The sequence below is a fragment of the Coregonus clupeaformis genome, chromosome 16 (genome assembly GCF_020615455.1).
Source record: "Coregonus clupeaformis isolate EN_2021a chromosome 16, ASM2061545v1, whole genome shotgun sequence".
NCBI lineage: Eukaryota > Metazoa > Chordata > Actinopteri > Salmoniformes > Salmonidae > Coregonus > Coregonus clupeaformis.
Window position 1 is genome coordinate 54,589,945 of NC_059207.1, and position 130,014 is coordinate 54,719,958.

A 130,014-nucleotide genomic window follows, 5' to 3' on the forward strand; every position below is an offset into this window, starting at 1 on the left:
AAACACAGAGCCTAACGTTAGCTAGATAGCTAGCTAGCAGGCTGCTAGGAGGATGTCATGTCATGCCATGGGAGGAGTGAGTGGGTGACTGACTTTTTCCCCCTCATATTGTTTTTTTGGTGGCTATACACAGCTAGAGATGCAGGTGTCATTTGGTTAGCTAGCAAGAACTTGAACAACTGTTATCCAGTTAGCATATCTCTTGCGTTCGATCTACTCCGATTTCAGAGCACTCTCGTCTAAATAGAGCAGAGCGCAGAACTGATGAATTTACGAACACACACCCACTGAATATGACCGGTGTCTGTAAACGTAGACAAAAAAAGTAAAAGTTAGTCAAGAACGCTCTAGATAACATGTAAACAACCTAACCAGCTCTGCTATGGCGAGTAAAATTGTCAGAGTGAGGTGTTCTCTCATTTGTGTCTGAAAGTAGCTAGCTAGAAAGCTAGCCAACTTTAGCCAGTTAGCTTGGGTGCTTGGTTGGGACAAGCATGCATTGGCAGGCAAGATGCAGAAGGACGAGGAGGATACAATTCAAAGAGTTCAGTCTTGGTTTCATCAGACCAGAGAATCTTGTTTATCATGGTCTGAGAGTCCTTTAGGTGGCTTTTGGCAAACTTCAAGTGGGCTGTCATGTGCCTTTTACTGAGGAGTGGCTTCCGTCTGGCCACCCTACCATAAAGGCCTGATTGGTGGAGTGCTGCAGAGATGGTTGTCCTTCTGGAAGGTTCTCCCATCTCCACAGAGGAACTCTGGAGCTCTGTCAGAATGACCATCGGGTTCCTGGTCACCTCCCTGACCAAGGCCCTTCTCCCTCGGTTGCTCAGTTTGGCCGGGTGGCCAGCTCTAGGAAGAGTCTTGGTGGTTCCAAACTTCTTCCATTTAAGAATGATGGAGGCCACTGTGTTATTGAGGACCTTCAATGCTGCAGACATTTTTTGGTACCCTTCCCCAGATCTGTGCCTCGACACAATCCTGTCTCGGAGCTCTACGGACAATTCCTTCGACCTCATGGCTTGGTTTTTGCTCTGACAGGCACTGTCGACTGTGGGACCTAATTATTACCCCAGCATCACTGGCGTAGCGCAGTTTCTCTGGACCCCCGCAAGGTCGGAGTTCACCCCCTCCCCTCCCTAAAATTTAATAAAAAACGATTGAATGCGTAAGTGGTCAGCCACTTCCAAAGTATAGGCTGCTGCGGTCATTCTCAGTGGTAATAGGCTATGTTGTTGAGAGACAAATAATATACTAGGCCTACTGGAAAAATGATATGCTACTGGAAATATTAGGATAATCATCCTACAGGATGAATCATGAAAGGAGCTTGGCTACTTTTCATTCTTTGCACCCCATCTAATAAGAGAGGAAATGCAAAACTGAAACATGTCATCATTCTACTCAAACTCCTCATTAGGCGCTGCACTGCAAATGTCCTCTGCGCCAGGCTCTCCAACCTAGTGTGTGTGTGTGTCGGAGAGGTTGGGGGAAAAAGCAGAAGATGCTTTTCCATCTCATATGGACTAATAAAGTATACTGTATCTTATCTTATTCCTCGATCGTGATTGCTGACCATTATGAGGCTTGCTGCCTAAAATGTTCTTCCTATCTGATTAAAGAGACTTTCTGAATGGACATTAGCAAACTCATTCACGCACACCCACCCACCTAAAAGGACCCATCAATCAAAGCCGCCTGCAGCGCATCTCACTCAGACGCATAAGCAAATCATATTTCTCCTTTCCCAAAAAATGTATTAAAAACCTTGCTTTAGCTTCAAATCCTTTCTGTTGGATATCAAAAACGAGTCTACATTATAGGATAATGCTAAATCAATGTAGCCTATCATATACACTGAGTATACCAAACATTAGGAACACCTTCCTAAAATATAACACCCCTTTTGCCCTCAGAACAGTCTCAATTCATCGGGGCATGGTCTCTTGAAAGAGTTTCACAGGGATGCTGGCCCATGTTGACTCCAATGCTTCAAACAGTTGTGTCAAGTTGGCTGAATGTCCTTTGGGAGGTGGATCATTCATGACACACACAGGAAACTGTTGAGCATGAAAAACCCAGCAGCATTGCAGTTTTTGACACAAACCGGTGCACCTGGCACCTACTACCATACTCCATTCAAAGGCACTTAACTCTTTTGTCTTGCCCATTCACCCTCTGAATTGCGCACATACACAATCCATGTCTCAATTGTCTCAAGGCTTAAACATACTTCTTTAACCTGTCTCCTCCCCTTCATCTACACTGATTGAAGTGGATTTAACAAATGACATCAATAAGGGATCATAGCTTTCACCTGGTCAGTCTATGTCATGGAAAGAGCAGGTGTTCTTAATGTTTTGTATATTCAGTGTAAATTGCTGAGGAAAGGTTTAAGGGGAAGATATAGAGACAGCTGTGATATAGGCCTAGGCTATATGAAGATGAAACTGACAACCATTAGAACATAGAAACACATGCTCTCAACCTGTCCATAGCCTATCAACCGTTCATACATTTTTGTGAAGCAATGGGTGGTTATGTTGACACCAGGCCTACATTTTAATTTGAGTGAGGGCTTTATCTAAATCTGTGCAACCATTTATTGAAAAGGGTAGACTGGATCTTTCACTGTTCCCTTCTTGTAATTCACATATCTCAGCTGGCAACTCGCCTATCTCTTCCCTCTCTCTCTCTCTAGCTCTTAAACGAGTAGCCTAGCATATAGACAATGAACAGCGATATAGTTAAAAAACGAATAGGCCTAGGCCTATTCGAGGACAGAAGCATCGATCGATCCTCTTGCTTGCTGAATTGCTATAATAGGCTACAGTAAGGATCTATTATGGTCCAAACACACCAACACAGTCGTGAAAAGGACACGACACCACCTCTTCCCCCTCAGGAGGCTGAAAAGATTTGGAATGGGCCATCAGATCCTCAAAAGGTTCTACAGCTGCACCATTGAGAGCATCTTGACTGGGTGCATCGCCGCCTGGTATGGAAACTGCTTGGCATCTGAAAACGGAGGAGTATTTCTGTCTGTAATGAAGCACTTTTGTGGGGACAACTCATTCTGATTGGCTGGGTCTGGCTCCCCAGTGGGTGGGCCTGGCTCCCAAATGCGTGGGTCTATACCCTCCCAGGCCCACCCATGGCTGCGCACCTGCACAGTCATGTGAAATCCATAGATTAGGACCTAATTATTTCAATTGACTGATTTTCTTGTATGAACTGTAACGCAGTAAAATCGTTGAATTTGTTGCATGTTGCATTTATATTTTTGTTCAGTATAGAAACAACCCCTAGACCCTACTCTAGACCATAGGCCCTACTCTAGGCAAGAAGAAGAAGAGAAGAAGAAGAATTATTGTGTTGCACGTGTAGATCTGACATGATTGGATAGGTATAAGTAAGGGTGTAGCCCCTACAGTATTGCTTGAACCTATTACATTTGTTCAGATCAACTTGAAGTTCCTAGGGGGTTAGCTAAGGGTTGCATCCCAATAATCTCTCCTTTCTCCTCATCCCAATAATCTCTCCTTTCTCCTGAATTGTGCACTTGTTCACTCCCCTTCATTGATTTGAAAGGAAATTGCTAGTATATATGGAAACTCCATCTAGCCCATTCCAACACGAATCCAATGCTTTAAAATATGTGGGGAGTAGTGAACGAGTGAACACTTCAGGAAGGAGAAATTATTGGGACGCACTTGGCTCATGTCATTGTGCTTGCAGGTATTTTACTAACCAGCAGAGGGCAGGCTTGATATACAAACTTCAATCTACCGTTATGAGAAGCAATGTCTGCTCACTATATGGCAAAATACGTGCCCCTTGTCTACTGGTTTATTGATTATGTTGTGTTCTGATGTCATTGTATTATACCTGGTCAAAAATGATCATGCTACACTGTAGCTTCATGTTTCTTCAACAACTAGCCTCTATGGCAAAATAGTCTCCACTTATTTGAAATAACTTGAGAGTAGTATATACTGAATATTATATAATGTTGATCATGTATTGGCTATCAGTGGTGGCATCTTGCATTATTATTTATAATATGTATTGTTTAGGAGAACATGTCTGATAACTGTAGTCAGTGGTGTATACAATCAATGACAGACAGTGTTCAGAGTTTATAAAAACAGTCTTTACAAATACTGATATGAGGGAAATCCCCAAAACACTCTGTATTCACACAGAGCATCAGTGTAGTGTAGAGCTGCTATACCTTTAAATATTCATTAAAATATTTTGAGGGGTGCTCAAACCAACGGCTCCTCTTATGTTTGAAAGCTAAGTATTTAATAATTGAGTGATTTTGACCACTTCAGATGATAAGACTAGAAATAGCTAAAGATGACTTTGATTTGAGTGTGTCCATGTCCATGTGTGTGGACTTGATCACAATCTCCGGTGACATCACCAGACAAAAGTGATCTGTAAATAATTGTCATGCTTGAGGAGGAAGAAGAAAAAAATATCTTAAAATTCAGCTAGCTAGCTTCAACTCCTTCAAATTGTTTTGCTCCTCTGCACTGCCAGCATTTGAATCAGAACATATGTTGACCATCAAGCAGCTTTTTCCAAAGGCTGCTGCATTCTTGACCTAAAACGGCCTCTAGTCTTTCTCTCATGCAGTTGGTTTTCATAATCACCCTGCTACTCAGTTGACAGAGTTGTGAGATGAGACCTTGCTTTTGGGGTTCTTACATCTAGCACTGTGGATAATAAGGTCTCATTAAGTAGATTTTACACTTAAAATCACATTACTTTATGAAAAGGCAATTTATCTATTTGCATTTGAAATGAGATCAGTCAATGATGAAAAAGCTGTTTACAAGATAGTGGTAGATAATGAATGCAGTTATAATCAAATTAAATTAAATGTCACTTGATTCCAATTGAAAATCTGTTTCTATAATGTAACACCAAGATATGTATGTGATAAGTATTATAGCCCATGTAGGCCTGCATGTTGTTTAATGCATTGAAGAAACAAAATGTTGCACAGAGGTCCTCTGATTCAGATGCTGGATTTATACATAAGATATTTGTCTGTCTGTTTTGAAACAAACCTCTCTTCCTCCCAGGCAAAGATTGTGTTCCTAATGGCACCATATTCCCTACATAGTGCACTACATTTGACCAGAGCCCTATAGGACTAGGAACAGGGAGCCATTTAGGACTCAGAATTGTGATTCCGGCTGTCTCCAGCACCCAGGCACTGCCATGCCCCATGCAGCACACAAACAAACACCTCTCTCTCTCACAGTCTGTCTGGATAAAGGATTTAAGACAAGACATCAGACCATTACTGGTCCTCTGTCCAAACACCATTATATTATTCACAGAAATATAATTGTCTACTGGAAAATAATCCATGTAACAATATACAATATACTTTATTTAATTATTATCTGTCAGACTTGTTGATTTTTGACTAAATACACTACATTTAATGTTTGTCCTCTATTTTTGTGTAATTGTTTGTGTTATGGGTTAAAATATTTTTCTCGCGTCAATTGTTCATAGTGTGTAAAAAATGTCATGCAAAACTCGAACCCTATACATGCCTAATATTGTGCATCAATCTCTCCTACACCCAAGTGATGATATATTTCTGTTACAAATAACCCTTGAGATGCTTTAAACACCTGTGACAGCTGTTTCTCTGAATTACTGGAAGTATGTGTAATTAGCCTGTCATGCCTCAGTCTTAATAAAAATGAGGGTAAGAACCCTTTGAAGATGAGACGAATGCAGCTAGCCAAAACACTGACATGGGTATTTGACAACTTGTAATGCCCATTATGTTAATAATGCCAAAATAACTACATTTTTGTTGAACAGTTTACTGCACAAGCAAATTGAAACGCACCAGTTTGTGAAATTGGCAACACTTTCTAATACTTTTCATAAATAAGCGTTAATAAACCATTTATAAAGGCCCCTTATTCATGAAATGTGTATAAAGTGTTGGTTAAGTTGTCCCTTTTATTTCTTAAACACTAACACGCGGCATGCTTCATGATTTATTCCTCACAAAAACTACCGGCAACTACAGGCTACGTAGTAACTTTTTAATCTCACAATACGGGCAGATGTATCATTAATGTAACAAGTTACCATTAAACAAGTTACCATTAATGCCTAGTGACACAGATATATCTGAAAGGAGATTGAAAAATTAGCCGGGTTAAATAATGAAGTGTTTTGAAGAGGGTAATGTTTATTTTAAGGTCGTTCCTATCTTCAAGGGCTTCGATCCTGAGCGAATGACCCCTTCTAAAAGACAGTGTTTATGAATAGTTTAACCATGTCGGCTATTAAATATCTCGTCCATAGCTAAACTAAACCTCTATTAGGCTATGTCAGCTCAAATGTACCACGTTTGATAAAATTGCTGGCTTCAATTCGAGGTATACTTCTCGACCTATAGGCTCCTAAATATGAAGTGTTAACGATGAATGCGCTGTGCGTCCTTAACAGAGTGCTGGCACTCGAGAGCGGGGAGTGGAAAGTAGAGGGTCAGGAAGATTGGTGGGTGGGGATAACCCTTTTTGGAGGAAAAAACTAAAACAATCACGTGTTTGGAGATCAAAGGAGATCCGCTTTGTAGAGCTGGAGAGAGGGGGAGTGAGAAAGAGAGTGAGAAAGAGAAAGAGCTACCAAGCAACGTAATTGATAAGGCTGCAATGGTGAAATAAACACTCTCGGCCAACGCACCGCTTTCATTGCACAATTGCGAAAACACGGCGCTCTTTTGACGCTTCGGATTCGATTTCCAGCATTTCAGCACCATCACCTAATCACGCTTGGAAATTATGTTCCGATCGGCGCATATCCAACCGGCAAGATGATGATTTTACCAAGGAGAAGGTTAGAGTGTGTAGCCGATTCGGTGTTCTTGGTGATTTTCGTGGTCACCACTTCTCTTGGAACGGTTTTCGCCAAGGATACGGCTTTTGTGGAAGTAGTGCTGTTTGAGTCAAATCTAAATGGAGATTATACTACATACACGACCGGGTTGCAAGGACGATTCTCAAAGGCAGGAGCCACTATCAGCGCGGAGGGTGAGATCGTGCAAGTATGTACAACTCCGTTAAGTTGTGGGAATGACATATCCTATATGTTGCTACGGCTGTGTTTGCTTATCAGTAGAGCCTGGGCGTTCATTCTATTTTGTTACTCTACTCTAAAACTTTTTCGGTGGGGGGAGGGGGGGGGGGTGTTAGGGTGAGTTGAGTTGCACTGTGTCTGTTGTATGTGTGAGGATGGTACTAGCCTCCTACTGCTAGCATATGTGATTACAAGATGGCTTCTATCTTTTGGAACTCATTCACATGCACATTGCAGGTTATTTTCGGGATAAAAGCTCAGATTCTCCCAGAATCTGCCATGGCATATACGTTCAATAACCTTTTTTCCCGGATAAACATGGTTATTACACTTGTAAACGTTCCCAGGAAAATCATAGAAGTTGTTCATCATAACTTGATCAGAGTTACAATTGATAGAGATGGTTGGTCACAGCTGCATCAAATAGGATATTGTCTGGAACTAATCAAGAAACGTTATGTCAAATAACGTCTAATGATTTGATTCAGCAGTAGATCTATAGGTAATTTCGTACTCAATTAATTGGTGGATGGTTGTTTGTTTTCATAATTGACTTATTTTTTTATTCTAATGTAAATTGAGTTCAACCAATAGAACTCAACCTCCTACCTACTGTACCGTCTCGTTGCGAAGTTACATTATCAATCTTTAACAGACAATTTCTTTGAAGTAGGCCTAGGCTAAGTGATTGTGTGTGAATATTTTGTAACAACATAAAAATGGAACAAAGTTGAACAAACTATCCCGTATATTTTAGTGTACAAGCTTGTTACTTAGTTTTGGTATGGCGGTTATACATAACTACTTCACCAACCATGTGATGTTCGTAATCATTTCCCGTAGGCACCATCCGGAAAGTGTAGCCTACTAAATCCTTTGATGGTTGACCAAGACTGCAGCGGTGTGGATGTTGGGCCACCCTTCCAACCCCGCTGTAGCCTACCCTACATGAAACCGGGGAAATGTGGTCTATTACTATCAGTCATGATTTTGAGAACTATGCTGGGAGAAGGAAACTTTCTCTGAGGTAGTTGTCTTTGAAAAATTATAAGTTACATTTGTTAACTGACGAACGTGCAGTGACATTAAGTTTGAAAAGGCCAGTGCTGGAGAGAATTGTAAAGATTGGCCTAAAAGCCCGCTTAAGGGAAGTGTGTCCCCCTGGGTAAAGAATGTACTGAGCCCCTCACTCTCTGATTATTGTCTGGAGTGGGAGAAGGCAGTGCTGTTTTTGTAAATGTGGAATATAGTGTGTTTATTATTAAAGAAAACATAATAGACTACTTAAAAATAGTCTTTATTTTCTTCATGTGATTTATTTAGAATTATAAACTGGTGGTTCGAGCCCTGACTGCAGATTGGCTGAAAGCAGTGATATATCAGACCATATACCACGGGTATGACAAAACATTTATTTCAGTTTTTTTTGGTAACCAGTTTATATAATAGCAATAAGGCACCTCGGGGGCTTGTGGTATATGGCCAATATACCACGGCTAAGGGCTGTATCCTGGAACTCCACGTTGCATTGTGCATAAGAACAGCCCTTAGCCACATGGTATACTGAACAAAAATATAAACGCAACATGTAAAGTGTTGGTCCCATGTTTCATGAGGTGAAATAAAAGATCCCTGAAATGTTCCATGCGTACAAAACTGGTTTTGTTTCAGTAGTCGCTATTAGTTGCTTATGTGTTTGTGATTGATTGACTAAGAGAGATGGCAACCTTAAGACTGTATTTTTGAATTGTTAAAGTAATGGCATTTCAAACCATAGAGGCCTTGTTATAATGCATTAGTAAGCCTTGCGTAATGCAAGTGGGTAGGTCCTCACACATTATACTTTATGCACCAGACCTTATTATGTTTCTGAAATGATTACTTTGTACCCACAGGTATAATGCAGTTATAATGTGAAGATACCAGCATCCCAATATGTTTTCCATGGCAAAAATGAAAACACGATCAGACCATACTCTTTGATCTTTAAAAAACCTGCTGGATTTAAAATATTGTGTGCTATAGCTTGTAAAATCTATAAATGTGACTTTGAATGACAACATAATGTTTGTTTCCAACATTAGGGTTGTTTTCCTAATGAAGTTAAACCCGCTTTGTGTTCTGTTTCCTTGATACTTGATACTAATGAGTATCGCGATACTGGTATCATCCTGGCCCTTGTTATAATGAATTGTAGAAATTGATATAATCATACCAAAATACTTTCACTACTGTCCCCTCTAGGGCTGGGAATTGCCATGGACCTCACGATACGATATTATCATGGTACTTAGGTGCCGATACGATATGTATTGCGATTCTCATGATTCTGTATACTGAGGAAACCAAACATTACGAATACCCTCAGAACAGCCTCAATTCGTTGGCATGGGCTCTACAAGATGTCAAAAGCGTTCTACAGGGATGCTGGCCCATGTTGACTCCAATGCTTCCCACAGTTGTGTCAAGTTGGCTGGATGTTCTTTGAGGGGTGGACCATTCTTTAAACTGTTGAGCATGAAAAACCCAGCAGCGTTGCAGTTGTTGACACAAACCGGTGCGCCTGGCACCTACTTCCATACCCCGTTCAAAGGTACTTACATTTTTTGGCCCTCTGAGTGGCACACATACACAATCCATGTCTCAACTTAAAAATCCTTCTTTAACCTGTCTCCTCCCCTTCATCTACACTGATTTTTAGTGGATTTAACAAGTGACCAGTGGCGGCTGGCCGATAGAGGGCGCTAGGGCGCCGCCCCCTTAAATAAAATTATTTTAAAAATAAAATAAAAAATAAATAAAAATAATAATAATAATAATAAAAACATCAGTATGTCAATATTTGTGTGTTTGAAATATGGAATGCACACAGTAATATGTGTAAGATATGATAGAAAATCATATTCGCAACCTTTCCTCTGCCTGTCAAACGCCTCGTCAGCTCTGGGCGATACAGAAAGTGCCCGAGGAGGCGGGTCTACGTAGCAGTTAAGCCAATTGCTAATTTAAGATATGAATGTATGACATAAAATGTAGCTAATCAGCGATTTTAATTCGAATCCAAGGAGGGCGATTATTTTATCGCCCCAAGCTCGCCCCCTGATAAAATAAGGACCGGGCTCCAGTGGCGCCATTTTTACTAGACGACAATGGCGAGCGCAAACGTTACTCCTCCAAGACCCAACCCTAACTCGGTGAAATCTCTCCTCCAAGATCCGTTTGAGAGGAGAACTTTGTCAGAGAAAGTTCGGGTGAAAGAGCTGGGCCCAGATCAACCTGACCTCTCAATCAGACAGCAGGCTAGCGAGAAAGGGAAGCAGTATATGCGCGGCTTCTCCCGTAGCTGGTACACCAGGAAGGCTTGGCTAGCTGGGTGCACTGATGCTAATGCTTTATTTTGCTTTCCGTGCTTGCTTTTTAAAACGACGGGGTCAGATTCAGCATGGACAGGTACCGGAGTGAGGGATATGAAGCACCTGTCAGAGAAGGTAAAGAAACATGAGAACACCAGGGCACACATGGACAACTCTGTAAAGCTAGCTGTATTAGGAAGGGTGAACATTGCTACGCAGCTGGATGACGGCCACAGGATTGCGGTGAGGAAACACAATGAGGAGGTGGATAAAAACAGGCACATTCTATCCAAAATTATCGATTGTGTGAAGTTCTGTGGGGCTTTTGAGTTGGCCTTGCGTGGGCACGAGGAGACTGACTCCTCGGACAACCCCGGCATTTTCCGGGGCTTAGTGGATTTTGTTGCCTCCCTCGACAGTGTGCTGGAGGAGCACCTGAAGACAGCTACCGTTTTTAAGGGCACGTCAAAGACGATACAGAACGAGCTGTTGGACTGTATGCTGTCAGTGCTTAAGGATTACATCCTGGAGGAAGTAAAGAGTGCTGATTTTATCGCCATTCAAGCTGACGAGACGACTGACGTTTCCACCCACTGCCAGTTGGTGCTTGTGATACGCTACATCGATGCTAAAAGTAACGTCCAAGAGCGTTTTTTCGAGTTCATTTTGATCGAGAACGCAACCGCCGACACCATCGCTACAGCGCTGCTGGAGAGGCTCAGCACCATACTCTCACATGGACAAAAGGCCAAACTTATTGCCCAGGCTTACGACGGAGCAAGTGTGATGAGGGGAGCCACCGGCGGAGTGCAGCGTAAAATAGTGGATGTGTACGAAAATGCGCACTACGTCCACTGCTATGCACATCACATCAGCTGAACCTCATCATGCAGCAGGCTACTTCACGCATCCCCAGGATCGGCACTTTCTTTTCCGACCTTGCAGGATTTTCTGCTTTCTTCTCCAGGTCTCCCAAGCGAACCACCGTGCTTGACGAAGTGGTTGCGCATAGACTCCCCAGAGCCTCTACAACACGGTGGAACTTCCACAGTCGCGCTGTAAACACTGTGTACGAGTACAGGGATGACCTCCTAACGTGTTTCCAGACCATCAGAGACTCTGGGAACTTTGATGCCCCGACTGTCAGAGAGGCGGGGGCTTTGTGAGGATGCTCAAAGACGAGGCTTTCTGTTTTTTCCTGGCACTGTTCCACAAGATCATGCCAAATGTGGACATGCTTTTCAGCCAGCTGCAGAAGAGGAACATCGACCCTGTCTTCATTAAAGCACTTGTCCAGAGGTTCACAGACAGCATGCTAACAATCAGGTAAATAACTATATTTACTATTGGCTGATAAAGATGTTGTTAGAAAGATGAATAGTTCACTTACAACAGTTTAAAAGCCTAAATGTGTCTGGTCATCAAAGTGAGTGATTATCATAGAGCCGTCACAATTATATTTGTTTTAGTATTTTAAAAGGAAAGAGAAGACACAATCAGACGTTGATAATAATGCAGGAAAGTACTACACAGTTTGTAATAATTATTCAGGTGTCCACCAGGTCAATTTCTAGAAGAGGCCTAGTTGTTATTGAAGATTAACTTTATTGCTAAGTGCACAGCAGAACAAAATGATGTTGCATCCCTCTCACAAATGTAATAGAAAAAGGCTTTAAAACGTAATAACATCAGTTAATTATGTACATCACAGGTTAAAAGCAGTTACTAGACATAGTTTGTGTGTATATACACACTATCTGTCTGTCTGTCTGTCTGTCTGTCTATATATATATATATATATATATATATATATATATATATATATATATATATATATAAGTCACTGGTTGTGTGTTGAGGGGGAATTACAGTGAGTTAAGAAGTCTGATTGCAAGTTATCAAATTAAACTTTATTTTTTGGACCCAGGGCCTCAATTCCCTCTTTGTGTGGGGACAGCGCATCTGACGAGCAGCAACAGCCCATCAAGCGACGGAGGATGCTGGGACCAGGAGAACAACAGAGGTTGGCTATAGAGGTAAGTTGTGATGTAATTGTCAGTGTTTCCCCCCTAGAACTTTTTTCAGGCCTGGTAGTATGTAGCCAAAACCCTGAACAATCAGCACCTTGGTAATCATATACTTGAGTTGGACATAGGCATGTGTCAGTCAGGATCACTTGCATCAAAATAGCTTAATTGCAAATTAAAGCTGATGTATCTTTTACAGGTATGTGATACCATCCTGAGTCATGCCAAAGAGAGGTTCTCCTTCACCCAGCACCTCATCAGCGCAACACTATTGCACGGAGAGTTGTTCCCACAACACAGTGTGAAGTTCCCCGATACAGCGCTTGAAACAACCGTGGAGGCGTACCCCATGTTGAACAAGGCCAAGCTCAAAACCGAACTGTCCCTCATCTATGAGAACAGTGAGTTCAAGGCTTGTAGTGGTGCAGTGCCCCTGTACCAGTTCTTCATGGAGAACAACCTTCAGAGCACTTTCACAGAGACTGCCAGCCTCCTCAAGATCCTCATCACCACACCCATGACAACTGCTGAGTCAGAAAGGTGCTTCTCTACACTGAAAAGGATCAAGACCTTCCTGAGAAACAGCATGACACAGGATCGCCTGAACGCTCTGGCCATGCTCTCCATGGAGAAGAAACTTGTCAGGGACATTCCTGACTTTAATCAAAGGGTCATTGAGAGGTTTGCCACTCAGAAGGACAGACGGGCAAAATTCCTGTACAAATAAGATGACAGACACACACACACAGAGCAGCTCTGGCCGCATGTTTCTTTGTATATAGTTGACCTTAGCATAAAAAATCCAGTTATATATGGTACTCTAGAAAGTCTTAATAGTGTCTTTGCTAATATTACTGTATATATGTTGTTTTGTATCAATTAATTGTTGCAGTTCTGGAGCACATTAACAATTAGTCACATTTAGTATGATCATAGAATACTGTATGCTATTCTTCCAGTCAAAGGTTTGAGTTCATCCACTTGATATCCATTTCTATATTATACATCCTTTTATACAGTGTAAGATTTCCTATAAACTTTATAATAATTTCATGTTATTGTCCACTTTCCACTCTGTTCTGACAGCATGCCTGTTGCGTTGCCTGTTTACTACCAATGGTGAAAAGTTCACTTTAAATGCAAATGAAAGGCTTGGGTTTGTGTAATATGTTTTTGTGTAAGAATGCCTCAACTTTTTAATATTGGCATTAAATAATTACTGAATGTTTCACTGAGCACTGCTGTCCTGCAGTTTGTGTTAAAATATATCGCGATGGTTACAGGAAAAAAAAAGTATGGCACAGCCCCACCGAGAATATTTTTCACCAGCCGCCACTGCAAGTGACATCAATAAGGGATCATAGCTTTCACCTGGTCAGTCTGTCATGGAAAGAGCAGGTGTTATACTCAGTGTATGTATTGCGATTCGATACTGTGATTTTATTGTGATTTGATGTTCCAAACATATTGCTCACTATATGTCTGCTGCAGAAAGACGAGCGAGCATGTGAAAATAAAAGTGCTGAACATGTTGGCTCACTATTTAAAAGTAAGATTGAGAAGAAGCTATAGGTCAAAAATAAGAGTTTTGGCACAGGTATCCCCCCCATCACTAGGCCCCTCCATGTATTTCCCACACTGCCCTCTTCTCGGTAGCCACTCCACTCCACTTCTCTGCTGTGGGCTCTCTTTGTCCCAGTCAGTGTGAATGGAGGCCTTTACTTGGCAGCGTTTGAGTCTGAGAGGTGGTTTCCAAAGGTTTACAGGGCCGAGTCGGCCAGTTTAGGAAGGCAGGCCTCAGTCAGTCCCAGCTGTTTAGGCCCTGGGGGTTTGCTCTACCTCTTATGTACAGTGGTCTCCAGCCCTCAGTAGGTAGGGGTTGGTGTTAGAAGGACGGGGGGGGGGGGCTTGGCATGGTTCCTGAGCAAAGAGGTTCAGTAACCACCATGCTCTCCCCCTTGCTCCCCAAAGCGAACACCCCCTGAGCTCTGCCCAAAGAGTGCAAAAAAAACCGGCATGTGTTGGCGGGGCCAAAAATAATAAATTAAGTCAATTTGTTACTTGCTCTGCGCCGCTGAGGGGAAAGTGCGATGACTCGATATGGATGAGACGGCAGAGTCCAGAACGCTCAGCTTATCCCTCTCTCCCTCCCTCCCTCTCTCCCTCTCCCTCCCTCCCTCTCTCCCTCCCTCCCTCTCTCCCTCCCTCCCTCTCTCCCTCCCTCCCTCCCTCCCTCCCTCCCAGCCAGCCAGGCCAGTTCCCAGGTCCCTGATTGCCTACAATTGGACTAAGTCATCTATATATAACAATGCAAGGTTCATTTAACAGTAAAATAAGACTAAATGCATTTAATGTAAGCTGTTAATGCCTGAAATCTATTATCTTGTTGTAGTTCACCAAGTTGTGTTGCTACTGTGTGACTGTGACATTCAGCCACGACTGCTAGCATGAAAACCCCATCTTTCAATTGGCAAGAAATAGTCATTAATGCCCTTAAAATATGCTATCATGCGCATATCAGTACATAAATCTCTTAATTGTACATAAAGTATGATCACTTATCTAAGAAGGTACAGCAAATATGTCTGTGGGTCGCCTCAACACCAAAGTGTTTTTGCAGCTTTGAATTTGGCCACTAGTGGGAACTTGCACATAACTTGATAGTAAAACATCTGATTGGCTTAGAATAAAAACTGTGATGGATATAACAACCAGATGAATTGGTTGAAACATTTCAATCCAAAGATCGAAGTGGGCTTAACAGGTACACTACCCTACTTCTTAAACAAAATCTCTTTCTCTGAGCAATTGTATTAGTATAAATTCCCAATTGTATTTTAGCATACAATATAGCTCAGTATTTGAATTATTTATTTTATAGTAATTTTTGCTCGTCTTTATCAAGGGTGTCAATAATTTGGGACTCCACTGTAACTCTGAACCCTACTACAAGAGGCAGTGTGTGAATGTAAATGTGAATACGATGGCGTTGAACTGCTGCTGTAAACAGGCAGGGTGTCATCTCATCGGCACAACAGCACGGCGGTGTTGACATTGGTAAAGACCATGACACGGTGCCATGATGGCGTGACCACACCGCCACCTTCACCCCAACCACCACCCCCGCCTGATTCACCCAGGTGGACGATCCGGGCGACAGTGAGGTCAGATTCACCATCACTATGCCAACAGATATTTACACAGTTGGAGGGTATCACCATCAGTCATCACCATCTGGGCTGCGTCCCAAATGTCACCCTATTCCCTATTTTACTGCACTAATTTTGACCTGGGCCCATAGGGCTCTGGTCAAAAGTAGTGCACTATGTAGTGAATAGGGTGCCATTTGGGACTTAAACCTGATCTGCATGGGGTAAGAGCTACTGATCCTACTTCCTGGTTTGGGATGACATTTATTATGCGATGCACATAGTTACGACAACCAGTCCCCATAGCAACGCTTATATGTTGCCCTTTTTTTACATGAGTACTATATCAATCAGTAAGTGCAGTGGCATGACACATTTTTTTTTAAATTATGAAATGATGAAGTATTATAACAGTTCAAATATGCTTATAACACATCTTTACAATGCATTATAACTGCATCATAATGCATTATACCTGCAGTTACCAGTGTTGCCATTGGTTTCCCCTGATTATTTAGCCTCTGCTTGGTTCTGAGTAGGTTAAAATGAAGGCATCTGTTCATCATATCTCCTATTGTCTCCACATTGTCTCTCCCCGGGCCAAGCTGTCTGTTCCTTTAGCCCGGTAAAGAAAGCTGACTGCATATCATCTCATGGCCAGAGCAGAGCACACATCTGCCTCTGATTTCCCTGCAGCAGGGCTGTGCTGTCCACAGGCAGGGACAGAGGCAGGGACAGGGATGTGGCAGTGTTAGTGGCAGCATCTGTCAGTCCCAGATGGAACTCAAACCAGAATATGTGGCTTTCGTCTCACTTCCTCCTTGGAATGACTCAAACTTCCTGTGAAATAAAGTGACAGGAGAAAAGCAAGGCTCTTTGTCTCACTCGCAGTCTCAACCTGTCACCTTTTTGAAGTCCACCCCATAACCTGCATCAAATGTTGATATTTTGACATTGAGTCATTTCCTTGGAAGTGGATAGCCTATACAGTAGCAGTATCTGAATGGTAACTTTCATAAAAGCCTGTGCATTTCACATACCAACAAAGTTAGAAAATGATATACTGAAGCCTATACCTCCTCTCAGCTCAGAGAAAGTGAGCGGGCCAGGCAGGAGTTATGCCCCGCTGCATTTAGACTATAATGAGAGCTTGGTGTGGTTGAGGGATCCAGGCGGCGCTGCTTTCTCTCGTTCGCTCGCTCTCTCTCGACCACAGGCTGGAAACCCCAAGATAGGAGGTCATAATGGGCCAGGCCCAGACAGGACGGGAGGTACCCGGAACAGGACCCCTCCCAGCGCCGCCCGCCTCGCCTGCCGCCAAGCAACACACAAGCAGTACACAAGCAGCTAGCACTATATAGCTATAGGGTTTAAAAGGTTAACCCTACCCTGCTCGTCTACTTCCTCCATGTATTGGTTTCGCGGTGGCAGCTGTATTTTAAGTGCTATCGTCTCTTTAACCGCCACCCCGCTCCACTTTTAAATCCCAGCCAAAGTCATTTGAGGTTGCGTTTGTATTTTTCGGAATAGAACAGAATAGTTTCTCTCTCTCTCTCTTTTGCTTTCTTCTTCCTCTGCTGTCTACTCCTCCTTTGACACACAGACGAGGAACCAGGCCCTAACGCTTGCCTTTTTCCTTCACAACAAACGTGTACCGGTGTGCCATGTCATGAATCACAACTCCCTATCACTAATCTGTACGTTGTTGCATCATGGCCTGCCACAAAGCACCGTGGGCTTGTGATGGATGTCTGAGGTGTTTTATGACATTCTAAATCAGACCAACAGCTCATCCCCCTGATGCCTCTCCCTCTGTCTTTCACCTGCCGACACACTGACTTTATCTCACTAACCAACAACCTGGGGGACATTATTTCTCCTGTTTTCACGGTCTGGTTCTGCCTCTGTACACGTGTTAGTACTGGTGGCCCCAACAGCTAGGTTACTTTCCAATGGGCTGAGGGAGAGATGGAGAGAGGCTTTGATGCTCCTCTCTGAGAGATTAGCAGGCAGATTCTCCCTCTCTCTGTCTTTGAGTCAGAACCACAGTGAGGGGACTGAGACTGGGTTGCATTAACTTCTGAAAAGCCCCATCATGATAATCATTCCCCTCTTTGATGACTGTCGTGCTGAAAGGGCCAGTCCATCCGTTGGCTGCCTCCTGCCTCAGTCAGCCCACATTTCTATCCCCAGATGGTCTAGCTAGAAAACAAAGGCTGGGGGGCTAGAGTTGGGGTTAGGAGGGAGATGACAATGCTCTCTCTCTCCATGGCGGGTCCAGGCAGAGCAGAGGCAGGGCTTTGTTGTTGGTCAGGAATGTGCTGACTACTGGAGGAAGGTCTATAATGCCAGCCCGCCTTTTGTTGTCCTTCTATCCACCGATAGATAGACTGATAGACTCTGGGACTGCGAACTGACTGGGGAAGGTAGCTAGCTAGCTGCATGGCCTGGAGTCCTTTTCAGTCCTCTGCACTCTGTTTGGCCGGCTCCACACAAGTACGTACACACACGCTCGGATTGTGCGCACACGCACCCTTTCGCACGTCAAATCAGTACACACACACACACACACACACACTCACACTTAGCGCCCGTTACCCGGGTTTGCTCACGCTGTCAGAGGAGAAGCCTTATCACAAATCTGTCCCACTCCCACGGTGTTCAAAGGTCTCTCTTTGTGTACATCGTTACATAAATTACATCAGCCTCTTAGGTCTTTCAGAGGTTTTTACCACTGCTTTCCTTTGATCTATATATAAACCTCTACTCACTGTGCTTCATTGTAAGGAGAATTCCTTATTACAGTTTTATAATCATCAAAACTCATATCTATTGTTCCCTGCTCTTTCATATCGGTTTATTATAGTAAGTCAGTTTGGCTAATGGAAGTCCCTTGATGCCATTCCTGTGTTCCAGGCTTATTAGCATTATATTGTTATTACTCAGTGGAAGGTGGTATTGGTTTTGTGCCTCCATCTGTCCCCAGACTAATGTATCATATCAGTGTTATTAGGGTCTGCACTAACCATAAAGCTGACACATCCTCTGTCACAGCCTGGCCATTTCTCTCTCTCTTTCTTCTCTCTCTCTCTTTCTTTCTCATTTATTTATATATATAAAATTGTTTTCTCTTTTGGTATAAGGGTCATTTACAAGGCTGCCAGATGGGGACAAATAGCTTGTCTGGGATTATTTGGTGGATGTGGAAGCCCCGGCCTCCACCAGCCACCCACTTCCCGCCCAATCCCCCTTGCTACCTATCGGTGCCCCTCAGACAGGAGGATATTTTCTGGGCTGGTGGTGGAGGCGGCAGTTCCAGTAATGAGGAGGACCCAGCCAGCCAAGGAGGCTCTTCGACAATGGGGCCTGAGGTATGATGAATTGGGGCTGGCTGGTTGGCTAGGAGCTTCATTTGTTTTCCTGGTGAAGTGCCGTCGTAGTCCGTCGTCTCCCCTGAGTACAGGAGGAATATGTATCATCTCTGGTCCCCCATCTCCTTCCTCCTCATCCTCCCAGAGCTCATGTGACGTGTCCCAGATCTTGCGAGTGAGAAATGAGTCTACTCATCTGGAGAAATAGCTTCCTTAATTGTGTGTGTGTGTGTGTGTGTGTGTGATTCCACTGCCCTTCCTCTCCCTTCTCACGCCCACAAATACACAGGACTACACTACACCACATCAAAGCCATGCTGCTGCCTAACCTACCTCCCTGCCATGCATGCCTGCTTTTCTGCCCTGCCCTGCCCTGCCTACCTACCTTTCCAGTTTTGGACCCTGAACAGGGCAGGGCCTGTGGTAGGCGGTGAAGGATGTGAGGGTGAAAGGCTACTGCAGTCTGACTGTGCTGCGGAGATAAACCACATGAATGTGCCGTCTGAGCAGATCGTATCGGGCGGGGAGGGCTGGGAGGCCGCGACGCAGCTCACAGTACTAGCATCAAAGGACCTGCCGCTCTGAGGCAGAGGCGGAGAGAAAGGGAAAGACCAAGAGAGGGACAGCGACAGAGGGACGCAGAGAGAAAGAGGCAGAGTCCAGCACAACAACACCCCCTTAACTAGAGCTGGAGGTGGAGAGAGACATGTCTGCACTCTGGACTGTGGTGAGACAACATCAGCAGGAGCAGGAGAAGAACGGAGCACTAGAGGAGAGGATCAGAGTGCTGGAGGAGAAGGTGAGAACGATGACGGGTGACAGAACAACCCATTTAGAGAGCTGGCCACCCCCGCAAAGAAGCCAGCAGAACAGTACACCCTAGACCCTGACCTTAGCCTCGACATCACAGCCGGACAAACTAATGAAGAACCCCAAGCCCAGGGGATTCCAAGCCACAGATTGTACTCCTTATGGACTCAAACGGGAAATACATACAAGAAAATAAACTTTTCCCCAAACACACAGTGTCTAAACTCTGGTGTCCAAACACCCAGCGCGCCCTAGACCTTCTGTCTGAGGACCGACTAGGATCACCCAGCCACATAATAATACACACAGGCACAAACGACCTGAGAACACAGCAGGAAAGGGTGGCCACAGCACTCAAGGGAGTGATAGAAAAAGCTTCTTCTACTTTCCCCAATGCACAAGTGGTTATCTCAACCCTGCTATCACGAAAATACTTTCACCCTGCTACCATACAGCAGGTAAACGCAAGTATTTCCCATGACTGTGCCTCAAAACCAAATGTCTACCTGGCCCACCACTCCACCCTGGACTTTTAGGACCAGGTCCACCTATACAAGGCAGCAGTGCCCACCTTCGCCCGGACCCTAAAGGATATCGCCCTCAACCGCAGACCCAACACCTCACACAGGAGCAACAGATCAACAGACATCCTGCCCAGACCAGCGATACACTCTCCCAGACCTGCGGTTGAGGGCGATACACTCTCCCAGACCTGTATCTCTCCCCCCCCGGACCCCCGCCGAGAGGACCTACATCCAGACCACAGCACCACCAGCCCCCCCACCCCCCCAAATCAAACATGCCCACACCCCATTTAGGCCCCCTCAGATCTGACCTATGCCCCTCCTACCCACCCCATGCCCCCCACTCCCGCAAAGAGGGCCTCAACAGGAAAGTCACACATACGCCCAGACCGTGAGCAGGCAAACAGGCCCAACCCCCACTCTTACACTAGCCCAAGCCAGTGGCATGTACCAGATGCTCAGCAGGCTCTGCTCACAATTACTGGCCTGAGGCCAAACCACACGACCAACAACATTAGACACTTTATGGAACACAAAGCCTTCAGTATTTCATCCTGGAATATCCAAGGCCTGAGGTCATCTGCCTTTGGCCTAAAGAGCAGGAAGCTGGACTTCACCAAAGAAATCGGAAATACAGACATTGTCATCCTACAAGAAACATGGTATAGAGGAGACGGACCCACTGGTTGCCCTCTAGGTTACAGAGAGCTGGTAGTCCCATCCACCAAACTACCAGGTGTGAAACAGTATATTTGACCTCTCAGCTTCCCTATCAAATCTAACAGAAAACCGAAGAAAAGTAACAACTATGACAAATGGTTTGATGAAGAATGCAAAAACCTAAGAAAGAAATTTGAGAAACCTATCCAACCAGAAACATAGAGACCCTGAAAACCTGAGCCTACGCCTTCACTATGGTGAATCACTAAAACAATACAGAAATACACTACGGAAAAAGAAGGAACAGCATGTCAGAAATCAGCTCAATGTAATTGAAGAATCCATAGACTCTAACCACTTCTGGGAAAATTGGAAAACACTAAACAAACAACAACACGAAGAGCTATCTATCCAAAACGGAGATGTATGGGTAAACCACTTCTCCAATCCTTTTGGTCCTATAACAAAGAACAAACAGCAAAAAAATATACATGATCAAATGCAAATCTTAGAATCAACTATTAAAGACTACCAGAACCCACTGGATTCTCCAATTACATTGAATTAACTACAGGACAAAATACAAACCCTCCAACCCAAAAAGGCCTGTGGTGTTGATGGTATCCTCAATGAAATGATACAATATACAGACCACAAATTCCAATTGGCTATACTTATACTCTTTAACATCATCCTTAGCTCTGGCATCTTCCCCAATATTTTGAACCAAGGACTGATCACCCCAATCCACAAAAGTGGAGACAAATTTGACACCAATAACTACCGTGGGATATGCATCAACAGCAACCTTGAGAAACCCCCTGCATTATCATTAACATCAGACTAGTTCATTTCCTCAGTGAAAACAATGTACTGAGCAAATGTCAAATTGGCTTTTTACCAAATTACCGTACGACAGACCACGTATTCACCCTGCACACCCTAATTCACAAACAAACAAAACAAAGGCAAAGTCTTATCATGCTTTGTTGATTTCAAAAAAGCTTTTGACTCAATTTGGCATGAGGGTCTGCTATACAAATTGATGGAAAGTGGGGTTGGGGAAAAACCATACGACATTATAAAATCATCTACACAAACAACAAGTGTGAGGATAAAAGGGATGCTGTTTAAGCCCCACCCTCTTCAACATAAACTCAGCAAGAAAAGAAACGTCCTCTCACTGTCAACTGCGTTTATTTTCAGCAAACTTAACATGTGGAAATATTTGTATGAACATAAGATTCAACAACTGAGACATAAACTGAACAAGTTCCACAGACCTGTGACTAACAGAAATTTGAATAATGTGTCCAGTAACGGTCAGTATCTTGTGTGGCCACCAGCTGCATTAAGTACTGCAGTGCATCTCCTCCTCATGGACTGCACCAGATTTGCCAGTTCTTGCTGTGAGATGTTACCCCACTCTTCCACCAAGGCACCTGCAAGTTCCCGGACATTTCTGGTGGGGAATGGACCTAGCCCTCACCCTCAAATCCAACAGGTCCCAGACGTGCTCAATGGGATTGAGATCCGGGCTCTTCGCTGGCCATGACAGAACACTGACATTCCTGTCTTGCAGGAAATCACGCACAGAACGAGCAGTATGGCTGGTGGCATTGTCATGCTGGAGGGTCATGTCAGGATGAGCCTGCAGGAAGGGTACCACATGAGGGAGGAGGATGTCTTCCCTGTAACGCACAGCGTTAAGATTGCCTGCAATGACAACAAGCTCAGTCCGATGATGCTGTGACACATCGCCCCAGACCATGACGGACCCTCCACCTCCAAATCGATCCCGCTCCAGAGTACAGGCCTCGGTGTAACGCTCATTCCTTCAACGATAAACGCGAATCCGACCATCACCCCTGGTGAGACAAAACCGCGACTCGTCAGTGAAGAGCATTTTTTGCCAGTTTTGTCTGGTCCAGCGATGGTGGGTTTGTGCCCATAGGCGACGTTGTTGCCGGTGATGTTTGGTGAGGACCTGCCTTACAACAGGTCTACAAGCCCTCAGTCCGGCCTCTCTCAGCATATTGCGGACAGTCTGAGCACTGATTGAGGGATTTTGCGTTCCTGGTTTAACTTGGTCAGTTGTTGTTGCCATCCTGTACCTGTCCCGCAGGTGTGATGTTCGGATGTACCGATCCTGTGCAGGTGTTGTTAAACGTGATCTGCCACTGCGAGAACAATCAGCTGTCCATCCTGTCTCCCTGTAGCACTGTCTTAGGCGTCTCACAGTACGGACATTGCAATGTATTGCCCTGGCCACATCTGCAGTCCTCATGCCTCCTTGCCTAAGGCACGTTCACGCAGATGTGCAGGGACCCTAGGCATCTTTCTTTTGGTGTTTTTCAGAGTCAGTAGAAAGGCCTCTTTAGGGTCCTAAGGTTTCATAACTGTGACCTTAATTGCCTACCGTCTGTAAGCTGTTAGTGTCTTAACGACCATTCCACAGGTGCAAGTTCATTAATTGTTTATGGTTCATTGAACAAGCATGGGAAACAGTGTTTAAACCCTTTACAATGAAGATCTGTGAAGTTATTTGGATTTTTCAGAATTATCTTTGAAAGACAGGGTCCTGAAAAAGGGACGTTTCTTTTTTTGCTGATTTTATATATCAATGAATTGGCTAACATTCTGCATCACCCGGCCTCACCCTACTAGAATCTGAAGTAAAATGTTTGCTGTTGATCTGGTGCTTCTGTCACCAACCAAGGAGGGCCTACAGCAGCACCTCGATCTTCTGCACAGATTCTGTCAGACCTGGGCCCTGATAGTAAATCTAAGTAAGACAAAAATAACGGTGTTCCAAAAAAGGTCCAGTTGCCAGGACCACAAATACAAATTCTATCTAGACACCGTTGCCCTAGAGCACACAACAAACTATACATACCTCGGCCTAAACATCAGCGCCACAGGTAACTTCAACAAAGCTGTGAACGATCTGAGAGACAAGCCAAGAAGGGCCTACTATGCCATCAAAAGGAACATAAAATTTGACATACCAATTAGGATCTGGCTAAAAATACCCATTGCCCTTTACGGTTATGCGGTCTGGGGTCCGCTCACCAACCAATAATTCACAAAATGGGACAAACACCAAATTGAGACTGCATGCGGAGTTCTGCAAAAAATATCCTCCGTCCCCTAAGTAAGCTGGTCCTGGGGCTCTGTTCACAAACACAAACACGCCCCAGGACAACAACAACAACACAATTAGACCCATCCAAATGATGAGTAAACAAAAAGATAATTACTTGACACATTGGAAATTATTAACAAAAAAACTGAGCAAACTAGAATGCTATTTGGCCCTAAACAGAGAGTACACAGTGGCAGAATACCTGTCCACTGTGACTGACCCAAACTTAAGGAAAGCTTTGACTATGTACAGACTCAGTGAGCATAGCCTTGCTATTGAGAAAGGCCACCGTAGGCAGACCTGGCTCTCAAGAGAAGACAGGCTATGTGCACACTGTCCGCAAAATGAGGTGGAAACTGAGCTGCACTTCCTAACCTCCTGCCAAATGAATGACCATATTAGAGACACATATTTCCCTCAGGTTACAGATATCCACAAAGATTTCGAAAACAAACCCAATTTCGATAAACTCCCTTATCTACTGGGTGAAATACCACAGTGTGCCATCACAGCAGCAAGATTTGTGACCTGTTGCCGCAAGAAAAGGGCAACCAGTGAAGAACAAACACCATTGTAAATACAACCCATATTTATGTTGATTTATTTTCCCATTTGTACTTTAACTATTTGCACATTGTTACAACACTGTATATATACAAAATATGACATTTGAAATGTCTTTTATTCTTTTTGAACTTCTGAGTGTAATGTTTACTATTAATATTTTTTGTATATTTCACTTTTGTTTAATATCTACTTCACTTGCTTTGGGAATGTTAACATACATTTCCCATGCCAATAAAGGCCTTAAATTGAAATTGAATTGAGAGGAGGAAGACGGAAGAGAGCAGAAGGGACGGAGAGGCAGGGCCAGGCTGAGTTCTTCAAAGGGTTCAGTGAATAAAGCCGGTCCCTGATACACATCTCTGCTGTGCTGAGAAACCCACAATGATGTAATGTCAGCCCTGGGGCTAAATCCTTACGCTCTGCTCTGCTCCACTCCCCTACAAATAAAGGTGGAGGTGTTCCCTCACTGCCTGCTCAAGTGGAAGTAAAAATACTTTTGGTGAGATTTTGTTTGAGGCCCAACATAGTTACAGGCACCCTGTAGGAAGAGGTGGAGGCGGGAGGGGTATATTTAATCCTATAGGTTCTCTGTAAGAAACTTGATTTAAATATCTAAAGTTTAGTTAGTGTTTTGGACTGTGGGCTCACTGGGCTGTGGACTGGAGAAGCTCTGGTGAGATGGACTGAGGATCTTGGATTGGAGTTTTTATCTTATTCAACAGGCTAATCCACTGGGCGTTCCTAAAGTACACAACAGGTGGAACACTGTTGACTCTGTTCTTTGTAAAGTTTATACAGGGCCTGCCTGGTGTGTGTGTTTGCCTGCCTGTGTTTGCATGTGCAGGGCTCCAGACTAACATTTTCCCCTGGTGGCACTACGTTTTGCAGTTGGTGGCACCAGCCCATGATTTGGTCTCACCAAGCAATGGAAAGAATGAGTATCATCTTTATAAAGTCATTCACAGTGCTTTATTAACCCTTTACACTCGTGGGAATTGGCCTATATGAATAGGGCTACATTGAAAGGTTTCTTACAAAAGAAATATGAAATGCATAACCATGGTAGCAATTAAAAGGGAATGGTTTGGAGAATATGGGGAAAGGTGAGGACACAACAGTTCACCTGACACAAGACTGAATCCAAATATGTTGATTTTAATGTGCATTTTACATTTACTGTACTTTTGGCCGCATTTGTTGATAACAACATCTGAAAATATTCTGGTAACATGATAAGAATATTCTTGGAACATTTGGGGTAGGTGCAACCTATGACAAGGGGGTTTGAGTGAGAGGACTAACTGGTGTCTCCAAGTGGCCACACACCTCTCCAAAGTGTGCACAGTTCATAAGTAATTTCATTGCACTTTTATGACTTAAAGAAACTAAGCTCTGCATCTCCGCCATCACACAATTAATGTTGTTGTTTACACAATCCAAAAAGAGTCCATTTATAAATTGCAAGCTGGGTCAGGTGGGCGTCATTTGAAAGCTGTTCTATTGCCAACATTACTAGCTAGATTGGAAAATGCGACCTTTAGTGTTAGGTTTTCACAAGGCAATTCAGAGAAGCAGATCGTCATTTTGGTGCACATAGAATGGATTCATGAGTGCATTCAGATGCATGGTCCACGGCAGATGTTCAGGCTCATTCTGTTCAGAACAGGCCAGGGTATAACACCATGCCATCATGTAACTGTACATCAAACATTGTGATCATAAACGTTGACACTGTATATGACATTAGTTTTATGATACGGAAATGTGAAGTGCACATTTGAACTCATGGGTGTTTTGTCTTGCTTGTATGACATCAAAGCGGTATTTATTAAAATCCCCAACGTCGCATCTTTCAAAATACATTGAGTCCTCTTAATTTACAACATTTCCCTCACTCAGACAACAAAACATTTGCTAAAGTTACCCAATTAGCGGGAGGGATGGGGGCAACTTTTTGTCGCGCGGTGCTCAAGTTCAGAACCGCTGTCAGTCAAAACCCATACAGAGCTGTGAAGCGGAGACCCTGAGCTCTGACATCATTTATAGCATGTTACTGTACAGCCACTGCCTTCCAATTTAGCCGCTTATCAGTGTCCAAATCTGCCATTTTCAACCTGTATACGGGTACGACTGTAATGGGCTACAAAGTGTAATGCACTACTGAGATGGTATTGAAGAAATACGTTTTTGTCTTTTCATGTTGTGATTCAAAATATTTTAATGTGCAACCTAATCCAGTGATTGTCATGCATTTTGTGTTGACAATTAGGTTGTTATATTTTACTGTTAAAATAGGGCTCCAGAATATATATTCTTTGTTCAAAAGAGATGAATTTGCCTGCATCTTTATGTAAACTAATATCATAGGCTAATTTATTTGGGGCTAATGCACCACCTGAGTAAGTGGAAACTCAAAACACATTAGCTAGATCACTAACTCTAAATATAATACCCACTGCTAGTAGCCATGTATTAATTTAACAGTCAATTTAATGTCTTTTTTGTTGTTGTTGCAGTTATAGCCTATCGCCCAATGAGGCCTATGCACATTTCACGCGCTCCTTATCTCAAAGCCATATCAAATATCTTGTTTGTAAAATAGTTACTATTGAGCTCAACATTTGAGAAATAAAAAGTATACCTACAGAAAGCTGATAACCTCCTCTCTCCAACAGGATACGGTGACAACAGGAAAGCTGTGTTTTCCCCGCAATTGGACTTTTTAAAATGTTATACAATCAGAACCGTTTTATTATTATTATTTTTTTCTCAAGCATTTTCTTCCCCCAGGAAAGGAGGGAGAGAGTGGCTCGCTCTAACAGAAGCAGGCCCCAGCAAAACAGGTACAGGGGCAGGCAGACACTTTCATTACAACATTCATGGGGTTAATGTACTTTACTGTATGACCAAATCATGGATTTAGCCTCCTAAATAACAGGAATCATGAGGATAATGTACTTTACGGTTTGACCAAATCATGGATTTAGCCTCCTAAAAAACAGGAATCATGAGGATAATGTACTTTACGGTTTGACCAAATCATAGTTTTAACCTCCTAATAAATAGGACAATTTTTTTGTGAGGTGACCATGTAGAATGTGCAGCTCGCACCGATGCGACCATATATTATTGTTTTTACTCGCACAGCCAAGTCAAGCGGTCGCAAAGTGCGACTAAATGGTCGCAGTCTGGAGCCCTAATGTGTGTGTGACAGAACAGGCATGCGCATGTTTTTTAAGCGTGACTGCAGACGCTTTCAAAATGCCGCCAAGATCATCAGACAGATAACTCATTGACAGCTCCCATGACAGCTGGAAGCTCACGCTGAAGGAAAGGATGCGTCCCAAATGGCACCCTATTCCCTACATAGTGCACTGCTTTTGACCAGGGACCAGAGTCACTTTTATAGCATTCAAACTCAACTCTGGGGCTTGAAGCCAGTTCCACTGCTTTTGTTCAGGGACTGATTTAGGGACTGATTTAGACCTGGGACACCAGGTGACTTCATTTAATTATCAGGTAGAACAGAAAACCAGCAGGCTCCGGACCTCGTAGGGTAAGAGTTGAATACCCCCGCTATATAGGGAATAGGGTGCCATTTGGGACATATACAAAGTTTCCCTTGTTTAGAGTGCACTGGAATAACACCGTGTGTGTGTTGTTGATGTGGTTCACTAGGGTTATTTGCCTCTGACTGAAGTCTGAAGCTCTTCTTTTAGTTTCCAGATAGTGTCTCTTTGTTGTTAATGAGCGGTATAGCTTCTCAGCTTTGATTTATTTAGAGTTCACAGAGTTCAAGCGTTCTGTTTAGGCTTTGTGTCCCGGGCCTGTATTCACATAGCGTCTCAGGAGGAGAGCTGATCTAGTATCGGTTCTTCTTCTTTTTTATTTGGATATGGTTCACTATTGGAGGTTGGATTTGTCACACTGAGTGAAGCGGTTGTTTCAGATCAGAGAGGGGGATTGAGCGAGTGAGTGAGAGTGCGATAAGAGGAAGACAGAGAGACAGAAGAAGACTGGGCCAGCAAAACAACGTCAATCCATGTTACATACCCCATTCATTTGGTAATGGCTGTGACATATTCTTCCATGTAGATCGTGTCCACTCACCCCTGTCGGTCTCTACATCCACAGCTGGAGCACAGCGTACGTACGGAAGGAAAGGTCATGGCAATTACAGCAGTTCAATCGTGTCTCTGTCTATCTCCATGTCATCCATCAATCCCTCTCTCCGTAATTGCATCACTCGTTTTAGTTTTTTTTGAAGTCCACGTCTGGAATCCTTTTGACCAGTGGAATTTCTCAGAGGATGGGAGGAGGAGGAAGAGAGCGAGAGAGCGAGAACACAGCCTAAATGACCAAGTCCGTCTCATAACCCGTCCCACATGCATGTGACACAAGTCAAATAGTCGCTCCTGAGGCAACACACATTCCGCAACAGAGCATTCCCAAATAAACGATGCCAGAAAGCGGTCCTGAGGTTTGGACTCTGGCCTCACCCGAGACCTTTAAGGATCTCTCTCTCTGCCATTTCAGTCTTTCTCCAATGATATGTCATGTTCTAATTTGGCTTTTATTGAAAGGCTCTTTACATGAAGAGGTTCTAAAGATGCCTTGTGCTGCACGCCTCATCTTAATGTATTTTTCAACCCCAGATGCACCTAATACAGAGTCCATGAACTGGATGTTGTTGTCTTGACTGAGAGACAGACAGTTTGCACAATTTCGACAGCCGGAGAGAGACTGTGTTGCTACGTTCAAAATGGCACACTAGTCCCTATATTGTGCACTAATTCTGACCAGTGCCAATTGGGAATAGGGTGCCATTTTGGACTTAACTTGGGATTGTTTAGTCAGAGACGTCGTCAACGTCAGGTCTTATACCTGGAACAGTCAACCAGCCAGTCAACCATCGATGTGACAGACGGGTCTCTAGCGCTGGCCTTGTCAACCCAGTTTCTGTCACATCGCATCCACCTTAAAGGGCCCAGGGTACGGCATGCTGCGCTTAGATAAACATTGACAGGACCAAACTACACAGCACCATCCACAGTGACATTCATACAGCACCATCCACAGTGACATTCATACAGCACCATCCACAGTGACATTCATACAGCACCATCCACAGTGACATTCATACAGCGCCATCCACAGTGACATTCATACAGCGCCATCCACAGTGACATTCATACAGCACCATCCACAGTGACATTCATACAGCGCCATCCACAGTGACATTCATACAGCGCCATCCACAGTGACATTCATACAGCGCCATCCACAGTGACATTCATACAGCACCATCCACAGTGACATTCATACAGCACCATCCACAGTGACATTCATACAGCACCATCCACAGTGACATTCATACAGCGCTGCACAGCGACATTGACAGCGAGTAACACCAATGCAACAATGCAAGTCAGACCCCCTCCTTCCCTTTTTGTTAGCACCTGAAGCTGGGTGCTAGGTGGGGTCTGAGGCTAGGCGCTGGGTAGGGTAACTTCAGGGCAGCGCTGACGTCTAGCGTAAGGCCATGGGTAGGTAGGTGAGGGCCAAACGCCACACCAACAGATTCGGCATCAATACCTTTTAGAGATTTGTCCGCAATCTGCATGCTCATGCCAAACAATGTAGCTGTGTTCATGTATAATAATAATAATAATACATTTTATTTTAAGCGCTATTCAAGACACCCAAAGTCACTTTACATACACAAGATAATCAGCAGGATAATAATAATATGCCATTTAGCAGACGCTTTTATCCAAAGCGACTTACAGTAATGTGTGCATACATTTTTACGTATGGGTGGTCCCGGGGATCGAACCCACGACTCTGGCGTTACAAGCGCCATGCTCTACCAATTGAGCTACAGAGGATAAGTAGCAATAAAATCATACATTTTAAAATAAGTATATAAAAGTACACTAAACATTAGGACAGACTAACCAGGGAAGTGAACTACACAGGGTATAAAAGCGAAGACAACAGAGAATACGGGTACGCCTGTGTGAAGAGGTGTCTTTAGTGTGTACTTGAATATGTTTATGGATTTTGAGGTTCTGACATGGAGAGGGAGGGAGTTCCAGAGTTCGGAGGCTGCACTGTTAAAAAGCCCAGTCTCCCATGGAGCGGAGCCTGGTGTGAGGGATGGTGAGGAGGCCTGTGTCAGAGGAGCGCAGTGAACAGGTCGGAGTATAGGGGTGCAGGAGGTCAGTAATGTATGTGGGCACCAGTCCATTGAGTGCTTTGTGGGTGGAGGTGATGTGGTCCCAAAGTCTGGTGTGCGTGTTATAATGTGTTGACGTCTGTCAAGTGTTTTGGTGGGGAGTTCGTAAGAATGGCATTGCAGTAGTCCAGGTGTGATAAAACAATGGGGTCAATGAGGGTTTCAGCAGGGAGGTCAGAGAGAGTATGTTTTGTGGTAGTGTTTGATTGGTTTTGAATGAATTGAATGAATTCCACAGTTAAATCAGTTACGTTGAAATAACTTCTGGGGCATTAAGTAGGCTAAAGTAGGCCTAATTCTACCTCTGTCTGGCCCCTCTAGCCAGGGTATTAAACCACATGTAGTGTATTTAGGTCAGACTCCAGAGGATTTAGTGAGTGGTGAGCTACTGGACTGGTGCAAACATACATTGGTCATAATGACTATTTTGTTGAGTTATGTGTAGAGTTATGATAATCGCCCATGGCAACAGCGCGAAAAGCTTTAGAAGGAATTTAAAGGAGAGAGTGTGGGCTTTAGCTGCTTTTAAATACATATGGATATGTTTGTCGATTTAAACTTTGCGTCATCCAAAAGGCTGTAAAGAAAAATCCCTCATTTTCTTTCTTACAGCTTTTTTCTCTGACTGTATGTATTTAACAGCTTACATTGGTAAAGACGTACTCTTGTTTTTCTCTCTCTCTCTCTCTGATTGAAACGACAAGATGAAGATGTCAGAACACACACACACTGTCTGTTGTCTCTGGGCTGGAGCGGGTGCATTCAGAGAGATGGGAGACCACACATGCTATGTCAATGTTTACTGGAATAATTAGACACAATGGTGAGGCCAATAACAGAAGGAGAGGAGAGCAGCAGCAACCTGAGCTCCCTCATCCTCTCTCTCTCTCTGTGTGTGTGTGTGTGTGTGTGTGTGTGTGTGTGTGTGTGTGTGTGTGTGTGTGTGTGTGTGTGTGTGTGTGTGTGTGTGTGAGCAACAAAAGCCATTCACAGAGTAGACTCAGAGATCCAGGGGCTTGCAGCAGGAGCAACTGTACACTTAGCCCAGGGGAACACACACAAGATCTAGGAGCAGTGAAATGGATTGGATTCTATAGAGCCTTGCTTCAATAGCCTGGTCTGTCATGCTAGTGGCGACTTACACGACTCACAGGGACACTGATGTCACCTCGAAAGCCTTTTAAGCATCACAAGTGTCTAGGATACTTCACCCTGGTCCTAGCTAAGCGAACGCATGGCGCTAGCTTAGGGGCCTCCTTAACTAAAGGATATCCGGGGGCCGGTATGTGGAGACCAGAGAGCCTGGAGATTCCTGGGCTCACTGAGTGGATGAGCGCTAGGCTAGCCTGGTGGGTATTTACCAAATAGGACCATATTCACTATGGGCCCTGGTCAAAAGGAGTGCACTATGGAATAGGGTGCCATTTGGGAGGCAGCCTTGGTGTTCAGTCAGAGGTCACTTTCAGAGGGACCAGACCAGACAACTGTTAATCCAAGGATTGGATTAACAGGACATTGTCTTTGACTATGAGCCAATGGGAAGCTGTTTGAAGAGACGAGGCGTGGCCAACCTGGCCCACTCAGTGGGGGTCTATGCAAAGCCACGGGACGTTGTTTTGAGTAGGGGGTGCTGACCGAAAATTGGGGGGGGGGAATCACCTTTATAATAAAGCATTACATCCATCTATGCAGACTAACAATAAAATACAATTCCTAAAGTGGTGAGTAGCCTAAGCATAGGACAAGATTCAGTAACAGTATTACTGCAGCCTAGTGTTGTCACGATTCCAGATTTTTGACTTCGATACCAGGTTTAGTATCACGATACTCGATACCAAAACGATACCAAATCAAAAGTTTCACAGTGAATGTGCATAAGGGTCAGGTGTGACAGCCTTTTCTGGCTCATAGTGCTGCGCATCTACGTCTTCAGGCGGCGAAGGGTGGAGAATGTGCTCTCGAGGTCGCAACAGAGATCAGAAGACAAAGGCCCTGTTTGATTAGGGTTTCTACTTCTCTGAAGAGACCTCGTTTGTGGGTGAAGTTGGGCCAGAGTTGAAGCAACCTCTGGGAGAGTGCTGCATGCGGTATTTTTTGTGGCGTCTCCCAACATGTGGTGTTGAAGCAGCAGGCGACCTGTGTCTAGGCTGCATGGGGAGGTGAAGGGAGTTAAGGGACTGTGCATCCAGTTGAGCAGCTTCCTTTTGCTGCGTAAATGATGCTTTTCTCTTGTCTTGCTGATATCTCTACCCCTTCTGGTAGAATATTCTCTCCACTTCTGATTGCACCAGATCCACAGCTTCAAAGAACTCGTATCTCCACCTGAGTTCTCCTGCTTCGGGTGCCACCACTTCAGTCTCCATTGTGTGGCAATAGCAGGCATCTAATGGGACGGCTGTGATTGCAGCTCTTTTGGTTGGCTAGTACCAGGATTGAAGAAATCCGAAATTATTTTCATTTTGATTTTTAGATTAACCTTGATCTTGTGAATGCTAACTGCAAACCTACAGGAAGGAATGAACCGGAAACGTTCAACCTTGCGGTAGTGCTTTGTCAATGATTGGTTGTAGCTTACAGTTTGAAGATGGTTATTTGTTATATCTCATGTTTTTTCTCTCCCCTACCCCAATTCCATTATTATTATTTATATTAATATTAACCTTTTCACACGTCTGTTCTAAATATCTCTAACGGTCGCCCCAGCGTGAGTTGTTTTATGCACGTGATGTCAGATTGCACTCACTGTTCCAAAATGTGATTGTTACGCAACAGGACAGTTAACACGTGCTGCCTGCTAATTATCTATAGGCTGTTTCAACTTGTCAATTTCTAATTATTTTCTAACAACAGTTTGAATTGAGGTGTGTTACGTCTTCTCATTAATTCACAGAAGTAGCCCATTTCGGGCCTCCCGAGTGGCGCAGTGGTCTAAGGCACTGCATTGCAGTGCTAGCTGTGCCACTAGAGATCCTGGTTTGAGTCCAGGCTCTGTCGCAGCCGGCCGCGACCGGGAGACCCATGGGGCGACGCATAATTGGCCCAGCGTCGTCCAGGGTAGGGGAGGGTTTGGCCGGCAGGGATGTTCTTGTCCCATCGCGCACTAGCGACTCCTGTGGCGGGCCGGGCGCAGTGCACGCTGACTCGGTCTCCAGGTGTACGTGTTTCCTCCGACACATCGGTGCGGCTGGCTTCCGGGTTAAGCGGGCACTGTGTCAAGAAGCAGTGCGGCTCGGTTGGGTTGTGTTTCGGAGGACGCACGACTCTCGACCTTCGCCTCTCCCGTGTCCGTACGGGAGTTGCAGCGATGGAACAAGACTGTAACTACCAATTGGATACCATGAAATTGGGGAGAAAAAGGGGGTAAAAATACCCCCAAAAAAAAAGAAGTAGCCCAGTGCTGTGGACAATTTATGATTGAGACTTTACTGAGCCGGACAAATTTCTCTCTTAGAGGAGAGCCCAAGTGTTTCCGCAGATCAAGTATGCAGACATTTGCGCAGTCTTGCACGAACTGGCACATTTTCTGGCTGGCGCTCGCATTGCCTTCATTGTTGTTTTCCTTACAAATAATAACTTTGGACATGTGTAGAGTTCCTATCAAAGTAAGTGCCTTCTCTTCTGTATATCGTGTTGTCCTTTCTACTGGAGCATAATGTATTTACAGTTTTATTCACGTTTTCAAGTACTGGTGACAAATCATGCATTCCGATTATTGCATAGATTTGTAATAGACTCCTATGATGTGTGTAAAATACTTTTTTGAAGGTTGTACTGATTTATAATGAGCTAATGCTAAGCTATTTGCCAGCTATGTGTGGCGCCATGTTTGTTGACATTATACAATGCATTCATGTCACGTAAACGTCTGTCAGAACAAAGATGTTATGAGGTGAAGGAATGGTTATTCTGGAAGTGAATGAAGGGAAGTGAATGATCATAGACGACACACCCCCCTTCAACATGCATACTGCAAACAGACCAAACTCATCTTGTCTCCTCTTATTACTTTTGATTTCTAGAAAGTGTTTTATTCAATTATTTCAATCAATGGTGAGCTCACCCGTGATGTGATGAATTATAAATAGTAATTGCTATTAGCTAATTAATATTGTGGTTTCTGTCAGCCAAGAGTTAGCTGAATATGACCGCTTGTGTTACGTCAATCTTTCCTCAGATAGCGCTAGGACTAATGTAGCCTACATTTTCCAGATATTAAATGAGTCCATATCCGGCCATAGGAAAACTAATATTCGGAGTAATCCCAATATCATATATGTCTAAAAGACACATCTGTGTTCAGAATTAGTCAGGATATGGTGCATATCTACAAAACTCAAAAAAAAATCTGTATTCTCTAGAATATCAAAAAACGTTCATGTAAAGATATCCCCTGACCCTTTTCGCCTCGTGTATTCTGTATGACAATACCATATCTGCTGTAGTCTACATCCATACATTTCTATCTAAGTAGCCTAAGCCTGTAGTGTGTTGAGTGGGCGACTGTACCATCGTTCATTCACCACAACACCACCACGACACGGCAGCAGGCCTGGTCTGGTTTGTCCACTAGCGTGGCATCCATCTTGCAAGGGGACACCACAGCACTATGGGATGCATTATGAGAAGCATACACACTATGTCCCCAGGAGGGTGGAGGTCACCACTGTCAGTGGCACCTGTCCCTTCCACTCAGCCCCAACGCTGGCACAGATTTATCTACATTCTGTCCTCTTGGGAAAGTAGGGAAGTTCAGTGGAATCATAATCACCTCTCGCAATTTGGAATTTTAACTATGAGAACAATGAATAGTGTAAATCTCAGAGAGAACTGCTTTGTGGTTTATGTGTGGTGCTGCATATACAGTTGAAGTTGAAAGTTTACATACACTTAGGTTGGAGTCATTAAAACTTGTTTTTCAACCACTCCACAAATGTATTGTTAACAAACTATAGTTTTGGCAAGTCGGTTAGGACATCTACTTTGTGCATGACACAAATAATTTTTCCAACAATTGTTTACAGACAGATTATTTCACTTATAATTCACTGTATCACATTTCCAGTGGGTCAGAAGTTTACATGCACTAAGTTGACTGTGCCTTTAAACAGAAGCTTCTGATAGGCTAATTGACATCATTTGAGTCAGTTGGAGGTGTACCTGTGGATGTATTTCAAGGCCTACCTTCAAACTCAGTGCCTCTTTGCTTGACATCATGGGAAAATCAAAAGAAATCAGCCAAGACCTCAGAAAAAAATGGTAGACCTCCACAAGTCTTGTTCATCCTTGGGAGCAATTTCCAAACGCCTGAGGGTACCACGTTCATCTGTACAAACAATAGTACGGAAGTATAAACACCATGGGACCACGCAGCCGTCATACCGCTCAGGAAGGAGACGCGTTCTGTCTCCTAGAGATTAACGTACTTTGGTGCAAAAAAATGCAAATCAATCCCAGAACAACAGCAAAGGACCTTGTGAAGATGCTGGAGGAAACAAGTACAAAAGTATCTATATCCACATATAGTCCTATATCGACATAACCTGAAAGGCTGCTCAGCAAGGAAGAAGCCACTGCTCCAAAACCGCCATAAAAAAGCCAGACTACGGTTTGCAACTGCACATGGGGACAAAGATCTACTTTTTGGAGAAATGTCCTCTGGTCTGATGAAACAAAAATAGAACTTTGGCCATAATGACCATTGTCATGTTTGGAGGAAAAAGGGGGGCTTGCAAGCCATCCCAACCGTGAAGCACGGGGGTGGCAGCATTATGCTGTGGGGGTACTTTGCTGCTGGAGGGACTGGTGCACTTCACAAAATAGATGGCATCATGAGGAAGTAAAATTATGTGGATATATTGAAGCAACATCTCAAGACATCAGTCAGGAAGTTTAAGCTTGATCGCAAATGGGTCTTCCAAATGGACAATGACCCCAAGCATACTTCCAAAGTTGTGGCAAAATGGCTTAAGGACAACAAAGTCAAGGTATTGGAGTGGCCATCACAAAGCCCTGACCTCAATCCTATAGAACATTTGTGGGCAGAACTGAAAAAGCGTGTGCGAGCAAGGAGGCCTACGAACCTGACTCAGTTACACCAGCTCTGTCAGGAGGAATGTGCCAAAATTCACCCAACTTATTGTGGGAAGCTTGTGGGAGGCTACCTGAAACGTTTGACCCAAGTTAAACAATTTAAAGGCAATGCTACCAAATACTAATTGAGTGTATGTAAACTTCTGACACACTAGGAATGTGATGAAAGAAATAAAAGCTGAAATAAATCATTTTCTCTACTATTATTCTGTCTTAGATCGTAACTGACCTAAGACAGGGATTTGTGAAAAACTGAGTTTAAATGTATTTGGCTGAGGTGTATGTAAACGTCCGACTTCAACTGTATACAATATAGATACGTTTACTTATTCAAATTTCTATGTGATCGGCATTCACTTAGGCATCATTCAGATATATCCAGACTTCATATTCATACATGCGTCTTTACATCTCAAGCACAAACTGGTTTAGATAGAAATATGATTTCAGTGTGAAGTTTAAAGGCATGGCCCTCCAGGAATATTCTGTCATTTAACTCTCAGCCCTTTACATTTATTATTGTTCTGTTTTGTTTGTCACAGGCTGATCTTCTCTCTCTCCTTTTACCCGGAAGGCCGCTTTAGTTTTTCTTTCCGCAGCGCAGTCCCCCTACCCACTCCTTTTTTTTCATTCTTCGATTCGCTCTCTCCTCTGTTATGCTCTCTCGCGCTTCACTTTCTTCTTAGCTCTCCCTCTGTCTCATTCTCTCTCTTTCTCTTCCCTCCCCGTGTCTGCAGTTCTGTTCTGTTCTGGCAGCAATGTGTTCCTCATCACAGCTTGTGTTTCCTCTTATCTTCACTTCCTTTATCAGTGGCGGCACACATGCCCACCATAGCGGGGGGGGTGGGGGGGGGAGATGCTATCTGCAGCTGGAGAATTAAGTCCACCACTGGGCTCCAGGATCCAACGGTGGCTGACGTGGCCAGGGGAGGGATAACCAGAGGGGCCTGTATAGGGCCAGAACGTGGGGGTGGGGGTAAGGTAAAATGAGGCGCACAGGAAGGATGTTGTATTTAAGAAGAGGTCACCAGAGAGAGACCGTTCCTTTCTCCTTTGTCCTCCACAGACACATTCTCAGTTCCTTACCTGTGTTGCTGTGTTATGATGCTTATAATGTGTGTATCGATTGGAGACAAAAACAAGCAGAATGGTATTGCACCAACACCTTGGATTATTCCAGAGAGAGCGAGAGAGTGAGGGGAGAACGAGTGACTGTGGAACACAAGGAAGGGCGGGAGGGAGGCAGGGAGGCAACGGGGGAACGTACCAAAGCACAGGGAACACAAAAGCCTAAAATGATATCGCTGGTGGATATCAGGATGCTTGGGATGCCTGGGATGGCTGCTGTACACTTTGGGCTTTGTCTTTTCCGGGATGAATAGAATGAATAGAGGCCTCTGTGGCAGTGATGACAGCCAGGCAGGCAGGCAGGCAGCCTGGTCCGGGATGGGCCGGGCCACTGAGACACTGGGGCCAGGAGGACCATAGAAATATAATTATGTATATAAGTTCAATCAATATGGCTGCCCATCCACCTGTTACCCACCAGTTGACTTCAATAGGGATACCGGTTCTAGGGATTCTATTTCTATGGCCAAGACGAGGGAGGACATGTAGCAGCGCTCATAGGGGCAGGGAGGCGTACTCACAGCTAGGGGATGGTGGATGGTGGCTGCATGCTGGACCCGCTGCCTGCCTACAAAAGACACTGTTCTCTGTTCTGTTGTTGTGACACGCCAGGTACACACATCAGCCAAGACCAGAGGGGGATAGTACGAAGGAAGCTACTCAGGGTTTTCTAAAGCTAGGCAGCTTCAGTTAGCTTCACATTCCAGCTCAGGCTTCATCCTTACTACGACAGTGGATATTGCTTGTCCGCTTGCCGCTAACTTTAGCAGGCTTGTAACTGCGCGTGCATGTCGCACATGAGACAATGTATATGCAGAAGATAGCCCTATTTGGTAAAAGACCAAGTCCATATTATGGAAAGAACAGCTCAAATAAGCAAAGAGAAACGACAGTCCATCATTACTTTAAGACATGAAGGTCAGTCAACACAGAACATTTCAAGAACTTTGAAAGTTTCATCAAGTGCAGTTGCAAAAACCTTCAAGAGCTATGATGAAACTGGCTCTCATGAGGACCGCCACAGGAATGGAAGACCCAGAGTTACCTCTGCTGCAGAGGATAAGTTCATTAGAGTTACCAACTTCAGAAATCGCAGCCCAAATAAATGCTTTGCAGAGTTCAAGTAACAGACACATCTCAACTTCAACTGTTCAGAGGGGACTGTGTGAATCAGGCCTTCATTACATTTACATTTTAGTCATTTAGCAGACGCTCTTATCCAGAGCGACTTACAGTTAGTGAATGCATACATGTTTTTTATTTTATTTTTTATACTGGCCCCCCGTGGGAAACGAACCCACATCCCTGCCGGCCAAACCCTCCCCTACCTTGGATGACGCTGGACCAATTGTGCACCGCCCATGGGTCTCCCGGTCGCGGCCGGCTGCGACAGAGCCTGGACTCAAACCAGGATCTCTAGTGGCACAGCGAGCACTGCGATGCAGTGCCTTAGACCACTGCGCCACTCGGGAGTCATGGTCGAATTGCTGCAAAGAAACCACTACTAAAGGACACCAATAATAAGAAGAGACTTGCTTGGGCCAAGAAACACGAGCAATGGACATTAGACCGGTGGAAATGTGTCCTTTGGTCTGTAGTCCAAATTGGAGATTTTTGGTACCAACCGCCGTGTCTTTGTGAGATGTGGTGTGGGTGAACGGATGATCTCTGCATGTGTATTTCACACTGTAAAAGCATGGAGGATAAAATAAACGAAATAGAGCTAAGCACAGGCATAATCCTAGAGGAAAACTTGGTCCAGTCTGCTTTTCAACAGACACTGGGAGACATTCACCTTTCAGCAGGACAATAACCTAAAACACAAGGCCAAATATACACTGGAGTTGCTTACCAAGACGACATTAAATGTTCGTGAGTGGCGTAGTTACATTTTTTTTTTTTTTTTTTTTTTTTTTAGGGGGGATGGATCAGCTTAATATTGCAGATAGATTGTATCTTCTATCAATGTAATTGTCTGCATCACTTCCAATCCCCCATGTTTTTTTTATTTTTATTTTTTATATTCCCCTTTATTACTTTTCAACCCCACCATCCTTTCCCTACTTGGAGTAAATTAGTGAACAACAACGCCCAGTTACAGTTTTGACTTAAATCGGCATGAAAATCTATGGCAAGACTTGAAAATGGCTGTCTAGCAATGATCAACAACCAACTTGACAGAGTTATATATATTGTACAATACGGGTGTGCAAAGTTCTTAGACTTACCCAGAAAGACTCACAGCTATAATCACTGCCAAAGGTGACTCTAACATGTATTGACTCAGGGGTGTGAATATTTATGTAAATGAGATATTTCTGTATTTTATTTTCATATTTTTCTGTATTTCTGAAAACAAGTTTTCATTATGGGGTATTGTGTGTAGATGGGTGAGGAAAAAATATATTTCATCAATTTTGAGTTCAAGCTGTAACACAACAAAATGTGGAATAAGTCGAGGGGTATGTATACTTTGAAGGCACTGTAGCTTATGGCCTATATGGTTCAACCTAGATTTGGGCCTATATGGTTCAACCTAGCTTTGGGCCTATATGGTTTAACCTAGCTTTGGGCCGGCCTATATGGTTCAACCTAGCTTTGGGCCTATATGGTTCAACCTAGCTTTGGGCCTATATGGTTCAACCTAGCTTTGGTTGAACCATAGACAGAGAGACAGGCCCCTAAGGACACATCCCACCGTCTCCAACCATGCTATCATGCTCACCTAGTCAAGTGCAAACAGCTGGTTTAAGGGGGAAGGGAGCCAGTGAACCATCATGGCCGTCAAGCTGTTTCATCACTACAAATTTTCCTCCAACTCAGCTCAGTGCAACTGGCAAAGAAGAATGCGAGGAAAATGCCGAGAAGCTCACTGGACTGGGTGACTCTACGCTAACGTGCTAGCTAACGCTCACCACTGGGGATTCTAATGGCGATCGGTGGCGACCAGGGCTCTTTCCTTTTTTAATTATTAATGAAACAAGGAAAAGCTGTAAACTGCTCTGGGAGAAGGGGAGGAAGATGATGTGTCCAGCTCACGCGATCGGTGGAGAGGAAGAATCCCTCTCAATTTCAATTTCCCTCTCTCACATTACTCTCTCTCACTTCTGCTAATTTTCTCTCACTTTTCCTCATCCATCCACTGAGACAATAGCATAGCCAGAAATGTGTTGGTGGGTGGCTTACCTGGTTAAATAAAGGTGAAAAAATAAATAAACATTTGCAGTTTTACAGCTCAGACACACAGGTAGGATTGTCAAACGTTTACCTGCCGACAGTACTTAGCATATCTGAACAGAGTTGGCAGTCAATCTCTTTTTGTGTTCACACAGCAAAGACCTTGAAGGTCGTCAGCCACTCAGCCTTGTTAAAATACTCCAAACCAGAAGGTGGCAGTAGCGTTGTTTGGCAATGCATATCTGTGGGTATTGCTTATGGTCTATATTCCAAGCTATCTGCGCCAATGTTGTTATTTTGTAGAAAACCCTTGTTGATACTAGCCAGATGGCCACAGCTAGATAACTACCAAGATGACGAATAAACAATTTAATTAACTCTCCATAATCCCATACTGCCAGTGCCAGCCCATAGCCAAATGTTTAGCTAGTTAGCTAACGTTAGCATATTTGCTAGCTAACAGTTAGCACAACATAGCTAGCTAAGGACACTGCACTAACTCGGCATGGAAACTAGCTAATCATTGTGATTTAATTATAATGTCAATACTAGCTACAGTGGTTAGCTAACTTGGAGGAAGTATTTAGTGTTGTGTGCATTGCGTCTGTGCACTTAGCTAGCTACCATCCCATAGCCTACATTGCATATGAAGTGTGATTGGCTCATCCGTGGCTGTACGGAGACAATGCCCTTTTTTTCAAGTTGTTAGCCACTGACAAGCATTGCGATTCTACAAGTAGAATCGTTAGTTTTTTTTGCTACCGGGTCGGCACGCAGCATGTACCGCTTTTGTTCTAGCAAGAGAAGGAACCTCCCACTGTGATAAGTATCTATCGGCAGTGCGATTCTGTGTGTTTCATGCTATATATCTAGTCTCATGCTATTCTACACATTTTGACATGAGGCTGATGCTATTCTACACATTTCGATATGAGGCTGAGAGAGAATTTTGCATTTTTAAAGCTAAAATATAGGTGTTGACGGTGATAGGCACTGGATTATGAGCTGTCATTCCAGTGCACTGCTCACTATCAATTCTATCTGATGGTATTTGCATGTTTAAAGACAAATAATGTCCCGTTTGGAACACTGACAAGTAAAGAGCATTAAAAAATATATATGTTATTACGCGGCTGAATGAAGAGACTCTTTGATCCAGCAGCACTTTCCCAGATGGGATACCGGGCAATGCCCTTGGCCTAATGGTCTCCATTTTTAAATCACTCTTGGGCTCTTTTCTTAATTCATATTTCCGCAATTCCTGGCATGCTATCTCCTCGCCTCCTTTTCATCCATGTTGGAAGAATAGGTTTAAAGTCCCAAGAAATCAAGGAAAGATACATTGAGAAAGAGAGCTTCCCGGCTCTAAAGTGATTTATGCAGACAGCTGTCGTTCGTTCGCTGCCATCCAGGGTTGTATTCATTAGGCACCAAATGGAAGAAAACTGACAGTCCCTCCCTGTTTATCTAAACTTGTTCAATACGTTTTCATTTTCCATTGCTAAACGCTTTGCTACGGTGTGCCCTAATGAATATAACCCAGGTTTCCTGGCTTGTAGTTAAAATGGAAATAGGTACGGTATGTAAAAACGAGAGCTTCTCTGCTGCTCATTGGGTTGCACGGAGACATACTGTAGCTGTGGTCCTTCATTGGCATTCATGATGTTCAGAGTTTAGTATTCATCTTCAAGGTGTCCTCAGAGGGTCGTATGGAAATCAGACATCTTGTGGATCTGAGGGTTTATCTCTGGCAGCAGTCCTAACCTCTGACCCCAGCAATGCTCTGCTGCCTCTCTGCATCTAAGAGAAGAGACACACCGCAAAGACGACCTGCTAAAAGCAGCTGGTGGCGTGGCCGTCCAATCGCCTCTGACCAGAACATCTGCCATAATTTTCTTCGTTTACCGACGATTATGTTGAATCGACACCCAGCAGGTGATCGCAGATACACCGCGGCCACGATCTCTGTTTTTAACCATTCATCGGTCTGGATGTTGTGAAATGACAATGGTTCAGACAAGTGCCAGTAATAGCTTCTCACTATACTCACCACTGCACTGCAAAATCTATTCCTCCATTTGACAAATGGCTGCCTTTTTTGTATTGACTTTTGTATCGACATTGAACAGTTCAGTTCAATCACAGAGAAGTGGAGGAGAGCTGCTCTGAGAGAGACTGTTGGCGGATGATGATAATGTTAGACACTCGAGGGATAGAAAGGCTTGAATGTAGGAGAAATACTCAACTGTATATTTGTTGACATATGGGTTGCCAAATCTACACATTCCTGCATGGTTCTCGCTCTGGATGCATTATGATCTCGTCCTGCATAAATTCACTGAGCATGTTACTGCCCTCTGCTCCGTCCTCTGTTTTTTTTAAATCTCCTGATGCAGGCTGTTTGTGTTAGGGACAGGAGAGCCATAGCAATTTTTTTTTTAAACGCTTTGGTGTAAATATGTGACCGACATGGAGCAGCAGCAGTGAGTCACAGTCCTTACCTTCTGTCTGAAGCTGGGCCAAATGCCCCAAAGGTTACAGCCAGCTAAGTGATTTCTTGTTTCTAATAAAAAAAACAAATCAAATAACGTGGATCCCTGGAGGTTTACAACACTGGAGTCATGAACTCTCAGAGCAGATAAACCAACTCGCCTCGAACTCTCTAAATATCCTCCTCCCGTAAAAAGGCATGGAGGAGGGGTGCGTCCCAAATGGCACCCTATTCCCCCCCCCATAGGACTCTGGTCAAAAGTAGTGCACTATATAGGGAATATGGTGACATTTGGGACAACCAAAGAGTCTCTCCCTGGCTCTGTCAGGCAGCTCCTAACGCTGGCAGTGCAGTGCGGACAGATAGAGAGCGGGAAGGGGGAAGGAACAATACTGCGTTTGTGCACTGCTCTGCGCTCGACCTGCTGCTAAACAAATATTGGGAGGAATTCTGGTTGGTGAGTGGCCTTGCCCCTCGGCCCAGGCCAGGGCTGGCCCATCCCACAGCTACTTCAGAAACTAACTGCCCTGGCCTGGCCCGTCAAAAGAGCACATCACCTTTTTATAGAGGGACTATATGGTAATGGAATTTCCACACTAATTAAATTGACTTTTCTCTCCCGTTGCTGCCCTCATGTAGACTATTTACTGTCTTCCTGTATGGCAGTAAGTAGGGAAACATTCTGTTGGTCAGTGGCAAAGGTATGCATGTTTTACTTTCTGCTGGGAGGTGTGTGTGTGTAGACTTGGCAGTCCAGCTGGTCCCACTATATCTGCCTGTTTGTCCCTGATGTTAGGGGATATTTTGAACAGAGAAGATGATCATGTTTTTAAAGATGAACTTCCCCTAGCCTGAACAATACATCTGTTTACAAGAATTTTGTGTTTTTCATTTTTCCCCCAGTCTTTTGAAAATCTCAATCTCCTCGAGTAGTTGGTTTCTAAAATCTCTTGAAATCCTGAAAATCAAAACCACTTAAGAAGAGGAGAATCTAAAACCATAATCCATATCCCTCTCTAATGTTCACACAGTGGAATGTCAAAATGTATGAGTTACATCCTCAGGCATGGTGGGTATGAGGTGACATTACTGAGATGAGGGGGATAGAGTTGCACCGCCACACAGATCTACACCCAGGGGGACAGAGAGGGAGCGAGAGAACGGACTGTGTAACAGATACTACCCAGAGGGCGATGAACATGCCAGCAGGAATACCCCCTCCAGCAGGAATACTCTTTCACAGAACACACTCACTTCATTTTGGGGGGGGGGGGGGGTTATCAGTGTTCCCTCTAAACCCTTCCACCTGTGTACCCTCCAAACCCCATTTTTTTCCCCCTCCTTACACATTCACTGTTTACCCACATGCTCTCTCTCTTTCCCTCTACCTCTCTCTACCCCTGCTTCTTTCTCCCCTCTCATCTTGCTTCATTCCTCTCTCTCGATACCTGCTCTGCTGCTGTGTTTTGTGCTTGTGGTGGTGCAAAAAGCTCTCCCTCTCACTCCATCTCTCTGTCTCCACTACTGTTTGATCACAGTGGGGGAGACTGAGTGGTAGCTTTGAGTCTCCCAGGGTCTTTTGATAGTGTCTCTTTGGTGACCATCAGTTTGTCCTGCCCCACCAGAGTTATTTTTCTCTCAGTAGGTTTTGCCTGTTGTCGATTGTGGGTCCGTTGATCATGTTGGGCTACAGATGAACTGCCCTTTTGGTCCATTTCTTGTTTCACACCCTTTTGATTCTCTTCTATGAAAAAAAGGTTTGTGTTGAGCTTGGCTGCAAATGTCAACATTAGCAAAAAGACATCATATCTGTATGCAGCATCTATCCTCTATGGTGAAAGTAGCTGAGATGGGAAAAGTTGTATTTATTTACCTGGTGTTGAGACAGATGTTGCTAGTTGCCACTAGCCTGGTCCTAGATCTGTTTGTGCTTTTGCCTACTCAATTGTCATTGCCATGCCATGTTTTGCATGATATTTCCATAAGGAGTTGGCAAGAGAGCAGAAATGGAATATATAATCACCCCTTATTCAGAAATGGTGTCTTCCTGTGATTTAGGCTAATAATCCTCAGAGCATATTTTCAGTTTTAGTAAATCCTCACATTCACGTAGTTAGCTGTTTATTTTGTTGTCCAAAGGGAAGCTGCTCTTACCAAGTGATCCAGAATGTTCAGAAGCATCAGGAATCTCCCTTTATTTATAAATGCCTGACCACAACCAACCAACCACAACCCTTCTGAATGTCAGTTTAGGTCATTTTCTCCCTCCACAAAGGCCCAGGCCTCCAAGTCCATCAAGCAGAGAAAATCTGATGTAATAGGTTTAAGAAAATCTCCAAGGGGAGTCAAACCTACCCCCTCCCGCTGTCCAAAATCCCCCCCTTTCCCCGCTACCCGCTACCCACCTCCCAAAACCACTCGGAATCTCGTCTTCGGTCATCACCCAAATATGGCCGCTCTGAGCACCCAATTACAGCAGGGTCATAGAGAGCTCTAGCTGAACATTCACTAAAGAAAGGCTTAGTTATAACCTTTAGATGAAACAGTTTGCCAAAAAAAGTTCCGTTTCTGATTCAGTGGTTTGCGCTTGGGATGGGGAGGGATGGGCAAAGGACGGAGATGGAGGGAGGGGGGAAGGAGAATAAAGAAATCCCAGCCTTGGCACACGGGTTCTCTGTGCGGCACGGCAAGCGCTAAGTACAAAAGAAACCTGCAACACCTCCAGATTCCTCCTAGTCAAGTATCAAAGACATGAGTCCCGTCCCAAATGGCACCCTATACCCTAATATAGTAGTCCCCTGTAGCTCAGTTGGTAGAGCATGGCGCTTGCAACGCCAGGGTTGTGGGTTCGTTTCCCACGGGGGGCCGGTATGAAAATGTATGCACTCACTTAACTGTAAGTCGCTCTGGATAAGAGCGTCTGCTAAATGACTAAAATGTTAAATGTTGGGGGTTGGTCAAAGGTAGTGCACTATATAGGGAATAGGATGCCGTTTGGGATGGTGTCTTGCTTTGCTTCAGAACAAGAGACAAGTTGGTAAGATAGGTTCACTGGCTCCCTCCCTCGCCCCTAACACACACACACACACACACACACACACACTGAACCCAGCACAGCCTCGGCTGGGTGCTGCCAGTTAATCTCTCAGATAGCATTTTTCTCTCGTTCTTTTCCCTCCCTCTTTCTTTTTCTTCTTGGGGGGATATCGGTATTACTGTGTAGCGGTGAATGGAGCGACTTGTCTAACCTGATCACTGGGGAGAATAAGAGAGCGAATGGAGGGAGAGGCTCTCTGGTTGCATCCCAAATGGAACCATATGACCTATTTGGTGCATTACTTTTGATCAGGGGTCATATAGGGAATAGGGTGCCATTTGCAAGCAGATATATCTATGGTCTAGGTCTCAGCGGTAACCCCCTATCCCTGTTGGCAGATAAGATGATTCCTTGTTTAGTTTCACCTTTCAAATCTGAGATTTGCCCCCTCTATAACTCATCAGATCACATGAAAATAAACTACACTTTCTGTGGCTTAGGTAATGGTTCCATGGTTTGTTTCAAAGATCCCTTAATGCTTGAATAGTTTGCTTGGCAATACAAAGGGACTCTGTTGCCTTCTATGTCTCTGACGTTTGGTAGTATTTTCGGAAACACAAAATTGGTTGAAAGCCTTGTCGATATTCCAATGCTGTAAATGGTGCAGCTTTATTGTAAACTCCTGCCGCTGCCCTAGGACTAGACTGCACGTTAGGCATCCTATAATGGCGCCGGAGGAGATGGCTGCCGTTTTACAGGCTCCTAACCAATTGGGCTATTGTGTGTTTATTTTTATTTTGTACATAATGTTTCTGCCACTGTCTCTTATGACCGAAAAGAGCTTCTGGATATCCAGACAGCGATTACTCACCTCGTACTGGACGAAGATTTTTTCTTTAACGAGTCGGACGCGAAGTATTTACTTCAGACACCCGACAAGGCCCAAATCCCTGTCATTCGCAGGAGAAAGAGACTGAGATATTGGGGAGGTAGGTCGGGGTGCCTTGTAAGGATCCAACGGCGAGTGGGTAATCTGCCTCTACCATCAGTCCTATTAGCCAACAGGACATTTAAAAAGGGTAATATCTTATGTTTCATGGAGTTGTGGCTGAATTACGACATGGATAACATACTGCATTGGCAAGATAGAACAGCCGCCTCCGGTAAGACAAGGGGTGGCGGTCTGTGTATATTTGTAAACAACAGCTGGTGCACGAAATCTAATATTAAGGAATTCTCTAGGTTTTGCTCGCCTGAGGTAGAGTATCTCATGATAAGCTGTAGACCACACTATTTACCAAGAGAGTTTTCATCTATATTTTTCGTAGCTGTCTATTTACCACCACAAACCGATGCTGGCACTAAGACCGCACTCAATGAGCTGTATAAGGCCATAAGGAAACAGAAAACGCTCATCCAGAGGCGGCACTCATATTGGCCGGGGACTTTAATGCAGGGAAACTTAAATCCATTTTATCTCATTTCTACCAGCATGTTAAATGTACAACCAGAGGGGAAAAAAAACTCTAGACCACCTTTACTCCACACACAGAGACACATACAAAGCTCTCCCTTTGGCAAATCTGACCATAACTCTATCCTCCTGATTCCTCCTTACAAGAAAAAAAACTAAAGCAGGAAGCACCAGTGACTCGGTCAATAAAAAAGTGGTCAGATGAAGCAGATGCTAAACTACAGGACGGTTTTGCTAGCACAGACTGGAATATGTTCCGGGATTCTTCCGATGGCATTGAGGATTACACCACATCAGTCACTGGCTTCATCAATAAGTGCATCGATGACGTCGTCCCTACAGTGACCGTACCTACCCCAACCAGAAGCCATGGATTACAGGCAACATCTGCACTGAGCTAAAGGGTAGAGCTGGACTTCCTGACGGGCCACCCCCAGGTGGTAAGGGTAGGTAACAACACATCTGCCACGCTGATCCTCAACACGGGGGCCACTCAGGGGTGTGTGCTCAGTCCCCTCCTGTACTCCCTGTTCACACATGACTGCATGGCCAGGCACGACTCCAACACCATTAAGTTTGCCGACGACACAGCAGTGGTAGGCCTGATCACCGACAACGATGAGACAGCCAATAGGGAGGAGGTCAGAGACCTGGCCATGTGGTGCCAGGATAATAACCTCTCCCTCAACGTGATCAAAACAAAGGAGATGATTGTGGACTACAGGGAAAAAAAAAAAGACCGAGCACACCCCCATTCTCATCGACAGGGCTGTAGTGGAACAGGTTGAGAGCTTCAAGTTCCTTGGTGTCCACATCACCAACAACCTATCATGGTCCAAACACACCAAGACAGTCGTGAAGAGGGCACAAAGCCTATAAAAGTTATACAGCTACACCATCGAGAACATCCTGACTGGTGGAAACTGCTCGGAAACAAGCTTCCTGCCATCCAGGACCTCTATACCAGGAAGGTGTCAGAGGGAGGCCCTAAAAAATTTCAGACTCCAGCCACCCTAGTCATAGACTGTTCTCTCTGCTACCGCACGGCAAGCGGTACCGGAGCGCCAAGTCTAGGTCGAAAAGGCTTCTTAACAGCTTCTACCCCCAAGCCATAAGACTCCTGAACAGCTAATCAAATGGCTACCCGGACTATTTGCATTCCCCCCCTCTTTTACGCTGCTTCTACTCTCTGTTTATTATCTATGCATAGATGTACATATTACCTCGACTAACCTGTGCCCCCGCACATTGACTCTGTACCGGTACTCCCTGTATATAGCCTCCCTACTGTTATTTTACTGCTGCTCTTTTAATTATTTTTAATTTTTAATTTATCTATTTTTTACTTTACACTTACTTTTCTTAACTGCATTGTTGGTTAAGGGCTTGTAAGTAAGCATTTCACTGTAAGGTCTACACCTGTTGTATTCGGCGCATGTGACAAATAACATTTGATTTGATAAGCTCATAAACATTGTGACATAGTACACACACCCATAGGTGGGGGCAAGGAGTATCCAAGGCAACGGTTAGGAGGCGAATTGAATTGAGAGAGAGCGAGCGGGGGAGAGGGAGAGTGTTTGCGAGAGAGAGTAGTGTCGTATATGTTGTTATTAATTCAGAATAAGTTGTCTTCTGGTTGCAATATGGAAGAGGAGACAAGCCAAGCCATGGCTGAGGGTTTTTATAATGCAGTCTCCCAACACGCGCACACACACACACACACACACACACACACACACACATTGGCCCACTCCAGCCCCTCTAACCCCCTCCAGCCATGGCAGAGAGACAGAAGTCTCTGGTTTGAAGTGTTTCCAAATAGCTTCCGGTGCTACTGTGCATGTCGTCCAAGGTCCTTCCCTCAAGGAATATAACTAGAGACCTGAAAGGGCCTGTACTACGGCTCTCCTGGCTCCGGCTCTCTGGCTCCGGATAGACCTGCTTCCCATTCGCTCTCACTCTTGCTCTCTCTCTCTCGCTCGATGTCTCTCTCGCTCGCTCGCTCTCTTGCTCGCTCTCTTGCTCGCTCTCTTTCATCTCTCTCTCTCTTTCCATCTCGCTCTCTCTTTCCATCTCGCTCTCTCTCTTTCCATCTCTCTCGCTCTCTCTCTCGCTCTCTCTCTCTCTCTCTCTCTCTCTCTCTCTCTCTCTCTCTCTCTCTCTCTCTCTCTCTCTCCCATCTCTCTCTCTCCATCTCTCTCTCTCTCCATCTCTCTCTCTCCGTTATTCCCAGGAAATAGCCTGGGTTTTGTTTATTCTCATTTCCTCTGGAATATCATTAGACGGAGTCAGAGTGCCTCGCGTCCCAAAGTTCCTCTTGGATCAGGGCTTTCCTCCCGACCGCCTCCTAACCGTTTCCTTTCCAGGTCGTCTTGAAAGGTGATAGCACCGCAGCCACCGCGCCGTGGCCCGCCGCCATTCACAGAAATGAGAGAGAGCGTGGAAGGAAGGAGAGAGGGAATAGAAATAGGGAGGAAACTGAGCCAGGAAGGTGTCTGTAGTTTCAACAGGAAGAGAGAGAGATTATCTATTTAACTTGTTTTGGCAATGTAAACATATGTTTCCCATGCCAATAAAGCCCTTGGAATTGAATTGAATTGAGAGAGAGCGAGCGAGCGGGGGGGGGGGCGAGCGGGCGGGGGAGAGGGAGAGTGTTTGCGAGAGAGAGTAGTGTCGTACTGTTCTTTCCTTTGTGTTTTTCTTTTATGTCTGTATATTTGAAAGTATCGTAGGGGTTAATTGCTGGTGACATTAAATGAGTTCCAATTGTGGTCCGTCGGTCCGTACCCCTCTCCCCCTCTCTCCCTCTTTCTCCCTCTCTCTCCCTCCTTCTCTCACGAGGGTCAGCGTGACCTCGACCGTATGACCCAGAAGTGATGTAGGCGAGAACTTCCTTGCAGTGTTGAATGAGCACCAGTTAGTGCTTCCTAAAGACAACAAGACCAAGGCGGACGAAACCTGAGCCCAGTGATAATACCACTTGCCTCCCCTCCCTCTACCCCTGCATCACCTCTCTCGCCGCCTCCATCCATCCCACCTCTGCCTCTCCCTCCTGCCTTCACCATCTGCCTTTCCCACTGCCAAGGGGACAGGACAGGGGTAGCCCTCCCCCTGCTCCCCTCTCAGGGGTAGCCCTCGCCCCTGCTCAAACACGGGCCAAAGGAAGTGCACAACATTTAGTTAAACATTTATGCTCGACTGGTGCATGGCCGGCATATGAATGTATGTGGGTGAGGACTCATTGTGTCCGTTTGGATTGTGTTAAAAACATAACTCCCTGAGCTGGTGTGGTGAGTCACATGGGAGACTCTACTAGATCCTACTAGCTTCTGTAAATATACTACATCAGAACCCAGCACCTAGTCTTGCCTAGCCTCTGTAAACAGACTACATTAGAGCCAATGAGGACTGGAGTTGGTCAGGTGCTCACCACTACCTTGTTCTATGAGTTGTTTAACACCATCTAAAATATGATGACTACTGGCACCTACAGTGCCTTCAGAAAGTATTAATGCCCCTTGACTTATTCCACATTTTGATGTGTTACAGCCTGAATTACAAATGGGTGAAATATTTTCTCCATCTACACACAATACCCCGTAATGACAAAGTGAAAACATGTTGTTAGACATTTTTGCAAATGTATTGAAAATTAAATCCAGACATCTCATTTACATAAGTATTCACACCCCTAAGTAAATACTATGTAGAAGCACCTTTTGGTAGCTATTACAGTTTTGAGTTGTCTTGGGTATGTCTGTATCGGCTTTGCACATCTGGATTTGGGGATTTTCACCCATTCTTCCTTTCAGATTTTCTCAAGCTCTGTTGAGTTAGATGGGGAGCAGCAATCTTCAAGTCTTTCCACCGATCTTCAATGGGATTCAAATATGGGCTTTGGCTGGGCCATTCAAGGACGTTCACATTCTTGTTCTGAAGCCATTCCAGCGTTTCTTTGCCTGTATGCTTGGGGTCATTGTCCTGTTGGAACGTAAATCTTCACCCCAATCTAAGGTCGTTTGCACTCTGAAGCAGGTTCTCATCAAGGACTTGCCTCTATTTGGCTGCTTCATTTATGTTTTCACTTTGTCCTTATGGGGTATTGTGGGATGGTTAAGAAAATCTATTTAATCCATTTTGAATTCAGGCTGTAAAACAACAAAATGTGGATAAGTCAAGGGGTATGAGTACCTTCTGAAGGCACTGTAAATATAAAGAGTACGGGTAGGCACCTAGAATGAGTACTTCCACCTATTCCAGTCGACTTCAAGCACGAATCAGAGTCCAGCACATAGCCTCTGTCAAACACTCAGTAGTAGGTACATATGGCTGTGTTTGTGTAGTTGTTGAGAATGTCACGGACTGTGCTGTCTGGAGTGGTGCAGAGAAGCGATGTATGAAGAGGGGATGAGGGGTAGGGAGGGTATGGAGCTGATGGCGTGACCTTTAAACAGAGCCCTGGCTGCCTGCCTCCTCTGAGAAGGGTCTGGATTAGAGTAGTCTTCTACCTCCAGCTGCTATACAGTACTCTTAACAGCCTGTGGAGACCATGACATGCACACAGAGTAGTGTATACACACACACACAAAGGGAAGGCCAACAAGTCTGGTTTGATTGAGGTTTCTAAATAAGCCACTTCGTGATTGATGAATTTAGTAGAGGACACTTTGATGTCAGAGAGGAGTTTGCATAATCAACAGGTGGCTTTGGTCATCTAGAACGCTATGGGCCCTGGTCAAAAGTAGTGCACTATAAAGACAATGGGTTGCCATTTTGGACGCAGACCTAAAGAGAGGTGTGTGTGTAAAATCTCAATCATGATGTAGGGTAGGGGATCTGTGGCATTTGCCGCTGACAGACGACGCGCTTGGCTAACGTTTGATCTCTGCATGGTACAATTCTCTCTCTCTCTCTCTCTCTCTCTCTCTCTCTCTCTCTCTCTCTCTCTCTCTCTCTCTCTCTCTCTCTCTCTCTCTCTCTCTCTCTCTCTCTCTCTCTCTCTCTCTCTCCATTCAGATATTGAAACGTCAAAGAAGATTGACTGCACTTGAATGGAATAAAAGTTGCCTATTGAAACTGGTGGATTTATTTTGATAGCGACAATTACTAGCATGAGTGAGATTATCCGGAATAACCTTTGTTCAATAAAATAATGTATTTTCGGAGGCTGTCATGTCCGCCTTCAGAAAGATCCACAGTGAGACAAGAGAGGAGAAGAGGATGCAGATAAAGGGATTAGAGTTCTCTTTGGGATTTCTTATTTGTTAGGTGTTGTTTACTCTGTTCAGAAAACAACAACTTTTTAATCTAATACCTGTTTAGCAGTGGCACATGCACGCAGCGTGTAGCTCAGTTGGTAGAGCATGGCGCTTGCAACGCCAGGGTTGTGGGATCGATTCCCATGGGGGACTAGTAGGGGAAAAGAGTAGGTAAAATGTATGCACTCACTGCTGTAAATCGCTCTGGATAAGAGCGTCTGCTAAATTACTAAAATGTAAATGTAAGTATTACCCACCTTCTCCTTCTTTTTAGGATTATTATTATTATTATTAAGTACTATAGTAGCCTATATGTACAGTGGGGAGAACAAGTATTTGATACACTGCCGATTTTGCAGGTTTTCCTACTTACAAAGCATGTAGAGGTCTGTAATTTTTATCATAGGTACACTTCAACTGTGAGAGACGGAATCTAAAACAAAAATCAAGAAAATCACATTGTATGATTTTTAAGTAATTAATTTGCATTTTATTGCATGACATAAGTATTTGATCACCTACCAACCAGTAAGAATTCCGGCTCTCACAGACCTGTTAGTTTTTCTTTAAGAAGCCCTCCTGTTCTCCACTCATTACCTGTATTAATTTGTAAGTAGGAAAACCTGCAAAATCGGCAGTGTATCAAATACTTGTTCTCCCCACTGTATAAGTCAGTCTGTCATGCCTTTAAATACAATCAAGCTTTTTATTTCGAAAATAAAATAATAAATGAAATGTTCTGGCTAATTAGGCTATGGCCTAAGTATTAAGACAACAAAACAGAACACAACAGAAGAACATGTCAATAAAATAACAAATGGAGCTTTGAATAATTAAATAATAAATTAATAATGTTCTGGATATTATTAGGCTACTATGGCCTAAGTATTAAGACAACAGAACAGAACACAACAGAAGAATGCATCAATAAAATAACAAATGGCGTCTTGAATAATTAAATAATAAATAAATAAAATGTTCTGGATATTATTAGCTATAGGCTGACCAATGGCCTAAATATTAAGACAACAGAACACAAAAGAAGAACACATATTTTAGGAGAGGTCCAGCAGGGAGCCCTATGCCCTGTACTCCAAGGATAGCTGGTGGTCATCTCTTGCCGCTGGCAAGCTGACATCAAATAGAAATTGAATAACTGATATGAATGATTTACTATAAAACGACATTAACCAACTTATTTATCTTCAGCTGGTTAAACTTGGGCCAGAGAAATGTTGCCACCTTGTGTAGGTCTTTGATGTCCGCCTTCCTCACTAACCATTCACTGTGTCGTTGTCGCACAACAGCCTGGCAGTGATGCTTTAGTCTCTCTGACCATAGACACAAGATTCAGAGAGGGGTATTTGTCTCCCTCCAGTTCCTTCTGTGCGTCATAAAACGTCTTGAGGAACTCCAGGAGAAACTGCAGGTAATCAGGGGAGATTTGATTTTCTTTACTCTCTCACTTTCTCCACGGGCCTCCAGCTTTTCGTGCACACGTTCTGGACAGACTTCAGGGTCAGGTACACTGTGCTAAATCTTGTGTCCCCCATCCGAAGCAGGGTCTTAGAGTTGGGCAGCCAGTCCAGACGGCTAGACATACTTGATAGAGGGCACATCATAAACTTTCAAAACCAGTGCATGGAAAAACAAGGTTGCCCACATGGAAATGCCCACATTGAAGGCTACATAACATGATATTAATTATATTTCTATAATGCATTGTTGGTATGACATGGTTGGACATATATAAAGCACAAATTAATTAGGATAAAATGTCGTATTTTTTGTAAAAAAAAGAAAATAATACTTATCATATAGCCTACCTGAACAGTGACTTTGCTGCGGTTAGGGTTTCAGCGATGTCAGACACATCAATGGCCAGTACTAATCTGTCAAGGCCATGACGTAGCACCATATTTAGAACGTGATACTGACAGTCCAGCTTCTGATATGGCCGAAGGGCAAGAACGATGTTGGAGCCCTGGTCAGTCTCCCAAACAATTCTGCTCAGGGACATAGCGTCGAGGCCAAACTGTCACAAGCAGCTTCACCCAATTCCCGCTATTCTCCCCAGTTTGAGTCTTTAGCTGGAAACACAGCCATGGTCAGGTTTCTTCCAATTAACTGGAACTCTTTTTAGTTATGAAATGACATGTTGTCGTCAGATAATTAAGCTTCTGATAGTCATCAGTCCACATGTCTGTCGTCATCCCCACTGTGCCCTCTTTCAGGATATCGTTTACCTTATCTGTAAATTCTTCTTTTGTGTTCTGCCATACTCTTTCAAATGGCAGAGACGGTGTTGTGGCTGGGTAGAACGGAGCTGGCAGACACCGTTCCATAAGTGGCTCCCTGGGCAAGCTCCTCAAAGCCTGGGCCTTCGACGGTATAGAATGGCCTGACGTCTTCGCAACAAAAACGGACACATTTGTCAGTCACTGCCTGTTTTTGTTTTCTTTGAGACTGTTACCGTTTTGTTGATGAAAGCTGTCATAGAAGCTTGGCCTTAGGAGGAGGCTGTCGCGCCACGACATTGTGCAAAATGGCGCTGCAGGGAAGAAGTATCGGTCGTCTTGCTGTCACAACTTAGAAAGGCCTCGCATTCTCTGCACTTGACATGGCCAGTTGATTCTCCCGTTGTTTCAACAACAAAGTAAAATGACTTCCGCACATCTGATTTTCCCATTCCCCCACGGCAAGTTTCTTTTTAATATCCTTGGCATCCATTTCGCTGTAACATTATAATGGTATAACAGAGTGTATTGATGTGATATACACTGAGTGTACAAAACATTAGGAACACCTTCCTAATATTGAGTTGCACCCCTTTTGCCCTCAGAACAGCCTAAATTCGTCAGGGACGCTGGCCCATGTTGACTCCAATGCTTCCCACAGTTGTGTCAAGTTGGCTAGAAGTCCTTTGGGTGGCGGACCATTCTTGATACACACGGGAAACTGTTGAGTGTGAAAAACCCAGCAGCTTTGCAGTTCTTGACCAAAACCGGTGCGCCTGACACCTACTACCATACCCTATTCAAAGGCACTTACATCTTTTGTCTTGCCCATTCACCCTCTGAATGGCACACATACACAATCCATGTCTCAATTGTCTCAAGGCTTAAACATCCTTCTTTAACCTGTCTCCTCCCCTTCATCTACACTGATTGAAGTGGATTTAACAAGTGACATCAATAAGGGATCATAGCTTTCACCTGGATTCACCTGGTCAGTCATGGAAAAAGTAGATTGTTCCTAAAGTTTTGTACACTCAGTGTCTGATTGGTTATCCTACGTTCAGACCCTACGCTATTGGCCAGTCACAGATGCATGCATGTGTCACATGAAAAGAGCATGGCAGGGAAGGCACATTTTAGCAAATAGGGAACGTTTTTGCTGCCTCAAGAAATTGGATTTCTGTAAACTTTTCAGTTAGAAAAACAAGAAGTAAGAAACAAGTGTAATAAGATGGCAGCTTCAGCAACCCGGACAGCGCAATACACACCGCAGCCTGTGCCTGCTCCTGCTGCTGATAGGGTGGAGGAGAGGGAGGTGTGCCAATCACACAGGCACGCGCTGTCATTTATGTCTATTTTTTACATGTCGGCCTGAATTCTTGAAAACACAGGCCCGTCCTGAACCTGTCGGGTTGGGGCTGAAATTGAGAACTCTAGAAGGGATACGTTTGAAGTGAAAGTGGTGGATGTCGTTCACTTGATCTCTGCTCCTATGAAGACCAGCTCATGTACCAATCCTCTGTTCTACCCACTGCCTCAAACCAGTTTAGCTCTCTCTCGCTCTCTCTCTCGCTCGCTGTGGTAGCCATGTTGTCCACTCCAGTGCGTGTAAAGAGGAGGACAAGGGGGGAGAGAGTGAATGACCAGGCGAGAGAGAGAGTCATTGAACGAGAGGGGGAGCAAGAGAGGAGGGAGGCCTGCCTGGTTGTGGGCCTGCTCTGTGCTCTCTGCTCTAATCACATTCCAGCAGGCTCTTGCCTGGTCTGTCTGTCGGTCAACCAGCAGCAATATCTCTCCGTGCTCAGCTCAGCTTGCTCTGCATTCCACAACTTTGGGGGCTTTCCAAGAGGAGGGCGAGCGGAACGCCACAGATTCCTCCCTCCCCCTCCTCCTCCCCTCCCCCGCCCGACGGAGCCATCAAAGGGCCTCAGCCACTTCAAAGGCCACGCTGAGGCTAGGTGTTGATCACAGCAATCCGCCCCGGTCCACTTTTAGCCCCCCCTCCGGACTTTGAGCCACAACGTTCCCTCCCTCCCTCCGCCCCCTCCATTTAGATATTCAGACCAGCCCAGGGTCCGTGGGGTTCCATAGCCTGGCTGTGGCATTAATCAGGACCCATTAACTTGTGACATTCACTCTGGTTTTAGGCCCAAGAATCATGATTTGAAGGGACTGGTGTGAGCTAGGTGATGTTTTACTATGGAGAGGGATCCAACTGTTATCAGCGCTGCAGCATTAGTTGTGTGGGAGAAGTGAGTGTACTGTAGAACGATTATGAAAAGTAATGTTAGGCTTCAGAAGGAGTATGTACCCTCAATGTATTGGCTTTATTCTGGAAATATGCTTCTTGTTAGATGATTGACGTAACAAAGTTAATGATGTGGTCTTTTAACACCGCTAACTCTGCTGAGAGGTCGGTCTGTTTCACAGTTCCAATTTTTGTCAGGGGCTCTTCGCTTCAAGACAATAACTATAAATAAGTTATTAGGGTGTGTGTGTGTGTGTGTGTGTGCGTGTCACTTATTAACAACCTCCACTGTTGTCTCTGTCAGTGATATGTTAATGACTGTGACACCTGTGAAGTCAGTGAATAATTGATGCATATTTAGAATCATGCTCAACTCACCCACTTTTACTGCCAATGCGGTTAGCACAATAAGCGTATTACTCTCACTATGCATGTAGATACTCTCTGCTGCTCTTTAGTGGGGGAGTGGGTGCGTGTTGCAACGCCCCAAAATGATGGCGTCCGACCAACTTTGACCTATGAACTTTGTCGGCCTTTGTTCCGCCTTTGACTGAAAGTGACACCACAGAGGGAGTTGAGTCCACACACACACACACACACACACACCCCATCTCAGGCTCTGCTCTAAGCTAATAGAGTCACCACTGCGGCCTGTCTCTCTGTATTAAAGCTGTCAGCTCCAGACTCCTGCACTACATATCCGAATATTGACATGGTATTAAGTGTCCTCTTCCAGTGTCCCCCTTACACACTGAAACCACCACACTTGTTTGCTTTCCCCGTTGCTATGAAGATGGTCGTGAGGGCGGAGGTGACGTTTAGGGGGGTTAAGGAGAGGACAAGGGGGCGGGGAGTGTTGGGATGGCAAAGCACTCAGCTTGTAACATAGTGGGCCGGCTTATTTTGTGGGCTTGCCAGCTGGAGGGTAATGCCATTTAAACAGACAGGCATACTGAGGGGGGGAGTTTGTGAAGCAGAGACTGGTTCTGCCTGCTGCCCTTGGGCCTCTAAGAGAAAACCCTAGTTGTATTACACACTGGTACTACTGTCACCACTGTTAGCATACTAGCTAGACTACACAAACATAATTTGCTTGTTTCCTTGATTCACGTCAACATACTCCCTCTGACTCACACAAACCTCTTCAAACGTCTCCTTATTCACCACCTGTGATTGAACGTTACATTGCACAGACATTCAGAGCGGCGGCATAGCGTTGGTCAGGCTAGGCGTGTTGTTCCATCATCTGTGGATGGGAGTAAAAAAGAGGAGTACTGGGATCCTTTACTGAGATAAGGTTACATCGGGAGAAAGGGAGGGAGGGAGGTAGAGGGGGGGGTGGCCCCACCTGTAGGTCCTCCCAGCTATTACTCCTGTAACGGGATCCCCCCCTTCTCTCTCTCTCTTTCTCTCCTCGCTCTCTCGCTCCGCTCCTCAAGGCTACCAGCCCCCTTTGAAGTTATTTACAGTGCTGGGAAATGATGTAGAAAGAGGAGAGAGCTACTCGATTGCTACAGTACTTCATAGGCCCAGTCAGTCAGAATGTTTTGGTTTGGTCTCTCACTTTCATTCTCTCTCTCTCTTTCACTTTCATCCTCTCTCTCCCTTTCTCTCTCCCTTTCTCTCTCACTTTCTCTCTCTCTCTCTCTCTCTCTCTCTCTCTCTCTCTCTCTCTCTCTCTCTCTCTCTCTCTCTCTCTCTCTCGCTCTCGCTCTCGCTCTCGCTCTCTCTCGCTCTCTCTGTCTGTGTGTGCGTCTGTCCTTAGTCACTGTTCAGACTGGAGAGGAAAAGCTTTCGATACAACATGTTTGATTGAGAAAGAGACAGACTTGACAACCCAACAGCGAGAAGGGCCGGATAAAGAGAGAGAATGCAATATCAGAGAGAGAGACTATTCCTATGGATCGGACATCCTCATGGAGAAACAGATGGAGTGGAACTGTGTGGCAATAACTCTCTGTGAAACCCACTCTTTGGCTGCTGGGACAGAGTTTAAATGACATGCATCGACAGGAAACTGGCACGGCCACACGTGTGTGTGTCTGTGTGTGTGTGTGTGTGTGTGTGTTCTCGGTAAAGTTCTCCCCGCTATGTGTGAGCATGTTATTGCGAGCGAGCATCCAGGTCTGAGGATGAGGTATCACTGGAAGTATTTGGGGAGTGGGGTCATTGAGTTCACGGTGGGAGAAGTTTGGGGGAGAATTGACACACACTTGCCTTCGCCAGTACCAGTATCATTCATTGAGAGCTGTAGTGCCCTGATCTCTCTCTCTCGCGCGCACACACTGGAACACACACGTCTATAGCCTAGCTTAGGGAACACAGGTGGGTGAGACAAGAGAAGAGGACTGGCTTGGTTCCCAGGTTCTTCTTCTCTGGTGTATTTCTGTGTACACGTGAAAAGGTGCTAGCTCCTCCTCTTCCCAAAATAAAGAGAGAAACCTAGAAACCTTAACCAACAGCTCTAGTGGTTAATCATTGGACCAGACTGACCTAGAGAACATCTAGTGAAACCTGTCACTCTGCCAGACCCTGGTGGCACCACTACCATATCATTGTTGATGGCACTATAGCTGATGGTACTATTTGTGATGGCATTCTTTTTGATGGAACTCTTTTTGATCACTGTATTTTCATGGCAGTGCTTGGGATGGCACAGTGTTTGTGGTGGCATGGTGTTTGTGGTAGGGCCGGAACGATACCAGTATTGCGATACTCGTTAGTATCATGGCAAGGAAACAAAACACAAAGCAGATTTAATTTCTTTAGGAAATCAGCCCTAATGTTGGAAACAAACATCATTATGTTGTCATCCAGAGTCACATGTATTTATTTTCCAAGCTATAGCACACTATATTCCATACTGCCGGTTTTTACAGGACCAAAGAGTGAACCCTGCTTCGTGTTTTCACTTTTGCCATGGAATAAATATTGCAATACTGGTATCGTCCCTGGCCATAGTTTGTGGTGGCACAGGGTTTGTGGTGGCATGGTGTTTGGGATGGCACGGTGTTTGGGATGGCATGGTGTTTAGGATGGCATGGTGTTTGGGATGGCATGGTGTTTGGGATGGCACGGTGTTTGGGATGGCATGGTGTTTAGGATGGCATGGTGTTTGGGATGGCACGGTGTTTGGGATGGCATGGTGTTTGGGATGGCACGGTGTTTGGGATGGCACGGTGTTTGGGATGGCATGGTGTTTGGGATGGCACGGTGTTTGGGATGGCACGGTGTTTGGGATGGCACGGTGTTTGGGATGGCAAGGTGTTTGGGATCGCAGTTTGGGATGGCATGGTGTTTGGGATGGCACGGTGTTTGGGATGGCACGGTGTTTGGGATGGCACGTTGTGCCTGTGGCCTTGTTCCCTCCATTGTGATTGTCAGTGACACCGATCTGCATCACAACCTAAATGCTGTCATCACCAGACGGTGCCCTGATGTACCATAGTGCCCTAGACTGCTTCTCAAATGGACCTTATTCCCTACTGAGCCCTAGGGGCTATGGTATAAAATGGTGCACTATAAAGGGAACAGGGTGCCATTTCATGCACAATGTTAGCCTATATTAGAACCACAGTAGTTGGGATACTGTAAGTCCCTGTGCTGAGCTGCTCTGTGACATGGTCGTCTGCTTGGTTGTAGCTTTTTTTTGCCAATGCCAAAGATAGTTTTTTTTTAGGAGCCTGTTTCATTTCCTTTCATAACTGGGATTTGAGAATAAAACAGAGGGTTCGTTTCAGTGATTCCTTTGGTTTGAGAATAATACAGAGGGTTCGTTTCAGTGATTCCTTTGGTTTGAGAATAATACAGAGGGTTCGTTTCAGTGATTCCTTTGGTTTAGCATGTTACTGAGCACAGCGCCATACCCAGGAGAAATGACGTTGGTACTATCCATTGTCACGCTCGTCTAAGGAGGAGGACCAATGCGCAGCGTTGAAGGTGAACATATTTATATTTATTAGGGTATGATCACACGATCAAAACAACAGACGAAAACGTGATGTCTACGGTTGAACACAAACCAAATAAGAACAAGAAACCACAAACAATGAATGCCTAACGGCTACCTAAGTATGACTCCCAATCAGAGACAACGAGCTACAGCCCTCTCTGATTGGGAGCCACCCTGGCCAACATAGAAATACAACGACTAGAACATAAACAAATGAACACCCTGGCTCAACATACGAGAGTCCCCAGAGCCAGGGCGTGACAGTACCCCCCCCCAAAGGCGCGGACTCCGACCGCGCCAACCAAACACAACAGGGGAGGGACCGGGTGGGCTCTCCGCCTCGGCGGCGGATCCGGCTCCGGACATGACCCCCACTCCTTCTCTAAACCCCCAAAGTACCCCTGGTCCGGTCTGGCCCTGCTGACCGGAGCTGGACTGCACACTGGTGGAGCGGATAGCTTCAGCTCCGTAGTGGAGCAGTTGACCGGGACCTTACCAGGCACCGGTGACCCAGGCACGGGTTGTGCTGGACTGACGACGCGCACCCCTGGCTTGGTGCGTGGAGGAGGAACGGGCCTTACCAGGCTGACGACGCACACCGTAGGCTTGGTGCGTGGAGCAGGGACAGGCCGGACTGGGCTGACGAAGCACACCTCTGACTTGGTGCGGGGAACAGGAACGGGCCGAGCCGGGCTGACGAAGCGCACCACTGACTTGGTGCGGGGAGCAGGAACGGGCCGAGCCGGGCAGACGAAGCGCACCACTGACTTGGTGCGGGGAGCAGGAACGGGCCGAGCCGGGCTGACGGGCGCACCACTGACTTGGTGCGGGGAGCAGGAACGGGCCGGACCGGGCTGACGAGCGCACCACTGACTTGGTGCGGGGAGCAGGAACGGGCCGCGACGGGCTGACGCAAACGCACCACTGACTTGGTGCGGGGAGCAGGAGCGAGCCGGACCGGGCTGACGAAGCGCACCACTGACTTGGTGCGGGGAGCAGGAACGGGCCGAGCTGGGCTGACGAAGCGCACCACTGACTTGGTGCGAGTGGCAGGAACAGGCCGGACCGTACTGGGAACACACACCACTGGCCCCACGTGGGGATCAGGAACAGGCCGGACCGGACTGGCAACACACGCCAGTACCTCTCGCCGTGCCTCTACATCCTCCATCCCCTCTTCGACCAGTGGCTCCCGTAACCTGGCGGCCTCCTCTGGCAACCCGCTGGGCCGCTCTATCGCGGCCTCCTGCTGGTCCGACGTCGTGAGCCCGCCCCTAAAAAATTTCTGGGAGTCTCTCCTCCCCGTGGGCCAGGCCTCTATAATTCTCGCCCAACTCTCACTCTTCTGCTTCCAATCTCCGCCATTCAGCTCCTCATTCGGCTTGACCCAGTCGAAGCTCTTCCTCCACTGTTCCCAAGTCCACCCACTCTGCTCCTCACTAGGCTGCTTGGTCCAGTTCTGGTGGTTTCTTCTGTCATGCTCGTCTGAGGAGGACCAATGCGCAGCGTTGAAGGTGAACATATTTATATTTATTAGGGTATGATCACACGATCAAAACAACAGACGAAAACGTGATGTCTACGGTTGAACACAAACCAAATAAGAACAAGAAACCACAAACAATGAATGCCTAACGGCTACCTAAGTATGACTCCCAATCAGAGACAACGAGCTACAGCCCTCTCTGATTGGGAGCCACCCTGGCCAACATAGAAATACAACGACTAGAACATAAACAAATGAACACCCTGGCTCAACATACGAGAGTCCCCAGAGCCAGGGCGTGACATCCATACATAATCTCTGTCTGTCTGTCGCTCTGTGTGTGTGCGTGTATTGATTTTAGCTGAGGAATCAAATTGTCTTCTATTTGCTCCAATCTGCCTGCTCTTTGAAGTTGACATCCTGGGGTATCAGCAGCAGCATTGTCTAAGATGATCATGTACAAGGAGTACTGTGCTGGGAATGTAGTGTTGTAGCTAACACAACCATCTTCACACACACACACCCACACACACACACACACCCTTTGAAGCTGTAATGGTTCTAGTTTTTCTAAATCAGGGCCGGGCAGATGTTTGTGAAATCTTTGTCCCACACAGCGTATCTTTAAGTTTTTGACTTTATGTTTTGTTTACCCCATATGTAACTCTGTGTTGTTGTTTTTATCGCACTGCTTTGCTTTATCTTGGCCAGGTCGCAGTTGTAAATGAGAACTTGTTCTCAACTGGCTTACCTGGTTAAATAAAGGTGAAATAAAATAAAATAAGTTAGTAGGGCCCTACCACTTTGTGTAGCCGTTAGCGATGATGCTAACGATAACTGTCTTCTGGTAGATGGAAAGGCTTTCCCAAAAACCTTCTCAATGAAATGTTAACTACAAAGTAGCCTATGCCTACCTGCCAGAATGATATCATGAATATTTGTAAAAATCCAGTAGCGATTTGTTTAGCAAACTCTGCAGTCACGTGTGCTACAGAAACACTGCTAACCAACAAGTATCTTGCTGGTGCACACTGAAAAAGTGGTTTAAGCATTGTTTTGAACTTAAAACATCCAATTTGGATGTTTTTCTATTAAAAAAGTGTGATTTTTGAGAGCGAAAACCTGAAAAAGCAGTGAAAAATCTGAAACCTGGAAAAACAAAACTGAGAAAACGGAATTTGGAGAAAAACTAAACGGAATTAGGCAAAAAAATGAGGGCCTAAGTTAGTCAAACAGATGGGGGTGGAACTAATGAATAGGGCACATTACAGTTGACAAATGAGACTGAAGGAAGGTGGAGAGTTTGGTTGGAGAGCAGAGCAGTAGGGGAAGCTAGCTAGCCTTGTCCTGCCTTGAGTTTCCTCCTCCTAGCTCTGAACCCTATCAAGTACTTTCAGGCAGGGGCAGTATAGCATGCTGCGACTCAGACAAAAAAAAAAACGTGGGGAGCGATTTACCATTTTTGGGGTTGTGGGAAAGGAGGAGGTGGGGGGGGTGGTATGTGGGGATGTAACCAGGGGCACAAAGTGATGGTGAAAAAGTGAGGGATGGGGGAAGGGGGTCTGAATTAGTAGTTGTTGGATGATCAAAGGAAGAGAGAATTGTGTCTCTGACAGAGGAGAATGGTGTGACTTGCATTTAGATTTCCTTTGAGAGGGGAGGACAAGAAATAGTCCTAGAAGTAGGGCTTGTTTTGATCCCATTACAAACCCAAATCGGCTCAGTCCACTCCTACAGGTGGAGAAGGAAAAGGAGCTGGGGGATGGTGGGAACCCACCTCTCATCACTACCTCACATTTCAACTGAATCCATGATGTGTTTTTAATATTTTATGAGATTAAAGGATAGTCTCTCTCAACCACGTGACTTGAATATTAAATGGACATTAGTATTTGACTGAATTTCACTTCTTCACATCGTATGTCATCCCCTATAATGATATGACTATTTTTTAAAGCGCTTAAGACGAATCAACAAACAACATCCGTAACCCATATTTTAGAACTGCATTGCATTTATTGATTGAGATTATGTAAACATACAGTATTTGTTGGGAAAGCCGCAGCCCACCACTGTTCCAAACCAAACATCAAGGTTGTATTCATTAGTACATTCCGCAGCCAAATTATTAGCGACAAAATACGAAAACATTGGACAAGTTCAAGTAGTCGCTCCCTGTTTCAGTCCGTTTTCTTCCGTTTGGTACCTGTCCTTTAGTGCATACGACCCAAGTCTTTACAGTGTTTTCTGTAGCAGGAGCATTGAGCATGGGGGAGGGACCAGTTGAGTGACAAGCTGGGTTCAGATCACTGCCATGATTTCATTGAGAGTGTTGGCTGTGTAATGGGATACCCATGTGAAAGACTGCCTCCCCTCGGGGCGGGCAGAACTGGAGACACCATCGAGGAGAGGAGAGGGGGAAAGGGAGAATAGAGGAGTAGAAGAGAGGGGGGGATAGGAGAGGAGTGGGGGGGGGGGGGAGGGGGAAGAGAGGTGGGGAAGGAAGGAGAGGCACAAAGCGAAGTGGAGAAGTGTCATGGTGTGCAGTGCTTTGCCTGGCTGTGGGGCCAAGAGGTAGAGGCCTGCACGGGCATGACTTTGAACCCTGAGCCCTACCCATGCCTGCGACATTCAGACCCTCTCCGGGCCCGATTGCTTCTGCCAAATTTAAGGCCCTGCCCGAAACCCGAAATCAGAAATAACTTCCTCCGTTAGTAAATCCATTAGCTGCTCACTCGCTCCCTGCCGCAGCTCGCTCTGCATGCGCTCTGCTCATGGCGGCTCTGAGTCTGAGTTTCCATAGCAACGGCTCCGCTTGGGTTGCCCTGCTCAATGAAGAGACATGAGAGCAGGTAGCTGTTAGCTACTTTTTGTCACTCTAAACTCCGACAACACAAGGAATATTATTATTTTCTGTGAAATAATCTCTCCTGTCTTATATTTGACGAGGTTGAAGTACTTCTGACACCATGTTATGACCTTAGTCAGATATGACTCTACTGCGCAGCAGAGCACGAGCAAATGGTTCAGCTACAAAATGTTAGTGATCAATTTGGTGATACCCGAGCTCTGCCCGGTACTCTAGTTATTCCTGAAAAAAACGGCCCTAACCGGCCCTAACCCGATGTATAATGTCGGGGCCCGTCGGGCTCAGGTCGGGTAGCAGAGCTTTACATAGAGGGGATAGCTTCTGGAGCAGTGAGCACATGACAAGCTCTGCTGTTTCTGGACTGTGAGTGTGTGCCAAAGACCCCAAAACATTTGCCCCTTAATTCGATCCCAACTCTATATTACAAACCTTCCCTCAATCAAGGCATGTTTTCACATCGCTCGATGACCAACCAGCCTCTCTCTAGCAGTGTACCAGCAGTACAGATGGAGATAATGGTGGCCAGCCTCTTAAAAAACAACTCTGGCCGTAACAACAACAAAAGGCCCTTTTGGAGGTGCTGGGAAAGGACCAACACAATAGAACAGTGTTCCAGACTAAGGCAGGGAGACAGGCAGGGAGACAGGCAGGGAGACAGGCAGGGAGACAGGCAGGGAGACAGGCAGGGAGACAGGCAGGGTAGGTGGGGCCCATTCCCTCCCTTCTCCCACCATTTCTCCCTCCCTCTCTACCTCTGTTCGTTTTAGATACATTTCCCAATATGTCTGCCACAGCAACACCGGGGGGCAGTGAATGAATCCTGATTCAGTTGATTTCAGTGTGAAGTGGAAGGGTGGCATGATGATTAGATAATGTATACACTATGTAGGCATAGGGGAAAGAGCTGCTTGTCGCTCCTGACTTTTTTTTTCTCTTTCTCCCAGCTTTCAAAGATGGAATTATCATACCAAATGTGTAGCATAGACCTCTGTTCTCCCTTCTCCTGCCAACAGTAATATCGATCTACCTACCTAATACCTACCTATCTACAGTCATCTGTGCCAGGCAGCCTGAGCCTTCTATACTCCTCTGCTATGTTTACAGATCTCTCTCTCTCTCTCTCTCTCTCGCTCTCTCGCTCTCTCTCTCTCTCTCTCTCTCTCTCACATTCAAAGGGCTTTATTGGCATGGGAAACGTGTGTTTACATTGCCAAAGCAAGTGAAATAGATCATAAACAAAAGTGAAATAAACAGTGAACATTACACTCACAAAAGTTCCAAAGGAATAGAGACATTTCAAATGTCATATTATGGCTATATACAGTACAGTATTGTAACGATGTGCAAATAGTTAAAGTACAAAATGGAAAATAAACATAAATATGGGTTGTATTTACCCGATTAGGGCATCCACCCACGGTGCTCAGAATGACAGAAATCACATTTTAATTATGGTAATTCATATTAACAGAACAGGCAAGTCTTACCAAATTCTGATGTGCACTTTGATGTTAGAATAACTGTCCACATTTACTTTTCCTCAGCCAACAAGATGAGTAACGAACAGCAACATCACTAGCCTATGTCAATCTACTATCCCCCATAGTAGAAAAGTTGACATATTCTATCGGTCAGCTTGTTGAGAAAGAAATGGCCTATTCCAAACAGACTCTGGGACAGTTGTGGGATGATCATTGTGGGATGAATTCATACAACCAGTAGGCTACAGAAAAAAAAGGCAACCGATCAGAAGGTTTAGCTTAAAATAAACTATTATTTCTTCATATAAGCGCAGCAATCCGTAAAAGGCAGTAGGCTGCGCGCGAATGTTCGTTCCACAATGCAATTAGCGGGAAAACACCTTTGTCAAAAGGGCACTGCACATGCAAGCGGTTTGATGTGACAGAGATGACAAAATCCATTAGACATTTAGAAAGAGGGGTGATCTAATATGCAACAACTAGCATGGGTTGTTAATATGATTAAAGATTGTGCCTTTGGCTACTGGACAATGAAAGAAAGTTGATATCAAATAATTGCCTCCGGATATGGTCTGATTTTGGCTCGGCTACTTTGACGCAAGGTAAGACACGCCTCATATGTATTAAAACGTTCAGGTTTCAAACAATTAAATATATGTCTTCAAAATGCAAAGTGGTGTGTGACGCGCTGATGAAGCCTGCCTTCCGTTGCCTTTGCATTTCCTGTTTGAGATGCTGTAGCAGCAGCTCTCGTGTTGTCTGGCAGATTTTCCACTCAAAAGATCTGTATGCTGTACGCGTGTGATAAATAAGATACATAACGAATAAACTGTACAGACGCGGCAATTTCATTCCACTGAATTATGCAAATGTGTGTGTGTGTATATATATATATGGGCGGCAGGTAGCTTAGTGGGTAAGAGCGTTGTGCCAGTAACCGAAAGGTCGCTGGTTCTAATCCCCGAGCCGACTAGGTGAAAAATCTGTCGATGTGCCCTTGAGCAAGGCACTTAACCCTAATTGCTCCTGTAAGTCGCTCTGGATAAGAGCGTCTGCTAAATGACAAAAAAATAATAATAATAAAAAAAAAAAAAAAAATATAGGCCAAAAGCCGGCTATTACCGGTAACGGAAACCCTGGTCTGTGTGTTTGTGTGTGTTTAATGTTCAGATATTCCTTCCCCGTGGATGTCCCGAGGCTCTTTGATTTATCAAATTCAGCATCTGTGGTTCCAGTATGCCTCTAGACTAGTAATGATAGAGAGGTGTTCCTGTGGAGAATCCAATGTCTCTATCACATTACATCCTTCAGGGGGGGAAATAGGGATCTTCATAGAGAAGAGAGAACTCTCAAACGACATTGCACACTTTGTCAACATTCCTTTCCTATGACACACAATGGCCATCTTGGGCTATTTGCATTTAACCCCCAACTCTAACGCACACCCAATACGCATACCCCCCCCCCTTTGCCATATGGTGATGGAGTGACAAGCCTCCTCTAAAAGTATATGGACACACCTTCAAATTAGTGGATTCGACTATTTCAGCCACACCCGTTGCTGACAGGTATATAATAATCGAACGCACCGCCATGCAATCTCCATAGACAAACATTGGCAGTAGAATGGCCTTACTGAAGAGCTCAGTGACATTCAACGTGGCACTGTCATAGGATGCTACCTTTCCAACAAGTCAGTTCGTCAAATTTCTGCCCTGCTAGAGCTGCCCCGGTCAACTCGAAGTGCTGTTATTGTGAAGTGGAAACGTCTAGGAGCAACAACGGCTCAGCCTCGAAATGGTAGGCCACACAAGCTCACAGAACGGGACCGGCGAGTGCTGAAGCGTGTGTAGTGCGTAAAAATCGTCTGTCCTCGGTTGCAACACTACAGAATTCCAAACTGCCTCTGGAAGCAACGTTCGCACAAGAACTGTTCGTCGGGAGCGTCGGCTGGAGTGGTGTAAAGCTCAGACTCTGGAGCAGTGGAAATGCGTTCTCTGGAGTGACAAATCACGCTTCACCATCTAGCAGTCCGACAGACAAATCTGGGTTTGGCGGATGCCTGGAGAACGCTACCTGCCCCAATACATAGTGTCAACGGTAAAGTTTGGTGGAGGAGGAATAATGGTCTGGGGCTGTTTTTCATGGTTCGGGCTAGGCCCTTTAATTACAGTGAAGGGAAAGCTTAACGCTAAAGCATACAATTACATTCGAGACGATTCTGTGCTTCCAACTTTGTGGCAACAGTTTGGGGAAGGCCCTTTCCTGTTTCAGCATGACAATGCCCCGTGCACAAAGCGAGGTCCATACAGAAATGGTTTGTCGAGATCAGTGTGGAAGAACTTGACTGGCCTGCACAGAGCCCTGACCTCAACCCCATCGAACACCTTTGAGATTAATTGGAATGCCGACTGCAAGCCAGGCCTAATCGCCCAACATCCGTGTCCGACCTCACTAATGCTCTTGTGGCTGAATGGAAGCAAGTTCCCGCAGCAACGTTCCAAAGCCTTCCCATGTGGAGGCTGTTATAGCAGCAAAGGGGAGACCAACTCCATTTGAATGCCCATGATTTTGGAATGAGATGTTCGATGTGACCACATACTTTTGGCCATGTAGTGTACCTTTTTCAATGGTCCTGCTGCACACCTCACCCTAACTCCAACCAGCAGAGCAGCTCTCTCCCAAAGTGATGAAGTAGGGTTCAGAGGTCAGGGCAGGAAGAGAGAAAGAGGGTATCTGGGGTCATCCTCGGACCCAGAGGGTTCACTAAGATGTTGCTACTGGTCAGGGTGGCGAGGGGAGGGGATGGGGTTTTGTGACCTAAGGACACCAGCTTCCAACCTTTGGGTATCGGAGAAGGTTTCTTTTTATGCTCGAACAGATGTGTGCAGTTTACACTGTAGGTTTTTCTCTTGCTGTAGTTGTCTTGTTTTTATATTTCAATGCAACTTTTGTCTTGATTTGGTTCAGTTTGATGGCCCATGATGAGTCTTAAAGGCTCTACACAGTCTACTCAACGGCTCCGACGGAGGTTCGTTTGCGTAGGTCTCCATTTATATTTGTGCAACTGAATTTTTGGAGCGCAACGCAAACAAAGCACAGTTTGCGTAGACGGTGAAATCACTGTGTAGAGCCCTTTTACAGTAAGGTCAGTATATCCCTGTCTGGCTTAGGCCTAACAGGAATACGATTCATTCTTCAGGGCTTTACCTGTTGAGTTTACGAGGCTAGGCTGAGGCCCCACAGAGTAGGAAGGAAGAAAGGCTTTTAGATATACAGTATAACCTATTTAATACTGAGGTTCCAGCGCAGGAACACTCCACAGCAGTCCGTGTCATCACCACAGGAAATATTGGTGCAATACTTCAAGCATTTTGGGGAATGGAAATTAGGCTCCTTGAAGTTAGAAGCCTAGAAGTCAAGTGTTTTCTTTTTATGCCGTTTTTTTATTTGTATTTCTTTTTGTGTGGTTTCTGTGTTTTTGTTTTTGTTTGATGACGACATACTGTACCTCGTTAGGTCACCAAACCAGACGGGCCCATAGGGCCCTGGTCAAAAGTAGTGCACTATAAAGGGAATAAGGTGCCATTTGGGATGCAGACATATAGGTCTATTTCTAAATCCCCCTGCGTAATCAAAGAAGAGAAAGTCTGAAGGAAAGTAGCTAAAGAGCTTTTCTGAGATGAATCATGATGCATTAGTCTGTAATTACAGGGGGCTGCCTAGTGCCCCCCCACACACACACACACACACACACACACACACACACAAAGACTGAGTCAGCCAGCCTCTGTCATGTCTGCCCTCCTATCCTCAGTCCTCAGGGCTAATCTACTCTGCAGACATCCTCCCTCTGCTCCAGGACATAAAAATACAATGATATAGAATAGACTGGGCATTTCAATTACAGACATTCTACATTGTAGTCATTAGCAGACACTAACTTTGGCCTATAATCAGTGTGTTCGACCTGAAGCATTGCTGTGGTCTGAAGGGGGATTCTTTTTCCATTCTAGTTATTCTCTTTCTATGCTCTGAGGAATGGCACTGCAAACCCCAGGGTAATTTAGGATCCTTAGAGATAATAGGGGGATCACTTGAGATACTCTAGACACTGGGTAATGCGCAGTGGTGTGGAACTTAGCTACTTTACCACTGGCTTTTCTTTCATTTAAAGCCTTACATCCTTTTATAGTAATGTGTATGTGCCTGGCTGGCTGTTAACCCCTAGCACTGCTGCTTAGCTCGTAGGTATAGTGTATAAAGCGTGCTTAAATGGCAATCTCTTTGAGCCCGACCGCAAACACACACACACACCTGCACCAACGTGTATGTAATGTAATAAGGGACATTTAGGCTCTTGCAGAAGCACATTTTCCCCGGATCCCTCTAGAACGATTTGAACCCTATGCTATATCCTGAAAGATAATGAATCCCGTTTTATAAGTTGTGATATTGACCCAAGGTTTTTCCTCGTGTCTCCAGATGCATCCGCTGGGGCTGTGTAACAACAACGATGATGAGGACTTATACAAGTATGGCTGGGTGGGAGTGGTGAAACTGGAGCAGCCCGAGCTGGACCCCAGCTGCCTCACCGTCCTGGGAAAGGTAAGCAACACAGCTAGGTTATATACACACAGACGCACATGATGCATGGTCTCTGGGTAGGTGCTGGATGTAAAACAAGACCTCGGCCCGTATGTGTCAAGCATCTCAGAGTAGGAGTGTTGATCTGGGATCAGCTCCTGTACACACCAGAAAACTACACTCCTTCATCTATCAGCATGGGCAGATTCAGCCTGGCTGTGAAGTGAAGACAACTTGTGTTCAGCAACTTAATTAGAACGTTGTCGGTATTATTTATCTCTGATCCCTGGTTGTCAAGGGAACAGTTCGTTTACAGGTTTTGTTTTTCACCTCTCCTCCCCTTCTCTCCTCCTTTCGCTCCAAGAATCAGAAGAGAGGAACTGAATCCTTCCCTTGTCTCTCCCCTCCCCCCCTCTCCCCCCCTCCCCTCCACCAGACCCCCCTCTGGCGTCCAGAGTGGTATTTTATCATGGCTTTAATTAAGTGTCCTTCCTAATGGAACATACCACTTGTCCCTGAGGGACGGGGGGAGGCTATCGTCTCATTTATCCTGTACACGCCTGGCCTCGCCTTCCCAGTGACAGAAAGAGGGCAGCCATTCATAATTGAAGGAGCACTCCTTATAGCTGTATAGACATGCTAATGGTTGGGGCACTTTCTCCGGAGGCGACGGTTAGCGGTCGGTTGGCGCTCAATACTAGCTAGCGAGTAGGACAGAGAAGAACAGAACACGCAACACGCCAGGATCTGAAAGCTGAGCTAATGGTAATGCTAGAACGAAAGCACTCAACCACTCGAAACATATTGTACTATACCTCAGAATAGGACCTAGTGCGGACGATATCTTTCTCCTCTCTTGAAAGTAAAGACTGTCGAGTACAGTAGTGTTCTGATTAGACTGCAGTGAGGCCTTAACTCAAGTTCTGCTAAGCTGATATTTGGGGCCACCATAGGGTTCAGGATGATCTCTTGTCTTTGCAGCCAGGCGGCCATGTTGGAATTGGGGGGGTAGTGTTTTGGTTTGGTGCAGGAGCAGAGCCCATCCAGCAGACCTGTGGCCCTCTTTCAGGGGGAGGTGTTGTGAAAGTGATCTAGATGACAGGATCCATCCCCTCATTAGAGTGGAAGGGAAAAGAGGAGGGGCCTCGTTCTTCCATTCTCTTCTCTGGTTTGTTTTGAGGGGACAGTGGGACATTGCTGGTCTATAATTAGTGTGTATAGAGAGAGGGGGAAGCCTCTTCATTGTTGTTCGGCCCATCTTGACAGACCAGACCCTGCCTGCCTGGGCCCGAGCACAGCTGGGGGCCCGTAGTGTTCCCAGAGCCAGACACAGCTACTACTCTACTGTACTGCCAGACAGACACACAGCCCCCCAGCCCCCAAGCCCCTGCCAGCCCCCATGCCCCTGCCAGCCCCCATGCCCCTGCCAGCCCCCATGCCCGTAGACTGTAGTCCCTGCTAGCTTCACCCCCTGTATAACCCCACACTCACCCCTCCTCTCTGTTTTCTACACACTTTGCCGCCCAGTTTTGGATCTAAATTCCAATTCTAGAATCTCTCATGAATGTGGATTTGGATCCCTGAATATGCTATTTGCATCATGATATTTTTAACACTACTCTAATTCTGACTTTGTAGATTCTCTCCTGAAATGGAAAAGGTAGCAGCTAGGACTACAAACTACTTATATTGTAGCTGACCCACCATTAGAGGTAGGTTTGAAGAACAGAAGGCAGGACTTAGGGGAAAGGGTGAAAGATAGGAATGAGGGGAAATAATTCAAATACTGAGCTATATTGTATGCAAAACAAAATGGGAAAATTATATTATTTTATACTAATACAATTGCTCAGAGAAAGAGATTTTGTTTAAGAAGTAACAAAAAGATACAGGTCAACATTATTGGCACCCTTGTTTTCAATACTCTAGCACCCTCCCCTTGCGAGGATAGCGACACTGAACCATTTTATGAGATTGAAGAACACATTGGGAGGGATCTTAGACCAGTCCTCCATACAGAACCTTTCCAGATCCTTGATATCCTTCGTCTGCACGTATGGACTGCCCTCTTCAATTCAAACCACAGGTTTTCTATTGGGTTCAAGTCCGGAGACTGACATTATTTTGATTTTGTGGTTGATTAACCATTTCTTTCTGAAATGTAATTAATTAGTGCTTGGGGTTATTGTCTTGCTGGAAGATCCACTCGTGGCCAAGAGGCAACCAGGTTTTTTGCTAAAATGTCCTGGTACTTGGTAAAGTTCATGATGCCGTTGACCATAACAAAGGTCCCAGAGGACCAGTGGAAGCAAAATAGCCCCATAACAACAAAGATCCACCACCGCATTTTACCGTAGCTATGAGGTACTTTTCTGCATATGCTTTTGTTTTTTCGATGCCAAACACACCACTTCATGTGGTGGTGTATATATGTACACAGTTTTTTCCAGCTCTTCCTGTTTGGTTCTTGACCTGTGACCCCCACCGCTGCGTCCCTCCCTGCGTGCTGCACACACAGGGGCTGCCTCTACAGCAGGGAAACGGGGAGGCGCTGGAAGATTGGGTCCTAGCTTCTGTTGTCTTTGCCTGTGTTTGTGGAAGAGTTGTTTTTGTGGCGTTGTAGATAGCCACTGAACTGTTCATCTAATACACATTATATTTCTGTGCAGGCTTTAGCTTTGTTTAGAGAGCTGTAGCTATGCCTATACATTTGATTTGTGCAGACTAAAGAGTTATTGCACAGTAAGTTGACTTGTGGTGTTTTGTGTAAAGTGTTGTGTTGATCCTCACATGATGGTTTCTTATTGGTGTAGTGTTGAACAGTATTGCTGCGTTTGCACAGGCAGCTGAATTCTGATCGTTTTTTTTTTTTCTCACTAATTGGTATTTTGATCAGAATTGGGCTGTGTATTTCTGTCCTAACTAGCCTGGCTGGGGTGACATGTTCCTAGCTTCCTGGTAATCCCCTCCTCTCCTCTATCCCATTTTCTCTCGCTCTTTCCTTCTCTCTAGTCTCTCTCCCGCTCTCTGTGTGATGTTGGCGTCTCTTGTGGAACATGTAATCATGCCATGGCTTTGGTGGCTCTGCTCTCTTTTGTCGCCATGCCAGCGTGATATTTCCCCCTTTCATGTTGCCGCGCCAACGGCCGCATGGGCCCTGACCGGCATGAGGGCTTTCCCTCTCTTACTTTCCTCCCTCCATCCTGTGGCATGACATCACCCCCTACACAGGGAGGGGTGTGAGGGGTGCTGTTTCAGGGTCAAGGGGGTGATGGAGGGGGAGAGGGGAAGAGGGTTTTTTGTCAGGATATGAGGCTGTCTAATTTTCCCCTCACAGCCTTTTCATGTTCTCCGACCCCACCACACACACACACACACACACACACAGACACACAGACACACACACACACAAAGGGGCCATGTACTCTACACTGCCCTTACAAAAACACTAGGGCTGGGACGATACCAGTATCACGATACTCGTTAGTATCGTGGCAAGAAAACAAAACACAAAGCAGATTTAATTTCTTTAGGAAATCAGCCCTAATGTTGGAAACAAACATCACTATGTTGTCATTCAGAGTCACATTTTGATTTATTTTCCAAGCTATAGCACACTATATTTGACATACAACAGGTTTTTAAAGGTCCAAAGGACCAAAGAGTTTTTGTTATTCGAACGGTTATTACGGTGACCGCAGTCATTTGACTGACCAATAACCGTCATCCAAACTTCCATGACTGTCACAACCCTACCTTTTAATACAATAATAGCCTTAAGAGCCAAAGTTTCTAGACCGTTTACCCTGTGCTAGAGTCGCTCTCCACACACTCCGACATGGTATAGATGGAGATCATCCTATAATTTACATAATGTATGGTATTCTACATATAATTCTATGATATAGACCCTCTGCAGTGACTAGCTAGCAGCCCAGCCTGGCACTCCTCTCCTCTGTCTGTTTCTGCCCTCTCTTTTGGCACAGCCTGCTGTGGAGCTCAGCAAACAGCTGCACCTTCTTACTGCTAAGTGGCTTTTGGATGCTTACCCTGTCTGGCATCTCAGCCAGAGAGAGAGAGAGAGAGAGAGATGAGAGTGAGGTGGCTAGCCACACACACACACACACACTCTCACTGTCTGGCCCGAGGCCTGTGTTAGGTTAAATGTTCCCACCTCTGGCTGTGTAAACCCTGGACGCCCTGCCCTGTAGCTGAACTGGGAAAGGTGTCTTGTCGGAGTGTTTGTTAGAGGCCATGCCAAGGCCAGACCACATGGTATGGCATGCCAACGCGGTGCTGTGCCACACAGAGTGTCGTTAAACTCGTGCTGTGGTGTTTTATAGGCTAGGCTCTGGCAGGGGTGATGAGCAATTGCACCCTTTATGTTGTATTGTACACCATTTTATTTATGATATTCTTTTGTGGACGATAATATTGGCTGATGGAAATATGTCAAAAAAGAGGTGTGTGCGTGTGTGGTTTATGTGAGCTCATCCACTGTTTATCTGGGGACTGAATGATTAGATGTGCTTTGATAAAGCACTCTGCTCGTCTCTCTCTCTCTCTCTCTCTCTCTCTCTCTCTCTCTCTCTCTCTCTCTCTCTCTCTCTCTCTCTCTCTCTCTCTCTCTCTCTCTCTCTCTCTCTCTCTCTCTCTCTCTCTCTCTCTCTCTCTCTCTCTCTCTCTCTCTCTCTCTCTTCTCTCTGTCTCTCTCTCTCTCTGTGTCTGTGTGTGGACTCCATAGCAAAGCAGTAGAGAGGGAGAGAGAAGTGTTGTGTTTTGATGGCCAGGTGGTTTTGCACAGTGCTTCGATGGATAGATTGCTCCAATATAACAGGGATTGATTATCTATAATGGTTTTAGTGCATAGTTAAGATGCAGCAGCAGCTTTCTATTCCAGTGTAACTACCTGGCGTTTATGGAAGAATGCTTTCTGCTGGTGGAAGGGAATAGATGGAGTAGTGATGAGACCATTTTCTCTCCGTTCAGAGGTGGGCGCACAAATGGAGTCATAGGCCTACTTATTTTTCATGGCTTGTCCACAGAAGTGCATGTTACTGTCAGACGTTGTGATCGTTCAAGTGATAAAGAATGAAATGGTGGTTGTGTTGTAGCAGTAGGACTGTTTATTATGAAGCGGTAACCCAACGGTTCCCCTACAGCTAACCAGTGGATTACACACATTCTAGGGTTAGGGAGGGAGGGCCATGTGGATGTACTGGTCTGGTCCTGGGGTTGATTTTGAGAGGTGAACAGAAGGCCAGGGTGTCCTCCCTTCTGATCAATGAAAGCATCAGTTCATCAATAGACTTTGGCACCAAAGGCCAACAATAAAACGCCCATGCTACCTTCAGTTCCCTCCTTCCCTTCCCACACCACCACATCACAGAAACACTGCCATACCATGGTGGAAGGAGGGTGGAGGGGAGGACAGAGAAGAAAACAGGAGGGAGAGGGGAGGACAGAGAAGAAAACAGGAGGGAGAGGGGAGGACCGAGAAGAAAACAGGAGGGAGAGGGGAGGACAGAGAAGAAAACAGGAGGGAGAGGGGAGGACCGAGAAGAAAACAGGAGGGAGAGGGGAGGACAGAGAAGAAAACAGGAGGGAGAGGGGAGGACAGAGAAGAAAACAGGAGGGAGAGGGGAGGACAGAGAAGAAAACAGGAGGGAGAGGGGAGGACCGAGAAGAAAACAGGAGGGAGAGGGGAGGACCGAGAAGAAAACAGGAGGGAGAGGGGAGGACCGAGAAGAAAACAGGAGGGAGAGGGGAGGACAGAGAAGAAAACAGGAGGGAGAGGGGAGGACAGAGAAGAAAACAGGAGGGAGAGGGGAGGACAGAGAAGAAAACAGGAGGGAGAGGGGAGGACCGAGAAGAAAACAGGAGGGAGAGGGGAGGACCGAGAAGAAAACAGGAGGGAGAGGGGAGGACCGAGAAGAAAACAGGAGGGAGAGGGGAGGACCGAGAAGAAAACAGGAGGGAGAGGGGAGGACCGAGAAGAAAACAGGAGGGAGAGGGGAGGACCGAGAAGAAAACAGGAGGGAGAGGGGGAGGACCGAGAAGAAAACAGGAGGGAGAGGGGAGGACCGAGAAGAAAACAGGAGGGAGAGGGGAGGACCGAGAAGAAAACAGGAGGGAGAGGGGAGGACCGAGAAGAAAACAGGAGGGAGAGGGGAGGACCGAGAAGAAAACAGGAGGGAGAGGGAGGACCGAGAAGAAAACAGGAGGGAGAGGGGAGGACCGAGAAGAAAACAGGAGGGAGAGGGGAGGACCGAGAAGAAAACAGGAGGGAGAGGGGAGGACCAGAAGAAAACAGGAGGAGAGGGGAGGACCGAGAAGAAAACAGGAGGGAGAGGGGAGGACCGAGAAGAAAACAGGAGGGAGAGGGGAGGACCGAGAAGAAAACAGGAGGGAGAGGGGGAGGACAGAGAAGAAAACAGGAGGGAGAGGGGAGGGACAGAGAAGAAAACAGGAGGGAGAGGGGAGGACAGAGAAGAAAACAGGAGGGAGAGGGGGAGGACCGAGAAGAAAACAGGAGGGAGAGGGGGAGGACAGAGAAGAAAACAGGAGGGAGAGGGGAGGACCGAGAAGAAAACAGGAGGGAGAGGGGAGGACAGAGAAGAAAACAGGAGGGAGAGGGGAGGACAGAGAAGAAAACAGGAGGGAGAGGGGAGGACAGAGAAGAAAACAGGAGGGAGAGGGGAGGACAGAGAAGAAAACAGGAGGGAGAGGGGAGGACAGAGAAGAAAACAGGAGGGAGAGAGAGAAACCCTGTGAAGCGTTGAGCTGCCTGCACCATGAGGGAGGCCTGCCTCTTGGGTGCTCCTTTCATGTTTGTGTACGCCTCGACTTGCTGATATTATCTTGGCTTCTCTTCCTGGTGGGGTGTCTCTCGCTCGGTCGAAGGCTTTCTCTACACCCAGACTGGGTCTCTCTCTCTCTCTCTTCTCCTCTCTCCATTTTGGACAGCGTTTTCTTTTCTGTTCCTTCTCTGCGGGCACACACCGCCCCCCCAGCCACCCTGGCTGCCCTACACCCCACCACTGCTTCACGGCCCCGGGATCCCACTGAGCACGTTGCCATGGTCACTGGGAAGCTCCTTGTGTGATGTGGCTCAAAGTGAGCCGTCCCTGGGTGGAATTACCCGCTGCTGAATAGAGGGGCAAAATGACCATTATTACACTTCACAGCCCTGGTCGGGGCCCCTATTTAAAGCGAGAATAAAGGAGCCCCGGGGACTTAAGACGAAAGAGAGGGAGCGGGAGAAAAGAGAAAGAAGAAGAGGGGGAGTAAAAGAGGGGAGTGGAAATGAAAGGAAGGAAAAGAAAGAGGGGAGCACCTCTGAGGGGAGGAGGGGGAGGAGGGGGGAGTCTTTTTAAATGGATTCATTTGAGATAAATTCTTCGACATGCTTGAAGTTGTAATTGTAAACGGTTAGAAAGTCGAGTTTTGACCGTTTTTTTTCTCCATTAGCCAGAAAATACAACGGCTAGCTATCAAAAGTGCTGCAACAGATCAAAAGAGATAACATGGATGGGGAAAAAACATATCATAGTGATATGATCAGACATGGCTGCCTTTTCTCTTCTCTCTCCCTGGGTCTCCACATAGCGTGTTTGTTGCTCCATACTGGGCTGCTCTGTGTGTGACGGCCCTGTTCTCTTTGAGCCTGAGCTGCTCGGGGCCCCATGCAGCCAGGGGCCTCTCTCTGCTACACACACACACACACTCGATCTGATCTGATCAGTTGTCTGTCCTCTCCATGGTGTGGTGGGGGGGTTCCTCTGTCCCCTCTCTGTCCATGCGAGAGAACGTCCAGAGGTTTAAGAGGTTTGTGCTCCACAGAGCGGTGGGGTTTGGTTCAACCTCTGAGAGTTTGTGTGTGCGTATGAGAGTGTGTGAGAGATGCGTTGAGAGGTTGAGCTAATGGAAGAAGAGCTCTTGAAAAAAAGAGAATCACAGTTTGAGGGGTGGGGGGGGGGAGTGAGTAACACACCTGGCAGCCATGGGGAGATAGGCTGAGAGAGACAGACTGACTGGGAGTTCTTTATGTGAGCCCGTAGCTAGGGGGAGAGGGGGAGAGGGTTTGAGGGAGGGAGGGAGGGCGGTAGTAAGAGGTAAGTTAAATCCAGTTATTGTCACTCCTCTGAAGGGGCTGCCAGTGGAGGGGGGAGAGGGGGGAATCAATTCAATTCAAAGGGGCTTTATTGGCATGGGAAACATATATTTACAATGCCAAAGCAAGTGATATAAACAAAAATGTAATGAACAATCAGAAATTAACAGTAATTATAACACTCACAAAAGTTTCGGAAGAATAGAAACATTAAAAAATGTTATATTATGGCTATATACAGAATTGTAAAAATTTGCAAATAGTTAAAGTACGAAAGGGAAAATAAATAAACCGATGAATAATGGTTGTATTTAGAATGGTGTTTGTGCTTCACTGGTTGCCCTTTTTGCATGGCAACAGGTCACAAATCTTGCTGCTGTGATGGCACACTGTGGTATTTCTCCTAATATATATGGGAGTTTCTAAAACATTTATTTGCTTTCGAATTCTTTGTGGGTCTGTGTAATCTGAGGGAAATATTTGTCTCTAATATGGTCATACATTTGGCAGGAGGTTAGGAAGTGCAACTCAGTTTCCGCCAAATTTGGTGGGAAGTGAGCACATAGCCTGTCTTCTCTTGAGAGTCAGGTCTGCCTACGGCGGCCTCTCAATAGCAAGGCTATGCTCACTGAGTGAACATAGTCAAAGCTTTCCTTAATTTTGTGTCAGTCACAGTGGTCAGGTATTCTGCCACTGTGTAGTCATTGTTTAGGGCCAGATAGCATTCCAGTTTGCTCTGTTTTTTGGTTAGTTCTTTCCAATGTGTCAAGTAATTATCTTTTTGTTTTCTCATGATTTGGTTTGGTCTAATTGTGCTGCTGTCCTGGGGCTCTGTGGGGTCTGTTTGTGTTTGTGAACAGAGCCCCAGGACCAGCTTACTTAGGGGACTCTTCTCTAGGTTAATCTCTCTGTAGGTGAGGGCTTTGTTATGGAAGGTTTGGGATTCGCTTCCTTTTAGGTGGTTGTAGAATTTAACGGCTCTTTTCTGGATTTTGATAATTAGCGGGTATCATACAAATTCTGCTCTCCATGCATTATTCGGGGTTTTACGTTGACTGGGGCTCATTCAAGAGGCAGCTGGGGTGGGTTTGGCTCCTGAGAGAGGGGGGCAGAGAGGGAGATGAAGAGCTCAATGAGAAAAATGCTGCAGGGGTACAACGACTGCTCCCATTGGTCAGTTCTGATGAGGTAGTTGAGATCCTAGGATTATAAAAATATTTTTTTCTTGTGAGTTTTTCTTGTGATATTTAATTAACGTGGATGTCGATTTAAGGCAGCCCCCCGCACCTCTCTGATTCAGAGGGGTTGGATGAAACGTAGAAGACACATTTCGGTTGAATGCATTCAGTTGTGCAACTGACTAGATATCCCTTTTCCCTTCCATAAAGGGACCAAAGCTGATGCCTATCTGACAATGACGAAAGGCTCCATTATTATGATAACGAACAGTGAGGTATTGTATGGTACATGGTATTGTTTGTGCAGCATTGCGTGTTGTGTGATTGTGGTAGCTAGTTAGTGACACTGTGGCACACATTGATGATGTAATGCCATGAAACATTGCATCACTCTGCTGTTATGCAGTCATGTTTTTATTTTATTTTATGACGATGATAAGGTTATTATGTTATCTTACTATACATGACGTAAGACATTTGTTTGTCACGCATCCTGTTTTAATAAGGAAAGGAACCAAACTCCAGTTCCCAGTAGTCTTCGCTTTTGAAGTCTACCTCTACGTGGCAGACTTACTACATTCCTGTTTAGTGTTAACTTTCTAATTTCCAATTCTGTCTCATCTATTTACTGATGAGCCAAAGGACACGTGTTCTATTCTCGACTATAAAGAGCTTTAAATGTTTCCAAGAGGACGTTCCGCAAGGATGTCCTCGAATCAATATTTTGTTTGCACTTTTGTTACAAATTGATGAGAAATATTGAGCAACTGCAGTAGAGCGTCCTTGCGTTTGGATGTTCCTAGTAACTAGCCTAGTTCCTAGTAGGTCTTCTTTCTACAACTCTAATGCAGCACTGCAGTTTTGTACTGATAGCTAGGGGGTTGAGTTTCTACGAAAGCAAGTTTCTAAAAAGGTTGACTTGGTAGATTTGCGAGCAACAAAGCCCAGTTGGTATTATTTCAGCAGTTAATCATGTGATTCTTTGTTTAGCGTTGGGTCAGCCACACATGGAAGTAAATTAAAATCAATAATACATTCACTGCAGAGGAATCTCCAGAGACCTGTGGAAGACAAATTATTACTACTTCCATAAATCAATGATTCGCTCATAACGGCTTGGGAGATTCCTAAAGGTTTCTCATTGGAGATCCGATAGTAGTTGTTGGTACTTTTCCAGTTCTAAAGGAGATGGGGTCGGTTGGTCTGTGAGTGTACTTTAGAAAAGGCAGCAGCATTCCCGAGTCCGATCCACCATCAACCAGAAGGGTTGTTTATTTTCCTGATCACAAAGGCTGGAAAAGCAAACCGGTAAGAAAACAAAAACAGGAGGCGCGAGAGGAGGAAAAGTGGAGGACATTTAATTAGCGCCTGTCCGTTCCCCGGCCGTTTGGTCCCCACAGGGTAGAACATGCACACAGGGAAGAGCAGTGGGTAGCTGATGGATGCTTGATTAGGTCCTGTGTTTTAAGTAAAACTAAGGACTGGGCAGTGGATAACACACAGAGACACAGAGAGAGAGAGAGAGCACCTTCCTAATATTGAGTTGCACCCCTTTTGCCCTCAGAACAGCCTGAATTCATCAGGGCATGGAATCTACAAGGTGTCAAAAGAGTTCCACAGGGATGCTGGCCCATGTTGACTCCAATGCTTCCACAGTTGTGTCAAGTTGGATGGAGGTCCTTTGGGTGGTGGACCAATCTTGATACACACAGGACACTGTTTAGTGTGAAAAACTCAACAGCATTGCAGTTCTTGACACCCTTTAAACTGGTGTGCCTGGCACCTACTACCATACCCTGTTCAAAGGCACTTACATTTTTTTGTCTTGCCCATTCACCCTCTGAATGGCACACATACACAATCCATGTCTCAAATGACTCGAGGCTTAAAAATCCTTCTTTAACCTGTCTCCTCCCCTTTATCTACACTGATTTGAAGTGGATTTAACAAGTGACATAAATAAGGGATCATAGCTTTCACCTGGATTCACCTGGTCAGTCTGTCATGGACAGCAGATGTTCCTAATGTTTTGTCCACTCAGTGTTGAGGTAAGGAAGAGGGACTGGTGTTATGGAGGACAACGGGCAGAGAGAGAAAGACTCTGATGAGAGAGTTTTCTCCTGCAGAACTGTAGGCGTTAAAGGGCCTGTTGCTATTTGCCAAGTCACACTGTTCTGGCTGGCCCTCCTCTGAGGTGCCCCACCTCACACACACGAACACACACACACTCGGTGCTCATACACACACACACACACACACACAGGCATTCACGCACGCGCGGGCACAAGCATTCAGACACACACACACATGCACGCACAGTGCAACTCAATTGTATAATTTTGGTTATGCAACGCTGGCTGAATGGCCACCCCGCATTGTGCGCTGAGGCAGAGAGAGAAAAAGAGAGGGGAGAGAGAACGGGGGGGACCTAGAGAGGTAGAGGAAGAGAGGAGGGAAGGGAGGGAGGTAAGGGTTAGCAGGGGGAAAGGGAGAGACTGAGGGAATGTTTTGGGAGAGAGATTGAGAGGGTCTATTAGGCTCTCTTTTAGCCTACCATGGGCTAGTCTTCCAATAATCCTCAATAGGTAGGGGAGGGAAAGAGGTAGGGGAGAGAGAGAGGAGCACCTAGCATTCTAGCACCTAGCATTAGCACCTAGCAGCACCTAGCATTAGCACCTAGCGGTACCTAGCATAGCACCTAGCATTAGCCCCTTGTGCTAGCATCTAGCGTATTACCTTGCATAAGCATCGAACATGGTGTTGTCCACAGAATGCATGTTTACTAATGACATCAGCCACACACTCTTCCGTAGCTGGGTACCTTGTGTTCAGTATGAGACCAGATGACCAGAGCCCAATGTACTGTACCTGAGACGGACCCCCTCTCTCTTTGTCTCTCTCCTCGTGAGGTCATCATCTCTCTCTCCGATCGAGGTTCCGTACCCTCTGTGTTCCGAGTAAGGTTCCATACATACCCTCACACATATGTGCTGGCAGTGGGGTGATGGGGTGGAATTAATGCTGGGTCGTTTCTGTCTCTGGGCCTCCATCAGGTGGTGAAGCTGGAAGAATTTTGGAAAACTATTCTGTGTTACATTTCCATATGGGTGAGACTAAGCAGATGACACTGATCAGGGGAATCTTCCCTCGTCATACTGTAGCTGCCTGCCTGGGCCTAACTGCTAGCTTTTGCCTTTTGGAATCCTTTAAAGAGGCAGAGCCCCCATTCACAACAAAACATCCCCTGCCCTGCCTTGAAGTAAATGCTGATCTGACTATAATGGATAGATCAAAACGATGTACTTAAACCTGTACTAACTCCATTCATTTGTGTTAGATTAGTGATGACTTCAAGGAAGAGAGGAAGGACGGATACGTGTTAAAATGTCTCAAACAAGGCCAGTGATTCTGTTCTGCTCAGACCCTCGGTGTACCTCGCGTCTGGAACAGGGTTATGAATGGCTGTCGCCGTGGCTCCCAGAGTGGTTCAAGTGATCCCGTGTCCGTATTTACATTCAGTAAGCATGCTGGTTTACACAAAGAGTGTGTCCCAAATGGCACCCTAGTGCACTACTGTTGACCAGGCCCCTATGGGTGTTGGTCTAAAGTAGTGCACTATAAAGGGATTAGGGTGCTATTTGGGACGCTGGCAAGGCCCACAGGAGAGGGTCCTACACCAGGAGGGCTGTAAAGCTAGTGGTGGTGGAATACAAGTGGCTGTTTATGTGCTTCGTAAACATTTTCTCCGCCCCCCCCCCAAAAAAAAATACTTTGAGAATTGACGTCCCCTCAACTCGTGTAAAACACTCAGCTTAACAGGCTGCCCCAGTGATATTAAAAAGGAGAAACACGGACGGGGGGAGAGTGGAGTTTTTTAATAATGTAGCTGAACAGTCAAGGGCACACAAAGTCCACACGCAGTGGTGTTGTTACCGTCATAGAGCTGCAGAGTCGTACAGAGTCAACACGGTGGCTTCAGGGCGGAATCTCATGGCCGTGAGGAACGACGCCGAGGATGAGGAGAAAGGAGTTAATGAGTGAGTGCGTGCGTGCGTGTACACTGTATGGTATGCCCCTGTGGGATTGGTTGGACAGTGTGTATAGCTCAGAAGTAGCAGGTCATGATTTTGCAGTGCAGGTTATTTTATCACTGGTTATGAGAGTAAACAGAAGTAAAGTGTGCTATTGAAGCTATGTGCTAAACGTTTAGCCTATACTAACTCAGTGTTATTGAGGTAAACTATTGTGCTCACACAATTAGTTTGCGTGCGTTTTAAAGGATTTTCTGTCTCCTTCTGGGTGTATACCGCATAGATATTTTGCTCAGTAGTGATGTCATCTACTATAGTTAGTGGATAGTAGTTAATTAGTCACACATGTGAAACGAAGTTCAGTTGCTTTGAATGCCCTTGGCAAACATGTCTACATATATGCATGTCGGATGAAGAGTCATTCTGAGAACAGAACTTTCATTTTACACACGCTCTCTAAAAAGGAGGGAGAAAAAAGCTGACCACATGTAAGGAAATCCATGGGAGAAAAGTATGCCTTTTATCTTTTAATAAAGGGAGGAGAAGCCAGGAGGCTACATGAAAGGACTGTGTAATAGCAGAGGAGAGGAGAACCTTCTGAAGACTTCATTGACTTAATTATAGCAGCGAGCAGAGCGGGGGAGAGAGAGAGAGAGCGGGAGGGAGGGAAGAAAAGAGGGGGAAGGAAAAAAGAGGGTGAGCAAGAGAGAGTGAGGAATGGAGAGTAAACTCTGGTGAGAGCTTAGCTAAGTATACAGGTTACAGGTGTTTTATACACAGCCTAGTGGGTGGGTGTGTTTGCACGCTTCTAAGGCTGCGTTTACACAGGCAGTTCTGATCTTTTTCCCACTAATTGGTCTTTTGACCAATCACATCAGATATTTTCCAGAGCTGATTCAATTGGTCAAAAGACCAATTAGTGAAAAAAAAGATCAGAATCGGGCTGCCTGTGTAAACGCAGCCTCTGTGTGTGCACTTGGGCGCATGTTTATGCGCTTGTACATGTGCGTGTGTGTGTGTGAGAGTGAAACTGAACAGATTACACACACACATTATGTGTACGGCAGTGGAGGCTGCTGAGGGGAGGACGGCTCATAATAATGGCTGGAATGGAGACAATGGAATGGTATCAAACACATGGATTTCATGTGGTTGATACCATTCCATTGACTCCATTCCAGGCCTTATTATGAGCCAGCCTCCACCGATGTACAGTATGTAACAGTTGGACCTAGTATTCATGCTGATCTATCTTGAGAAAAGTCACTTTCCAGACTGCATGGTGAAATCTTCTTTCCTTTAAAAAAAAACACAAGCTGGCAGATGTACCCATTCTAAACATAGGCCTCTTCTTCCTCTGTCCTCAGTGTCTAGACGCCAGGGTCTCCTCCTCTCCCTGCTGTGGTTTCTGTCCACTTGGGTTGGATTGTACCCTCTTTCTCATGCTCAGGGCCAACATGTAGTCCGTCGAGCCAGCGGCTGGGCCGCACACTGTGGCTCTGGCTTTAAGTCCGTGGGTGGGTCCCAAATGGCACCATAGGGTTCTGATCATAAGTAGTGCACTATGTAGAGAATAGGATGGTATTTGAGACTAGCTCTGGGTAAGTGTAAGTGTTTATGACAGACAGGTCTTATGCATGGCATGGCAGACGTTTAGAGTTTAGAGTTTCTGACCTGTGATCAGTTTCATGCTTTGTTTACTTTAAAACATACCTAAGTAGCTTTAGAGGCACCGTTACATTGTTATTTCATTCACCCTTGCCACCTTTTACTTATGCAAAGACAAGGCTATATCTTTCTATAGTTCTCCTACACATATATTATAGAGATTCACATTATCTAGTAGCTGTGGAAGTAACATTACTTGAAATTCCAGAGCGGTTTTGAATCGACGAAGCAAACAGAATTACTAATTAGAACATTCTTCTTTTTGCCCGATGCTATACATGTACAACACCACCATATTCTTTCTTTCCTTCATAGAAACCCTTCAACAGTGTGTGAAAGAGTAGGAGTAGAAGGTAGCATTTATGTTTTAGTGTGACAAGACATATGGCGTTGTGGAGTAGTGTGTCGGCTTTTCTCTCTTCATAGGGACTAGACCACAGTGCTGCTCTGCTCTGCTCTACTCCACTCTGCTCTACTCCACTCTGCTCTACTCTGCTCTACTCCACTCTGCTCCACTCTGCTCTGCTCCACTCTGCTCTACTCCACTCTGCTCTACTCCACTCTGCTCTACTCCACTCTGCTCTACTCCACTCTGTTCTACTCTGCTCTACTCCACTCTGTTCTACTCTGCTCTACTCCACTCTGTTCTACTCTGCTCTACTCCACTCTGCTCTACTCCACTCTGTTCTACTCCGCTCTGCTCTACTCCACTCTGCTCTAGTCCACTCTGTTCTACTCCACTCTGCTCTACTCCACTCTGCTCTACTCCACTCTGCTCTGTTCTGCTCTACTCTACTCCACTCTGCTCTACTCCACTCTGCTCTGTTCTGCTCTACTCTGCTCTGCTCGGAGGAAATCTTTTTTTGAGATGTGAACAACCCAATCCTTTATCATCCTCTCAACGTGTGTGTGTGTGTGTGTGTGTGTGTGTGTGTGTGCGCGCGTGCTCGTCTGTGTGTGCTTTACGTTAAAAGAGAGGGAGCTGAGCTTGCCTGTAGGTACATTTTTGCTGTTGTCAGGCAGGCAAGTCCCTACACTGCAGCGCCTGCCCAAATGGAGATTCTTCAGCAGCGATCTCTTTCTTCTTGAAGCGTCTTACCAAGAGCTATTAATTATTAACGTAGATGGCTAACATCAAAGCATCTGAATTAAATGGACTACAGCCAGAGCCTGGCAATGGAGAGCTGAAACTGGGTAAGAGGGAAACACACAGAGAACAGAATAAGAGACTTCACTCTTGGCTTCAGAAGTTTAAAACCATGTTTGCAGTTGGGAAAAAAAGAATTGTGTTAACTCCTATAAAGTGGACACGACTGTCGACTAAAGAAAAGACCAGCCAAGGAGTTGTATTTAACGTTGTTGCTCTCTGTATGTGTTGCATACTGCATTCAATATGTGGAGTACTGCTTTAGAGAGAGAGAGAGAGAGAGAGAGAGAGAGAGAGAGAGAGAGAGAGAGAGAGAGAGAGAGAGAGAGAGAGAGAGAGAGAGAGAGAGAGAGAGAGAGAGAGAGAGAGAGAGAGAGAGAGAGAGAGAGAGAGAGAGAGAGAGAGAGAGAGAGAGAGAGAGAGAGAGAGAGAGAGAGATTTTCTCCTCCTGTCCTGGTCCTAGGGAACACGAGTCCCGAGGGTTCTCCCCAACAAGGTGGCTTCTGCAAGTTCTCCAACATCTATCGTATGGACAGACAGGAGCGGTATCAGGCGTAAAGTATACGTGTAGGGACCACATCTTTTCCCACGCCTTGGACTGCACCCTCATGCCCTGGAATGTATGCTCATTAATGTCTATATTCATCTTAAATACAGGACAGAATTGTAATCAAACTGCATGGCCCAGTCTCTCTCACACACACACCCACGGTCGCTGCCGAGCCGGCAAGTTGGAAAGATCTGCCCATTGAGCAAGGCACTTAACCCCCAACAACAACTGCTCTCTGGGCGCCGATGTCGATTTAAGGCAGCCCCCCGCACCTTTATGATTCAGATTAAGGCAGCCCCCCGCACCTTTATGATTCAGAGGGGTTGGTTTAAATGCAGAACACACATTTCGGTTGAATGCATTCAGTTGTACAACTGACTAGGTATCCCCCTTTCCTTTCCATAAAAATTGTTGATTATTTCGTGCTCTAAAGTGGAATGAAGTCCGCTGGGTTCCTTACAACTTCTTCCAGCCGCTTACCTACCACTGAACAAAACTCAACAGCGTTTGGAGTAAACGCTTTTGCAACAGAATCAGTGTAATGAATATAACCCTGGGCTCAGACAGAATGGATGTTGGTTGGTCGGGGAAAGTAGGAGTTAAAGGGCCTAAAAGCGTTCTACCCGCCACTGTTTTGGTAAAAAGCTGAGAAATGTAATCACTCTCAAATTCATAGACAGACCTATGGATGCAAGGACTTACCATCCATGATATAAAAATTATAGTTTTAACCATGTTTTGAGGCTATACAGTGTTTGTTTACATTTACTTTGTTTACAAACATTGGAGTAAAATAAGCTAATATTTTGGGTTCTGATGGGGTACGACAGTTAAACTAAGCTCATGAGGCATTTATAAGTTAAATTCTTCAAGAAGCCGTGGCTACATATCATTAATTTATAAGTCCAAAAATGGATGTAGCAATTGCCCCCTTCAGATAAAAAAAAAAAGTTATTTTCCTGTATTTTATATATATTTCTACAGTATGATAATGCCCTTTTAGTGTAAGAGCTGTTTGAAATGACCGCCTGAAATGTCTGCCTTTTTTGGTGGGATGGAGTTTTGGCTTGCTTGGTAAATCACCATGCGATAAATTAGTTAATAGGCCAACAAGAAAGAGTTCCAAACATCTCTGCCAATAACAGCTAGTTTTCAGTTTTCCCGTCCCAGACAGTCGTAGCAACATTCTTACTGTGATTGTTTAAATTAAAATGGTCAAAAAGCAAAGAGCAATTTCTCAAGCAAGAATTTTGCTAGGACTGTCTGGGAGAGGTCTGAGTGGGGAGAAGAACTTGCGGTTAATTGCGTAACCCCGGTTCTCTGCAATTATGAGTGTGATATAACACGTGGGGTTCGCTAAGGACCGCCTACTCTTGGAAGTACCAATCAAAAATGTCTGTTTGAGACCGACAGTTAGAGTGGCGAATGAGGTGTGACCCTCAATTCCATAAAAGGAACCACTCTCCCGCCCTCTGATTATTATCAAGCATGCTTCTCTTTCTCACACTCATGTGCGCAGGGAAATGCAGTGAGATATCTCACTCATAATATCAGAGAACCGAGGTTACACAGGTAAACTTAAGTTCTCTTTCAATTATTAGTTTCGATATCTCACGTGGGGATATGGCCACTACTAAAGTCGCGTATTGCAACACATGCTCTCCGAAGCCAGGGAAGTCCCAACATAGCAACCCTCAGAGGTCCCGAAACGAAGGGAGTAGTACGCACCAAGAAGGTGTAGGGACAACCCGTTGGGAAAAACCTAATTACAAAGGGTGGGAAAGACCAAAACATGGCTCATATCTCAGTATAATGAGACATGTCCCAAAAACAGTGCCCACAAGGTCAACTCCTATAGGAGAGGGCCCTTCCTAGCCCCTCTGAAGGCTATCATCCTTGCCATTATAAATCAATATAATGATCTCCGAGACCTTGACAGGCCTTGAGCCCCTATAGAAGACGGCCACTCAATGTCGAATCTGGCCGCGGTCCGCTTGCAGATGTTAAGGAGCTCAAACTCAATTGGAGGATGGGAGAACGGGGTCATCAGTCCCCAACTCCTGTGCTATCTCGAGGATTTCCGTGACATTGATCCCATCGTCACCTTTGTCGTCCCCTAACTCGCCTTCCCGTGACACTACTTCGTCAGACCGTCAGGGGAGGGAGTCAAAGGCTATCCATCACCTCGCCCCAACTGGGCTCGGTTGTTTATTCTTAATACATTTCACAAAGTGGAGTGTAATAATTAGTCATCTTCTATCACATGGAGCCGCAAACACAAGAATGTGGGGGTTTGAGTGCTGGGCTAGGCTCGTTTCGAGGGATAAGGCTTGCTATGGGGACCCGAGCAACGCCTGTTGTAAAGAAATAATGTGCAGATGGCATAGGCTAGCTAGTTAGAAGCCCTGCGGCTGGTGACTAGCGAAAGAGTAGCTTGTGTAAACGGCAACACCAAGCTAGCTAGTTAGGAGCATTGTGGCTAATCGCAAGCAATATTGAGCACCCTGTAACGCTGTAGCCGCGAGGCTAGTGGGGCGTAAGCTAACTAGCGGCCACCTCGTGGTGGTGTGCTGTGGCTAGCTCAGTGCTGGCTGAAGGAAACCGAGTGACCGAGTTAGCCTTCGGAGAAAAAAGCTCCCGTGACCGACGGTGCCGTGAAGGCAGAGCGGGTCGGTCTAGCTAACACAACAGGTGAATGTAGCTTAACTAGACTAGAGAAGGGAGCTAGCAAACCTACCGTGTTGCAGGTAAGGTATGCTAGTGAGGTTTGCTTGCCTCTCAGCAAGCTAGCCAAGTTAGCCGAAGCCTTGCAGCGTGGGCTAACTGAGTCTCAATAGCTAGCAGTGACACTAGCTACTAAAGGAGACTGAGAAGTAGAAATTGGAATTTCTACTTAATAACAAAAACCTGGTTAGAAGTCAACCTCTCAACAGGATCTAAAGACCTATGCTCGGCAGATATATCCTTCACGGTTCACTTGTGAGCTGGCAACCGGTATCCAGTCGATATGAGGAGAGCAAGAGTAGTGACACTTCTGGCGAGGAAGATAAGTGAGAATAACCAGAGAGCGGGAGTGGCTCCTTTGATGGAATTGAGTGTCACCTAATTCGCCACTTTGCCTGTCTGTCTCCAACAGACGTTTTAGATGGATACTTTCGAGAGTAGGCGGTCCTTAGTGAACCCCACGTGAGATATCGAAAATAATTAATTAGGTCCTAATCCAGGCACTTGTCATCTCCCATCTGGATAACTGCAACTCGCTGTTGGCTGGGCTCCCTGCCTGTGCCATTAAACCCCTACAACTTATCCAGAACGCTGCAGCCAGTCTGGTGTTCAACCTTCCCAAGTTCTCTCATGTCACCCCGCTCCTCCGCACACTCCACTGGCTTCCAGTTGAAGCTTGCATCTACTACAAAACCATGGTGCTTGCATACGGAGCTGTGAGGGGAACGGCACCTTCTTACCTTCAGGCTCTGATCAGACCCTACACCCAAACGAGGGCACTACGTTCATCCACCTCTGGCCTGCTAGCCCCCCTACCTCTACGGAAGCACAGTTCCCGCTCAGCCCAGTCAAAGCTATTCGCTGCTCTGGCACCCCAATGGTGGAACAAGCTCCCCCACGACGCCAGGACAGCGGAGTCACTGACCACCTTCCGGAGACACTTGAAACCCCACCTCTTTAAGGAATACCTGGAATAGTATAACAGTAATCCTTCTACACCCCCCCTCCCCCCAGTGGTGGTTGTCCCACTGGCTATCCTAAGTTGAATGCACCAATTTATAAGTCGCTCTGGATAAGAGCGTCTGCTAAATGACTTACATGTTAAATGAAAGAGAACTGAAAATGAGCTGTTACTGGCAGAGAGGTTTGGAACTCTCTTTCTTATTGGTCTGTTGACTAATTCACCACCTGGTGACGTCATCAGGCAGGCCAAAACGCCATCCCACCAAAACAGGCAGCTCTTTAGTGTGTCCTAAATGGCACCCTATTCCCTTTTTTAGTGCACTCTTTTAACCAGAGACCTGGGGCCTGGTCAAAAGAAGTGTACTACACAGGCAATAGGCTGTCATTTGGTATTCTGGTCTGTCTCTCTTGACACCATGTAGTAAGAAAGAGAGTTGAGGGACAGACCATGTGCTCATCCTTCCAATGTTATCATGGTGTTTACCTCTCCATGGACTGGGGTCGGTCGACTCCCTCTCCCTCTCTCGCTCGCTTGCTGCTGGGCCTAGCTGCTGCTGGAGTCAGGCCATTCAAAGTCACACAACCCCCTCCAGTGGCTGGGTGTGAGAGTGCAATTTTGAAGCCTTGAGACAATTGAGACATGGATTGTGTATATGTATCATTGAGGGTGAATGGGCAAGGCAAAATATTTTAGTGCCTTTGAACGGGGTATGGTAGTAGGTGCCAGGCGCACCGGTTTGTGTAAAAAAACTGCAACACTGCTGGGTTTTTTACGCGCAACAGTTTCCCATGTGTATCAAGAATGGTCCTGCACCCAAAGGACATCCAGCCAACTTGACACAACTGTGGGAAGCATTGGAGTCAACATGTTCCACAGGAATGCTGGCCCGCTTTCGACACCTTGTAGAGTCCATGCCCTGACGAATTGAGGCTGTTTTGAGGGATTAAAAAGGTTGCGTGCAACTCAATATTAGGAAGGTGTTCTTAATGTTTTGTACCCTCAGTGTAGACACTGGTTGTTAAGCCACAAAAACGACGTGTGCGCAACTATGGGGCAAAACAGACTGGGTTGGGTTAGACTGTTGACAATATGTAAACTATATTTAGTCTCTCCAAATGCTTATTGAAAACATAAACACATTTGCACAGTGAGCACTTGTTGTCTCTCAAATACAGCCGAAACTAGCCATCTAGGATTCCCCACAAGGCAGATTCTTGTCATTGTTGCTAGCTATCTGGCCGTTCAGAATCATAACAACGCACCCCTTTCGATGCGCGTGCATCATTTTCATGACGTTGTCAGCCAACACGTCTATTTTCCTACCTCAAAGATCTTGTCTGTATGGCTCTCGGTTTCAATTTCCGGTTCAAATGTACTTATTTGAGTTCAAGGTGAAAGTAGAGAGTGAAAGTAATATCTTCATTTTTAAGATTTATGCATATCTATTGATTATGTTTTTCTCTGTGTTTCTTGCAGGCGAAGCGAGCGGTTCAGAGGGGAGCGACAGCTGTCATCTTTGACGTGTCCGAAAACCCTGATGCCATCGATCAGGTCAGTACACACACACACACACACACACACACACACACACACACACACACACACACACACACACAGTTTCAACACACACGGCACTCACATCCAAAGTCTCCACTTATTCAATGAAGGAGGCAATGAAGGAAACAATGAAGGAAACAGAGTAGCTAAGCTAACATGCTACTGCTACAAACAGATTCCTCTCCATTCAAACACCAAATTCGTCTTCTCTTTTCAAAGACCTTCTGTCCTAACAGATCACTGTCAACTGACTGAGACATGCCCTGCTATGACAAGCAGGTTGTGTGTTTGCCCAACAATAGACTTTCTTTCTTTCTTTCTGGTCAAACCCATGTTGATGAAGCAGGCTCATTCAGCTATTAGAGGCTTCGGGTCGAGCCTAAGGACCCGTTCCAAATTGCACTCTATTCCCTATATATTGCATAGGGCTCTGGTCAAAAGTAGTGCACTATATAGGGAACATGGTGCCATTTAGGATGTATGCTGAGTATTACCCTGCCTGCCTAAAGAGCGAGAGAGAGAGAGAATTGATATTCAGTTTTTTACTCCGTGCTCTGTTGAGCTCATCAAATCAATCGATCACATTTTATTTATAAAGCCCTTTTTACATCAGCAGATGTGTGTGCTATACAGAAACCCAGCCTAAAACCCCAAACAGCAAGCAATGCAGATGTAGAAGCACGGTGGCTAGGAACTCCCTAGAAAGGCAGAAACCTAGAGAGGAACCAGGCTCTGAGGGGTGGCCAGTCCCCTTCTGGCTGTGCCTGGTGGATATTATAACAGCAAATGGCCATTAAGGCCAGATCTTTCTCCAAGATGTTCAAACATTCATAGGTGACCAGCAGGGTCAAATAATAATCACAGTGGTTGTAGAGGTTGCAACAGGTCAGTGCATCAGGAGTAAATGTCACTTGGCTTTTCATAGCCAGGCATTTAGAGGTTGAAATAGCAGGTGCGGTAGAGAGAGAGAGAGTTGAAAACAGCAGGTCTGGGACAAGGTATCATGTCAGGTGAACAGGTCAGGGTTCCATAGCTGCAGGTAGAAGAGTTGAAACTGGAGCAGCAGCATGACCAGGTGGACTGGGGACAGCCAGGAGTCATCAGGCCAGGTAGTCCTATCATCCTGACTAACTTACCCTCTAATACACCTCCGCTGTCTTCAACCAGGATCTCAGCGATCACTGCCTTATTGCCTGCGTCCTAGCTTGGGTCCCGCGGTCAAGCGACCACCCCTCATCACTGTCAAACGCTCCCAAAAACACTTCAGCGAGCAGGCCTTCCTAATTGACCTGGCCCAGGTATCCTGGATGGATATAGATCTCATTCCGTCAGTAGAGGATGCCTGGTTGTTCTTTAAAAAGTAATTTCCTCTCAATCTTAAATAGACATGCCCCATTCAAAAAATACAGAACTAAGAACAGATATAGCCCCTGGTTCTCCTCCAGACTTGACTGCCCTTGACCAGCACAAAAACATCCTGTGGCGTACTGCATTAGCATCAGAAATAGCCCCCGTGATATGCAACTTTTCAGGAAGTTAGGAACCAATATACACAAGCAGTTAGGAAAGCAAAGGCTAACTTTTTCAAACAGAAATTTGCATCCTGTAGCACTAACTCCAAAAGTTTTGGGACACTGTAAAGTCCATGGAAAATAAGAGCACTTCCTCCCAGCTGCCCACTGCACTGAGGCTAGGAAACACTATCACCACCGATAAATCTACAATAATCGAGAATTTCAACAAGCATTTTGCTACGGCTGGCCATGCTTTCCACCTGGCTACCACTACCCCGGCCACCAGCTCTGCACCCTCCGCTTGCAACTTGCCCATGCCCCCGCTTCTCCTTCACACAAATCCAGACAGCTGATGTTCTAAAAGAGCTGCAAAATCTGGACCCCTACAAATCATCTGGACTAGACAATCTGGACCCTTTCTTTCTAAAACTAGCCGAAATTGTCGCAACCCCTATTACTAGCCTGTTCAACCTCTCTTTAGCGTCTGAGATCCCCAGAGATTGAAAGCTGCCGCGGTCATCCCCCTCTTCAAAGGGGGTGACACTCTAGATCCAAACTGTTACAGACCCATATCCATCCTGCCCTGCCTTTCAAAGTTTTTGAAAGCCAAGTCAACTAAACAGATCACCAACCATTTCGAATCCCACTGTACCTTCTCTGCTATGCAATCCGGTTTCGAGCTGGTCATGGGTGCACTTCAGCCACGCTCAAGGTCCTAAATGATATTATAACGCGATCGATAATAGACAGTACTGTGCAGCCGTTTTCATTGACCTGGCCAAGGCTTTCGACTCTGTCAACCACCACGCATTCTTATTGGCAGACTAAATAGCCTTGGTTTCTCTAATGACTGCCTCGCCTGGTTCACCAACTACTTCTCAGATAGAGTTCAATGTGTGCAAATCGGAGGGCCTGTTGTCTGGACCTATGGCAGTCTCTATGGGGTGCCACAGGGTTCAATTCTTGGGCCAACTCTTTTCTCTGTGTATATCAATGACGTCGCTCTTGCTGCTGGTGACTCTCAGATCCACCTCTACGCAGACGACACCATTTTGTATACATCTGGCCCTTCATTGAACACTGTGTTAACAAACCTCCAAACGAGCTTCAATTCCATACAACACTCCTTCAGTAGCCTCCAACTGCTCTTAAACACTAGTAAAACAAAATGCATGCTCTTCAACCGAACGCTGCTTGCACCCGCCCACCCGACTAGAATCACTACTCTAGACGGGTCTGACCTAGAGTACGTGGACAACTTCACAAATATCTAGGTGTCTGGTTAGACTGTAAACTCTCCTTCCAGACTCACCTTAAGAATCTCCAATCCAAGTTAAATCTAGAATCGGTTTCCTATTTACGCAACAAAGCCTCCTTCACTCATGCTGCCAAACATGCCCTTGTAAAACTGACTATCCTACCGATCCTTGACTTCGGCGATGTCATTTACAAAATAGCCTCCAACACTCTACTCAGCAAATTGGATGTTGTCTATCACAGTGCCATCCGTTTTGTCTCCAAAGCCCCATATAATACCCACCACTGTGACCTGTACGCTCTTGTTGGCTGGTCCTCACCACATATTCGTCGCCAAACCCACTGGCTCCAGGCCATCTATAAATCACTGCTAGGCAAATCCCGCCTTATCTTAGCTCATTGGTCACCATAACAACACCCACCCGTAGTCTGCGCTCCAAGCGGTATTCTCACTGGTCATCCCCGAGCCAACACCTCCTTTGGCGAAATTCCCTTCCAGTTCTCTGCTGCCAATGACTGGAACAAACTGCAAAAATCTCTGAAGCTGGAGACGCTTATCTCCCTCACTAACTTTAGGCATCAGTTGTCAGAGCACCTTACCGATCACTGCACCTGTACACAGCCCATCTGAAATTAGCCCGCCCAACTACCTCATCCCTATATTGTTATTTATTTTGCTCATCTGTACCCCAGTATCTCTATTTCACATCATCTCTTGCACATCATTCCAGTGTTAATACTAAATTGTAATTATTTTGCACTATAGCCTATTTTATTGCCTTACCTCCATAACTTGCTAAATTTGCACACTGTATATTAATTGTATTTCTTTGTATTTTCCCAGAAGTAATTTTTTTTTTTTTTATCTTTTGAGGCGATGGTCCTAGGGCTCAGGTCCTCTGGGAGGGGAGGGAGAGAGGGAGAGAGAGAGAGAGAATTAGAGGGAGCATACTTAAAGTCACACTGGACACTGGATAAGACAGGAGAATAACACCAGATATAACAAATTGACCCTAGCCCCCCGGCACATAGACTATTGCAGCATAGATACTGGAGGCTGAGACAGAGGGGGGGTCGGAGACACTGTGGCTCATAATTGCACAGGTAGTTTAGAGCTGCTACTGCACACCAACATATTACCTCATCCCCTGGTACCCCGAATAATCTGAGTCTCTCTCGCTTTTGTCTCTTTCTCTCTCGTCTGACTCTCTTTTTTTCTCTTCTCTCTCTGATTTTCTCTCTCTACTTCTCTCTCCCTCGCTCTCTCTCTCTCTCCCCCTCCATTCTACCTGAGCTAGTTCCTGTTTCTTTGTTGTCGGCTGGTGAGCTCCCTGCCTGCCTGTAATACAGAAGTCTCTCCTCTAGCCTCCACTGGTGCAGCGTAGGTAGCAGCTTTGTCAGAGAGAATAATTCTCCTGTGGTATTCAGCCAGGCCAACAGCACCAGGCCCGGACATGCAGATTTCTCTGTGTTGAGGCCTCCAGGCTGTAGGCAACAACAGCAGTGTAGCAGAGACCCACAGAGATGAAAGGCTTGAGAAGGGACCACATGAAAGGCAGTGTGGCCCGCAGGGTTAAATTCCCCTAAGAGGGTTTCCAGTCGCAGCCGCCCAATCGGTACAGACACGACCCACAAGGCCGAGGGGCAGGGAGGAGGAGTTAGAGAGTTAATGTCCTACGGGTGAAATTAGGAGGGAGAGAGAGGGTTATGAAGTTAATGTTTTTTTACCTCTTTCTTGAAAAAAAAATTATTGTCATTTACATGATCTACTAAGTTTACGGCTTTTACGAAGCCTTTAATTTAATGCTGAGTTAAACGTGATGGTTTTTGATAATAGAGAAGCACTTTAAGTTCAATTTGACTTCGAGTGGTTGAGTATCTCATCTTTCAAATTCACTTTGTTCTTCAATTCAAGCACATGCAGCATAACTTTGCTAGCAGTGTTGGCACTTTTGAGAGCCTAGTCTAGATTGACTTTGTAGATTGCAGGGTGAGAAGAACACAAGCAGAGGAAGGTATGTGAAATTGCCATTTGCCATTCGCTATACTGTAACCAGTGAGAGCATATTTCACTTGGTAACATGACAACAGGGGAAGAAATTGAAAAGTGAATATCCCTGGTATTTCCCCTGGCCTTTCTAAATTACAGACGAGAGGACATGGAGGGAGGGAGGCTGACAGATTGGAGAGACTAGAGAGAGCAGGGGGAAGGGAGGGAGGCTGACAGACGAGGGAGGGAGGCTGACAGACTAAAACAGGGGTGTCAAACTCATTCCAGAAGGCCTAGTGTCTGCGGTTTTGGGTTTTTCCTTTCAATTAAGACCTTATAACCAGGTGTGGGGAGTTCTTTACAAATTAGGGACCTTAATTCATTAATCAAGTACAAGGGAGGACCGAAAACCTGCAGACACTCGGCCCTCCGTGGAATGAGTTTGACACGTGGACTAAAGAGAGAGGAGCTCAGTGGAGGAGGCAGTCCACAGTTTCCACGTCTCTCTCTCTCTCCTACAGGTTATTTTCTCAGTGGGAAATAAAATGAGAGATTATGTTGATGATAGGACATGGTTCTTATTCTTAATTTACAATACTGAAGGTCGATGTGGTGTGGGCCAAATGTGGAAGCTGGCCGTGTCTGTGTTCTCCTACATAGCTGACCTGTTGTGTGTGTGTGTTCTCCTGTATAGCTGACCTGTTGTGTGTTCTCCTTTCCTGCAGTTGAACCAGGTAGCGGAGGACCCTCTGAAGAGGCCGGTGGTTTATGTGAAGGGGGCCGATGCTGTTAAGCTGATGAACATAGTCAACAAGCAGAAAGTGGCCCGTGCCAGGATCCAGCACAGACCACCAAGGGTAAGAGCCAGACGAGCCAAACCAGAACTTCTGGGAAAATACTAGTTGTGTGTGTGTGTGTGTGTGTGTGTGTGTGTGTACGCGCACAGCTGCAAGTGAATGGACTAGCCAAACCATATTTTGATCATAACTCTCATTTAAACCCTACACACTTCACAAAGCACTATACTGAGTCTCACAGCTAACAGTTACAGACATGGGAAGACATTCTTCTAGAGAAATCTGAGCCTCTCTCTCTCTCTCTCTCTCTCTCTCTCTCTCTCTCTCTCTCTCTCTCTCTCTCTCTCTCTCTCTCTCTCTCTCTCTCTCTCTCTCTCTCTCTCTCTCTCTCTCTCTCTCTCTCTCTCTCTCTCTCTCTCTATTCTTCGATATATCACAACAATTTCACACAGTCAATTTATCAATGGATGGTGCCAGGGGTGCATCTATGCCCAGTTCTATGCTTCAATGCCTGTGTGCCTGCACGTGTGAGATGTCTGCCTTTGGTGGAATAGACATCATTTAACAAACCCTTATCCCTCTGTCTCCCTCCCTGCAGCAGCCTACAGAGTACTTTGACATGGGGATCTTCCTGGCCTTCTTCGTAGTGGTATCTCTGGTCTGCCTCATACTGCTCATCAAGATCAAACTAAAACAGAGGAGAAGCCAGGTGAGGGGACACACACAGTGCTCCACCATGTTCCCCAGAATGCTAGTTCACATAGGGTTAGAGATGTTACTGTACTGTAGGCCTGGACCGGTCCATGAGTCCGGATTAACATCTAATTCACTTTGGAGAGCAGTACAGTACTAACCCTGAGGACAGGTGAAATCTTGCCAGCACACCTGTGTGTGTGTGTGTGTGTGTTAGACAGAGAAACACACTCCAGGGGACCGCGTTTGGGATTACCTGGCAGTGTGTGCACGCACCTGTTTCTGTTTGCGTGTGTGTGTTCCTGACGAGCGACGGTGATGCTGATGAACCATGCCGACTTCCTTGAAGCATTCATTAAAATAGCAGTTGACACCAGCGGCGGATTGTCACACGTTACGAAACCTCTTTCCAGTTTAGTTCACACGGGGGCATGCTAAGGACACTCTGTCCTCAACATATTGCTCTATCTATGTAGGCTACATGACCAACACTGTAAACCTGTCTACCAAGACTGTACCTGTCTACCAAGACTGTACCTGTCTACCAACACCGTAAACCTGTCTACCAACACTGTAAACCTGTCTTTATGTACCTGTTGTGTACCATTACTCCCAGCCTGACCCTTTCTTTCCCTCCTCTCTCTTCTCCCTCTCTCCGTGTCTCCAGAGTTCTATGAACAGGATGGCCATCCAGGCCCTGGAGAAGATGGAGACCAGGAAGTTCAAGGCCAAGGTCAAAGGGCAGCGCGAGAGCAGCTGCGGGGTGTCGGATTCGCTGAGCAGTAGCTCCACCTCCGACTGCGCTATCTGCCTGGAGAAGTACATCGACGGAGAGGTGCGAGAGAGAACACACACACACACACACACACAGAATACTGTCAATAAAAACTAGTTGTGAGAGACTTTGTTATGTCGGAGAGTAGCATTTGAATTGGAGTGGTATTTGAAAGTGGTGAGTTTAAGGCCAAACTGATTTTGTTTCTGAAGTCACTGTAGAAAGATGTTTCCTAGACCCTTATCTGGGACCTTTGAAGGTTTACAGTAACTGCGTTGCTAATCATGGCCCAGCCTGGGGACATCAAACGACCAACCCCAGAGCCCCTGTCCCCCAGGGGACCCAGTCAGTCAGTGAGTGTGTTATGTGTTGTCTCGGGAAACCAGGGGAAGAAAACACACAACAATGCATAGTAGTGATATAAAAGGCTGAATGGCATCAAAGGGCAGTGAAGTAAGACACAAAAGATGGGAGGGAGAGAGCCCAAAGAGGAGATGAGTCATGCTAGGGGGGAGAGAGAGAGGGAGAGAGGGAGGGAGAGAAGGAGAGGGGAGAGAGAGAGGGAGAGAGAGAGGAAGGGAGAGAAGGAGAGGGGGAGAGAGAGAGAGGGAGAGAGGTAGGGAGAGAAGGAGAGGGGAGAGGGAGGGAGAGAAGGAGGGGGAGAGAGAGAGAGGGAGGGAGAGAGGGAGGGGGAGAAGGAGAGGGAGGGAGAGAAGGAGAGGGGTAGAGAGAGAGGGAAAGGGCGAGAGAGACTGAGGGGAAAAACTCTGTCCAAGAACGGAATAATAATGATCCTTCTTTGTGTTAGAGAGTCTTGGAATCCCTGTGTTCTGTCTAAAGCTCTCTCTGGCTCGGCCAACAGCATGGCGTCAGGATTGAGAATAAGGGTGACTGGTTTAGTTGGAGGGCTCTGCGCTGTCATGATGGGTAGTGTAGTCTTGGGTTTGATTGTGAGGTTGGATTTGTTCAGTGTAGCTGGATACTGATGTATAATGTGACACCGGTGAAGAAGAGAAACCTTCTTGCTGCTTTGCTGCCACCTGTTGGCCATTCACCCATCAAACGCCAATAATGTCCTTTACTCTCCCCCTCTCTTCTTCTTCCCCCTCTCCTCCTCTCCCCCTATTTCCTTCTCCTCCTGTTCTTCTCCTCCTCTCCTTCCCCTCAACAGGAGCTGCGGGTCATCCCCTGTGCCCACAGGTTCCATAAGAAGTGTGTGGACCCTTGGCTCCTTCAGCACCACACCTGCCCTCACTGTAGACACAACATAATCGGTGAGTTGGTACACACTGGCAGCATCCCAAATGGCACTCTATTCCCTATGTGCCCTGGTCTAAAGTAGTGCACTATATAGGGAACAGGGTGCCATTTGGGATGCACACACTGTCGGCCTGTGGCCTGTGGCTCTCTCATAAGAGTTTTCCTGTCAGCACTTTTGTCAGACTACACAACCCACTAAAACAGTAAAAGTAAAATGTAATTGACTTAAAATACCCTTTTCATTAAATAAAGTAAATATTACAGCACATGAAACCCTAACTGTAACATAGCTAACCTTTGAAAGACTCTTCTTTGACTCTCTAGGTTAACCTTACTCAAACGCTCTCCTTCTCTCACACCCCTCTTCTCAGAGCAAAAGAAGGGGAACCCCGGCCCTATCTGCATGGATGGCAACCCCGTCCACAGCCGGCAGCAGAGGGTAGTCCTGCCCGTCCACTACCCAGGCAGGGTGCACCGTGCTGGGCAGGTGACTACCTACCCCACCCGCACCTCCATGGACCCAAATGGTAACCCCATCACAGTGCTCACTGTGGACCACCACCCAGACCCCCAGGGCCTGTACCCTCCCCAGTCTGCCCACGCCGGGGCCTTCCTCCGGGGCTACCACCCCCACACTACCATGCACCTGGACCACTCTATCAACCCCCACCACTGTGGCCTGGGCCTCAACCCCCCCACCTACCCCCAGCACCAGCAGTCCGGGCCCCACCATGGAGCCTTCAAGAGGCCCAAATTCCACGGGCGCAGCTTCTCGCGTGCTGCCTGCTACTCGCAGTACGAGACCATGTACCAACACTACTACTTCCAGGGCCTGACCTTCCCCCAGCAGGGTGAGGGGGCTGCAGGCGTAGGGGGGGTGGCTGGGGGCGCCGGGCCCCATAAGGGCCACCACAGCAGGGCCTTCCAGGGGGGTCTGCTCTACCCCACGGTGGTCCACATGGCCCCCGCTACCAGCTCCAGGATAGGTGAGGCAGGGAGCGGTGCCTCGGGCCTGGGCTGTTACCATGGCCACCGCTCTATGTGCAGCGGTTATCTGGCCGACTGTCCGGGCAGCGACAGCAGCAGCAACAGTTCGGGCCAGTGCCACTGTTCCTCCAGTGACTCTATGCTGGACTGCACCGAGGTTAGCAACCAGGGGGTGTACGGCTCCTGTTCTACCTTCCGCAGCTCCCTGAGCTCTGACTACGACCCCTACGTCTACCGCAGTAAGAGCCCCTGCAGGGGGTCGCAAGGGGAGCCAGGGGCCACATCCGCAGGGGCCTCCACCGCCTGCCCCTCCACAGCCGAGGACTCCCTAACCCCAGCTCCCTCGGGGGGCCAAGACGGCTGCAATCTGCAGCCACAGCCTCCTCCAGGGGCCTGTGGGTTCGGCTCAGGGGACCAGCTCTCCAGCTGCGGTCTGGAGCCCAACTACAGCAGCCGCTCGTCACCGGAGCAACCCAGGGACACCAGCACCACTTGCACTACCTCAGCCTGCCCTCTAGAAGGAGCCGCGGACAGGGGGAAGGGGGGGCAGACAGGGGAGGAGATAGGGGGGCATCATGGCCTGGGGGGAGCCGGAGCAGGGGCGTGTAGCTGCTGTTTCGAGGTACTCCCACCAAACATGGAGTGCATAGGTCAGCAGGGGCAGGACTCGGACACGGCGGGGTCTCTGGCCTCCTCGGGGTGTGGCTGTCACAGGGGGGCGGAGTTCCATCAGCAGAGCTCCGCCTCTCAGCATCAGCAGAACTTTTACGGCCCGGGGGAGCACCTGTTGGCTCCGTCGGAGCAGGTGAGTTACGAGGGCCTGCCCTGCTTCTTCTACAAGGAGATGAAGGTCCACCGGGCCACAGGGGGGCGCTATAACGAGGACTATGCCGTGAACGTGCAGTACGCACACCACGCTGCAGACTCAGACGCCTGCTCGGGACAGGGCTGCTGTGGCGAGCTCAGCCAGAGAATACCCATAATCCACGAGGACACAGACTGTGAGCCGGGCTTGGGGGCGGAGACCCAGAGCAGCCTACTGCCAGGCAGCCTGATCACGGGGGAGGGGCAAGGGGGCGAGGGGCGGACTGGGACTCGGTTGCGGGTGGAGCCTGGTGAAGGGGGGTACTTCACTTCAGGACAGTTCAGAGGTCAAATGTACCCCACCCAGGAGGAAGAAACCAGGGCCCTGTTCCACCCCCAGAACTCCACTAACCACGATGCATCGGGAAACAGTAAAGCTACATATGAGGGGCTTGGGGGTATATGAGGGGGTGTGGAGCCCAGAAACAGCCTCTTTGGTACCGAACCAGTCAATCGTTCAGTCAGTCAATCAACAAACCCTCAGTTGCCTTGTTCTAAGCCTCGCTCGCTCGCTGAGCTCTGAATGTTATCATACTATATGGTGATGGTGTGGATTTCTACTGAAAATGATATGATGGCCTGCCTGCCTGGTGTAACCAGGCCTATCCAGTTCATTCCTGTGGCTCAGCCCACCTCGTGGCCTCACCAGCAGCGTCCACAGGCTGGGATAGATAGAGAATCAGGCTACAACATATGGGTGGAAGTTCACGGTGGTTGGTTCCAACAGTGGTTGGCTTGGCAGGGGCACAACACGACATGTAGGCTACTACCACATACCATCAGTACCAGCCAGGGTCAGTCCAGATCATGAGACCCATTAGGAGAGAAACTAATTGTGTTAGGTGGGCCCAGTTTGTGAGATTGTATTTTCTGATTTGGTGAGTTGTTTTTCTTCACATGATATCTTAACTCCATTTTGTGCAAAACATTTGAGGATTTGTGTCCTATTTTTTTTTGCTTAATTCTTATTGCACAAACGCCTGGATGTACTATATGTACAGTCAGGTCCAAAATTATTGGCACCTTGAAAAAGACTGTATACAATAAATAATACAAATACTGAGCTATATTATATGCTCTGGACTTGAACCCGATTGAAAACCTGTGGTTTGAATTGAAGAGGGCAATCCGTAAGTGCAGTTGAAGGATATCAAGGATCTGGAAAGATTAGGTATGGAGGAATGGTCTAAGATCCCTCCCAATGTGTTCTCCAATCTCATTAAACATTTTAGAAAAAGACTCCGTGTCATTATCCTAACTAAGGGTGCTTAAGTATTGAAAACGGGTGCCAATAATTTTGACCCCTATCTTTTGGGGATTTTTTGTATTACTTGTTAAACAAAGTCTCTTCCTCTGAGCAATTGTATTAGTATAAAAAATATCATTCCTCCCCCAAAAAAATGAATACAATATAGCTCTTTTTTTTTTGCTCAACTTTATCAAGGGTGCCAATAATTTTAGACCTGACTATATGTGTACTGTTTTTATGACATACAGTTACCTATACAGCTTGGATAACAAGCTTCAACAAACCACCAACTGAGATGAAAGGTTATGGAAGAATACCAAAACATAAAACACATTTCTTTTTTCTTTTTAGGGGGTTGGGTGGGGAATGGGATCTTTGGTAGTTGGAGGACAGCCAGTGTCAGTCAGTCACCCACTTCTCTCATTGGGAAGATGAAACTAAGCTATACAAGCTACACTACAGTTCTGTCTGTTGGTGGTATACTCACTCAATGTGGCGCAACATTCTAGAACAATGCGGATAGAATGTAGACTGACTTCTCTGTTCTACATAATAAAGAATGTCTGTTCTATATTTAACATTTCTGTCTGCAATGTTCAGAACATTGTGCCTTTTAGAAAATGTACGAGACCAACACCAAGCCTTAGGCCAGCGAGCCATACTTACTATCTGGGGCGGGACTGTGTCACTTTTTGGTTGAATAGAGGTCCACATAGTGACAGGGTTTCTCTGAGTTCCTAGAAAGAGATTTGGAAATCTTGAAAGGATTGGTTTCCTCAATTTTAGTTACTATTTGTAGTTTAGAAGCTCTTTTTATTTTTTTGCAGTACTCATCTAGCCTCCTCAACACTTAAGCTCTAATATAGATGGTCGTATGAGGCTCTTGTGTGTCTAAAAAAAAAAATCCAAAGGAAAAAAAGAGTACCATTCACAAGGGATCCCTTTTATACTGTGGCTGTATGTTTTTGTTTATTTATTTTTTACAACGCAGTTACAAAAAAAGCAGCATATCTGATTCTTTTTTTAATCATCATGCTCACAAACAATATCAACGTTGTTTGTTCATTCATACCTTCTTTCTGTTTGTTTTACAGACTGTGTTCTACTGTTTCTATGAAATGTACCCATTCTCTTCACAGAGGCATTCGTTTTGAAATAACAATATTTATATGTTAAACCAGAGCCCTAATAAATTAAAGATATTGAGAATCTAATCTTGCCTTTGCATAGAGATGTACTGCAAATGAACATTGTGGGGTACGCAAGTCACTATTTAATTTTTTGAAATTGTTTGTAGCACTTAAGAAGATTATATAAAAAGAAAATGTGTACAAAAAAAATGCTTTTTTAAAAACAATTTAAAAATATAATTATTTTCTCCATCATTACCATTTTACAAATGTTTAAAAAGGCTAGAAATCAATCTGTATATTTCTGCATCTGTATAGCAGCACATTTCATAAATGGAAATATGTTCTGAATATTTATTTACTAATATATTTATCTTTAAGCCATGTCTTATGTTGAGTGTATGAACATTTTGGAGTTATTTGGTTGCTTTCTTTGATAAATCACTAACATGAGACTTTGTAAATACATGGTAATTGCACACAAGACGATTTAAATATTCTCTGACCAAAAACTGATTAAAAAATGTAGTACCATACAGTTTTGTAATTAAAGTGTACAAAGATCTGTAAAATATACAGTTTTATTCAAGTAAATCACGCTGTGGCGTCTTTCTTCCTAACCGTGTCATCTTATTTCATCGTAATTCACAACGGTTCAATTAGAAGTGACGTCTTAAATCTGGGATACATCTCTTTTGGGAAGACCATTTTGTGAGGAAAGCATCTGTGGAATATTTCAAACCATGCAACTTAATCATAGTCTTTGACTGGCCTGGAGTTAACTGAATACACACTGCATTTTTTGGGCTTGACAGCCAAAGTTAGAACTGAAGGCACTGCTGTTCTGTGCCTGTACATACACCTAGGTTCAAATACATGTGTATTTGTTATTTAAATACTTATTGTCTGTGTATTAGAGTATTTTTTTTATAATTTCCTATAAATAGCCTACTATTTGAAAGTATTTTCAAATACTTATTTCAAATACTTTTTTTCAAATACATGGGTTAAATGCATGGGAGTGTATTTGAGTCAGTGTATTTGAGTATTTTCTAATACATTCCAAGTGTATTTCCAAATACATTCCAATATTCAACTACTTGTCTTTTCAAATAAAACATCAACCATCCGAGCCACTGCCTGTTCACCCCGCTATCATCCAGAAGGCGAGGTCAGTACAGGCGCAGCAAAGCTGGGACCGAGAGAATGAAAAACAGCTTCTATCTCAAATCAAATCAAATCAAATTTTATTGGCCACATGCGCCGAATACAACAGGTGCAGACATTACAGTGAAATGCTTACTTACAGCCCTTAACCAACAGTGCATTTATTTTTACTAAAAAAAGTAGAATAAAACAAAAGGCCATCAGACTGTTAAATAGCCATCACTAGCACATTAGAGGCTGCTGCTGCCTATTGAAATCACTGGCCACTTTAAGAAAGGGAACACTAGTCACTTTAATGTTTACATATATTGCATTACTCATCTCATATGTATATACTGTATTCTATAATATTCTACTGTATCTTAGTCCATGCCGCTCTGTCATTGCTTGTCCATATATGTATATATTGTTAATTCCCTTCCTTACTTAGATTTGTGTGTATTGGGTATATGTTGTGAAATTGTTAGATATTACTGCACTGTCGGAGCTAGAAGCACAAGCGTTTCGCTACACCCGCAATAACATCTGCTAAACACGTGAATGTGACAAATAAAATTTGATTTGATATTTAAATACTTACTTCCAAATGTCTTTGTAAGTAATTGGAATACCCTAAATGCAAATAGTATTTGAACCCAGGTCTGACATACACACATATTGGAAATAACTGAGAGGGACAGTATATGACTTGTGTTTTGGATGTGAGACCACTCCGACAGTGTCGCTGTTGGCATGGAACACATTTTGGAAAATGAAAGGCTGCTTCTGCTCCATCTCCATCTAGTGGGAGGGGATCAGCATGCCAAAGAGTTCAATCAATCAAATTTGTCATATGCACAGAATACAGCAGTACAATTAAATGCTTTCTCACAAGCTCTCCTCTCAATAGTGCAGCATCTATACAAAAAAAAAGTATTCAATAAAAATATAATATTAAAGTAGTCATACAAATTGTAAGTGAAAACAACGGTGTATCACAATTATTTATCCTTGATTCTTCTCCTCAAAACGCATTGGAGGAACACCTATTCTTTTTGAGACAGGCATGAGGAGAGAGGGTGCGGTAATGAAGGAAATACAATTGAGATTCACCCCAATCTCATTGTTAGCACCACCAGGGGTCACTCAAAGCATTCTGTATTGTGAGCCACACATTTCAAAGGGACATTCCAACTGGGTGGCAAGCAGCATGAGATGAATTCACACTGAATTTGCCCCAAATGGCACCCTATTTCCTATATAGTGTACTACTTTTGCCCAGGGCCTAATGTCATCTTTAAACTAGCCTCTCTTGACTGCTATTATTTTGTCTAATAGTAATTTGAAGAACTGTATTTGACGCTTATGACCTAAGATTCTATTAACGATTATTGGTACGTGAGTCAGAAAGCTGAATTTCCTCATTTCCTTTGCCACAGTGTTGCATCAGACAATGATGTTGCATTAGAATGGTTTAATACAGCATCAATATCTGATCAGATGGACGCTTAAAATGAGAACTGTCTGGTACGCTTCATTCCAAAGACATTCTTCAATGCTGTATTTTTGTGTTTCTGGGGCCTGACCAAAATGCCATGCGTTGTGCCATGCTGCACACAGATACCACATTATCACCAGCATATGCTGTAGCATGATAAGTAGTAGGCTATTACCAGTCTTGCTTTGAGGAATATGCTCTATCTATGCAAATATACTCAAATACATCCTGCAGATATTGTATTAGTGCACATGTGAGACCCAACAGTTTTCCATGTTGGTTTACCGTTTCCTCCTATAGGTTTTCAGTGGCAGATCCTCAACACTTGGTGCCCCACGTACAAACACATACTGTGTACAGTACAGTAATTCCATTATGTTAAGTCTCCCGATGTTGTAGATGGCCTAGTGACCCTATAACTTAACATAAATGACCATGTCATGGAGACTAAGTGACTTCAGGGTCTCACCCTACAGTGTCTAATCATTTGGTGTTGTCAGGGTTGTTGTCTTTGAGGCAGACCGTATACAGCTACAGAGAGCAGGGTAAAATGTGATGGCCCACAGAAACAAAAAGAGCGCTACGTCAGCTCTGCGGCGAACAAAGCACAGCTTATCCGGCTAACAAAGCCCTGGCAGAGACCCTAAGACAATTATGGGGGATTGACAATTAACTCTATTCCACTAGTGGATTTAGGTAAATTTACACAGCAAATTGTCTTCAATCAAAAGCGTTGCCTTTTCCCAGCAATAGACGCTCAATTAACTGCAAGAAATGTAATCTTTGACCTGAAACTATTTGACAGATGAACACGAAAGGGCTTTTTTTTTGCTATTTGAATAAGTTGACATACACAAATATGGCCTGGTCCAGAAATGTCAAGTGTGGATGATGCAAACTAGCCCTATATCATAATTTTCATGTCTGGAAAGACCCTTTAATAAGCACTTATAAGTGCTCATGAACTTGCAATAAGTGGTTATGAGCACTATGCCGAGCTGCTGAGTCTCTGGACTTACTAACTTCTTCTTTCTACTGGGGATCCACATGCAAAATGTGGATCTCTTATCAGAAGATGTGAGGAGAAGAGAAGCATAACACATGGCACAACGCTACTCTACTGTAACCTGGCTAGGTAACTAAACAGTAATAACTGTAGCAACGACGGTGTACTTCCATAGGAACTGCTATGTAATTACATGGTAATAAGTGAGTTCAGACGTATAGGCGTATAGGTCCTATGTAACTGCAAGATTGTTACCACAGCTTTTACTGTGTAGCTACATGGGGATAAGGGCAACTTCAGGTAATGTTTAACCATGGATCCTCTAAACGTAATTGATCATCAAACTAAAAAGCTGTATGATTGACACCAGGTACAGTGAGGGAAAAAAGTATTTGATCCCCTGCTGATTTTGTATGTTTGCCCACTGACAAAGACATGATCAGTCTATAATTTTAATGGTAGGTTTATTTGAACAGTGAGAGACAGAATAACAACAAAAAAATCCAGAAAAACGCATGTCAAAAATGTTATAAATTGATTTGCATTTTAATGAGGGAAATAAGTATTTGACCCCTCTGCAAAACATGACTTAGTACTTGGTGGCAAAACCCTTGTTGGCAATCACAGAGGTCAGACATTTCTTGTAGTTGGCCACCAGGTTTGCACACATCTCAGGAGAGATTTTGTCCCACTCCTCTTTGCAGATCTTCTCCAAGTCATTAAAGGTTTCGAGCCTGACGTTTGGCAACTCGAACCTTCAGCTCTCTCCACAGATTTTCAGGATCTTAATTTGCTTCTTCTTGAGCCACTCCTTCGTTGCCTTGGCCGTGTGTTTTGGGTCATTGTCATGCTGGAATACCCATCCACGAACCATTTTCAATGCCCTGGCTGAGGGAAGGAGGTTCTCACCCAAGATTTGACGGTACATGGCCCCGTCCATCGTCCCTTTGATGCAGTGAAGTTGTCCTGTCCCCTTAGCAGAAAAACACCCCCAAAGCATAATGTTTCCACCTCCATGTTTGACGGTGGGGATGGTGTTCTTGGGGTCATAGGCAGCATTCCTCCTCCTCCAAACACGGCGAGTTGAGTTGATGCCAAAGAGCTCGATTTTGGTCTCATCTGACCACAACACTTTCACCCAGTTATCCTCTGAATCATTCAGATGTTCATTGGCAAACTTCAGACGGGCATGTATATGTGCTTTCTTGAGCAGGGGGACCTTGCGGGCGCTGCAGGATTTCAGTCCTTCACGGCGTAGTGTGTTACCAATTGTTTTCTTGGTGACTATGGTCCCAGCTGCCTTGAGATCATTGACAAGATCCTCCCGTGTAGTTCTGGGCTGATTCCTCACCGTTCTCATGATCATTGCAACTCCACGAGGTGAGATCTTGCCGAGGGAGATTGACAGTTCTTTTGTGTTTCTTCCATTTGCGAATAATCGCACCAACTGTTGTCACCTTCTCACCAAGCTGCTTGGCGATGGTCTTGTAGCCCATTCCAGCCTTGTGTAGGTCTACAATCTTGTCCCTGACATCCTTGGAGAGCTCTTTGGTCTTGGCCATGGTGGAGAGTTTGGAATCTGATTGATTGATTGCTTCTGTGGACTGGTGTCTTTTATACAGGTAACAAACTGAGATTAGGAGCACTCCCTTTAAGAGTCTGCTCCTAATCTCAGCTCGTTACCTGTATAAAAGACACCAGGGAACCAGAAATCTTTCTGATTGAGAGGGGGTCAAATACTTATTTCCCTCATTAAAATGCAAATCAATGTACAACATTTTTGACATGCATTTTTCTGGATTTTTTTGTTGTTATTCTGTCTCTCACTGTTCAAATAAATCTACCATTAAAATTATAGACTGATCATTTCTTTGTCAGTGGGCAAACGTACAAAATCAGCAGGGGATCAAATACTTTTTTCCCTCACTGTATCTGCGGGGGAGGTTTTCATCAGAAACCAGGTTATACCAGTATGTACACATGCATATTAGGTTATACACACACCCATATTAAGCATTCACTATAAGCCATAGTGTGTCAGTGGGTGTGTCAGTTGGTGAATTTCACAACACAGAAAGTGTTGCAAGAGAAATTGAGAAATATAGAAAGCGAAATACCTAGTCAGTTGTACAACTGAAATGTGTCTTCCGCATTGAATCAGAGAGGTGCGGGGCCTGCCTTAATTGACATCCACGGTGCCAAGGGAACAGTGGGTTAACTGCCTTGCTCAGGAGCAGAACGACAGATTTTTGCCTTATCAGCTCGGGGATTCAATATAGCAACCTTTTGGTTACTGGCCCAACGCTCCTACCCGCCAGGCTACCAGAAGAACCGGGACAGAGAGAACGATAGAGAAAAAGGCAGTCAACGGCCGAGACGTCAAGACGGACAAAGACAGGGAGGGAGAAAGACAGAGAAACAGTCCGAAATAAAAAAGAGAAAGTTAGAGGAAAAAAGAGAGAAAGAGGTCAACAGAAGAAAGAGATTCAGAGAGATAGAGGTGGCTGGGAAGGCTAGAGCCAGTGACAACACCATAGTAGGGTGTGTACTGTAATGCAGAGTGTGATCAAGAGGCTGGTAAACATCATGGCCCCATCACAGCTGGCCACTGTCCCAGGGTTAGGCCAGGGTGTGACCCTGATCACCCCTATTGTCTATCCAACACTGGGTCAGCACCGTTATCAGCAGAGCTGGGGCGGCCAGGACAGGACCCGCCCTGCTAGGCACACATGGGCGTCAATGTTTACCAACTAAACTAGAGATCCCGCATCCCATGCCTACACTGTAGTAACCAGGATGAACTGGTTTATTCATTGGTTTATTCGGATTCCCATTAGCTTTTGCCGAAGCAGCAGCTTTTCTTCCTGGGGTCCACAAAAAACACAAAACATATCAATCTAGCTCAGACTAAGCAAAAATATAGGTTACACAAATCTAGAAAATAATGGTGATCTTTTTGGAATGAGTATGTCTGTTTATTGGGGGTTGTTACAACTCCAGCCGGCACAGCCAGAAGAGGACTGGCCACCCTTCAGAGCCTGGTTCATCTCTAGGTTTTTTCCTAGGTTCCAGCATTTCGAGTGAGTTTTTCCTAGCCACCGTGCTTCTACATCCGCATTGCTTGCTCTTTGGGGTTTTAGGCTGGGATTCTGTAGAAGCACTTTGTGACATCTGCTGATGTAAAAAAGGCTTTTTAAATACATTTGATTGTTGTGGTCTGATTTTATCTGGCCCTTTTTAATAGTTATTTAAAAAACTTTAACACACAAACTCTTGTTGATTTTTACCATGTCATTTAACTCACACATTAGGCTGCTCTTCTGGAAAATGATGGCATACGTTCCATCAGCATCTGGAACCCATAAGTGTTCTGGAATGGAACAGAACAATAATGATGTATGCCTTGTGCTCTCTCTGGGTTATAAATGAACATAAATGCCTTATGCACTCTCTCTCTCTCTCTCTCTCTCTCTCTCTCTCTCTCTCTCTCTCTCTGTGAGGGTTATTACAGGGGATAACTAAGCCTATATGAATAGTGGTCTGTAATTCAGACCCCCTAATCCCCTAATCATAGAGTTTGCCTCTGGTGTGTTCTGGCCTGGGGTCTCTCCCTCCCCTCCTCGTGCTTGTACGTACTGATTATAGGCTGGGTCTGGTCTGGTCTGGGTGCTATAGGGCGGGTCACAAGGTTTACTGTTGACACAGTACCTCTCAGTGCCTCTCTCTCTCTCTATGGTAGATTAACCTAGCCCTGGATCTTTAGGCTAAACACATTCAATGCCTTCTGTGTAAGACAGTGCTCGTATAACCGCTCTTTTAGCTACATACATAGTACTGTATCCCTTCACACAAAACAGTGGCTTAATTGTGCTAACTTCTGTAAACTCTGTAAATCTCCTGACCACACCATAATCAGAATGCTCTGAATCCTAACTTGACTGCAATTATTACACCAATCTCTCATGGATACCAATGCATTTTTCACATGAAAATTGGAGTTAAAACTAGGGCTGTCAAAGTTGATGATACACACGCACATCAAGTTTGGTTCCTAACTGTGAAGCAATGAATAATCAAGAAATATATCATACTAAATACCTGTATATCACATGTACTTAGAAAATACTCTTCCCTGGAACTCTTCACCCTTATGTTTTACCCCACCCGGACATTTGCTTAATCTTTATTGACTTTACAAAACCGTTAGAGAGATGGGCCTGGTAGATACCCACCTACAGTTGAAGTCAGAAGTTTACATACACCTTAGCCAAATACATTTAAACTCAGTTTTTCACAATTCCTGACATCTAATCCTAGTATAAATTCCCTGTCTTAGGTCAGTTAGGATCACCACTTTATTTTAAGAATGTGAAATGTCAGAATAATAGTAGAGAGATGTCCCGAGTGGCGCAGTTGTCACAAGCCGGGTTAGAACTCCGGTCTCAGATGTGTAGAGCTGGGGGTACTACCCCTTAGCCACAGAGGAAATGTTGTAGGACCCAAATGAAACACCCAAGGCAATACTCCAGGCAAGTAGATTTAATATTCCAAAACAGGAGGCAAAACAAAACAACTCCACGAGGGGAGAAAAACAAACTAAAGATAACTTCAACAACTTACTAGGACAGACACGGTGAGACAAAGCAGGAGACACACAGTCAGGACGCAATAACCAAGTGAGAAACAAGGGGAAAACACACAGCTAAAATACTCAAGGGGAAACAAGGCACAGGTGACATAGATAAGCTAATTAGGACACATGAGGAAAAACTAAGGCAAAAGGGGAACACAGCTGACCTCTAGAGGCCAGGAGACAAACAGGGGAAGCAGGAAGCTGACAGCAGTGGTCTAAGGCACTGCATTGCAGTGCTAGCTGTGCCACTAGAGATCCTGGTTTGAATCCAGGCTCTGTCATAGCCGGCCGCAACCGGGAGACCAATGGGGCGGCGCACAATTGGCCCAGGGTAGGGGAGGGAATGGCCGGCAGGGAGGTAGCTCAGTTGGTAGAGCATGGTGTTTGCAACGACAGGGTTGTGGGTTCGATTCCCACGGGGGGCCAGTATGACTTTTTTTAAAATAATGTATGCACTAACTGTAAGTCGCTCTGGATAAGAGCGTCTGCTAAATGACGTAAATGTCACGCCCTGACTCTGGGGACTCGTATTTGTTGAGTCAGGGTGTGTATTTTCTGTGTGGTATGTTGTATTTTCTAGGTTTAGATCTAGATCGTCTAGATCTATGTTGGCCGGTGTGGTTCCCAATCAGAGGCAGCTGTCGCTCGTTGTCTCTGATTGGGGATCATACTTAGGTAGCCTATTGGCACTAGTGGGTTGTGGGATCTTGTTCCATGTTAAGGTATGTTGTGTTGTGCTGCCTTGGACTTCACGTTTCGTTTTGTTTGTTATTTTGTCGTTGTGTTTGATATTTAATAAACATGTACGCATATCACGCTGCGCTTTGGTCTGACCCATCGATGAACGATCGTGACAGAAGATCCCACCAAACGAGGACCAAGCAGCGTGTTCAGGAGCAAACGCCGGGAATTCAACAGGAGGTTACATTAGTAGATGTCCTCGGTTGGGGGAGAATTACGGAGGAGGAGGCCGTCCGTTACCGGAAGGCGATGAAGGAGGATGCCCAGGTAGGAGAGGAGAAACGGCGCCAACAGTGCCGACGACAGAGACCCGAGAGGCAACCCCAATACATTTTTTGGGGGGGGCACACGGTATGGACGACGAGGCAGCAGGAGGCCGTTAAAGGGCGGATCTGCAGGTTAGGAGAGGAGGCCACCATGTTACGGGGGCTATTGGTTCAGAGGGAGCAGGAGTTATTCGGTCAGAGGGAGGTGCTACAGGAGGCTAAAAGGGAGAAGGAAAGAGGCACGGCGAGAGGAGCTGGTTAGGTAGCAGAAGGAGCGGGGGTTTATAAAGGAACCAAGTCCCGCTTCTCGCACCAAGCAAGTGGTGCGTGTGTCCAGCCCGGCCCGGCCTGTTCCTGCCCCTCGCACCAAGCCAGTGGTGCGCGTCGCCAGCCCGGTCCAGCCTGTTCCTGCCCCTCGCACCAAGCCAGTGGTGCGAGTCGCCAGCCCGGTCCGGCCTGTTCCTGCCCCTCGCACCAAGCCAGTGGTGCGCGTCGCCAGCCCGGCCCGGCCTGTTCCTGCTCCTCGCACCAAGCCAGTGGTGCGTGTCGCCAGCCCGGTCCGGCCTGTTCCTGCCCCTCGCACCAAGCCAGTGGTGCGCGTCGCCAGCCCGGCCCGGCCTGTTCCTGCCCCCTCGCACCAAGCCAGTGGTGCGCGTCGCCAGCCCGGCCCGGCCTGTTCCTTCCCCTCGCACCAAGCCAGTGGTGCGCATCGCCAGCCCGGCCCGGCCTGTTCCTGCCCCTCGCACCAAGCCAGTGGTGCGTGTCGCCAGCCCGGCCCGGCCTGTTCCTGCCCCTCGCACCAAGTCAGTGGTGCGCGTCACCAGCCCGGTCCGGCCTGTTCCTGCTCTCGCACCAAGCCAGTGGTGCGCGTCGCCAGCCCGTACCGGCCTGTTCCTGCCCCTCGCACCAAGCCAGTGGTGCGCGTCGCCAGCCCGGCCCGGCCTGTTCCTGCCCCTCGCACCAAGCCAGTGGTGCGCGTCGCCAGCCCGGCCCGGCCTGTTCCTGCCCCTCGCACCAAGCCAGTGGTGCGCGTCGCCAGCCTGTTCCTGCCCCTCGCACCAAGCCAGTGGTGCGTGTGTCCAGTCCGGCACGGCCCGTGCCTGTTCAGCTGCTCCACTCCGGAGCTAGAGCTGTCCGCTCCACCGGTGCCCAGTTCAGCTCCGGTCAGCTGCTCCACTCCGGAGCCAGAGCAATCTGCTTCACCGGGGTCCAGTCCAGCTCCAGTCAGCAGCTCCACTCCGGAGCCAGAGCAGTCCGCTCCACCGGTGCCTGATCCAGCTCCGTTCAGCTGCTCCACTCCGGAGCCAGAGCAGTCCGCTCCACCGGGGTCCAATCCAGATCCGGTCAGCGGCTCCACTCCGGAGCCAGAGCAGTCCGCTCCACCGGTGCCCAGTTCAGCTCCGGTCAGCGGCTCCAGTCCAGACCCAGACGTCAGCCCCTCTCCAGGTTTGGGGTCTCCCACACCAGGGTCCAGACAGGGCTTGGTACTTCGTGGGAGGAAGGAGAGGGGGAAGCAGCGCGCCGAGGTCCAGACCAGACCAGGGCGCAACAGGGAGGCGGAGAGTAAGTGGTCGTCACGCCCTGAGCCGGATCCGCCTCCGAGGCGGAATGCCCACCCGGCCCCTACCCTGTTATGTTTATGTTGTGCGGTCGGAGTCCGCACCTTTGGGGGGGGGTACTGTCACGCCCTGACTCTGGGGACTCGTATTTGTTGAGTCAGGGTGTGTATTTTCTGTGTGGTATGTTGTATTTTCTAGGTTTAGATCTAGATCGTCTAGATCTATGTTGGCCAGTGTGGTTCCCAATCAGAGGCAGCTGTCGCTCGTTTTCTCTGATTGGGGATCATACTTAGGTAGCCTATTGGCACTAGTGGGTTGTGGGATCTTGTTCCATGTTAAGGTATGTTGTGTTGTGCTGCCTTGGACTTCACGTTTCGTTTTGTTTGTTATTTTGTCGTTGTGTTTGATATAAAAAAAAACATGTACGCATATTACGCTGCGCTTTGGTCTGACCCGTCGATGAACGATCGTGACAGAAGATCCCACCAAACGAGGACCAAGCAGCGTGTTCAGGAGCAAACGCCGGGAATTCAACAGGAGGTTACATTAGTAGATGTCCTCGGTTGGGGGAGAATTACGGAGGAGGAGGCCGTCCGTTACCGGAAGGCGATGAAGGAGGATGCCCAGGTAGGAGAGGAGAAACGGCGCCAACAGTGCCGACGACAGAGACCCGAGAGGCAACCCCAATAAAAAAAATTTGGGGGGGGGCACACGGTATGGACGACGAGGCAGCAGGAGGCCGTTAAAGGGCGGATCTGCAGGTTAGGAGAGGAGGCCACCATGTTACGGGGGCTATTGGTTCAGAGGGAGCAGGAGTTATTCGGTCAGAGGGAAGTGCTACAGGAGGCTAAAAGGGAGAAGGAAAGTGTAGAGGCACGGCGAGAGGAGCTGGTTAGGTAGCAGAAGGAGCGGGGGTTTATAAAGGAACCCAGTCCCGCTTCTCGCACCAAGCAAGTGGTGCGTGTCGCCAGTCCGGTCCGGCCCGAACCTGCTCCCCGCACCAAGCCAGTGGTGCGAGTCGCCAGCCCGGTCCGGCCTGTTCCTGCCCCTCGCACCAAGCCAGTGGTGCGTGTCGCCAGCCCGGTCCGGCCTGTTCCTGCCCCTCACACCAAGCCAGTGGTGCGCGTCGCCAGCCCGGCCCGGCCTGTTCCTGCCCCTCGCACCAAGCCAGTGGTGCGCGTCGCCAGCCCGGCCCGGCCTGTTCCTTCCCCTTGCACCAAGCCAGTGGTGCGCGTCGCCAGCCCGGCCCGGCCTGTTCCTGCACCCTCGCACCAAGTCAGTGGTGCGCGTCGCCAGCCCGGACCGGCCTGTTCCTGCCCTCGCACCAAGCCAGTGGTGCGCGTCGCCAGCCCGGCCCGGCCTGTTCCTGCCCCTCGCACCAAGCCAGTGGTGCGCGTCGCCAGCCCGGCCTGTTCCTGCCCCTCGCACCAAGCCAGTGGTGCGCGTCGCCAGCCCGGCCCGGCCTGTTCCTGCCCCTCGCACCAAGCCAGTGGTGCGCGTCGCCAGCCCGGCCCGGCCCAGCCTGTTCCTGCCTCTCGCACCAAGCCAGTGGTGCATGTGTCCAGTCCCGGCACGGCCGGCCTGTTCAGCTGCTCCACTCCGAGCTAGAGCTGTCCGCTCCACCGGTGCCCAGTTCAGCTCCGGTCGGCTGCCCACTCCGAGCCAGAGCAATGCGCTTCACCGGGGTCCAGTCCAGCTCGGTCCGCAGCTCGCACTCGAGCCAGAGGTCCGCGTCACCGGTGTCTGATCCAGCTCCGCTCAGCTGCTCCACTCCGGAGCCAGAGCAGTCCGTCCCACCGGGGTCCAATCCAGATCCGGTCAGCGGCTCCACTCCGAGCCAGAGCAGTCCGCTCCACCGGTGCCCAGTTCAGCTCCGGTCAGCGGCTCCACTCCGAGCCAGAGCAATCCGCTTCACCGGGGTCCAGTCCAGGTCCGGTCAGCAGCTCCACTCCGGAGCCAGAGCAGTCCGCTCCACCGGTGCCTGATCCAGCTCCGGTCAGCTGCTCCACTCCGGAGCCAGAGCAGTCCGCTCCACCGGTGTCCAGTCCAGATCCGGTCAGCGGCTCCACTCCGGAGCCAGAGCAGTCCGCTCCACCGGTGCCCAGTTCAGCTCCGGTCAGCGGCTCCAGTCCAGACCCAGACGTCAGCCCCTCTCCAGGTTCGGGGTCTCCCACACCAGGGTCCAGACAGGGCTTGGTACTTCGTGGGAGGAAGGAGAGGGGAAGCAGCGCGCCGAGGTCCAGACCAGACCAGGGGCGCAACAGGGAGGCGGAGAGTAAGTGGTCGTCACGCCCTGAGCCGGATCCGCCTCCGAGGCGGAATGCCCACCCGGCCCCTACCCTGTTATGTTTATGTTGTGCGGTCGGAGTCCGCACCTTTGGGGGGGGGTACTGTCACGCCCTGACTCTGGGGACTCGTATTTGTTGAGTCAGGGTGTGTATTTTCTGTGTGGTATGTTGTATTTTCTAGGTTTAGATCTAGATCGTCTAGATCTATGTTGGCCGGTGTGGTTCCCAATCAGAGGCAGCTGTCGCTCGTTTTCTCTGATTGGGGATCATACTTAGGTAGCCTATTGGCACTAGTGGGTTGTGGGATCTTGTTCCATGTTAAGGTATGTTGTGTTGTGCTGCCTTGGACTTCACGTTTTGTTTGTTATTTTGTCGTTGTGTTTGATATTTAATAAACATGTACGCATATCACGCTGCGCTTTGGTCTGACCCGTCGATGAACGATCATGACAAGAGAATGATTTATTTCAGCTTTTATTTCTTTCATCACATTCCCAGTGGGTCAGAAGTTTACATACCCTCAATTAGTATTTGGTAACATTGCCTTTAAATTGTTTAACTTGGGTGAAACGTTTCGGGTAGCCTTCCACAAGCTTCCATGCCAATAGCCTATTTGGAAGTGTTGCCATAAAAATGCCTTTATTGAGAGCAACCAACAAATGTTAACGCCTGGAGTTTGCTAAACGGCATTGTGTTCTTCAATCTCATAAAACATCATAGAAAAAGGCTAAATGCCGTTATCCTCACAAGGGGAGGGTGCACAAAGTATTGAAAACAGGGGTGGCAATCATTTTGACACCTATCTAAAAAATAAATTGCTTGTTAAACAAAATATTTTTCTCTGAGCAATTGTATTCATGTAAAATACTATATATTTTTGGGGAGGGAGCATACAATATGGCTCAGTATTTGTATTACCCTGTATATTAATGAGATGTGCCTGTGCCGGTTTAACTTTAGTATCTTTGATTTAGCTCTGGGCAAAATGTTCTCAGACTAGCGTTCTGTCCAGGGTGTATACTTGTACAACAAGCTGCCTCATGCTACAGAAACAGGAGATAGGCTCCTGCCCTATGGGCCGTTCCGGCTCAGACAAGGCTTACTTACTTAGCTACAATGTTCTCATATGTCCTTCCACAGAAGAACCCCCTCTCGTATATGTACAGTGCCTAATGAAAGTCTACACACCCCTTGCACAGTCTTCACATTTTGCTGCCTAAAAAATCTAAATAGATATTCAATGGGATTTTTTTCCTAGTGATCTACACAACCTACTCCACGTTTGTGATTTTTTTCAATAAAAACATCTCCAAATTCATTAAAGGTCATAATGCAGCAGTTTATATCTCAATATCAAATCATTTCTGGGTAAAAGTACATTACTGTGATTGTTTTCAATTAAAACGGTCATAAAGAAACAAAAATAGCTTCTTAGCAAAGAGCAATTTCTTAAGAAAGAATTTAGCTAGAGGGTGGTCTGAGTGGGGAGGGGAAAACAGAGAGATTTGGAACTCCGTTTTTTATTGGTCTATTAACTAATTTACCGCCTGGTCACCATGCAGGCCAAAACTCCATCCCACCTAAACAGGCTTTAATTGCAGGCGTTCACTCTCCAATGGACATTTATCATTGTTACTGTTGACACTGTAGTCCCCTGTAGCTCAGTTGGTAGAGCATGGCGCTTGCAACGCCAGGGTTGTGGGTTCGTTTCCCACGGGGGACCAGTATGAAAAATTTATGCACTCACTAACTGTAAGTCGCTCTGGATAAGAGCGTCTGCTAAGTGACTAAAATGTAAATATTATTGTTTCATTCACTTCTCTTTTTGACCTGCACTGTTGGAGCTCGGAGTTTAAGAATTTCACTGTACCCTGCAATTACATTACATTACATTTAGCAGACGCTCTTATCCAGAGCGACTTACAGGAGCAATTAGGGTTAAGTGCCTTGCTCAAGGGCACATCGACAGAATTTTTTCACCTAGTCGGCTCGGGGATTAGAACCAGCGACCTTTCGGTTACTGGCACAACGCTCTTACCCACTAAGCTACCTGCCGCCCCAATCACATCTGTGACCCTGTCCATGTGACTAATAAACTAATCTAATCAACAATATATATATATATATATATATATATATATATATATATATATATATATATATATATATATATATATATATATATATATATATATATATATATATATATATATATATATATATATATATATATATATATATATATATATATATATATATATATATATATATATATATATATATATATATATATATAAAGTACCAGTCAAAAGTTTGGACACACCTACTCATTCAAGGGTTTTTCTTTATTTTTACTATTTTCTACATTGTAGAATAATAGTGAAGACATCAAAACTATGAAATAACACATATGGAATCATGTAGTAACCAAAAAAGTGTTAAACAAATCAAAATATATTTTATATTTGAGATTCTTCAAAGTAGCCACCCTTTGCCTTGATGACAGCTTTGCACACTCTTGGCATTCTCTCAAGCAGCTTCATGAGGTAGTCACCTGGAATGCATTTCAATTAACAGGTGTGCCTTGTTACAAGTTAATTTGTGTAATTTCTTTCCTTCTTAATGCATTTGAGACAATCAGTTGTGTTGTGACAAGGTAGGGGTGGTATACAGAAGATAGCCCTATTTGGTAAAAGACCAAATCCATATTATGTCAAGAACAGCTCAAATAAGCAAAGAGAAACGACAGTCCATCATTACTTTAAGACATGAAGGTCATTTTCTTCAAGTGCAGTCGCAAAAACCATTAAGCGCTATGATGAAACTGGCCCTCATGAGGACCGCCACAGTAAAGAAGATAGCCCTATAAATAGATAGCCATCTATAAATCACTGCTAGGCAAATCCCCGCCTTATCTTAGCTCATTGGTCACCATAGCAACACCCACCCGTAGTCTGCGCTCCAGCGGGTATATCTCACTGGTCATCCCCAAAGCCAACACCTCCTTTGGCCGCAATTCCTTCCAGTTCTCTGCTGCCAATGACTGGAACAAATTGCAAAAATCTCTGAAGCTGGAGACACTTATCTCCCTCACTAACTTTAAGCATCAGTTGTCAGAGCACCTTACCGATCACTGCACCTGTCCACAGCCCATCTGAAATTAGCCCGCCCAACTACCTCATCCCTATATTGTTATTTATTTTGCTCATTTGTACCCCAGTATCTCTATTTGCACATCATCTCTTGCACATCTATCATTCCAGTGTTAATACTAATTGTAATTATTTTGCACTATAGCCTATTTTATTGCCTTACCTCCATAACTTGCTAAATTTGCACACACTGTATATTATATGTATTTCTGTTGTATTTTTGACTTTGTTTTGTTTTACCCCATATGTAACTCTGTGTTGTTGTTTTTATCGCACTGCTTTGCTTTATCTTGGCCAGGTCGCAGTTGTAAATGAGAACTTGTTCTCAACTGGTTTACCTGGTTAAATAAAGGTGAAATAAAAAAAAATATATTAAAAAAAGGAAGACCCAGAGTTACCTCTGCTGCAGAGGATAAGTTCATTAAAGTTACCAACCTCAGAAATTGCAGCCCAAATAAATGCTTCATAGAGTTCAAGTAACAGACACATCTCAACATCAACTGTTCAGGGGAGACTGCGAGAATCAGGCCATCGTGGTCGAATTGCTGCACAGAAACCACTACTAAAGGACAGCAATAAGAAGAAGAGACTTGCTTGGGCCAAGAAGCACGAGCAATGGACATTAGACCGGTGGAAATCTGTCCAAAATTAAGATTTTTGGTTCCAACCGCCGTGTCTTTGTGAGACGCAGAGTAGTTGAACGGATTACCTCTGCATGTGTGGTTCCCACCGTGAAGCATGGAGGAGGAGGTGTGATGGTTTGGGGGTGCTTTGCTGGTGACACTGTTGATGATTTATTTAGAATTCAAGGCACACTTAACCAGCATGGCTACCACAGCATTCTGCAGCGATACGCCATCACATCTGCTTTGCACTTAGTGGGACTATCATTTGCTTTTCAACAGGACAATAACCCAACACACCTCCAGGCTGTGTAAGGGCTATTTAACCAAGGAGAGTGATGGAGTGCTGCATCAGATGCCCTGGCCTCTACAATCACCCGACCTCAACCCAATTGAGATGGTTTGGGATGAGTTAGACCGCAGAGTGAAGGAAAAGCAGCCAACAAGTGCTCAGCATTTACATTTACATTTTTAGTCATTTAGCAGACGCTCTTATCCAGAGCGACTTACAGTTAGTGAATACATATTTTTAATTTGTTTTATACTGGCCCCCCGTGGGAATCGAACCCACAACCCTGGCGTTGCAAACGCCATGCTCTATCAACTGAGCTACATCCCTGCCGGCCATTCCCTCCCCTACCCTGGACGACGCTGGGCCAATTGTGCGCCGCCCATGAGTCTCCCGGTCGCGGCCGGCTGCGACAGAGCCTGGAGCCTCAGCATATGTAGGAACTCCTTCAAGACTGTTGGAAAAGCATTCCAGGTGAAGCTGGTTGAGAGAATGCCAAGAGTGTGCAAAGCTTTCATCAAGGCAAAGGGTGGCTACTTTGAAGAATCTCAAATATAAAATATATTTTGATTTGTTTAACACTTTTTTGGTTACTACATGATTCCATATGTGTTATTTCATAGTTTGGATGTCTTCACTATTATTCTACAATGTAGAGGAGAGAGAGTTAGCTTTAGCAGTGCGGAGAGTCTCCGTGACACAGAGAGGAGCAGTCTCAGTTGAATGACAAGTCTTGAAACCTGACTGGTTTGGATCAAGAAGGTCATTCTGAGAGAGATAGCAAGAGCGTTGGCTAAAGACGGCACGCTTAAGAGTTTTGGAGAGAAAAGAAAGAAGGGATACTGGTCTGTAGTTGTTGACATCGGAGGGATCGAGTGCAGGTTTTTTGAGAAGGGGTGCAACTCTCGCTCTCTTGAAGACGGAAGGGACATAGCCAGCGGTCAAGGATGAGTTGATGAGCGAGGTGAGGTAAGGGAGAAGGTCTCCGGAAATGGTCTGGAGAAGAGAGGAGGGGATAGGGTCAAGCGGGCAGGTTGTTGGGCGGCCGGCCGTCACAAGTCGCAGATTTCATCTGGAGAGAGAGGGGAGAAAGAAGTCAAAGCATAGGGTAGGGCAGTGTGACCAGGACCATGTTCCTCATATTGCATTATTAACATACCTTGAACATACCAATGGCACGGAACAGAGGAATTGTCCTGTATGCGAATAAGGACTGGGGAATAATAAAACTAAAACAACTTATAGGAATTAATATGCAGGATACATGATGAAAATCACATAAATCCCATGCATCACATGCTACAAAACAGTTATTTCCCATTATTTGACCTGAATGCTATCCACTATGAGTGAGATGGATGCCAGATGTGCAATGGCAGGGACCTAATCAAAATGAAATATGCGTTTGCCAACTGTATTGACTATTGAACAGTGAGGACAAAATGAATGGGGGGATTTTAGTGGCAAGGTGAAAACAACTGAACCTCCTGCAATGACTGTTCTATAAAGAACCTGTACAATAGTCCATTGTAATATAGTCTTCTTTTACAACTGTAATTGTAAGCATCTTGGGAGGTCAACAGGTTATTGGCCTACTTGTTAGATTAAAGTAGAATACAAGTATGTCTACTGTATGGGTATTTTGAGAACTAACGTTAATTTAGAAAAATAAAGTAATAACCCAGGGTGAATAACCTAAATACTTTTGGCTCTAAGTGTTTTTGCTGGGAACTTTAAATGGGTCGGGTTTGTTATTTGTGCCAAGCGTAAGTTAGACGGGAAATTACACCTTCAATGAACAAGAAGCGGGCATTTTACTTGCGAACGCAGGGTGAAAGTTTAACGCAAATTGCGTCAGCCCTGTAGCCAATCAGAGAGCATATTGTGAACGCATCACAGTCTCTTTCAGCCTATCAGATTTCACCACGACTGTAGAAATAGATTGGAAGCGGAAAGCCCTTTTTTATATTTGAGAACTGACAGGGATAGAAAGACCAAAAGAAACCTTAGGTTTCTTAGAAAATAAATGAGAATACCCCAATATTTCTGAAGTTCATAATGATAAACAAGATGGTCGTGGGGACAGCGGGACATAAAGTCCTCTTGATATCTGGCCAACAGAATGGCTCTTCCAGCTCAACACAGGGCTACAGCCGGTCAATTTCGGTCGTTTTGCCGTCGCAAAACCAAGCGAATTCTTCAGATTCCGACTCAAATTCGACCACTGGGCCACCCCTGCGAAAAAGACAGAGACTCACTCATTTGAGTCCAGAAGAAAAACAACTTCGCAGGTTAGTTTCATGAATGGACAATTTGGTCTATTTAGTCTTAACATTATTATCATGGCTAGTTAATGATTATCTAACAGGCAGATGCGATCATATCGATCTCGTGACACCAAAGGGGACAATGTTGAATTGATTGATTGACCAAAGGGAGCCGGCTACTCCCTACGCCACACAAATGGACATATTCCCATGAATGGCATCGCTGTCTTTCCAATAGCTGTGCTAAGAATAAACCATGCACATTCAAAGTTAGAATAAGGTAGACGTGTACTTTTTAGCTGGCGAATCGGCCTGTCACGTTAACCGGCTTCGCGTATCAACAGATTTGAGTTGTCAGCCGGCTGGGTCCCACCCAGTTTTGTATATTTGGATCCTGTTCTGCCTGCATGACATAAACGTGGCGGCTGATTGTGCAATAACCAAGAACTCTATCCCCTTCCTGTCAGTCATCTTGCTTTGTCAACAATTTCTAAAGATAATGTTTGATCATCAGGAAACTCAAGAACAGAGTTGCAGCCCAGACGGCCAGAGACAGAAAAAAAGCCAAAATGGGGGAGCTGGAAGAGCAAGTTCTGGTGTTGGAGCTGGAGGTAAATAAATTATATCAGTCCATAAATTATGTGATGGTGTTAATGACTGCTATTTATTACTGTTATTCCTAAACTGACGAAGGTGTTAAAATGCAAATTCAAAGTTTCTCTCTCATCTCTAGAACCAGAAACTTCACGTTGAAAACGGGCTGTTACGGCAAAAGATATGCGGTCTGGTGAACGAGAACGAGGAACTGAGACAGAGGCTGGGGTTGGACACACTTGAGGCCAAAGAGAAGGTAAGTGGATTTGAGTGAGTTATTGGTAATGCGGGGGACAGACAGTTGCACCACTTGGTTGTCAGAGCCTATGAGTTTATTATAACGCCGAACTCTTCTCTCCACTCCCATCTCCTCCCTCATCCCCCCAGGTTCAGGTGTTGGAATCCAATGGGATTGATGCAGGTTTGGGGATCGGGTCTTCTGAGTCTGCAGTACTCAGGCTATGTGTGCCTCCGCAGCAGGTGCAGGCCCAGCAATTCTCAAATCTGAAGATTTCCCAATGGATACAGACAGTCCTGACTCTACAGACTTTGAGGTGAGACACGTAGACCACTATGGACACCATTTTGTCTGCTACAGCTAATGCATGGCCATTTTTGATTTGAGATATGGATAAGTGCTTTCTCAAATGGAGATGCGTATTCCAGCACTTTTTTATAATAATGAATAGTAATTGATTGGCTTCATGTAGTGTAGTGCATTTTCCAGTAGCTCAAAGCGCTTCTATAATGCTACCCATCTTGCTTATTGGTAATTTCCAGTTCCACCCATCCCTGTTCAGAGTTGTAACCTGCTCGCTCTCTCCCCTCCAGTCTGATCTCTTGCTGGGCATTCTGGACATCCTTGACCCAGAGCTGTTCCTCAGGGAGTGTGATGAGCAGGAGATCCAGGAGCAGGCGGTGCTGCTGGTCGGAGGGGGGGGAGGAGTACCTGCCCCCTCACCTGCAGCTCTGGGGGCCACACCAGTTAAGCTGGAGGCCCTTAATGAACTGATCCACTTTGACCACATCTACACCAAGCCCGTGGAGGAAGTGGTGTGTGTCCTCGGGCAGCAGGAAGTGAATCATGAGGAGAGCGTGACAGAGATAAAGATGGCCGAGGAGGTTGACGTGTGTGTCAAAGATGAGCCGGAGGAAGTGGTCATCATCCCTGAGAGTCATGGGGTGCTGGATGACTTCCTGTCCGCGGCCTCGCTGACCTCTGACCTGGCCATGGGCGGCCTAGAGAAGACTGGCGCTTACCTGACGGATGCCTTCAGCGACTCCGGATACGAGCGGTCCCCTTCCCCCATCAGCGACATGTCCTCCCCCCTCTGCTCAGAGGGGTCCTGGGATGATGTGTTTGCCAACGAACTGTTCCCCCAGCTGATCAGTGTCTGATCTGATTCTGAATATCCCATTGGTCCAATTTAATTAATGATCCAACCTATTATGAGCTCCCTGCTACTTTAGTGTAGTGTTAAGTGAATACAGTACATTATGCTTTATATTGACGTGTAAGCAGCAGAGCGATAGCCTGTCCCAGCAGTGCCGATTACCAATGGCTAGACAGCACAAACTGATCTGGGACAAGGCTAATACTAGCGTGAACCTCATCTTGGGGGTTCAAACCAAAGTTAAGCACATTCTCCTTTATTACAGCAGGTCTGTACGATCCTGCATTGGCATGTGGGAGATGGAGTACTTGACACTTTAATTTGACGTCACTAATCGACAGCTAGTGGTTTTGTAAGATTGCGTTAAATCTTTCCACTCGTTGGAGTTCAGGAGAAATCCAATGGGTGAAAAATCATCCAGTATTTCTGTAAGTTATGTTTCGCTGGGGGACTGGGACTGACTGTTTTAAAAGACAAATGTATTTATTTGTGTGTTCTGCTCCGGAGTCTTCTGTATGTAATCTGTTTCAGTATGTATAAAGGCTTTCTTTACCTCCTGTATCATTTTGTTAAACGCTCTCCTTGTAGATCTAAATTACTGCATTAAAAAAACTTTGCATTGCATCTTACTGTCTCTTGGTTTCACTGTCACATGCTCTTAGTTTTACAGACCAGGTGTTGGCTCCGAGGTTAGGAGGGGAATACACCCTCAGACAGTGCAAGCTCGGGTCTCTTGAATACTTTTTTACTACGTTATATCCATTACGTTCTACACAGTATGCCTACAAATATAATTGGCCAAAAGTTCAAGCATTTAGTTGATCCTATTGCTTTCTCCAAGAAGCCAACATTTGGCTTATCCTTTGATTCAAGCCTCTAAAGGGCAGTATAGGAAATGCAAAGCTCACTCTAGAGGTCCTTTCAAAATGTGTGGCTTGATCAAAAGTTTCTAAACTCAAATGTAAAATGCAGGACTCTAGGCCTTCACGCTGGTTGAATCAATGTCTCTGTCATTTCAATGAACCAATGTTGAATTGACATCTGTGCCCAATGGTTTTGCTTTTCTCAGGCCATGTTTTTCTTAAAATAACTAGCAAGGCATTTTCATATCTTCATAAATGTAACATGGCAAATATCCAATTGCCACCTGGCACCAGTATGTTTTCTTCTAGAGCAGATCAGATGGCAGGAGTAGAGTTACAGTCGAGTTTAGAGGTGACTGATTAAATGTCACTGATCTATCAGTCAGACTAGGGTCCACTATACTGGGCTTAAGGGAAGCCATGTGAGACAAATGTTTGCATTCCCGCACACGTAAGGACACTCATCTATTACATAACTAAGAACAGGGAGGTTCCTGAGAATCACACCTGAGACACTGGGAGGGTTTCACTGGGATTTATCCTAACGGGGTCAGTCTGGCTTTTCTTTCAGGTTGGGAGAATAAGGCAGCTAGGGTGACAATCTCATCACAAAGGTCTTTCAGTCCTCTGTGTGCTGTCTGTCCTCTTTCGGTGTGGGTGTGTGTCAGTGTTTGTGCTGCTATGCTTGGATGGGAGAGCAGCCTGGTCTCATAGACTAGACGTAACATTGTAAATCCTGGACACTCAAATTAGTATGATAAGG

The 130,014-nt window shown here is 45.8% G+C and overlaps 2 protein-coding genes across 2 annotated transcripts; both read left to right on the top strand.

Annotated features, from left to right (window-relative positions):
* The first annotated feature begins 6,567 nt into the window (after positions 1-6,567).
* On the top strand, positions 6,568-105,620 carry LOC121584625 (E3 ubiquitin-protein ligase znrf3-like). Its single transcript, XM_041900620.1, has 8 exons — positions 6,568-7,090; positions 72,383-72,505; positions 94,336-94,410; positions 99,903-100,034; positions 100,573-100,683; positions 101,335-101,502; positions 102,614-102,716; positions 103,074-105,620. The coding sequence occupies exons 1-8, from the start codon at positions 6,860-6,862 to the stop codon at positions 104,957-104,959; spliced, it is 2,829 nt and encodes a 942-aa protein (XP_041756554.1). The 5' UTR covers positions 6,568-6,859; the 3' UTR covers positions 104,960-105,620.
* A 20,470-nt stretch (positions 105,621-126,090) lies between these two features.
* xbp1 (X-box binding protein 1) lies at positions 126,091-129,012 on the top strand. The gene is given in 6 exon segments (XM_045225948.1): positions 126,091-126,424; positions 126,915-127,011; positions 127,134-127,250; positions 127,382-127,438; positions 127,441-127,548; positions 127,826-129,012. Coding segments are annotated over 6 exon segments (1,179 nt in total). The 5' UTR covers positions 126,091-126,191; the 3' UTR covers positions 128,393-129,012.
* The last annotated feature ends 1,002 nt before the right edge of the window (positions 129,013-130,014 follow it).

What these genes read in the sequence shown, in the direction of transcription:
- LOC121584625 (XM_041900620.1), top strand. Translation starts at nt 6,860, where the DNA reads ATGATGATTTTACCAAGGAGAAGGTTAGAGTGTGTAGCCGATTCGGTG. An exon ending in GCCTCACCGTCCTGGGAAAG is followed by an intron (nt 72,506 to 94,335) that starts GTAAGCAACACA and finishes TGTTTCTTGCAG; the next exon opens with GCGAAGCGAGCGGTTCAGAG. An exon ending in CTGTAGACACAACATAATCG is followed by an intron (nt 102,717 to 103,073) that starts GTGAGTTGGTAC and finishes CCCTCTTCTCAG; the next exon opens with AGCAAAAGAAGGGGAACCCC.